The 144,179-nt window shown below is 37.9% G+C and overlaps 5 protein-coding genes across 11 annotated transcripts in view; 3 read left to right on the forward strand and 2 right to left on the reverse strand.

Annotated features, from left to right (window-relative positions):
• Positions 1-279, reverse strand: part of OR5B21 (olfactory receptor family 5 subfamily B member 21) — a gene marked incomplete at both ends in the record, with an annotated part of 951 nt that extends 672 nt beyond the window's left edge. The window contains one exon of the mRNA XM_080911918.1: positions 1-279. This exon is cut by the window's left edge and continues 672 nt beyond it. Within this exon, the coding sequence (XP_080768044.1) occupies positions 1-279 (279 nt within the window).
• A 40,121-nt stretch (positions 280-40,400) lies between these two features.
• On the forward strand, positions 40,401-41,818 carry LOC308416816 (cholinephosphotransferase 1-like; the record flags this gene model as incomplete). The annotated part of the gene is given in 3 exon segments (XM_080911909.1): positions 40,401-40,421; positions 40,423-40,917; positions 40,919-41,818. Coding segments are annotated over 3 exon segments (1,203 nt in total). The 3' UTR covers positions 41,606-41,818.
• Positions 41,819-49,267: 7,449 nt separating this feature from the next.
• On the reverse strand, positions 49,268-84,577 carry LPXN (leupaxin). Of its 5 annotated transcripts, none has more exons than XM_080911912.1 (10): positions 84,366-84,569; positions 84,138-84,274; positions 77,055-77,201; positions 71,156-71,202; positions 61,911-62,010; positions 59,578-59,745; positions 58,703-58,876; positions 58,502-58,583; positions 50,260-50,408; positions 49,268-49,930 (listed from the first exon to the last, which is right to left on the reverse strand). In XM_080911912.1, the coding sequence occupies exons 3-10, from the start codon at positions 77,199-77,201 to the stop codon at positions 49,661-49,663; spliced, it is 1,137 nt and encodes a 378-aa protein (XP_080768038.1). In that variant the 5' UTR covers positions 84,138-84,274; positions 84,366-84,569; the 3' UTR covers positions 49,268-49,660. The 5 variants fall into 5 exon arrangements, with proteins under 5 accessions (XP_080768038.1, XP_080768037.1, XP_080768040.1 ...); XM_080911911.1 differs by having other exon boundaries at positions 84,138-84,277; XM_080911914.1 differs by lacking the exon at positions 84,138-84,274 and having other exon boundaries at positions 84,491-84,577.
• An 885-nt stretch (positions 84,578-85,462) lies between these two features.
• Positions 85,463-115,171, forward strand: ZFP91 (ZFP91 zinc finger protein, atypical E3 ubiquitin ligase). 3 transcript variants are annotated; one of them, XM_080911906.1, is made up of 12 exons: positions 85,463-85,926; positions 89,338-89,436; positions 90,397-90,422; positions 102,857-103,063; positions 103,173-103,209; positions 103,789-103,890; positions 104,836-104,970; positions 105,534-105,584; positions 105,925-106,003; positions 107,050-107,164; positions 111,807-111,906; positions 112,379-115,171. In XM_080911906.1, the coding sequence occupies exons 1-12, from the start codon at positions 85,583-85,585 to the stop codon at positions 112,887-112,889; spliced, it is 1,806 nt and encodes a 601-aa protein (XP_080768032.1). In that variant the 5' UTR covers positions 85,463-85,582; the 3' UTR covers positions 112,890-115,171. The 3 variants fall into 3 exon arrangements, with proteins under 3 accessions (XP_080768032.1, XP_080768033.1, XP_080768034.1); XM_080911907.1 differs by having other exon boundaries at positions 89,341-89,436; XM_080911908.1 differs by lacking the exon at positions 89,338-89,436.
• On the forward strand, positions 112,614-119,428 carry CNTF (ciliary neurotrophic factor). Its single transcript, XM_080911952.1, has 3 exons — positions 112,614-112,751; positions 117,539-117,664; positions 118,547-119,428. The coding sequence occupies exons 2-3, from the start codon at positions 117,551-117,553 to the stop codon at positions 119,033-119,035; spliced, it is 603 nt and encodes a 200-aa protein (XP_080768078.1). The 5' UTR covers positions 112,614-112,751; positions 117,539-117,550; the 3' UTR covers positions 119,036-119,428.
• Positions 119,429-144,179: the final 24,751 nt, after the last annotated feature.

Genomic DNA, 144,179 nt, shown 5'->3' on the forward strand with positions numbered 1-144,179 from the left:
ATTATAGGAAATGACCTTGTTCCCTGACTGGAGTGCAGCCACCATCTTGGGAGCTACAGCTGATGAGTATCCCAGATCTACAAAGGACAGGTTACTGAGAAAAAAGTACATAGGAGTGTGGATGTGGGAGTCTGAGAAGATGATGACCATCATCCCTCCATTTCCAATCAGAGTGGCAAGGTAAATGAATAAAAATATCAGGAGGAGAGGAACCTGAAGATTGGGGTCATCTGTCAACCCCAACAGGATGAATTCTGTCACTTCTGTAATATTCTCCATTGAAGTCAGCTTAAAATTTGCCTAATGATTAAAGAGAATAGAGTTATAAAACAGAAAGATATAAATATATAATATAACACACTAATATATACAAAATATACCATATAATACACATTTTCTACCTCTGATTTTATTATGGCTTTTAATCCTTTAAGATAAATAAAATATACCTATTGGCAGATTAGAAAAAATAATAATAATTTGGTAATATTAAGTGAGAATGTTTAATAAAAGTCAAAGCCAAATTGATGTCTTTGTAGTTTTTGAGTTCAAATTGGCTGTGCATGCACATTATTATTATTTGGTTGTATCTGGCAAAATCAAGGTTGAGTCCTTACTCAACTTTCAACTATCAGAAAATAAACACGTGGAGGTAAAAATGTGTGAATTCATTTTTTCTTCTATCTCACATTCTGTCTTAATAGTATGCCTTTGGTTAAAACTTAATGAAAATCTTACATATGCATAATTAATAACAATGACCACAGAAATCAATAAAGCACACTATCCACTACATTTTCCTCCAAAATGTCTACCTAAATTTAATATATTTCTTCAAAAATTAAACACTTTGGATCTGATTCTACTAAAAAGAAAATATAATCACCTACCCAGCCACAATCTCTTTGATCCATAATGGTGTCCTGCATGCAAAATCTGCTAGAATAATGATGACACAAAGCTTGTGGGTAGCCAACCAATGTATAATTTGACTTAAGGACCACTCTATGGGACAGAAGTCCATACCTGACACTGCTTGAGGAACCAAGAGCCAGAGGCTAGGTAGCAGAGAAACCTAAGGTAAAACCACATACTGCTGATCTATTTTAAAAATGTAATGATAAAGTAATTCTTAGTGGTATGCTGCTATACTCTCAAACCAGTGCCTTATTCAACCATCATCAGAAAATATGCCTCCAATAAATGGAAACAAATACACAGATACACATCCAAGCATTATGCAGACAGAGAGTAGAGGTAGTAGTAGTAGTAGTAGTAGTAGTAGTAGTAGTAGTAGTAGTAGTAGTAGAAGTGGGGAAACAGACAGACAAACACACTATGGAACACTTGGATTGAAATCTCTATCATATTCTTCCTCACAGCTCAGGAGAAAGAGAGGCAAATGGAGTGTAAGAGCCAGAGAGGAAGGAGAATACCAGGAGAACAAGGCCTTCTTAATCAATGAGCAAAGCTCGTACGAACTCATAGAGACTGAAGCCATAAGCACAGGACCTGCACAGGTTTGCACCAAGTCCTCTGTGAATGCATTATGGCTCCTAGTTTAGTGATTTATTGGACATCCGAGTGTGTGAAAGAGTGGGTCTCTGATTCTTGTGTTTTCTCTTTTTCTTCTGTTGGTTTCCTTTGTCCAACATCAAAGTGATAATCTTTTTTATCTTGTTACATTTTATTTTTGTTGTTATCTCTTAGCAGCCTTTCTTTTCTAATTAGAGGCAGAGAAGAACTGCTTCTGGATAGGAGGGAAGGTAGAGAGGAACTGGACCAAACAGTCAATGGTGAAATGGTAATCACAATATATTTATAAGAAAAGAACCTATTTTCAATAAAATGGGGAAAACTATTCTCTGTATATTAAACCACACAAATAATGTTTTCATTTTATGCTATTTCTTGTTGCAGTATATTTTATACTATTTTTTTTTCACTAAATTTGGATTTCTAGGTTCCTTTTGGTTCATCTATGCGATGACTGGGTATTCACACCATCCCATGACATGTGTCTCCCAATAAACTTGTTATAGCATAAGCACATTATCCATCTGACAACATGTTATTTCTTCATGAGTACTAAAAAGCTATTCCTATAAAGCAAAATGATAATACTAACTAATAACTCCAAAGTCATATAAAAAATAGAATTAGAAATGTACTAAAAACCTTGGTCAATTTTACTCTAAATCCAGATATTAGAGGACGCAGAGCAGAGCCTGGCCCATCTGCCACCCGGAACAGCAGCTCGTAAAGGCTGAACAACTGTAACCTGGAACAGAACTTAGGAACTTCTGTTTCCACCCAGAGGCGACTTCAGGATGCAGAGCGGAGCCTGGCTCATCTGCCACCCGGAATGGTGGCTCATAGAGGCAGAGCAACCGCTACCAGGAACAGAAATTTTGAACTTGTTTCCACCCGGTGGCGACTTCAGGACACAGAGCGGAGCCTGGGCCATCTGCCACCCAGGACGGCAGCTCGTAAAGCCTGAACAACTGGTGAGTGGGGGACCTAGGCTGCTGGGGAGCGGAGGGATCTCTGCGGAGTGCACACAGAAAGTGCACCCCCTGCCTTGACCTGCCCTGTCCTGCCAGATCCAGTGACCTGGAACAGAACTTAGGAACTTTTGTTTCCACCGGAGGCGACTTCAGGACACAGAGCTGAGCCTGGCCCATCTGCCACCCAGAACAGCAGCTAGTAGAGGCTGAGCAACTAGTGGGTGGGACACCTGGGCTGCCAGGGAGCAGAGAGATATCTGTGGAGTGCACACGGAAAGTGCACCCCCAACCTTGCCCTGCCCTGCCCTGCCCGATCCAGCTACCAGGAACAGAAATTTCGAACTTGTTTCCACCCGGTGGCGACTTCAGGACGCAGAGAGGAGCCTGGCCCATCTGCCACCTGGAACGAAAACTCGTAAAGGCTGAGCAATTGGTGGGTGGGAGACCTGGGCTGCGAGGAAGCAGAGAGATCTCTGCAGAGTGCACACTGAAAGTGCACCGCCTGCCTTGCCCTGTACCGCCCTGTCTGATCCAGCGACCAGGAATAGAATTTTGGAACTTCTGTTCCCACCCGACGACTCTGATGCATAGAACAGGGCTGGACCCATCTGCCACCTGGACAAGTGGAGATCCAGGGACACAGACCAGATACAAGAAAAGGCAAGAACATATCACTGACAACAAAATGGCAAGAGGAAAGCAAAAGAATATATCCCAAGGAAACCAAGACAACCTGACAATACCAGAACCCAGCTCTCCCACAACAGCAAATATCGGAATTCCAAACACTCCAGAAGAGGAAGACACATACCTGAAATCATACCTCAAGATGCTGATAGAGATACTTAAACAAGAACGGGAGGAAAAGCAAAAAGATTCAGAAGCTTTTAAAGAGGAAACAAGAAAAACACTCAAAGACCTCAAAGAACTAGAGGAAAACAGAATAAAAAGATGAAGGAATGGAAGAGGAAATTTAAAACAGAAATTGACACAATAAAGAAAACTCTAAAAGAGATAACCATAGAGGGAGAACACCTAAAAAAGAAATCAGGAATCACAGAAGCAAGCATTTCCAGTAGATTACAAGAGATGGAAAGAGAATCTCGGGGGCAGAAGACAACATTGTAAACATAGACAAAACAGCCAGAGAAGATGCAAAAATCAAAAAGCTCCTAAACCAAAATGTCCAGGAAATCCAGGACACAATTAGAAGACTAAACCTAAGAAAAATAGGAATAGAAGAGGGAGAAGAGTATCAACTAAGAGGCACAGTAAATATCTTCAACAAAATCATAGAAAAAAACGTCCCTACCCTCAAGAAAGAGATGACCACGAGCATAAAAGAAGCCTTCAGAACTCCAAATAGGTTGGACCAGAAAAGAAATACCTCCCGACACATAATAGTAAAAACATCACGTGCCCAAAGTAAAGAAAGAATACTAAAAGCAGTAAGGAAAAAATGTCAGGTAACATATAAAGGCAGGCCAATCAGGCTCACACTCGATTTCTCAACAGAGACTATGAAAGCTAGAAGAACCTGGACAGATATCATGCACACCCTAAGAGAACACAAGTGCCAGCCCAAGCTGCTATACCCAGCAAAACTATCAATTACCATCGATGGAGAGATGAAGATATTTCAAGACAAATCAAAATTTACACAATATCTGACCACAAACCCAGCACTACAACGAATTATAGGTGGAAAACCCAATACAATGAAAGAAAATACAGCCTAGTAAAAACAAGAAAACTCCTAAACAAGAAAACTAAAAGAAGAAAAAGACACAAACACAACTCAACCCACAAAAGAAATAATGGCAGGAAACAGAAAGAACTATTCCTTAATATCTATTAACATAAATGGACTCAACTCCCCAATAAAGAGACATAGGCTATCAGACTGGATACATAAACAAAATCCAGCCTTTTGCTTCATAAAGGAAACTCATCTCAGAGACAAAGACAGAAACTATATCAGACTTGAAGTGTGGTTAAAAAAACTTCCAAGCAAACAGCTCCAAGCAGGAAGCTGGAGTGGCTATTCTAATACCGAATAAAGTAAATTTCCAACCAAAAGTAATCAAAAAAGATAAGGAAGGACACTTTTTACTCATTACTGGGGAAATCTTTCAGGAGGAACTCTCAATCCTTAACATATATGCACCAAAGAAAAAAGCACCCACATTCATAAAAGAAACCCTACTAAAGCTCAAAAAATACATTTCTCCTCACACAATAATAGTGGGAGACTTTAATACCCCACTCTCACCAATGGACAGATCATGGAAACAGAAACTGAACAAGAACACTGCAAAACTAGCAGAGAGTTTGAACCAACAAGAATTAATAGATATATACAGAACATATTATCCTAAAGTAAAAGAATACACCTTCGTCTCACCACCCCATGGCACCTTCTCAAAATTTGACCACAGATTTGGATGCAGAGCGAGCCTCATTTGATATGAGAAGATTGAAATAATCCCATGCATTCACTCAGATCACCATGGTCTACGGCTGGTCTTTATCAACAACAAAGACAACAAAAAGCCTACATACACATGGAAACTAAACAACACTCTGTTAACAGATAGTGGGGCCAAAGAAGAAATAAAAAAAAAGAATTAAGGATTTTCTAGAATTCAACGAAAATGAAAACACAACATACACAAACCTATGGGATGCAATGAAAGCAGTACTGAGAGGAAAACAAATAGTCCTAAGTGCTTTCAAAAAGAAACTGGAGAGAGCTTACATAAGCAACCTGACAGCACAGCTAAAAGCCCTAGGACATAAGGAAGCAGATATACCCAAAAAAATTAGATGGCAAGAAATAATCAAAATTGGAACAGAAATAGACCAAATAGAATCAAAAAGAACCATTGAAAAAATCAACAAAACCAAGAGTTGATTCTTTGAGAAAATCAACAAGATTGATAAACCCCTAGCAGACTAACTAAAGGGCAAAGAGAGAGTATCCAAATTAACAAAATCAGAAAGAAAAGTGGGGACATAACAAGTGATACTGAGGAAATTCAAGAAAACAACAGATCCAACTACAAAAACTTATACTCCACAAAATTCGAAAATCTGGAGGAAATGGATGAATTCCTAGACAGATACAAGATCCCAAAGTTAAACCAGGACTAAGTAAACCACCTAAATAACCCTATAACACCTAAAGAAATAGAAGAAGTCATCAAAAGTCTCCCAACCAAAAAAAGCCCAGGTCCAGACAGGTTCAGTGCAGAATTCTATCAGAAATGTATTGGCGATATAACACCAATACTCTCCAAACTATTCCAATAGATAGAATCAGATGGAATACTACCTAATTCATTTTTTGAGGCTACAATAACCCTCATACCTAAACCAAACAAAGTCCCTACAAAAAAAGAGAACTTCAGACCAATCTATCTTATGAACATTGATGCAAAAATACTCAAAAAAATCCTTGCAAACCGAATCCAAGAACACATTAAAATGATCATTCATCATGATCAAGTAGGCTTCATCCCTGGGATGCAGGGATGGTTTAATATAAGGAAATCCATCATGTAATCCACCATATAAACAAACTCAAAGATCAAAATCACATGGTCATCTCACTAGACATTGAGAAAGCATTTGACAAAATCCAACACCCCTTAATGTTAAAAGTTCTGGATAGAACAGGAATCCAAGGTACATACCTAAACATAATAAAAGCAATATACAGCAAACCAACAGCCAACATCAAACTTAATGGCGAGAAACTTGAAGCAATCCACTAAAATCAGGGACTCGACAAGGTTGTCCACTCTCCCCATACCTATTCAACATAGTACTGGAAGTCCTGGCTGGAGCAATTAGAGAGCAAAAAGAGATCAAGGGGATACAAATCAAAAAGGAAGAGATAAAAACATCACTCTTTGCCGATGACATGATGGTGTACTTGAGTGACCCCAAAAATTCCACCAGAGAACTCCTACAGCTGATAAACAAGTTCAGCAAAGTGGCTGGATACAAAATTAACTCAAACAAATCAGTAGCCTTCCTATACTCAAAGGACAAACATGTGGAGAAAGAAATTAGGGAAAAGGTACCCTTCACAATCGTCACAAAAACTATGAAATTCCTTGGTGTGACTCTAACTAATCAAGTGAACGACCTATAAGACAAGAACTTCAAACCTCTAAAGAAAGAAATTGAGGATGATCTCAGAAAATGTAAAGATCTCCCATGCTCACAGATTGGAAAGATCAACATCTTAAAAATGGCCATTCTACCAAAAGCAATCTACAGATTTAATGCAATCCCCATCAAAATTCCCACCCAGTTCTTCATGGAATTGGAAAGATCAATGTACAATTTCATATAAAATAACAAAAGACCTAGAATAGCGAAATCCATCCTCAACAACAAGAAAACATCTGCGGGAATCACTATCCCTGACCTCAAGCTATATTACAAGGCAATTTGCTGAAAACTGCATGGTACTGGTACAGAAATAGGCATGTGGATCAATGGAATAGAATAGAAGATCCAGAAATGAGCGCTCATGTATATGGTCACCTGATTTTTGACAAAGGAGCAGTAAACATTCAATGGAAAAAGAACAGCCTATTCAACAAATGGTGCTGGTCCAACTGGCACTCAGCATGCAAAAGAATAAAAATAGACCCTTTCTTATCTCCTTGTACAAAGCTCAAGTGTAAGTGGATCAAAGATCTCAACATTAAATCAGATACACTGAAACTATTAGATGAGAAAGTCGGGAAAACCTTAGAACACATAGGCACAGAAGAAAATTTCCTGAACAAAACACCAATGGCTCAAGCTCTAAGGTCAAAGATTAACAAATGGGACCTAATGAGATTGCAAAGTTTCTGTAAGGCTAAGGAAATCGTCAAGAAAACAAAACAGCAACCAACAGAAGGGGAAAAGATCTTTACCAACACCACATCAGATAGAGGCCTAATATCCAAGGTGTACAAGGAACTCAAAAAGCTAGACACCAGAGAATCAAATAACCCTATTAAAAAATGGGGTACAGAGCTAAACAAAACGTTGTCAGTTGAGGAACACAGAATGGCCGAGAAACATCTGAGAAAGTGCTCGACATCCTTAGCCATCAGGGAAATGCAAATCTAAACAACCCTGAGATTCCACCTCACACCAGTCAGATTGGCCAAGATCTAAAAATCAGATGACAGCAGATGCTGGCGAGGCTGCAGAGAAAGAGTAACACTTCTCCACTGTTGGTGGGGTTGCAAACTAATACAACCACTCTGGAAATCAGTCTGGCGATACCTCAGAAAATTGGATATAGTACTACCTGAAGACCCAGCTATTCCACTTCTGGGCATATACCCCAGAGACACTTTAATACACAACAAAGATATATGCACCACAATGTTCATAGAGGCTCTATTTATAATAGCCAGAAGCTGGAAAGAACCCAGATGCCCTTCAGAAGATGAATGGATACAAAAATTGTGGTACATTTACACAATGGAATACTACTTAGCCACCAGAAACAATGACTTAACCAAATTCTTAAGAAAATGCCTGCATCTAGAGAATATCATCCTTAGTGAGATAACCTAGTCACAAAAGAACAGACATAATATGCAGTCACTGATAGTGGGATGCTAACCCCAGAGGCTTGCACTCCCCCAGAAACAACTCACAGACTGTATGAAGTCTAGGAAATAAAGAAAACAAAAAAATATATTTACAAAACAAGAAGACTTTGACAATTTTCATTTTGCATTTTGTTTTGCATGTACTTTACGCTCATTGTAACTATTAGGTTTTCAATGCATACTGTCAAGCCCCTGAAAAAATCAAGTACTTACTAAAAAATATATTCACATAGTTTTATGTAAAAATTATTTTAATATCTGAAAAAACAGTACTGACAAAAATGTATAATTTTAAGCAAAATATGTTTAAAATCTGTACATTTATCTTTGTTTTGTAAAATAAAGTCGTTTAAAAAAAAAGAAAGCCTTCTCCAATGTTCAACTGCATCCTCTGCCTTCTCTAACAAATTCACCGTGTCAGATCCTTTGGTGAGGCCCATGTGAAGTTGGGGTTCGTGTAGAGATAGGAATATAAATGTATGTCCTAAATGTGTCTCTTCTGTTTGCCTATCAACATTTGTTGGAGATGTTTTCTCTTTTATAGAGGGGCTTCTTGAAGATGTTTGACTACTGTGTAAGACTTGATGAATTTATCTCTAATGAATTAAACTTCTTTTGTTGGTGGTGGTAAATAAGGCTATGCTTCTTCTGAATAAAATAATTGACTAAGAAAAATAAATAAATAAATTCAGATATTATAAACATAGTTTCTAATATAATTATAAATGTATTATTGAAACATGGAACAAGTAAATAAAGGCTATAGTAGTTATACCATGCATTGTTTTAATACATAAATGATTATTTCACAATTATATGAATATAAGTATATATTCATATACATATAATTGTAGAAGTAATTGTATTGGTGCTATTACAGTTTAGTCCCTTTTGTACCCTCAAATCACTTATGTCTTGATTATCATACACTTAGCTCTATAGCTACACAGCATTTCAACTGGTCCCTTGCACATAAAAATAATTATTTGGTGAACTGAATAGAACACCAATGCCAAGATAGTAAACTAAATTTCCTGCTATTAAAATTAACAACAAACTGGTTATTGTTCTCTTGCCTACCTGAGTCCATATTTTCTGCAAAAATATTAACTGATAAATACTCAGATGAAGAAAAAAAATGTGTCTGATGATGATCAGGGCTGGAGAAAGGCTTATGTCCTACTTTGTAAGATGTTCTCCCTCCAGTTATTTATCCTCTTAAGGAAGAATTTACATCATAAACTTGCCTGTCCCTGCTTACACCACAGGTGGAAGTGGGCTAAGAAGAGGGAAAAAAGATATGCAGAAGAGAAAAGCCAGAGAGAACTGGGAATTAAAAGAACACTTCTTTTCTGCTTTGTATTAGTTTGCCATTAGCCAATACTATCAATTTGCTGAGGAGCCCTTTCTATATAACACAAAACTAAGACATCACAGTCAGTCTGCCTATGCAAGCAGGTGCCTAGTTTTACAAAAACTGGTCCAAACTTTGAAAACAATATTGCAATACTACCCCCAAATTATATCTTCTCCTGTCTATTTTTACTCTCAGGGAAATTTCCTAGAGTATTATGTTTTCAACATTTTTTGCTTATGCCTAGGTTGACAAGCAGTGGTATTTTAATTAACCCTCCACCAGGCAATGCATTCAAATAAAGTTAAATGGTCTTTTGCTTTACTTTTTCCTTCTGACAATTATGTACTGTCTAATGTAGGAGACATGGTAATCTGTCTCTTTAGCAGACAGTGTCCTGATCTTACATATCAGAAAACTGAAGTACATGTTTCTCTTTGAGGTCACATAACTACTTAATTGCTCATTTATACACTTTCTTAGGACGAGATATCTCAGCATCAACCTTATTAGTACAATGAGCTAGACATTTAATTGGTGCAGAAAATATGGCTGTAGGACATTTAGTCATTTCTCTGACCTCTACTCACTAGGTTCTAAAACACATTCCCTCCATTTTTTACTAAATGTTTCTATTGAAAATCATCCCCATATCTCCTGAAGTACAGTGCCTCTAATGGAGGATCTAGTTCTAAAGATTGTTAAAAGGACTATAAAGATGGATGTAGTCATTGAACAATTGCATGCTTGGATAAATATAACATGGATTATGAATAAAACAGAACATGAAGATATGAAGAAACTGAGGCATAGTGGCATGCCTCATGTTGAAGTGACAGGGTCAAAGTCAAATGCTTCTGTCAAATGTTGCTTCTTATCAATGAAGCGATTTCAGGAAAGAAAGTAGCTTTTTAATTCCTGTCATTGTTTGATGAAGAAGACAAACCATCACACACCATAAATTAACCTATTTTTCCTAACACAGGGTAAGATAAAATCTAAAATACTTTCAAGAACTAAATATAGCTGATTTAAAATGAATTCTGAATCATTTTCCATAACATTTCCACAAATGCTTCTTCAGTAAATTTCACTGAATATTCTATTTAGGTATATCTCAGATTTCATCAAAGAAGTATGAAGACTCCCTAACTTATCACACCCCAACTGAAATGTTGGTGGAATGACTAAATGTCATGAGGGAAAAAAATGCAAAACATTTTGTTGGGTGTTTTTGCTCTTTGCTTAAGTCACTGGCAGACACAGAATAGACTTGAATGTTTGTTAAGCAAATACATGAATTTCAGTACCATATCTAAGTTAAAATTTTAGTCCTTTTTGAGAAAAGGGCATTTTATAGTCCTAGGGCTGGTAAAAATAACTCTACTATCTTAAGGTTATGAGTAACTGGAATGAAAAACATGCTCTTTCATTATTAGCTAGAATAATAGGGTCCATGGCTATTTGCCACAGAATTGTAGTCAAGTCAGTTTCCAACAATCAAGAAAAATTAAAGTGGAATAAAATAAGGGGAAGTTCAGCTACTGTGTGCTCAGTAACAATGTTAAATACAAACTATGACTTCATTAAACTGTGCATCAGACATTTGAACTTGTTTCTTAGGCCTTTATAAGGACCATTTGGTGACAACATCCCATAGAGTAATAGCAATGGTTTTCTTGTCTAAGCAAAGGTGACTATAAGAAACATCTGTATCTATTCTTGTGAAATGGAACAGAGGAGCCTGGGAAATAGAATCTGTATATTTTTGTCTGTATTCTGACTTCCTTTCTACAAGACCACACCTTTATTTCTACCCACAATATAAAGAATGTTGCTTTAATTTATAAAAGAATATTAAAAGTCATGAAAAACATACCTATGTTTTTGGGACTTCTAAGATCTTAATTCAGAAGTAGAATCAAACAATCAAACACTAGACTCTCTGAAACCTGAAAAAAATAACTGTTTGGCTCTGAGAGCCTTTGATGTTAAAGGTTAATATAATTCCTAAACCTGTGTGATAAAGTACAAGACAGTTCAGAGGTCCCTACAATTTGGATGATCTTCTGAGAGCCACATGAAACTTGCTGAAAGGCTGAGATCTTCCAGAGGTTGGTGCCTATGTAGACTCAGAGTCCTCTGAAGGGAATATTTCCAAGGAATCAACTTGAGTCCAGAGCTCAGTGACATGTAAACATACAATCAACAGCACTTTCCTGAATGAACTAAGATATTACTATAATATGAAAGACCTCTCAAGGGACAAAAATACCCAATTAGTTCTGGTAGTAGGCTAAAACATTAATAGCAAAATTCTATCAAGATATCTTGAAATAAATCTTTGATTATACACTTTTCTCTCACCTAATAAATTTATTATATTGGGAGATGGCTCTTTACTGAAGTCTCAATGGGAAAGAATATTTAAATAATCAAAACAAACTATCAAAAATCTCTATCTCTTAATTCAGCTAAGATTGCAGAAGTCCATGTACAAAGAGGCCTATGAACAAAAATTCAAAAAACAGTTTTCTAATCAACTTAATTATAAATAAACTTAAGGCATAGATCTGGCAGGAAGTATATGACACTATTTTATTACTTTTAATGTCCTAAGTTAATACATTTGGGATATATGCCACATTAGCCTTTATCTTTATCTGTGATTTCTATTCACATTCATACAACTCTTTGAGAAATAATTATTTAACTACAGACTTTATCCAATAAAAAATAGAAAAAAGGTATTAAGAAAAAGACATTCAGGAATTTCTAACTTTGACATACTTTCTAATATGGTTTGTCAGTAAGTGAACAGGGTCTTCTCAGAGGAATAGCTAAGAAAAAAGGAATATACCAAACAAGTTAATACAAAAGGAATATCCAAACAAGTATCACATAATTCTAGCAAGAAAACAAATAATCCACCACTCAATCACAAAATCTATGTGCTTTTATTTTTAGGAATCTATGTGGAAAATTAGAAATCTTCTCAGAATCTACAAGAGCGTCTTGTTTCCCTGAGTTTGTACAAGTGATATTCTAGTACAGTGAATTAAAAGTAACGTATATTTGCTAACTTTTTTCTTTTCTCTTATAAAACTTATGTTGTAGTGAGTTGAAAGATATATAGAAGAAGAAACCACATCATGATCAAGTAGGTGGTAAGCTATGTGATAAAACATTGAGGGTAGAGCAAATGAGCAAAATGATAGATCAATACCATTTTTAAAACTGTGTAGCCATTTATCTCATTACCCACATGTCCCACTGAGAATACTCATATTTCTAACTTATTTAAAACAAAAAAAATGAGAAGATAATGAGACAAAAAAAGTGAGATTCAGAAAATAAAACACAGAGAAAGGAGCACATGAACAAAGAAGTGTAAACAATGGCACACATCTCTGATACTTGGGAATCTAACTATGTGAAGCTCTAAAATAATTTGATTTTTCCCATACCAGTGTCCAGGATTCTATACGATTAATAAGCACACACTAAAGCATACACTAAAGAATCCTAGTAACATAAGACAAAAAAGTCCTGGATTCTAGCTGGAGTCTAGAGACTCCCATTAACTTACAGGATAACTTAAATTGTTCTATTTAACTGTCAACAGTCTTTAATACACTGACTACATGTTTTTCCTTTCTCTCCTAAAAGCTCTTAATTCCTGAGTGAATACTTATGATCTAACATTTCTAAAGCCTTCGGCCTGTGGTCTTTTCACAAAACCAGTTCATTTCTTCATCTCCAGATAAACACACCTTTTACTTTTAGGGAAAAAAAGTATATGAGAAGCAGTAACTTGCAGGTCTTCTGAAGACAAGATACAAGTGGTCTCTATCTATCTTTGAAATCATGAGATCATCTCAAGCCTTTCATGTGATGAGCAGTTCCTAGATCTGAAGGTGTATAAACTTGATGTCTTGTCTTCTTGCCATTAGCATTGACCAGTAATCTCATATGAGAATAAAACTTTGGTACTTACTTCAAGAAGTATCATGAAACTAAAGTCTACCTGGAGAATTAATTTCTCAGGGTCACATTGTATAGACTTAGCTGGGTTGCCTTCCTACAAGGCACTTCTTAAGACCCATTAATCTCCAGGAGCCAGCAATAATATTATGGCCCTGATGCAAAACAAACTAGTTAAAATCTTAACTTTCTCCTAGTGCCTTGAAGGCTTATGCAAGTCTTTTATTATTCTGTGTTTTTAAAAGAATTACAAAGTTAATTATTTTGAGAAACTTACAATAATCAATATATTTTTATAGATCTCTAATTTATCCATGTCTAATCTGTATAAAGCCAGACAGTCATATAGTAACATAAACAAAATTAGAGCTCTAAATCATGGTGGATTTGTTTCTGTCTATCAATTTCTCTAGAATATACATAGTGTCTGTTGACTCTGCAGAAATCTTAGAAAAATTTCTCAAGTATCAAGAACTCTGCACACCTCTCTACTTCACCTTCCTATTTTAATTTCTTAAATCTACCATGTGTACTCTTCCACGTCTTAATCTCAGATTCCTTTCTCCTTATCTCTATCATTAATCCCCAACTCATTCAAGATCCTACATTAGAAAATACTTTCTGTGACTCTCAGTATCACTTACTTTACCAAATTTGTGCAAAAGTCATGATTTTATTACCTATTCCTTCTCTGGTATTTCTCAAAAAGTTTTCCCATCCTAATATAAACATGCCAATTTATTATACATCCATCTATCATCAGTGACTAAATGGTTCACTTTCTCTCACATTTTTCTTCAATTCATTTATTGCATCATGTCCTCAACTATTTCTACTCTGTTCCCAGGAAACAATGACCATGAAGGTCTTGGATTATAGATAAATGCAGTCACCTTGTGGGGCTTGGTCAGATGATGCTATGTATTCAAATACTAAATACTGCCTCCCCAAGATCTGGTTGCAGTTCAGATAATCACATATCAAGTACACCAAATGATGTTGTATAAACTTTGATTGCCAATCTTCTCTGACTAGTTAAATACAAGTGACTAACAATTACCAGGGAGAATAGAGATAGACAAGATTTTAGTTTCCAGACTATGGGTTGCAGATAGGTACCACAAGGCCTAGAGGGAGGAGGGGAACAAAAAGATAAAGAAGGAAGAAGAGGAAAAAGGAGAGGGAGAAGAAGGAGGAGAGGAGAAGGAAGAGAGGAAGAATGGAGAATATGAAGAAGAAGAAGAAGAAGAAGAAGAAGAAGAAGAAGAAGAAGAAGAAGAAGAAGAAGAAGAAGAAGAAGAAGAGCATGAACAAAAAGAAAAACAAGAACAAGAACAAGAAGAATAGGAGGAAGAGGAGGAGAAAGAAGATGAAGAGGAAGAGGAAAGGAAAAGAACAAGAACAAAAAGAACAGGAAGAAGAAGAAGAAGAAGAAGAAGAAGAAGAAGAAGAAGAAGAAGAAGAAGAAGAAGAAGAAGAAGAAGAAGGAAAAAACAAGAACAAGAATAAGAACAGGAGGAAGAGGAGGTGGAAGAAGATGAAAAGGAAAGGAAGAAAAACAAGAACAAAAAGAACAGGAAGAAGGAGGAGGATGAGAAGCAGGAGGAGGAGCAGGAGGAGAAAGAGGAGAAGAAGAACAACAACAACAAAAAGAAAAAGAAGGAGGAGGAGGAGGAGGAGAAGGAGGAAGAGGAGGAGAAAAATGAAGAGGAGGAAGAGAGAAGACAAGACAAAAGGAAAGAAGATGAAGAACCATAAAATGGCCCAATTGGGTGAATCCCACATATGAGGACAATAGGGAGTACAGCTAGAAAAAAGCCTGTCTAGTGTAGAAAATGGTTTACATATAATTGCCCAGTGATTGTGCTAAAGCTTATTAAATAAATTGACAGGTATCAGTCTTCACTATTGAGAGACTGGCTGAGTCATAAGAACTAATAGAGTTATTGAATATCCAACAACAATCACCCAATGACTAGTGGCCAGAAATGTTCCACATGTCCTATGGTTTCTGTAAAGGTTGATTTTTATTGTCAACTTAACTTGATATTAGAGAATAATGAAAACCACCTGGTATGTTTGTCATCACATTTCAAAAGATTAACTGAGAAAGGAATACTCATTCAAAATACAGGTGGCAAAATCCCATGAACTAGGTCTTGAAAGAAATAAAAAGAGGTTCACACTTGAAAGATACTGAGATGCAAACTCACCACTGCCCAAGGGCAGCTGACAGACTGAAGAAACCGAGAAAAATGCCAGCCACCAAGCAGTGAAAGCAAGCAGAAGACACCTAGAGGCAGAACAATGATGGTCAGTATGTGATAGAGATATTCGAAAGAGAAGAAAAGGATTTTTGCACTTTAAGAGTCAGAACTGGAGAGGTGAGGGTGGGGAGAAGCAGCCTAATTGAAAGGAGTTACCTGCCTTTCTTCCTGAGGGCAGGATGATGTCCAGACCCATGCTGCCACTGAGGGCCATGTCTGGGTTAGCGACCCTGCAGCAGTCTGTTTCAATGTCCTTGGACCATAATACCACCAAAGACCATGTGGATGTTTTGGGTCTGGGATGCCTCTTAAAGCCAGCTCAATGTTTAATGGGTGTGCAGAATTGAACCTGCCCTTCACTGGTTGTGGCACTCAGGAGAAACAACCAGATACCTATTCTGGAAACAAAGTAGAGCTGGCCGTGGTATTATGAGCCAGATAGAAGGTGTCAAAATGGGAAATCTGGCTCCACCTTGGCAATATGGGATAGCTAGCTTGAGGGTGTGAGAAGAGGTGAGCTGGCCTTGCCACCTCACAAGCTGCATGTGGTGCTCAGGAGAGTAGACCCCACACCTCATCTAGATGCCCCTGGTGCTGTAAATGTGGGAATTCTCTTCTTGGTGCCCTCTCATGGGCAGTATGGAAGAGCTGGTCCTGATCGCACGGGTAGAAGAACTCACCCCCCCATGGTCTGGGTGAAACATGAAATCTGACCCTGCTTCTCGTTGGCTATAACATTCAAGAGGGCATGGGCCCATCTGCCACCTAGACCAGCGGAGCCCCAGAAATAATGGCCTGGTGACAAGGGGATAAGACTAGCCAGGGGGCAGAGAGATCTCTGCCGAGTGCACACGGAAAGTGCACCCCTGCCCTGCCTGATCCAGGGACCAGGAACCCAGCATTGGGAACACTGTTCACACCCGGTGGCTTTTGGGTGCAGAACAAAGCTTGGACCAACCACCACCTGGACAAGCAGAGATTCAGGGACACAGCCCAGGTACAAGGGAAAGCCAAGACAGACAAGATGGCAAGAGGAAAGTGAAAGAGCATACCCCAGGGAAACCAAGACAACCTGGAAACACTAGAACCCAGTTCTCCCATCATAGCAAACAGCGGAATGCAAAACATTCGAGAAAAAGAAGACTCAGGCCTGAAATCCTACCTCAAGATGATGACAGAGATCCTTAAACAAGAGCAGGAGGAAAAGAATAAAGAATTAGAAGCTTTTAAAGAAGAAATAAGAAAAACACTCAAAGAACAAGAAGAAAGGAGAACCAAAGAGATGAAGGAATGGAAGAAGGAATTTAAAACAGAAATGGACACAATAAAGAAAACATTAAAAGGGAAAATCCTAGAAGTAGAAATCTTAAACAAGAAATCAGGAGTTACAGAAGCAAGCATTCCAACAGACTACAAGAGATGGAAGAGAAAATCTCAGGAGCCAAAGACAGCATTGGAAACATAGAAAAAACATTCAGAGAAGATGCAAAAACCAAAAAGCTCCTAACCCAAAATGTCCAGGAGATCCAGGACACAATGTAAAGGCCAAATCTAAGGATAATAGGAATAGAAGAAGGAGAAGAATATCAACTAAGAGGCACAGTAAATATCTTCAAAAAATTGTAGAAGAAAACTTACCTACCCTTAAAAATGAGATGACCATGAGCATAAAAGAAGCCTTCAGAACTCCAAATAGGTTGGACCAGAAAAGAAATTCCTCCCAACACATAATAGTCAAAACACCAAGTGCCCAAAGCAAAGAAAGAATACTAAAAGCAGTAAGGGGAAAAGGTCAGGTAACATATAAAGGCAGACAAATAAGTATCACAGCCGATTATTCAACAGAGACTATAAAAGTTAGAAGAGCCTAGACAGACATTATGCAGACCCTTAGAGAGCACAAGTGCCAGCCCAAGCTGCTATATCCAGAAAAACTATCAATCACCATAAATTGAGAGATGAAGATATTTCACGACAAATCTAAGTTTACACTATATCTGACCACAAAATCAGCACTACAACAAATTATAGGTGGAAAACCCAATACAATGAGAGGTACTACGTCCTAGTAAAAACCAGAAAACTCCTAAAAAAAAAAAAAAAAAAAAAAAAAAAAAAAAAAAAAAAAAGAAGAAAGAGACAGGCACAATACAACCTACAAAAAGCAATAATAGCAGGAAACAGCAACCACTATTCCTTGATATCTATTAACATAAATGGACTCAACTACCCAATAAAAAGACATAGGCTATCAGATTGGATACATAAACAAAATCCAGCATTTTGCTGCATACAGGATACTCATCTCAGAGACAAGACAGATACTATCTCAGAGTAAAATTTGGGAATAAAATTTCCTAGAAAACAGACCCAAGAAGCAAGCTGGAGTGGCTATTCTAATATCAAATAAAGTAAATTTCCAACCAAAAGTTATCAAAAAAGATAAGGAAAGACTCCCCCAGAAACAACTCTCAGACTGTATGAAGTCCAAGAAACAAAGAAAACAAAAACTATACATATATTCACAAAACAAGAAGACTTTGACTATTTCCATGTTGCGTTTTGTTTTGCATGTACTTTACGCTTATTGCAACTAGTAGGTTTTCAATGCATACTGTCAAGCCCTTGAAAAAAATCAAGTACTGACTAAAAAACATATTCACATGGTTTTATGTAAAATTTATTTTAATGTCTGAAAAAACAGTACTGACAAAAATGTATAATTTTAAGCAAAAAATGTTTAAAATCTTTAAAAAAATGAAGATGAATCAAAAAAAAAAAAAGAAAGAAAAAAAGGACGCTTTTTACTCATTACAGGGGTAATCTGTCAGAAGAAACTCTCAATCCTTAACAAATATGCTCCAAATACAAAAGCACCCACATTCATAAAAGAAAGCCTACTAAAGCTCAAAAAATACATCACAACCCACACAATAATAGTGGGAGACTTTAATACCCCACTTTCACCAGTGGACAGATGATGGAAATAGAAACTGAACAAGGACACCATAAAACTAATAGAGACTATGCACCAACTATATCATCTTAATACAAAAGAATACACCTTATTCTCAGCACCTCACAGAACCTTCTCAAAAATTGACCTCATAATTGGACACAGAACGAGCCTCAATTGATATAAGAAGATTGAAATATTCCCAAGCATCCTTGCAGATCACCATAGGCTAAGGCTGATCTTTAACAACAACAAAGACAACAAAAAGCCCATATACACATAGAAACTAAACAATGCTCTATTAAGCAACAGCAGGGTCAAAGAAAAAATAAAGAAAGAAATTAAAGATTTTCTAGAATTCAATGAAAATGAACACACAGCATACCAAAACCTATGAAATGCAATGAAAGCAGTACTGAGAGGAAAAGTCATAGCTCTGAGTGCTTCCAAATAGAAACTTGAGAGAACATAGCAACCCGACAGCACAATTGAAAGCTTTAGAACAAAAGGAAGTAGATACACCTAAGAGGAGTAGACAGAAAGAAATAATCAAACTTAAAGCAAAATAGACCAAATATAAACAAAAAGAACCATTGAAAGAATCAACAATACCAAGAGCTGGTTCTTTGAGAAAATTAACAGGATTGATATACCCTTAGCCAGACTAACTAGAGGGCAAAGAGAGAGTATCCAAATTAACAAAATCAGAAAGGAAAGTGGAGAAATAACGAATGAAACTGAGGAAATTGGAGAATTCATCAGATCCTACTACAAAAGCCTACACTCCACAAAGTTGAAAAATTTGGAAGAAATGGATAAGATCCTAAAGTTATACCAGGACCAGGTAAACCATTTAATAATCCTATAACACCTAAAAAAAATAGAGGCAGTCATCAAAGTCTCCCAACCAAAAAAAGCCCAGGTCTAGATGGGTTCAGTGCAGAATTTTATCAGATATTTATTGCTGAAATAATACCAATACTCACCAAACAATTGCACAAGATAGAATCAGATAGAATACTACCTAACTCATTTTTTGAGGCTACAATAATTATTGTTCCTAAACCACAAAAAGACCCTACAAGGAAAGAGAACTTCAGACCAATCTCACTTATGAACATTGATGCAAAAATACTCAACAAAATACTTGCAAACCGAATCCAAGAACACATCAAAATGATCATTCATCATGACCAAGTAGGCTTCATCCCTGGGATGCAGGGATGGTTTAATATAAGGAAATCTATCAATATAATCTACCATATAAACAAACTCAAAGAACAAAATCATGTGGTCATCTCACTAGATGCTAAGAAAGCATTTGACAAAATTCAACACTTTTTCATGCTAAAAGTATTGAAAAGACCCCTAGCCAGACTAACTAAAGGGCAAAGAGAGAGTATCGAAATTAACAAAATCAGAAAGGAAAGTGGTGACATAAAAACTGAAACTAAGGAAATTCAAGAAATCATCAGATCCTACTACAAAAACTTATACTCCACAAAATTGGAAAATCTAGAGGAAATGGATGAATTCCTAAACAGATACAAGATCACAAAGTTAAAGCAGGACCAAGTAAACCATCTAAATAACCCTATAACACCTAAAGAAATAGAAGAAGTCATCAAAAGCCTCCCAACCAAAAAAAGCCCAGATCCAGACGGGTTCAGTGCAGAATTTTATCAGATATTTACTGGGGATATAACACCAATATTTGCCAAACTATTCCAAAAGATAGAATCAGATGGAATATAACCCAACTCATTTTTTGAGGCTACAATAACCCTCGTACCTAAGCCACACAAAGACCCTACAAGGAAAGAGAACTTCAGACCAATCTCACTTATGAACATTGATGCAAAAATACTCAACAAAATCCTTGCAAACCAAATCCAAGAACACATCAAAATTATCATTCATCATGACCAAGTAGGCTTCATCCCTGGGATGCAGGGATGGTTTAACATAAGGAAATCCATCAATGTAATCCACCATATAAACAAACTTAAAGACCAAAATCACATGGTCATCTCACTAGACGCTGAGAAAGCATTGACATAATCCAACACCCCTTCATGTTAAAAGTCCTGGAAAGAACAGCAATCCAAGGCCCATATTTAAACATAATAAAAGCAATATACAGCAAACCAACAGCCAACATCAAACTTAATGGCGAGAAACTTGAAGCAATCCCACTAAAATCAGGGACTCGACAAGGCTGTCCACTCTCTCCCTACCTATTCAACATAGCACTGGAAGTCCTGGCAGGAGCAATTAGACAGCAAAAGGAGATCAAAAGGATACAAATCAGAAAGGAAAAGATAAAAACATCACTCTTTGCCGATGACATGATAGTGTACTTGAGTGACCCCAAAAATTCCACCAGACAACTCCTACAGCTGATAAATAAGTTCAGCAAAGTGGCCGGATACAAAATTAACTCAAACAAATCAGTAGCCTTCCTATACTCAAAGGACAAACATGTGGAGAAAGAAATTAGGGAAAAGGTACCCTTCACAATCGTTACAAAAACTATGAAATACCTTGGTGTGACTCTAACTAAGGAAGTGAAGGATCTGTATGACAAGAACTTAAAACCTCTAAAGAAATAAATTGAGGAGGATCTCAGAAAATGGAAAGATCTCCCATGCTCATGGATTGGAAAGATCAACATCTTAAAAATGGCCATTCTACCAAAAGCAATCTACAGATTCAAAGCAATCCCCATCAAAATTCCAACCCAGTTCTTCATGGAATTGGAAAGATCAATGTGCAATTTCATATGGAATAACAAAAGACCTAGAATAGCAAAATCCATCCTCAACAACAAAAAAACATCTGCGGGAATCACTATCCCTGACCTCAAGCTATATTACAAGGCAATTGTGCTGAAAACTGCATGGTACTGGTACAGAAATAGGCAAGTGGATCAATGGAATAGAATAGAAGATCCAGAAATGAGCCCTCATGTATAGGGTCACCTGATTTTTGACAAAGGAGCAGTAAACATTCAATGGAAAAAGGACAGCCTATTCAACAAATGGTGCTGGTCCAACTGGCACTCAGCATGCAAAAGAATGAAAATAGACCCGTTCTTATCTCCTTGTACAAAGCTCAAGTGTAAGTGGATTAAAGATCTCCACATTAAACCAGATACACTGAAACTATTAGATGAGAAAGTAGGGAAAACCTTAGAACACATAGGCACAGGAGAAAATTTCCTGAACAAAACACCAATGGCTCAAGCTCTAAGGTCAAAGATTAACAAATGGGACTTAATGAGATTGCAAAGTTTCTGTAAGGCTAAGGACATCGTCAAGAAAATAAAACGGCAACCAACAGAATGGGAAAAGATCTTTACCAACACCACATCAGATAGAGGCCTAATATCCAAGGTGTACAATAAACTCAAAAATCTAGACACCAGAGAATCAAATAACCTTATTAAAAAATGGGGTACAGAGCTAAACAAATCATTTTCAGTTGAGGAACACCGAATGGCCGAGAAACATCTGAGAAAGTGCTCGACATCCTTAGCCATCAGGGAAATGCAAATCAAAACAACCCTAAGATTCCACCTCACACCAGTCAGATTGGCCAAGATCCAAAACTCAGATGACAGCAAATGCTGGCGAGGCTGCGGAGAAAGAGGAACACTTCTCCACTGTTGGTGGTGTTGCAAGCTAATACAACCACTCTGGAAATCTGTCTGGCGATACCTCAGAAAATTGGATATAGTGCTACCTGAAGACCCAGCTATTCCACTTCTGGGCATATACCCCAGAGACACTTTAATACACAACAAAGATATATGCACCACAATGTTCATAGCAGCCCTATCTATAATAGCCAGAAGCTGGAAGTAACCCAGATGTCCTTCAGAAGACTAATGGATACAAAAATTGTGGTACATATACACAATGGAATACTACTCTGCCACCAGAAACAATGACTTAACGAAATTCTTAAGAAAATGGCTGCATCTAGAGAAGATCATCCTGAGTGAGATAACCCAGTCACAAAATAACAGACATAATATGCAGTCACTGATAGTGAGATGCTAACCCCAGAGGCTTGCACTCCCCCAGAAACAACTCACAGACTGTATGAAGTCCAAGAAATAAAGAAAACAAAAAAATATACATATATTCACAACACAAGAAGACTTTGACTACTTCCATGTTGCGTATTGTTTTGCATGTACTTTACGCTTATTGCAACTAGTAGGTTTTCAATGCATACTGTCAAGCCCTTGAAAAAAATCAAGTACTGACTAAAAAACATATTCACATGGTTTTATGTAAAATTTATTTTAATATCTGAAAAAACAGTACTGACAAAAATGTATAATTTTAAGCAAAAAATGTTTAAAATCTGTACATTTATCTTTGTTTTGCAAAATAAAGTCGTTTAAAAAATAAAAAAAATTTTAAAAAAAGTCTTGAAAAGAACAGGAAACCAAGGTCCATACATAAACATAATAAAAGCAATATACACCAAACCAACAGCCAACATCAAACTTAATGGTGAGAAACTGGAAACAATCCCACTAAAATCAGGGACTTGACAAGACTGACTGCTCTCCCTTTACCTATTCAACATAGTGCTGGAAGTCCTGGCAGGAGCAATGAGAGAGCAAAAAGAAATCAAAGGGATACAAATTGGAAAGGAAGAAGTAAAAACATCACTTTTTGCAGATGACATGATAGTGTACTTAAATGTCCCCACAAATTCCACCAGAGAACTCCTACACCTGATAAACAAGTTCTGCAAAGTGGCTGGATATAAAATTAACTCAAACAAATTAGTAGCCTTCCTATATTCAAAGGACAAACATGTGGAGAAAGAAATTAGGGAAAAGATACCCTTCACAATAGTCACAAAAACTATGAAATACATTGGTGTGACTCTAACTAACAAGTGAAGGACCTGTATAACAAGAACTCCAAACCTCTAAAGAAGGAAATCAAGGAAGATTTCAGAAATTGGAAAGCTCTCCCATGCTCATGGATTGGAAGGATCAACATTCTTAAAATGGCTGTCTTACCAAAAGCAATCTGCAGATTCAATGCAATCCCCATCAAAATTCCAACCCAGTTCTTCATTGAGTTAGAAAGAGCAATGTGCAATTTCATCTAGAATAACAAAAGACCTAGAATAGTGAAATCCATTCTCAACAACAAGAAAACATCTGCAGGAATCACTATCCCTGACCTCAAGCTATATTACAAGGCAATTGTGTTGAAAGCTGCATGGTACTTGTACAGAAATAGGCCCGTGGATGAATAGAATAGAATAGAATAGAATAGAATAGAATAGAATAGAATAGAATAGAATAGAATAGAATAGAATAGAATAGAATAGAATAGAATAGAATAGAATAGAATAGAATAGAATAGAATAGAATAGAATACCTGGAAATGAGCCCGCACGTATATGGTCACCTGATTTTTGACAAAGGAGCTGTAAACATTCAATGGAAAAGGACAGCCTATTCAACAAATGGTGTTGGTCCAACTGGCACTCAGCATGGCCAAGATCCAAAACTCAGATGACAGCAGATGCTGGCGAGGTTGTGGAGAAAGAGGAACATTTCTCCACTATTGTGTTTTTGTAAACTGATACAACCACTCTGGAAATCAGTCTGGTGATTCCTCAGAAAATTGGACATAATACTACCTGAAGATCCAGCTATTCCACTTCTGGGCATATACCCCAGAGACACTCCAATATACAACAAAGATGCATTCACCACAATGTTCATAGCAGCTCTATTTATAATAGCCAGAATTTGGAAAGAACCCAGATGTCCTTCAGTAGATTAATGGATACAAAAATTGTGGTACATTTACACAATGGAGTACTACTCAGCTATCAGAAACAATGACTTAACCAAATTCTTAAGAAAATGGTTGCATCTAGAGAATATCATCCTGAGTGAGATAACCCAGTCACAAAAGAACAGACGTAATATGCAGTCACTGATAGTGGGATACTAACCCCAGAAAGCTCCGCATACCACAGAAACAACTCACAGACTGTGAAGTTCAAGAAAAAAAATTATACAAAGCCTCCATGTAATGTATATCTTGCTATTTTCTTTTGAGACCAACAACATATATTTGTCATTTTACAATTTTAGAAACATACACATAATCATATTTCCAAGAACAAACACCTATTATTCTAAGTGAAATAGTTTAAGTATAAATTCTGTCATTCACACAGTTGACACCTTCAATTTTTGTGGTTCTATTTATGGCCACTATCGACTTGAAATTTGTGCTTAATACTTTTCATTTATTTTGATGTTTGTAAATGCAAAACAGGTTTTATGGGTCAATTTACCCTTTATTTTTATTGTTTCTGGGAAATGCAGTGTTTGCTGAAATAAATACTTTCTCTCCATGTTAAAAAAAATAAAATAAAAATAAGAAATGAAAGGGGGCATGCCTATATTTTGCCTATGTGGTACAGTAAAGCTGGCCCTGGTGAAATAGCTCCAGAGGTATGAGAACAGGCGACCTGTCTCTGCACCTAGCTGGGAAAGTTCTAGAGTGGTGCCGCTGGTAGCATAAATATAGAAGAGCTGTCCCCTTTGGTGTAAGCACAGGAGAGTCAGTCCTTCTGCCTGCCAGCTGCCAGAAGGACTAGAAATAGCCCTGCCTCTCACCTGAGCTAGTGAGAGAGCTGGCCATGGTGGCATGGGCACAGAAGAGTTCGTACGTTGAACAACACAGCCACTACCCAAGCCCAGAAACTGGGCATTGTGTTGGCCACCCCAACATTTACCCCACCTACAAACTAACTACTAGAGTGCATGAAAAGGCCTATCCTGCTGAATCAAAGTTGCAAGATCTTCATGACACAGGGCCACATGTATCATAGTCACCTTAACATGAAAGTAACTAATATAGTTCTCATTGTCAATTTCTTTAAAAGTTTATATATGACTTTGTACTTCTGAAGATTTAATTTTTATATGTATGAATGATACACCTGACGATATGTATGTATTCTGTGTGTGTGTGTGTGTGTGTGTGTGTGTGTGTGTGTGTGTGTGTATGCATGCACGCACCCGTGTGTGTGATGCCCAGAGAGATCATAAATACTGGATCTCCTGGAACTGCATTGCAGTTGTAAACCACCATGTGGTGTTAGTGGTTCTTTATAAATGGTTGTTGCATTTTTCCTTTTAACCCAGCTAGCTCCCAAATAATTGAGACTGCACAACCACATTTACTTAAAAAGCTTTAAGGGCACAAAAACTGAATAGTATTACCCAATTTTAATACTCTACACTAATCTGTCTACTTCCCAGTCAAGATCCCCATGATCTGGCTCTCTGGACTCAAGATGTTGTCTCATTGTGTCTCCTGAACAATCTCCCATTGGTGAGTTTCTCCCCTTCCCCACTGCCTCTCTCTTCCTCTATTCTTCCCTGTGGAAGTCCTGCCCTATTCTCCCCACTGAGAAGTCAGTTATTGTCTGATCTGCTTTTTGTTTTTATGATAAATGAGAGAATAGAGGAGGATCACTGCCATTGAGGATTCGTATTCTCCACTGCTGGGGACCTTAACTAGAGTCACCCTCTTAGGCCCTCTGGGGATTCTCCCCATCCCAGGTTTCTGGCACACACTAGAGACTGCCATGGCCCAGTGGATCTCCCTTCTCTTTCCCATGTTTTGTAAAGGGAATAAATAAATAAATTTAATCATAATAACAATAATACTAATAACAGATTAAAGAATCAAAAAAGGAGCAATGCTTACACTCCACTGCACAAGATGAGACGTAGAATAAACATTGCAACTATGCTAGCTATGAGAAGCTTCTAACTAGTTTTTTTTCCGATGTGGAAATACTTCACTATTAAGCATTACTTTGTCAATATGTTGCTTCCAAATAAGATTATAAGCTCAAATTCAAGCACTTTTTTTTATATTCCAGCATTTTCAGTTCTTTCAGCTTTTATCCCAAACCTTAGAAACAGATTTCTGAAAATCACACAAAAACAGCTAAAAGCCTGTAGTGGTTTCCCAGTCTCCATGACAACGGTAATGATAGGTGCTATGTTGGTGGCTTCCCTTATTTTTTTAGCTGTTTTCTCAATGCATTTTATATATGGAGCTTGGCAGCTTACAAAGCCATTTTTACTTATTATCTCACTTACTCCCCACGACAAGCTCATGAGGCACACGTTAGTACTCACATTTAGCATATTAGGAAACTGAAGTTTGGAGAAGGTAAGTGATTTACTCGGACTCATGCCATTTGCAAGTTTCAGAAACAGTGTTGGTATTTGTTCCTCAAGAGACTTGAGGCTCCAGGGAGTGGGGAAGGCTGGCAGAGTGGGGTATGGTGAGGTGAGGTAAGGTGGGAGCAGGGGTGGCAACATCCTCTGGGAGACCTGGAAGGAGAAATAGAATAAGAAACAGTCAGAGGATGACCTTAAAAACTATTAAAGATAATTAAAAATGAATAAATAAACAAATCTTAAAAAATTATAACAGCCATATAAATAACAGTTTTGTATATGCTACATATATAGATTTCAAAAGTTGTGTTAAGGATAGTAAGTCTCACAGAGAGAGACAAATAGTGCATTTCTCCACTTGAATGAGGTACTCAGACAAATTCACAGAGATAGAAACTGACAAATGAGACTTAATGAGATTACGCAGTTTCTGTAAGGCTAAAGACACTGTCAAGAAAACAAAACAGTAGCCAACAGAGTGGGAAAAGATCTTTACCAACCCCACATCAGATAGAGGCCTAATATCCAAGGTATACATAGAACTCAAAAATCTAGACAACAGAGAATCAAAAAACCCAATTAAAAAATGGGGTACAGAGCTAAACAAAAAGTTTTCAATTGAGGAATATAGATTGGCTGAGAAACATCTAAGGAAGTGCTCAACATCCTTACCCATCAGGGAAATGCAAATCAAAACAACCCTGAGATTCCACCTCATACCAGTCAGATTGGCCAAGATCCAAAACTCAGATGACAACAGATGCTGGCAAGGATGTGGTGAAAGAGGAACACTTCTCCACTGTTGGTGGGGTTGTAAACTGATACAACCACTCTGGAAATCAGTCTGGCGGTTCCTCAGAAAAATGGACATAGTACTACCTGAAGACCTAGTTATTCCACTTCTGGGCATATACCCCAGAGACGCTCCAACATACAACAAAGATACCTGCACCACAATGTTCATAGCAGCCCTATCTATAATAGCCAGAAGCTGGAAAGAACCCAGATGTCCTTCAGTAGATGAATAAATACAAAATCTGTAGTACACTTACACAATGAAGTACTACTCAGCTATCAGAAACAATGACTTAATGAAATTCTTAAGAAAATGGATGCTTCTAGAGAATATCATCCTGAGTGAGATAACCCAGTCACAAAAGAACAGACATAATATGCAGTCACTGATAATGGGATACTAACCCCAGAAAACTCTGAACACCCAGAAACAACTCACAGGCTGTGTGAAGTTCAAGAAAAAAAAGAATATATGTTAATTGAAATAGAACTGTATCACATTCCCCTTTCCTCCCTACAGCCCCTCCCAATTTCTCTCCTATCCCCTCAAATTAAAAGCCTCTTTTTCTATATTATTGTTACATATATACATATGTGTATGTATATATGCCCACAAATACTTAATTACAACCTTAAAAATGTATTTGCATACTTTTATGCAAAAATGCTGAAAATTTGTACATTTATCTTTGTTTTTAAAATAAAGTTTTTCAATTAAAAAAAGAAACTACAATAGAACCTACCAGGAGCTGCTTCATGAATATGAATTTTCGCAAAAGATGGTAATATAGGTAGGTGATGGTGAGTACATTGTAATAAATAAATTTTATTTTAATTATCTACTAATGAACAATTAAAGTAATAAATATTATATTATTTACATTTAAGCAGCAAATGTAAGTATATGAAAGATTATTCAATGACTTTATCTGGCTTTGTGTCTACATCACTCATATTATATTTCCTCCACCAACCTTCTTGTCTACTTTGCTATTTTTCTTCCTACCTTTCTTTTTTTTCCTTTTTCTCTTTTTAAATTATTTTATTGGATATTCTGTGTATTTACATTTCCAATGTTAACCCTTTTGCCTCCCTCCCTTCCCCTATTCCTGTCTACTTGTTTCAGTGAAGGTGCTCCCTCTCCCAATCACCCTCTCTACCTCAATGCCTTGGCCTTGCCCTACACTGAGAAAATTTGACCTAACTGGACCAAAGACCTCTTCTCCCATTGCTAGACAATACTATTTTCTGCTACATATGCAACTGAAGCCAGGGTCTCTCCGTGTGTGCTCAATAGTGGTGATTTAGCTTAAGGGAGTTCTGGAGAGATTAATTGGTTGATAATGATGTTGTTCCCATGAGGTTGCAAACACTTTCAACTCCTTCAGTCCTTTCTCTAGCTCTTTCAGTGGAGCCTTTTTGTTCATCCTGATGGTTAGCTGCAAGCATCCTCAACTGTATCTGTATGACTCTGCCAGAGCCTCCTCGGAAGCATCCATATCTGGCTCCTGCCAGTAAGCATTTCTTGTCATCAGCAATAGTGCTTGGGTGTGGTCGCTGCATATGGGATGGATCCCCAGGTGAGGCAGCATCTGAATGATATTTTCTTCAGTCCTTGCTCCTCTATTTGACCTTGTATTTCCTCCAGTGAGTGTTTTTTTCTCCCTTCTAAGAAGGACTGAAGCATCAACATTCTGGCCTTCCTTCTTTTGAGCTTCATAAGGTCTGTGAATTGTTTCTTGGGTATTCAGAGCTTTCTGGGGCTAGTATCCACTTATTAGTGAGTACAAACCATGTGTGTTCTTTTGTAATTGGGTTGCCTCACTCAGGATGATAGTGTCTAGTTTCATCTATTTGCCTAGGAATTTCATAAAGTTGTGGTTTCGAATAGCTTATTAGTACTCCATTGTCTAAATGAACCACAATCTCTGTATCCATTCATTTGTTGAAAGAAATCTGGGTTCCTTCCAGCTTCTGGATATTATAAAAAACTATACCGATACCATGCAGTTTTTATCATGACTTATCTGAAATTTAGCTTGAAATTTGGGACTGTGATTCCCCCAGAAGTTAGTTTTCACTATCCTGGAATTTTTGTTATTCCAATTAATTTGCAAACAGCTCTTTCTAACCCTATGAAAAATTGAGTTAAAATTCTGATGGGGATTGCATTGAATCTGTAGATTGCTTTCTGCAAGATGGCCATTTTTACTGTGTTGATTCTTCCAGTCCTTGAACACTGGAGATCTTTCCATCTTCTGAGATCTTCTTCAATTTCCTTCCTCAGAGATTTGAAGTTCTTGTCATACAGACCTTTCACTGCTTGGTTAGGGTCACATCAAGTTATTTTATATTGTTTGTGACTATTGTGAAGGGTGTCATTTTCCTAATTTCTTTCTCACCATGTTTATCCTTTGAGTAGAGGAAAGCTACTCATTTGTTTGAGTTAATTCCATATCCAGCTACTTTGCTGAAGTTGTTTATCAACTGTAAAAGTTCTATGTTGGAATTTTTGAGGTAACTAAAGTAACTATCATGTCATTTGCAAATAGTGATATTTTGACATATTCCTTTATGATTTTTATCCTTTTGACTTCCTTTTGCTGTATAATTGCTCTGGTCAGGACTTCCAGTACTATAATATTAAATAGGTACAGGGAGAGTGAGCAGCTTATTCTAGTCCCTGATTTTAGTGGGAATACTTCACGTTTCTCGCCATTTAGGCTGATGTTGGCTACTGATTTTCTGTATATTGCTTTTACCATATTTAGGTATAGGCCTTAAATTCTTGATCTCTCCAAGACATTTACATTTTTCAACTGTAGTATGTCTGCTTTTATTTTTGAGATTATAATATAATCACATTTCTCTATCACTGTCCCCACATATTCTCCAAATATGCTCCAAATATTCCCATATAACTTTGCTTGCTTGCTTTAAAAGTCATAGCCACTTTTTCATTCACTGTTATTGTATATATACCATGTATGTTTTTATATATGTGTGTGTGTACAATTTTTGTTTTTATTAATTGTTTATACATATACCTATACCTATAGATCATATACATATACACATACAAAACTAATTATAACCTATATAGCCTGTTCAATCTGTACATCATCCTTATGTTTGTTTTCAGGGCTGACCATTTGGTATTGAATAACTAACTGCTGTCCTTTTTCCCTGAGAAAGACAATTTCTCCAGCTCTTCGTATTACTCAGTTGTCTTTCGTTCTTTGTGTAGGGTGGGAGTCTCAGAGGCTATTTTCCTTGATGTATCTACTGTTATTGTTCTTAGTTAGCATATATTTAGGCAGTAATGATAGTAAGACATTATGGGTGTAGCTTCTGGCATTCCTAAGAAACACAGACTCACAGCAATGTTTTCTGACTCTTGGAGTCTTTACCAAACTCTTCTGCAATGTTCTCTGTGCCCTGAGTATGAGAAGATTTTGTAAATGTATCTATTGGGACTGTTCCACAACTCTATATTTTGATTAGATACAATTTTCTGTAATGGTCTCTGTCTGTTGCATAGAAAAGCTTCCTTGAAGAGGGGTAAAGACTACACAAGTCTGTTAACATGAGGCTGAATACTCAGTTTGGTTTTAGGGATTTTACTTGTTAATAAAATAGTGATTATATATTCTCCACTATCCATGATTTCACTACCACTGAATAGTTAGCTATTTTTTAGTGTGAGCCATGGTTTCTCTCTTGTTCAGTGGGTCTTAAATACAACTAGATGACTATTGGCTACTACCAAAATATGTGTGCACCTTGCACTACGGCAACATTACAATTATCATCATAGACATCATAGCTTCATAACACTGTTGGTTGTCTCCTATATTTGAAAATTTGCATGGTGCCTTCTGCAACCATAAAACCTATTCTTCAAAAAGAAGCAATCATGTCAATTACAACAGTGGGAAGGGCCTAAACACCCAGTTTCAGAAGTATGTGGTGTCTCCAGCAAGCGACTTCCTTCCACCTCTAAGGGACAACCAGGGGTATTAAAAGTATGTTGTATATTTTAAAAGTCTCTCAGACAACCCTGACCAACAGTTCAAGAGAAAGTGTCTCATGTGGGACATCGGGTTTCTGTTAGAAGGGAATAATGGCAGACCATATGAGAAAATTCCATTAAAATTATATGTGTATGATCTCACTTTCTGGAGACTCTAAATCTTGGTACATACCCAGCACAGAACTTTCCAGCTGACCTTCATAGCCTTCACTTCTAGCCTATCTCCATTCCTTTGTTTAAGCCAATAATACTTGGAAATACTTTTTTTTTCAGGAGACAGCCAAGGCCAGAACAGGCCTGGGAACTTGAATAAACTATTTTTACCTTCCTTGCAACTGCCCTCCCCTCCATTACACTTTTGCAGATTTACTTTTAGTCCTGTAGTGGTCTTCTTAAATAAAAATTTCTTCCCACTCCAATTCAATTCATTGGGGACTCTACTTCTTGCTGTGGACCCAGGATGCCCCTAGCCTATTCATCCATGTTTCTCTTGATTTATTCTTTGTTCTTCTGCAGCCTAGATGAAGGAGCCCTCCTCCTCCCACACCTATACTCCTTGAAGACCCCACCTTTTATTTCAGAATAAATCCTAAGAGACCATATTTTTGAGGTCAGAGTCCATCTTAGAGAACCTGACCTAAGTTTGAACTCAAGTAAACTAACAGGCTGGTACCTAGATCCAGTTCCCAGGCTACCTCTAACAAGACCTGCATCTCCAGGTTATTTCCCCGAACACTGTCTAGCACTGGTTTCCAGGTTATTCCCCCAACAAATCTGCACCTTCAGATTACAAGTGGGCCTATGCCTAATAACCACCATTTAGGAGGAAAGAAGATCTTAAGTTTATGGTTTGGCTCTCAGCACAAGCCAAATATACTAAAGGCCACAACAGCAGTCCAATTAGATGCTTGCCAGGCTAAAAGCACTCACTGCTTGCTTGCCATTTTCTATAAAACCTTATTTTCATGAGAGTTCGAGTTTTTCTCCACTGTAACCATCATGTAGGTTGGCAGTGAGCTCAGTCCCAGCTGGAGCTAGTAAATAGACCCTGGTGTGATTGCATCAGATTGGCACCTGATTGGTCTTTTGGGGATCACAAATGCTTGGTACTTCAATATCCTTAATTCTAATAGCCCATTCAGACTCCTTCCTAACAAATCTTCTATGCCTTCTGTCAAACACTAACCTACAGAAGCGCTATCAACCACGGACCTACAGCTATCACACTTGCCTAAAGACCAGGTATCAACACTCAAAAACATCACAGTCATTAAAACTACAGATTCTTAGATCCCAATGAAAAAAGCAGAAATATGAATAGCCAAGACACCATGATTCCAACAAAACCTAGTAACACTATTGTGATAGACCCTGATAAATAGAATCTAAGTAAACAATAAGACAAGACCTTCAAAATAACAATTGTGAATATACTCAAGGACCTAAAAGAGAATATTAATAAACTCCATAATGAATTTAGTGAGAACACGATGGAATTAAATAATGAAACAAGATATGAAAATAAAAACAAAATCACTTCAGAAATCTGAAACTGAAATGAAATTGGAAAAACTATATAGAAAGTCAAATCAAACCTCAGAGGTAAGCCTGTCCAACAGATTACAAGACATCAAAAAGAACTGCAAGTGTTGAAGACAAAGATGAAGCCACTATTCCCCTGATACTAAATCACACACAAAAAAACACAACAAATAAAAACTATAAACTAATATCCTTTATATATATGAAACTTCTGTTTTTTTGCAAACTAAATCTAAAAACATAATAAATATTACACCCTGTGCATTCCACAGATGCAGGTATAGCTCAACATATATACATCAATAAATGTAATCAATCTCATGAACAGCCGAAAAGACAATAGTCATATGATTATCTCACTAGACACAGGCCTTTGACAAAAACTAAAACCCCTTCATGATAAAAACCATGGAAAGATTAGAAATACAAAAGACATACCTAAACATAATAAAGGCAGTCTATAGCAGGCCCATAGACAACATCAACGTAAAGCAATTCCACTAAAATTAAGAGCAAGAAAGGGTTGTTTACTTTTTTCATACTTATTTAATATAGTACTTGGAATCTTACCTTGGGCAACAAGATGTACGACAGGTGATATGTGATTGACAGTGGAAAGGTAGTCAGGAAAAGCTAGCAAAATGGAAGAAGAGGAAGAAAAGGAAATTTGGGGATGAATCAAGATGGAGCTGGAGAAGGAGGATCTAGATCCAGGTGGTCTTAATTGGTAATAGGTAGATATGAATATTTTTAAGGGTTTCTATAGGTCTTTTATCTCATACAGTTTGTATCTTTATCCAGTGGATGTAAGCTTAGTGTGCAGAGGGTTTGTAGATTGATAATTTAATATATAAACCCGCTTGACAAAGCTACCGGGCTTTGGAGTCATGCTTGTGCTGAACAGTGGATAAAGGAACTTAAATGGGGTAGTCATATCCACCCAGAACAAAAGCAACAGGGTTGACAGAGTAAATAAGTGAACTGCCTGGGAAGTGAACCACGTGGAGAGTGTGGCTTGCAGACCATGTGACAGAGTCCTCGCAATCAGCTCCACACTAGAGCAGAGTGAGACCATGGGGGAGAGTAAAAGAATGAGCCATCCTTTTAATATTTACTGCAACAAACAATGACCATCCAATCAAATGCAATCTAAAGATTTGATTCAAACCCAATGATAATTCAACCATAATTTTTCACAGAAGGTGGAAAAAAAAGTAGCTTTATAAAAAAACACACACACACAGAGTGGATAACTTTTAAAAATCTTGGTCATTTCCCCAGTGTATGGGGAATGCCAGGATGGTTAGGTGGGAGTGGGTAGATGGGAGGGGGGCATTCTCACAGAAGCAGGATAAAAGGGGATGGTAGAGGTGGGAACCAAGAAAGGGATAACATTTGAAATGTAAATACATAAATATCCAACAAAAAGGGGTGATCTCAAATAATAATTTAAAAAATGCTGGAAGTACCAGGTTTCAAGTGGTACCCCAAAGATACAATAAGAAAAAAAAGCATGGTACTGGCACAGAAATAGAAAGGATGATTAGTATAATCCAACTGAAGACCCTGCATAAACCTGTGTACCATGGAAACCTAATTTTTGACAAAGCCAGAAATGCAATATGTTCAACAAATGGTGCTGGTCAAACTGAATGGATGTGGGTAGATGTGTAGAAATCTTTTTTTTTTTATGGTATGTCAAACAATCAAATTTTTTCTTTATTTTTATTAGATATTCTCTGCATTTACATTTCAGATGTTATCCCTTTCCCACAATTCCTTCCTCCCTCCCCGTCCCATTGCCTTCATGAGTGTGCTCCCTCTCCCAACTGTCCTCTCACACCTCAGCACCTAGGCATTCTCTGGGAGAATGAACCAAAACCCTCTCTTCCCCTTGATGCCAGAGAATGCTGTCCCCTGCTGGATATGCACCTGGAGCCATGGGTCTCCCCATGTAAACTCATTGGTTGGGAATTTAGTCTCTGGGAGATATGGTGGGTTTGGATAGTTGATAATTTTGTTGTTCCCATAGCATTCCAGACCCTTCAGTTCCTTCTGTCTTTTCTCTGGCTCCTTTGTTGGGATCCTCATGTTCAGTCTGATGGTTAGCTGCAATTATCCTCCTCTGTATCAGTATGGCTCTGGCAGAACCTCTGAGGAGGCATCCATATCATGTTTCTGCCAGTAAGCATGACATGGCATCAGCAATAGTGGGTGGGTTTAGTGGTTGCATATTGGATAGATCCCTAAGTAAACTAGGCTCTGAATAATCTTTTCTCCAATCTTTGATCCTCTATTTATCCCTTTACTTCCTCCCATGAGAGTGCTTTGTTCTCCCTTCTAAGAATAATTGAGAAATCCCCATTTTGACCTTCCTTATTTTTGAGTTTCATAATATCTGTCAATTGTTTATTGGGTATTCAGAGCTTCCTGGTGCTAGTATCCACTTATCAGTGAGTGCATACCATGTGTGTTCTTTTGTGTCTGAGTTACCTCACTCAGAATGATAGTCTCTAGTTCCATCCATTTGCCTAGGAATTCCATGCAGTCATTGCTTCTAATAGCTAAGTAGTACTCCATTGTGTAAATGTACCAACCACACTTTCTATACCCATTCCTCTGTTGAAGGATATCTGGGTTCTTTCCAGCTTCTGGCTATTATAAATAAGGCTGCTATGAACATGGTGGAACATGTGTCCTTGTTATATGTTGGAGCATCCTTGGGGTATATGTCCAGGAGTAGAATAGATGGGTTTTCAGGTAGTACTATGTCTAATTTTCTGAGAAACCACCAGACTGATTTCCAGATTGGTTGTACCAGCCTACAATCCCACCAACAGTGGAGGAGTTTTCCTCTATCTCCACATCCTTGCCAGTATCTGCTGTCACCTGAGTTTTGATCTTAGCCACTCTGATTGGTATGAGGTGGAATCTTAAGTTTGTTTTCATTTGCATTTCCCTGATGACTAGGTATGTTGAGTATTTTTTAGGTGCTTCTCAGCCATTTGATCTTCCTCAGTTGAGAATTCTTTGTTTAGCTCTATACTCCATTTTTAATAGCATTATTTGATTCTCTAGAGTCTAACTTTTTGAGTTCTTTGTATATATTAGTGACTAGCCCTCTATCAGATGTAAGATTGGTAAAGATTCTTTCCCAATCTCTTAGCTGCTATTTTGTCTTTCTGACAGTGTCTTTAGCCTTACAGAAGCTTTGCAATCTCATGAGGTCCCATTTGTCGATTCTTGATCTTAGAGCATAAGCCATTGGTGTTCTGTTCAGGAAAATTTCCCCTGTGCCTATGTGTTCTAAGATATTTCCCACTTTCTGTTCTATTAGTTTCATTGTACCTGGTTTTATGTGGAGGTCTCTGATCTACTTGTACTTGAGGTTTATACAAGAATATAAGAAAGGATCGATTTGCATTCTCCTGCATGTTGACTGCCAGTTGAACCAGCACCATTTGTTGAAGAGGCTGTCCTTTTTTTTCCATTGACTGATTTTAGCTTCTTTGTCAAAGATCAAGTGAATAAAATAAACTTTTAACCAAAATTTATCATAAAAGATAAGTAAGGATACCTCATACACATCAAAAGAAAAAGCCACCAATATGAAAACTCAACTGTGAATGCCTATGTTCCAAATGCAAAGGCACCTACATTCACAAAAGAAACCTTACTAAAGCTCAAATGACACATTGTCCTTCACACAATAAAAGTGGGAGACATCAACACCCCACTCTCATCAATGAACAAATCACAGAAACAGAAACTAAACAGAGACAGAGTAAAACTAACAGAAGTTATGAACCAAATGGATCTAGCAGATAATATATATTTTATATATACACCCTTTTCTCAGCACTTCATGGTACCTTCTCCAAAATTAAACATATAATCAGTCACAAAACAGGTCTCAACAGATACAAGAAGATTGAAATAATCCCATGCATCATATCAGATCACCATGAACTAAGACAGCTCTTCAATAACAAAAAGTGACAGAAAGTCAACACACACAAGGAAACTGAAGAATGTTCTACTCAATGATAATTTGTTCAAGGAAGAAATAAAGAAAGAAATTAAAGACATTTAAAGTTTAATAAAAATGGGACATAACATACCTAAACTTATGGGACACAATGAAGGCAGTGCTGAAAAAAAAAAAAAAAACTCATAGCTCTGGGTGCCTCCAAAATGAAATTGAAGAGAGCATACACTACCAGCTTGCCCACATATCTAAAAGCTCTAAAACAAAACGAAGCAAATACACCCAAAAAAAAGTAGTTGGCAGGAAATAATCAAACCATGGATTGAAATCAACCAGTAGAAACAAAAAGGACTACACAAAGAATCAACAAAACCAGGAGCTGGTTTGTTGAGAAAATCAAGATAGATTAAATCATTAGCCAGACTAACCAGAAGGCACAGAGACAGTATTCAAATTAACAAAATCAGATATGAAAATGAAGCCATAACAACAGAGACTTAAGAAATTCAAAAAGAATCATCAGATCTTACTACAAGAGATCTGGAAAATCTGAATGAAATGAACAATTTTCTAGATAGATTCCAGGTACCAAAGTTAAATAAGGATCAGATAAACCATCTAAATAGTCCCATAATACCTAAAAAAAAAAAAAAAAAAAAAATAGAAGCAGTCATCAAAAGGCTCCCAACCAAGAAAAGCCCAGGATCTGATGGATTTAGGGTAGAATTCTATCACAACTTCATAGAAGACCCAATATCAATATTCTCCAAACTATTCCACAAAATAGAAACAGAAGGAACACTATACAGTTCTTGCTATGAAGCCACAGTTACACTCATACCTAAAACACACAAAGCCCTAACAAATAAAGGAAACTTGAGACCAATTTTCCTTATGAATATCGATGCAAACATACTCAATGGAACTCTTTCAAATCAATCTAAGATCACATAAAAACAATAATCTATCATGATCAAGTAGGCTTTATTCCAGGAATGCAGAGGTGGTTTGATATATGGAAATCCATCAATATATATAGTTTCCACTATATTAACAAATTCAAGAGGGAAAAAATGGGAACATGTCATCAAAGGCTGAGAAAGCATTTGACAAAATTCAACAGCCCTCCATGCTAAAAGTCTTGGAAAGATCAGGAAATCGAGACCCATACTTAAACATAGTAAAGGCAATATACAGCAAACCAGTAACCAACATCAAAATAATGGAGAGAATCTTGAAGCAATCCCACTAAAATCAGGGACTAAACATTGATGCCCACTCTTTCAATAACTATTTGATATAGTACTGGGAGTTCTAAACAAAGAAGTTAGACAACAAAATGAAGTCAAGGGGATACAAATTAGCAAGAAAGTAGACATAATATTGCTTTTTGCAGATGAGATGATAGTATACTTAAGTGTCCCCAAAAATTCCACCAGAAACTCCTAATCCCAATAAACAACTTCAACAAAGTAGGTAGATATAAAATGAACTAATAAAAAATCAGTATCCTTCTTCTACTCAAAGGATAAACAGACTGAGAAAGAAATTAGGGAAATTACACCCTTCTCAATAGTCATAAATAGTATAAAATACCTTAGTGTGACTCTAACAATGCAAGTGAAAGATCTGTATGACAAAAACTTTAAGTCTCTGAAGGAAGTAATCAAAGATCTCAGAAGATGAAAAGATGTCCCATGCTCATGTATTCGAAGGATAAATATAGTAAAAATGACCATCTTTCCAAAAGTAATCCACAGGTTCAATGCCATCCCCATCAAAATTTCAACTTAATTTTTTATAGAGTTAGAAAGAGCAATTTGCAAATTTAGTTGGAATAACAAAAAGTCAAGGATAGCGAAAACTATTCTTAACAAAAAAAGAACTTCTGGGGAAACCACCATCCTTCAAGCTGTATTACAAAGCAATTATGATAAAAACTATACAATTTGATACGGAAACAGAAAGGTAGGTCAATGGAATAGAATTGAAGATCCAGAAATGAACCCACACACCTATGGTCACTTGATACTTGACAAAGGATCTTCTACCATCCAGTAAAAAAAAAAAAAAAAAAAAAAAAAAAAAAAAAAACAGTATTTTTAGCAAATGGTTCTGGTGCAGCTGGATGTAGAAAAATGCAAATCGATCCATTCTTATTGCCCTGTACAAAACTCAACTACAAATGGATCGGGGAGCGCCACAAAAAAAAAAAAAAAAAGAAAAAAAAGGTACACTAAAACTAATAGAAGACAAAGTAGGCAAGAACTTGGAACACATGAGCACTGGGAAACATTATTCGGAACAGAATACCAATGGCTTATGCTCTGAGATCATGAATCAACAAATTGGACCTCATAAAATTGCAAAGCTTCTGTAAGGCAAAGGACACTGTCAATGGGACAAAAAAGCAACCAACAGATTGGGAAAAGATCTTTACCAATCCTACATCTTATAGAGGGCTATCCAATATATATAATAAACGCAAGACGTTTGACACAAGAAAATACAGTATCCCTAATAAAACATGAGGTAGAGGGCTAGACAAGTAATTCTCAACTGAGGACTATCAAATGACTGAGAAGCACTTAAAGAAATGCTGAACATTCCTAATTATCAGAGAAATGCAAATCAAAACAACCCTGAGATTCCACCTCACACCAGTCAGAATGGCTAAGATAAAAATCTCAGGTGACAGCAGATGCTGGCAAACGTGGAGAAAAAGGAGCACTCCTCCATTGTTGGTGAAATTGCAACCTAGTACAACCACTCTGGAAATTAGTCTGGAGGTTCCTCAGAAAATTGGACACCTGAGGAACCAGCTATACCAGTCCTAGTCATATGCCCAAAAGATGCTCCAACATCTAACAAGGACACATGTTCCACCATGTTCATAGCAGCCTTATTTATAATAGCCAAACCCTGGAAAGAGCTCAGATGTCCTTCAACAGAGGAATGATACAAAAAATTTGGTACATTTACACAATGAAGTACTACTCAGCTATTAAAAATAAAGACTTCTCTCCGCCCCGCCCCCCCGCGCAGGCCCAGGGCTGCGCTGGGTCACGGCTGGCCCCGCAGGCGGCCATGGCGGCGGGCGCCGGGGCCAGGCCAGCGCCCGCGATGGGTGAAGGCGCTAGGGGAGCCGCTCAGCGCCGCGCAGGCGCAGCTGCGGTGGCTGGAGGAACACCGCTACAGCGCGGTGGGCGAGTCGCTGTTCGAGCCGCCGCTGCAGCTATACTGGACCTGGCTGCTCCAATGGATCCCGCTCTGGATGGCCCCCAACACCATCACCCTCATCGGCCTCGCCGTCAACCTGGTCACCACACTAGTGCTCATCTTCTACTGCCCCACGGTCACGGAGGAGGGACCATATTGGACATACCTTTTATGTGCCCTGGGACTCTTTATCTACCAGTCACTGGATGCCATTGATGGGAAACAAGCCAGAAGGACAAATTCCTGCTCTCCTTTAGGGGAACTGTTTGATCATGGTTGTGACTCTCTTTCCACAGTATTTATGGCCATCGGCGCTTCAATTGCTGTTCGCCTAGGAACACATCCTGACTGGTTGTTTTTCTGCTCTTTAGTTGGGATGTTCATGTTTTTTTTGTGCTCATTGGCAGACTTATGTCTCAGGAGTGTTCAGATTTGGAAGGGTGGATGTAACTGAGATCCAGGTAGCTTTAGTGATCGTCTTTATGTTGTCTACTTTTGGAGGAGCAACGATGTGGGACTATACGATGCCTCTTCTAGAAATAAAACTGAAGATCTTTCCGGTTCTTGGAGTTGTAGGTGGATTAATATTTTCCTGTTCAAATTATTTCCATGTGATCCTTCATGGTGGTGTTGGCAAGAATGGATCTACTATTGCAGGCACTAATGTCTTGTCACCTGGACTCCACATAGGACTAATTATTATACTGGCAATAATGATCTATAAAAAGTCTGCAACAAATGTGTTTGAAAAACACCCTTGCCTTTATACATTAATGTTTGGATGTGTCTTTGCTAAAGTTGCACAAAAATTGGTGATAGCTCACATGACAAAAAGTGAACTATATCTACAAGACACTGTCTTTATTGGGCCAGGTCTTTTATTTTTAGACCAATACTTTAATAATTTTATAGATGAATATGTTGTTCTATGGATAGCAATGGTTGTTTCTTCATTTGATATGATGGTATACTTTAGTTCTTTGTGCCTGCAAATTTCAAGACACCTTCATCTAAATATCTTCAAGACTTCATGTCAACAAGCACCTGAACAGGTTCACAAGCATATTGACTGACTAGTAGCCCAAGGAAAAGAGGAGAAGCAGTTAGGGGAACCCATGTATGAAGGCTATCCCCCTATGCAGGAGGCTAGTATACTATCTATAAGGTTATGTTTAGATATAAAACATAAGTCTGTAGCTTTCATTATGTCTACATCAGTAATGAATCCCTTGTCATTGACTTATCACAGATGTTATCAATGTAATATAATATATGCATTAGAAACAAGAACAAAAAATAAATTTAAATACTGAGGGCAATAAGAAATTGTACCCCAGTAAGTCTAAATAGCACTATATCTACATAACACCTATTAGACTTGGGGTTTTGATTGCCAAAGGATTACACAAATATTCAGAACTTAAAAACTTCTAGCCATTGTCACAGTGACATCTGATTGATAAAACTTGAAAAGAGTTCATAATGCTAAGTATTTAATGATAATACTATAATTGAGCCAATTTCAAATACTGTGAAATTTGTGTGTACTAACCACTGTTCAAAAGAGGTATGTACTAGTTGTATACATACTTTAGTGTACTATCTAGAACTTAAAACAGTGGTTGTGAGATTCTGTTGTACTAATTCAGCATAACATGAATCTTTGAGGGTAACTTGTGCCTTAAACAATCTAAGTACAAAATTTATTTCCATGGGGGGGGGGATAAAAAAGAACCTTAAATCCTTAAAGAAAGACAGTAGTTCAAATAATTGATAGGAAATTGGTAACTTGGAAAAATGGCAAAAAAAAAAAAGGTATAAAGGGGGAATAAACAAGTGTCAGTATTCAACACTAGGTACATTAGGTACTGATTATTTTTTCTATTCTCAGTTGAAAATACCAAAGATTCTCTTTATAAATACTACAATTACCTTAACACTCTTCAGACCTTATGACCCATATGACCTTATTTCTGATTTCATACAAAATTTCCATAGGCTATATACCATATAATGAAAGAATCAGACAGAGTAAACATATATTTTAAGTAACCCAAGCAAGAAAATTGTATGCTTCTCAAAAGGTAAAAATATGTGAATAGAGAAAACACTATAACGTATCTTTGCATCTCTAACTCCTGGGTAAGATTCTCAAAGATCTTAAAGGTGTGAATGATGCTTAAGGTTTATAGTCCATGTTGCAGACATAGCTAAGTGGAAGAGTAAAATGCTTAGCATGGATGAGGCCCTGGCTTGATCTACTAGCAACGCACACCCCTTCCACCCCAAATAAAAAGGAATTGGGCTATCCTTTTAATGTCAAAGCTAATAGTAGAAGGGTAATTGTCTTCCTAGACAATAAAGAGTATTATATAAACTTGTTTGAAATCTTTAAAAGGTGGGTTATAGAACAAAATTTAAAAAGATAGTTTTCTTTCTAATGGGTATGTTTTATTCTGAATGATTCGTTGGATCCAATTTCAGCAAAACTAGAAAGCTCAAGTGACTTCAAAGAAATGTTGAAACAATTGAACATGAATTTTGTTTTTCATGCTTAGAAATGAATATGAAATCAAACTTCAGAACATTTACTGGACGTTACAATGGAAAACATACCTAGGAAATTCATATTTGAAGACAGATATGAAGTACTTAAATCATAACTTTAGCTGTGTTTGTGATAATGCTCTCAATCATCAATTAAATGGTATCTTGATAAACTTGAAGAAATGAAATTACTCATAAATCTATGTATTAAAGCTAATATTTAGAAACTTAAAAAAAATAAATAAAGACTTGATGAAATTCTTAAGAAATGGATGGAACTGGAAAATATCATCCTCAATGAGGTATCCCAGTCACAAAAGAACATGCATTCCATGCACACACTGCTAAGTCAATATTGGTCCAAAAGCTCAGATTACCCAAGATACAATCCACAGACCACATGAAGCTCAAGAAGTTGGAAGACCAAACAGGGGATGCTTCATTCCTTCTTAAAAGGTGGAACAAAATATTCACAGGAGGAAATACAAAGACAAAATTTGCAGCAGAGAATTAAGGAAAGTCCATCTAGAGTCTGCCTCCCCAGGGATCCAGCCCATATACAGCCACCAAACCCACACAATATTGTGGACGCCAAGAAGTACATGCTGACAGGTACCTGACAGAGCCTGAGAGGCTCTGCCAGAGACTGAGAGACATAGGGTCAAATGCTCTCAATCAACCACTGGACTGAGAATGAGGTCCCGAATGAAGGAGTCTAAAGGACTAAAAGAGCATAAGTTGTTTGCAACCCCACAGGAAGAACAACAATATCAACCAGCCAGACCCCCCAGAGCTCCCAGAGACTAAACCACCAACCAAAGAGTACACAAGGAGGAGCCCATGGTTTCAGCAGCATATGTAGGCAGAGGATAGCCTTATCAGACATCAAAAAGAGGAGTGGCCCTTGGCCATGTGAAGGCTCAATACCCCAGAGTAGGGAAATGCCAGGGTGGGAAGATGGGAGGAAATTGGTGGGTGGGGAACACTGTCATAGAGGCAGGGAAAGAGGGTGTGATAAAGGGATTGCAGAGGGAAAAACCGAAAAGGGGATAATATTTAAAATGTAAGTACAGAAAATATCCAATAAAAATTTAAAAAGAAAGTTCAACCTGATTGAATTAAGAGACAATGAGGGATTCCTTTGAGAGCTTTTCCAGAGGAGATTACCTGAGATGGTGACCCATGATAAATATAGGCCCCTACTATTCCTTTAGCTAGAATCTTGGATTAAAAGAAAATTCAATAATGAAAACTGTCTGAGAAATTTTTTTCCAGGCCTCATTAACCCCAAATATGAGCAAGAAACTTCCTTCTCCTGCTGCTGTGACTTCACCATCAGAATTGCCTGGACTCTGGCTCTATGAACCTAAATAGGGCCAGCTTCTCTTTAATTGCTTCATGTCAGATATTTGATCACAGGAAAGAAAAGTAACAAATGTAAAAACTGGTCAGACTTGGGACTGGTCCATGCCAAAAGCAGAAGGCAGATTCAACCCTCCCTAAATTACAGAAGTGGGGGGGGTGTGATTTGTTAATGGAGAAACCAAACTCAAGATTTTGAGTCAAGGAAAGTTAAAAAAGAAAAGAAAACTTACTTCCACTCAATTCCACATCCCTATTCTCAATTACATCTATTCCTTTTTACTCAGCACAATACTCCAAAGTCCAAAAGCATTGTACTCTAAAATCAAATTTCCCCTCTGAGTTAAAATTTTAGAAAAGCAAAGTCCTCTTAGGGTTTTGGTTTCTACCTTGTTGTTGATCGTTGTTCAGCACCTACTATCTGAAACCTCACTGTAACTGGGTAGTTATCCCAAGCAACAATATTAATTCCATAATACAACATCTGCTAATGTTCAGTTGTTTCTGAAAAGAAGGATTTACTTCAATAAAATGTAAAATAAAATCTGTGCTATGTTCCAGACTCCTAGATGCAGGAGCTGTCATCTCACAAGATAGTTATTGATTTAGGTACTATATGCTTATTCTATCTGGAGCAGAAAACCTCCCACATGAACTTCTCACTTCTTACAGAATAAGACTGAGTATTTATTGCCTTACAGAAATAAATTATGTGAAAAGTACGGCTCAAGAACTGCTTCTCCTGTCTATCAGTTCTGTGGGTCTCAATAGATTCACAGCTCCCTTTAAGCAAAGTCTCAAGGCCATCTTAACCGTCTTAATTCCTCTTTGACATTAATACAGCTCCTCATGTTGTGGTGACCCTCAACCATAAAATGATTTTTGTTGCTACTCCACAAGTATAATTTTGCTACTGTTATGAATAGTAATGTAAGTGTCTGTGTTTTCCAATGGTCTTAGGTTTTCTCTATGAAAGGATCACAGAGTTGCTCGTAAGGGGGTTGCAACCCACAATGGTCAGAACCATTGATAGCTACTGTGCTGATGGCAAGTTCTCTCTAGTACCAAATTTCAGGGTCCTGGGGACTTGCCAGCTTTCCCAGTCTTGTATTTTAGTGAGTTCTGCTATTAGCCTTACTGAATATCTGCTTGTAACTCGTTTTTAAAAGAAGTCACTTCTCATCTTTAAATATGTGGATATTTTAGGTTTTTTCTGGGCTTTGTAGGGTTTTTTTTTTTTTCAATTTTAGGGGTTGTCCCTGGAGCTGTGAGTATGCTATGAAATTTTCTTGTCTTATCTGGGAGTTTTTTTTTTAAACATTCATAAACTAAAGCTAATTTGGGTGTTTCTATTGTGTGCATGGTGGAGGAATCAGTTCATGTATGTGCAGGCTGTGTTTTGTATATTTATTTATTTGCCTTTAAGATGGTCTTGAATCAAATGAATTATGTTGGTATCATTTGAACCCTAGGAATCCACTGAATACAGGAATTTCCCAACACTGGGATTACAAGTGTACATCAGCATACATGGATTTTCATGTGAGTCCTGAAGATGGAACTCAGGTCTTCGTGCTTGAATAGCCTGTGTTCCTAAAAGCTATTAGTAGCTCTTCTGCATGTTTCTTATGACACAATGATGCTTGGCTTTCCTCTTCTCAACTCTGAAGTTTCAGATTTGTTTCTTCAAGAAACAAGCAACACCTATTTGCTTATTTTAGAGATGTATCTATTTATTATATATAAGTATACTGTAGCTCTCTTCTGAAACCAGAATAGGGAATAAGATCACATTGCAGACGGTTGTGAGCCACCATGTGGTTGCTGGAATTTGAACTCAGGACCTCTGGAAGAGTAGTTAGTGCTCTTAACCACTGAATCATCTCCCCAGCTCCCTACTTGCTTATTTTTGAAATTCTGTGAAATTTAGAGGCAAAGGGGAGGAGGATGGGATTGGAGGGTTTGTAGAAGGGAAACCAGGAAGGGGAAACATTTGAAGTGTAAATAATCAACAAAAAATGAAATAATTGTTTTGAGCATAAGTTTGAGATTAATCAAAAACACCCAAGGTTTGAGTGTTCTTGATGTGCTAGGTTCTGCTTCCTCCGTCAGGGTATCCAGACACCATTGCACATGGGGCTGGAAAGAAGCAGAGTCCAGAGCTGGTTGGGTCTACAAGATCTAGGTCTGGCTTGGGGAGGGGATTGCTTTCTCCAAGGAAAGCCTTCACCGAGGACTTTAGTGTCACAGCTCTCTTAGATAGCACTCAATGAAACAGCTCTTTTACGTGATTGCCAGTGAATCAGCTGGTGCATACACTTTATTCAGAGTGACCAAGAACTATATATGAACCTTGGAGAGTGGGGAGTAGTTTGCAGGATGAATGTAAACTCATTTTCTAGCGTTTGATGCCGTGTCAATGATTCATTTATATACCAGGAAAACTAGGGATTAACTGGATGGGTTCTTATTGGGAAAAACAGGGTTAAACCTGTATGATTGCTAAGGACTTGAACTTCCTTGGGTAGAAGATTGGAGTCAGGCTCCTCAGAAAAGATAAAAGAAGAGGAAGACCTGTTGACTATGGGAGCTCTTTATCTTTCAAGGAGCTTAGAAGAGCTATCATAAAAAACAGTAGACTGTGACCTTAGGTAGCAGGATTTTTCAACATTCATAACCTTCACAGAGTCCGTGTGGCTTTAGGATGTTTAATCCATGCAGATTCTATTCTGAGAATGATTCTAGTATGTCTTAGGCCAAGCTGCACAATCCAGTCTCCCAGCAATATAGACACATTCATATTCACTAATAGAAATGTGGCCTATGCTGGTCTAGTTACAGTGACTCACTGAAGTTTTGTTCATAAGAGCTAGAAAATAAAAAGCACTTTTCCTTTCCTTGGAGTACATCATACATGAGCACATGTGTGGTAGCCATCACACAACATGAAAGGTGCACATAACAAAACTTGTATGGAAAAGTAACTGCGTCTGTCAAAGCATCATCCCGAAGAACTATTTATTTCACCAACTAGTGGGCCAGACTAGAACCCTCCATCACCAGCAGAGATGTGTGTCTGGGCTGTCTACCATGGATAGAAAAGTCCTGCCTGAGAGAAGGGTTTTATGTCTCAAACCCAGGAGTTACTTAGAACCAAGAAAAGGAGATTGGTGGTCAGTTTAAATAGTCTATTATTGTATGGATGGGGTTTCTTATGAAGAATATTTTCCTGAGGTGGGGGTTCTGGTAAAAGACTGGCTCTCAATGCATTATCTACTCTGAAGCAAACAACCACAAGAGGAGAGTGTTTTCATTCTAATTTGAATGCTTGTAAGCTCTGGCAGTTCTCTGATTGTTTTTAAGTGTTTAGATTGCAAAAGAATCTCAAAACAGCCAATTCTTCAAGCAAAAACAAAAGCACTCAGCACCTGACCATTCCTTCTTTTGCACTAAAACCTTAAGTTTATTTTGTCAAACTGCCAAAGTGACTAAGAACCTTGCAATAATGTCAATCAGTGAAGACAGAGGGAAAAGGACACTGAGAAGCTGACATGTGCTATGCTTAGCCAGCCAAACACGAAAGATGGCTCCCTATCTGTGTGGTCTTCCATGGATGTACCCATTTTATAGAGATAACTGTTTCTACTTCTTTTTAACTCTCAAAACTCCACCTTTAGTCATCCTATCAAAGGAGACATAATAAATCTTGTCAAGAATCATTTAGTTCATTCTAATTCTCTAAGAATTACTATTCTCATACCAATCTAAAATTAAGATTCAGTCATATTTTAAAGGCCGCCTTCCAGTGAAGGGGTTTTGGCCTGTAATCTCAGAATCTAAGATTGTAAAAGTCTCTGTTTTCTCTTATGGAAAGAAAATAAAGTACACCCATTCCTGCCCCGTGAATGGTTCACTTACGGAAGCATGGTTGCATGTGCAGCATACTTCGTAAACAAACCAATAAGATCTAAGAAAGTCACATTTGTCAGTAACTTCTAATGTTTTCTATAAATTAATTGAAAGGTATTTTGAAAGAACAAGTGTTTGTGGCTTGGCTTTTCTGTCCAAACTATCGCTTCATCTTTTCTAACATCATTCCTCAAAAAAGCTGTGCACAGACTTTTGGTCATTGGGCAGTTTTGAGTTTGAAGGAGATACACCCTTTATTTTTCACCTTTAAAGTGCATTTGTAAGGTATTTAATGTATGGCCAGACCTTTTTATATAACAAAATGATGAAAACAAATCCTAAAAGTCTTGCTAGCTTCTTTTTTATTTTTTATTTTTTTACTTTTATACTCCTGATTTTATTCCCCTTCTGGTTCACCTTCTGTTCCACATCCCATACCATCTCCCCTCCTGTCCGTGTCTCCACAAGGATGTCCCCACTCCACCCAACCCACCAGACCTCTAAACTCCCTGAGAGCATCCAGTCTCTTTAGGGTTAGTCCTGGTAGTCCTCTGCTGTATGTGAGTTCGGGGCCTCATATCAGCTGATGCATAATGCCTGGTTGCTGATCTAGTGTCTTTCCAGCCTTGCTAGCTTCTAATGCTCCAAAGATTTACCTCTAAAAAATAAAATGGCTAAAGGAAGACGAATGAGAAGAGTTACAAACTTCTCTTTTAGTGTCTTCTGATTGGTGGGGGAGGGGGAACTGCTATATATGCAATGAAAGAAGAGAAGGAGTTCACTGTAACTGCATATAGTACCTGCTGTTCTCTAACGTGGGAGCAGAACATTTATCTATCAAATGAACATGACAGTGAGTCACCAGAACCACAAGCTGCTTTATTCATCACCTGTTTCAGTTAAAAAGCAAAATGCAGAGACACTGAGGGTTTAAGAGTAGTGTGGTGACCCCTGATAGCAAAGAGAGAGTAAAACTCTGAGGCCCACATCTGAAGATCTGAATGGGGCATTGGTAGAGGTAGAAACTGAGAAAGAGAAAACCAGCAGTGGAAAGAACTAACTGTGCGTATAAGAAATAATACCTTTAGAGGACCTTGACAGCATAATCTAAATCTAAAGGCAAACATATAATTAAACGGTAATGAGAAGCATCTTCAAAATTAAGATTATAAGCCCAGTAACATCTACAGATGCCCTTATTTGTACTCCACTAGCCCACTGAAAGGAGGGCTGAGGACAGAAAGTGTGCTCTCTCCTAGCTTAGCCTCGGTTTTACAGGAAACCTGAAGCAGATGTGAGTCAAAGAAAAACTACTGTGAAAAGAGCTTAATGAAGCATTTTTCACAGTAGGTCTTGTTGTTCTGCTCCTTGAAGATGCCTTTTGGCAGCTGTGTCAGGCAGAAAGCACATACGAAGTGCTCAGGATGAAACTTATGCCCCATGGCACTGATGCATCGGCCGGTGATCGGCTGCCCACAGTCATGGCAGAGTGTCCCTCGGCGGTGATGATAGTGAAGTTCACAGAATGGGCGACCATCCAGTTCAAAGAAGGAGCCAGAAGAGAAACTACTGAAGCAGTCCTGAGGGTGGAGTAAACACAAAGGAGATGCCATGTCAAGTAATAATGCCATGAAATAAAATGTTCGTCTTCAAAATTCCTGCCGGTTATCTACCAGTTGTTGGATTTTGCTCAGGTCCTTGACAAAGGCTAGATTACCATTTTTTTAAAAAGGGACCAGCAAATGCCCACAATTGGTTCTATATGCTATTTTTCCTTTAAAATAAATACTACAATGGAAATGTGGATTCCTCTCCTTGGACTAGAAACCATCTCACTAAGTAGAAACTAATCTCAGGGAAGAAAACTCTTCAATTTTCCCTAAAACTGAAGGTAATTGAGCATACAAACCCCACACACAAAGCACTCTGGGTGCCAGACAGTATTCATGGCTGAAAGGTAGTTTTCCAACACTGGACGGTTGCAACCACCACACTTGGGTGAGAACATGGCCAAGAAATCCTTTCGGCAGTATGGCTTCTTGTCCTTCTCATGAAAGCCTGAAAAGATAAAATCAAAGATTCATAGATGTAGTCTGAGTTCTTTAAAGCTATATCAGAAGCAAATATAAGGTCACTGTTAGAACCTCTCATAACTTCAGTACCCCTGTGTTTGAAAAGGAAATAATTCAGGTGTCTTTCAGCATTGATTTGGGGCTGCAGTCTAAGTAACAGGGCTATTTCTCTTTAATCCCATGATACAAAGTTCTGTTCCTGCCATTGATACAACTGTGACTCAACTCAAATGGTCATCTTCTCAGAAGCACCGACCCTGTCCTTCTTTGTCAGTTCATCTGTTTTCATTTTCTTTATAGCACTTACTTTATCCTAAGTCATTATGGTCTGCCTTCCCTCACTCAGCTAGATACCTTTGGTTTTGTTACCATTACCCCTCCACATATTTAAAATAAAACAATACTAATGAGTAATTATCTTTGATAAGTTATTTATAACTACCTAGTCTATGAAGGAGATAAAATTCACACACCCTGACTTAAATACATCCTAAACTTGACCTCTCTGTGGGAACTGATAGGTCAACTAAGTGTAAATATCCTAAGCAAAACTGTGTAACATGAGAACACATTTTATGCCTTGCCAGCCTAGTGGAATGCAACAAGGTGTGCTTAGTGAATGCTTAAGCTGCCTACTGAATATCACACAACTCGTAATAAGATGTTAAGGGTATAATCCAAATCACATAGCTACTGGGCTTGCTCTTAGTTCTTGTAACTGCTGCATGCAGCTCACTTCACTCAGTAAGGTTTTTTTTTAATATAAAAATGGGTGAGTTGCACAAATTACGAGACTTATGGACCTAAGACTCCAAACAAGTTATTTCATATCTATCCTGTGTTATTCCTTTGAACCCTACATACCCAGAAGGCTCCATTTATTTTTATCTCTCTTTCTTTTATGACCCATTCAAAAGAGTTTTAGAGTCTGTTTAAGGAAAACTGAATGAAAAACCCCTCACTACTTAAGAAAAAAAGTCATTTTTCTTACTTTTGTATAACACAGTATTTTTTAACTTCAGCATTAGTCACTCATCTGAGAACTTATTAAAATGCAGATTGCTAGGTCCCACCTGCTTCCCTCAGCCCTGTGCCCAGTTTTTTATTCAATATATCAGGAGTACTGAAGATTTTACATTTTTAACATGCCCCCAAGTGATGTAACTTGGTATTTCTTAAGAAATCTGCAAGACAGCACACCTAACCTAGATATGACCTCCATTTAGAAATCTTCAGAGCAGTTGGTCTCCAGAGTGAGACAGTAGGGGAGTAAGAGCTTCCATTTCAACTTGGGTAAGTCTCAGGAGGAGAATCAAAGCAACCCACCAAACTTGCTATAATGTTTCCACACTTAGTAACCCAATAAATTGGGAAAGTTTCAGCATTACTGTCCCTAAGGCTCTCTCTGGGTCCAATTACCTCAAGAGAATGAATGAGAGACACTGACAATTAAAAGTACCACAGAAAGAGGATGGTGTTTTCACTCTAGTGTTACTCTTAGCCAAAGGGGAAATCAGAGAGCACCTGCGTGGCCTGGATAATGAACAATTAAAAAGAAAGAAGTAGGCACCCGAGGACCTAGTCCCCTAGGAAGGATGCTAAGGACCAATGCTTTCAGAAACTTGAGACTTAAAGAGAGATTCTCTGAACTGAGGGAAAATGCAGATAAATTTAATTTCCCAGGAGGCACCATAGTTAAACTGTTATTATTGATGTTCTGTATGTGACTATGTAGCTTGGAATAAAAGTCAGGATGTTATCTAATTAATGGACTGACCATATGGCAGGAGAACCATTTACAAGAAAGCCAGGAAAAAGAATAGAACCAAAACCCAAAAAAGAGCTTCTAACTAGTAAACAGTCCATTTGCCAGTTCCTTCATTAATAGATATATTCATGCTTATTTCCACTCATAATGACCTAATCAACTTTATCAGGTTATGAGTAGCCCAACTCAAGAACAACTGAACTAGATGTGTTCTGCAGTCATCCTAAAGGGTGGGCATTTTTCTTTTGTATGTAACTATGGCTGTACTTCAAATGTGCCTTTGTTTCCAGGCAATTTCTGCATCATCAATACCAATGGACAGTACTGTCCACTCTCTCCTTTAAGGTCATCAGTGAGAAACCACAGTATGATTTCACCAAAATCCAACTTAGGGAATTTTTGTGTTTATTCGGTTTATATAGTGTGGTTAACCCTGGAGCAGCAACACCACCAGAAACTGTCCCTAAACATGGATAACAATGTCCCTATAGCTGCAAAGATAGAATTCCCTCTTCTACTAACCGTGCACACACTGTATGTTCTAGCACCTCCTGAGAACATGAGACCATGTACCCCTAGATCAGAATTACATTCAGATAGCCAGGAAGTGACAATCCTTAGCCCCTCATTCAATGAAGGAATACCAATAATCAACAAGTTCAATTAGTGTCTCAAGCAAGTTAGCCATCCCTGCTCAGATGAAGATGATGCTTGTTATGGATAAAGAAAAGCATTCTGCAACAGACAGTATTCGTTTAATGGCTATTTATTAATTAATTCTAATTTATTCTCATATTTTTCTACTCATACATGCAAATATGACACATTTTAGTATGATGTGGACTTTTCCACAAAAATGTCACTTAACTAAAGTGCAATATAGAAGTGAACGGCATACTGATTTACTAAGTGCATTGAATAAGCTCCAGTGAACAGGCGAATCATATAAAGAACTTTGTGATTTTGTCAGTGCTACTCTATCAGACTCTATTGTCCAGTAAGTCAGTACTGAGAAAGTTACATGTTCTAGTACGGGAGAAGAATTGAATGTTAGTCAAATAGCAGTTGAAATCTGTTAGAAAATGTATGATGTAGATAGAACCTGGAGAAACGAGAAATGAAATCAAATCCCATCCTTTCAACTTTCTAGTTAGAGTTTAGGGCAGATGTCTCAGTCAATGAAGTGCTTACCTTGTAAACACAAGACAAGGAACTCAGATACCCAGAACCCACCAAAACAAACAGAGAAACAAAGCAGCCATGGTGACACTGAGACACACATATTTGTAATCTCAGAACTGTGAAGTAGAGACAGGTGGTATCTTGGTGCTTAATAGACAAACAGCCAATTCTACCTGGCAAGCTTTCAGGCCTTACCTCCAAATCAAATAAACAAGGCAGCTGAGGAATGACACTTAAGGTTGCACTTCAGCATCTATATGCATGTGTGCACTTGGGAGGTGCAACCTGAGCCATATGGTACTCCACTCCAAAAACAAAACAAAACAATCCAGAAAAAAAATCTTTGTAAGCAGATAAAACTAGGTCACACAGAAAGATAAAACAGAGCTGGGAGATGGCTCAGGGGTAAATAAGGACCCATGTTCAATCACTTGGGCCCACATGGCAGGAGAGACCAACTTCTTGTCTTCTGACCTTAGCATGTACATTACAGCATGTTCAAGTTCACACATAAAGTAAAACTGCAATAAAAGTTGGATATCATAAAAAATGAGAATAAAATCCTAATGAAAACCTCTCAACTATGGAAGTGGATATCAGTCTTAAGAATTACTAGGACAATTCTATTTCATTGATCAACCTGGCTGTCTCTGTACCAGTACCATGCAGTTTTTATCACTATTGCTCTGTAGCAAAGTCTGAGGTCCGAGATGGTGATTCCCCAAGCCATTATATTATTGTTAATTATTGTTCTATTATAGTTGTTTTCACTATTCTAGGGTTTTGCCTTTCCACATGAAATTGAAAATTGTTTTTTTTTTCATGTCTTTGAAGAATTGTGTTGGAATTTTGATGGGGATTACATTGAATCTGTAGATCCCCTTTGACAGGATGACCATTTTTACTATGTTAATCCTGCCAATCCATGAGCATGGGAAATCTCTCCATTTTCTGAGATCTTCTTTGATTTTCTTCTTAAGAGGCTTGAAGTTATTTTTGTACAGATCTTTCACTTGTTTGGTTAAAGTTACCCCCGAGATATTTTATATTATTTGTGGCTACTATGAAGGGAGTTGTTTCTCTAATTTCTTTTTCAGGATGTTTATCATTTATATAAAGGAAGGCTACTGATTTATTTGAGTTAATTTTATATCCAGACATTTAGCTAAAGTTGTTTTTAGGTTATTTATATATACTATCATATCATCTGCAAATACTGACACCTTTATTTCTTCTTTGCAAATTTGTATCTCCTTGATCTCCTTTTGTTGTCTTATTGTTCTAGCTAGTTTGGGTATGATGTGTCAACATTTTCATTAAAGTCCAGGAAGTCTTTAATTCCAGGAAGTCTTTATTTCTTCACTGACCAAGTTATTATTGAGTAGAGAGTTGTTCAGTTTCCACATGTATGTGGGCTTTCTGTTGTTTTTCCTATTATTAAAGACCAGCCTTAGGCCATAGTGGTCTGATAAGATGCATGAAATTATTTCAGTCTTCTTGTATTGGTTGAGAATTGTTTTGTGACCAATTATATGGACAATTTTGGCACAAAGTTTAAGTCCAAGTGCATCAATGACCTTAACATAAAACCAGATACACTCAATCTAAGAAGAGAAAGAGAGAAAGAGCCTTGAACTCATTGGCACAGGGTGAAATTTCCTAAACAGAACTCCAATGGCTCATGCTCTAAGATCAAGAACTGCTAAATGGGACCTCATCAAACTTGAAAGCTTCTGTAAGGCAAAGGACATAGTCAATAAGACAAATCAGCAACCTACAGATTGGCAAAAAAATGTCACTAACCCCACATCAGATAGAGGGCTAATATCCAAAATATATAAAGAACTCAAGAAGCTAACCACCAAAAAAACCAAACCCAATCAAAAGGGGGGGGGCATATAGAACTAAACCGAGAATTCATCACAGAGGACACTCGAATGGCTAAGAAGTACCTAAAGAAATATTCAAATTCCTTAGTGATCAGAGAAATGCAAAATGACCCTGAGATTCTACTTTACACCAATCAAAATGGCTAAGATCAAAACCTTAGGTGACAACACATGTTGGTGAGGATGTGAAAAAAGGGGAACATTCCTCCATTGTTGGTGGAATTGCAAACTGGTACAACCACTCTGTAAATCAATTTGGAGGTTCCTCAGAAATTTGGAAATAGATATACCTGAAGACCCAGTTATACCTTTCCTTGGGAATATCCCAAAAATATGCTCCATTAGGCCAGAGAAGCAAATGTTTCACTCTGTTCATAGAGGCCTTATTTGTGTTAACCGGAATCTGGAAACAACCCAGATGTTCCATGACAGATAAATGGATACAGAATATGGAATATTACTCAGCTATTAAGAACAAAGACATCCTGAGTTTTGCAGGCAAATGGATGGAACTAGAAAATATCATCTTGAGTAATGTAACTCAGAACTAAAACGACATGCAGTTTGTACTCAAAAAAAAAAAAAAAAAAAAAAAACAGCCCACACAGAACTCAAAAAGGTCAACAAGCTAAAGGACCCAAGTGAGGATGTCTCAGTCCTACTGGGAGGGAGAAGAAAGCAACACAAGAGGGGAGGGAGGGAGGGTCCCGGGAAGAAAAGGGGACTGGGGGCTGGCTAACATGATCTGGTATTCAGAGGAAGAAAAGGATTGAAGCTCTAAAGGCCAGCAGAAGAAATGAAAACATGGAAATAGGCAACTTCAGAAGGTAGGAGGTTGGGAGGACCCTCCAGAATGTACCAGAGACCTGGGAGGTGAGAGACACTCAGGACTCAAAGGTAGGGACCCTAGATTAAATGCTGTATAGTGAGGAGACGGAACTTGTAGAGCCAACCTTCAGCAGATAGACAGGGTATCAAGTGAGGGATGGGGCTGCTATCGTACAGTCAAAACTCTGATCCATAATTGTTTCTGTCTGTGAAAATTGCAGGGTTGAAAATGGAGAGGATCCTGAGGAAAAGAAGGTCCAGCAACATGCTCAAAAGGGGATCCAGCTAAAGGGAAGGCCCCAAGGCCTGATAATATTACTGAGGCTCACAAAAAGAAACAGCTGAAAGAATCAGATGCAAATATTTGCATCCAACCAATCAGCAGAAGCCGCTGATCCTTGTGGTTGAATTAGGGAAAACCTTGGTGAGGCTAAGGAGGAGGGTGACCCTGTAGGAGGACAAGCAGTCTCAATTAACCTGGACACCCGAGATCTCTCAGATGTTGGATCACCCATCAGGCATATACCCGCTGATAGGAGGCTCCCACACAAATACACAGAGAACTCTCAAGTATGGGTTCAGTCAGAGAACATGCACCTAATCCTCAAGAAATGGAGTTTAGAGGTCTGGTGGGGTGTGTGGGTTGGGGACATCCTTGTGGAGACAGGGGTCAGGGAGGAGGTATGGGATGGGGGACAGTTGGAGGATTGACAGGGAGGGGAATAAAATCTGGAGTGTAAAAGTACCACTACTGCTACTACTACCACTACTACTACTACTACATAGAGGAGGAGGAAAAAGAAGAGGAGGAGGAGGAGGAGGAGGAGAAAAAGGAAGAGGAATAGGAAGAAGGAGGAGGAGGAGGAGAATTATGAGTGCAAACAGTCTCCACTATAGTAACATAATTCCCATAGACTTCTAAGTTCAGGAAACTTAAGAACAATAACAGGATAAAAACAGGTAAGGAGTCATCTAAATTATAAAACAATTAGGGAAAAAAGGAGGAAGGGGATGCCACTATGACAATATCAATAAGACTGATAAGAGTTTGGTTTGTTTTTACGTAAGTTACAGGGGTGGCCTCTAACACGGCAAAACTAAGACTGAATGGAACACCCACTTTCACTGTTTGTGGTCCTCAGCTTGAGCACTCTAGGAACTGAATACAAAGTTTAGGACAAGATAGGCTCAAAGTCTCAAAAGCCATTGGAAGATCAGATGTCCCACCCTGTCACAAAACACAGGGATTACTTGAAACAATTTAGTAGAGACTCAGGGTACTCAAGAACACCTATGAATTAAGTCAAGTACTCCACTGATGGGGGAAAATGCTATTAAGAAAAGCTGGTAAATAATGGCTTCCTTGTGACTGCACCTGCCCTGTCATTCCCTAGCTCTCCTACCTGCTTAAAGCTCATGGGTCAAAATATCAAACAAAAACACCAAACAAACAAGCACCAAAAACTAAAAGAAAATCCCAAATCAACAACAAAAAAGTCATCAGTGTGAAAAGGGTCTTTGTCAGAAGGAAGGGGGTAAAGTTAGGCAGAAGGGAGATTAAGGAGGGAGGTTATAGGTTAACACAGACCAGAACACAGAAGATCTGAAGAGAAAGGTAGCAACAACAGTTTCTAGGAGCAATTTGGAGAGAAGGACCAGAATGACTGCTGCTTAGCCGGAAGACAGAATTTTAGGTTGGATCAAGAGGGATGGCCTCTCTTGCCAGATCACCAAAAAAAAAGTGGGGGGGAGACAAGAAGTATTATCAGATACAGCTGTGTTTTGAAAAAGATCTCACAGTTCTATCAGGTAAATTAGTGATAAGGATATTGAAAACTAATCTAGAGGAAAGAAAATCAAATGGTAACTCCAAGGGGAAAGAATGGGTTCATGTATTTAAGTGATAGGGACACTGTGTATTGCACACGCAATGTACCATGATTCAAATACATGGGTCATGACAGCCTCTGGTGGCAGTTCTCTCTTTCCATACTTGAGACAGTCTCTTTGCTGCAGAGTATGCCTGAAGCTGGCTGGCCCTCAGGCTTCCAGGGATTCTCCAGTCTCCACCTCACATCCCTGGTGGGAACACCTCATGTCACAGGCTTTTGCTCTAGGACTAGCTTTTAAGTGTGTCCTAGGGATTCAAACTCAGGGCTTCTTCATATTGGTGCAGCAAATACTTCATCTAGCAAGTTATCTACTGAGGCCAAGTCTATTTTTAAATGGTGAACTTTCACCTATTTAAAAAATCAATATAAACAAAACTTAGTAATATTGGGGAAAGGTAGAGACGACATCTAGGTGTGCAATGGACTTGTAAGTGAGAACTGAAACTCAGCAGACAGCTGTCCTAGGGAACAGCGCTTTTGGCCTTCTATCTCCCTTGGGACTGGCTGTAGCCCCTCCTACCTTCTGCACCAAACACCTCTCCACAGTGAGAGCAGAAGAAGTGCTCTGGGTGCCATGTCTTGTTCATTGCTGTCAGCACTTTCTGAAAATGGGACACATAGAGAGAGGTATTAGAATGCTTCAGAGTTGTAAAGCATGCCCAGGGCTCTTCATGCATGGCCAGACACTGTATGAAAGCTGGCGGGGTGGGGCTTTACTTACATCCGTGATAGGAGCAGCACAGTAGGCACAGCGTGGAGAGAAAAGGTGGTGGTAGTCTTTTGAGCAGTAGGCCAAGCCACTCCGTTCAAAGAAGGGACTGGAGCCAAGCTCCTCCTTGCAGTGAGTACAGACAAAGTGCTCTGGGTGCCAGGATTGCCCGAGAGCATGGATTACCTAGAAACATCATACAGCCTGACATGGCAGTGCAGCAGAATGTACCTCTAGAGGGCGCTTCGCATACTGCACTTCATACAGACAATACCTCCTGGGTTGTACAAAGAGCACCTATAACCACGCTTAAAGGGAAGTAAAAGGGATGTAACAACCAGACTGATCAAGAAGTCAAGCAGGTATTACTCCTCAGATCTGAGCTCCTTGACTCTAATCCTTCCAGAGTGTGATTGGAAAGCCCTGTACCATGGGTTTGGTGACAAATTCAGAGTAAGTCTAAGTGTCTCTAATTTAAAGTTAACATTTAGCTGAAATTGTAGAGAATAAATTTAAGTTCAAGAATGTCTGAAGAAACGGAGTAGCCAAAAAGGTAATCTCACTAGTGGCAGTGAATAAAAATGATTAGAAATTCAAACTCAGAAGCGAGACTGTCTTGGACTCAAATGTTCCCTTTGCTTCTTACTTGCTAGACCTTGGGTTTGCAGGTCAATGTAACTGAGCTCTTGACTTCCTTGCTTTTCCAAAGAGTACTCTAATTAAACCTCCGTAACAAGTTGATTCAAGTATTAAATGCAAGAATATTTACAAAACACTCAGTTTGGTGTCCATATCGCAGTAAGCAGTCAGTGACTGGTAACAAGTGCCCCGATATCTTGTAATAGAGAGAGAGCCATCCTTGGAAACCCACAAACAGATCACCACACCTTCCCAGCAATTGGTTTCTGGCAGGAAGCACAGTGGCCCTTGGGGACTGTGACAATCCCAAGATCTTGTAGTTCCTGTTCCAAACCCCCAAGCATTGAATCCAGAGATGCTTTGTGACCCTGCTGGCCTGGCAAGGGTTTCCTGCTGTCGTCTGCACTCACTGAGACCTGAGACAAAAACAGAACCACAAAGAGAAATCAGCCTGTGTGCTTCTGGCACCTGCTACACAACCTATCAGTTCACCTCCAGTGGCTGACCTTGTCTTCCCCTAACCTCTGTTCTTCAAGGTGCTGGAGACACCCACCATGAGCAAAAACACCCACCATGTATCAAATAGATACAGTGTCTCTCCACTGCCTCCCCATCAATTTTTTATCATCAAACATTCAGAGCTTCACACCCAACTCCCCTCACTTTGTCTTCCCAATTTCATTTTCTTTTTCACAGTTAAAAGCCTTATTGTTGAAGCAGGCGGGCTCCCAACATTCTTCTGAATGGTTCCGACTATATCTGCCTGCAGGCCTCTGTTTATTCCATCTTCACCGTCTGGAATAACCTCATATTACTTAACCATGAAAATGCTCATTTCCCTCAAAAAAAATATTGCTACTTAAACAAAATTTTTTCCTGTTTAATATAATGGAGATTAGTGTTTTTGAGGTATTTATCACACGGTTACTATCTAGAGGTACCAATATGATTATTAATTTTACATATGAAAAATAACTAAGTAAAAATATTCTTAACATCTACATCTATCTTTTTGCTTGCATATTATAAAATACTTCTGGATACATTTGTAAAATGTGATATATTCTGATGACCTGCAGGGGGCAGAATGGGACAATCCAAGACAAAAGACATGGAAATGGTTTTACTGTGTTTTTGTACTTACGATTTTATACAATATATGTGGGTTATTTTTAAAATATACATTGCAAGTTAAATTTTAAATACACCAGGATACACTTTAAATTAATGAGAAAACACAGCATAAATTTCCTAGTGATTGTTGTTCTAGTGTTGTTAAAAATGAAGTAAAAGGTGTCAGTTCACGTTTGCGAATTGTAAAGTATTAGCCATCCAAAAACCTGGTCTGAGACATTTATTCATCTGTCCCTCCAACAACCATGTGTGACTGTGTGTTGGGACTGAGTGAAATTTTAAAAGACTCATGTCTTGTCCCTGCGCCCCCCCCCCCGTATACATTTTAACAGTCATGTAAACATTTCATACTGATTTCATGTATGCTTCTTAAATTCCAATCATATATAAAATGGTTAGATTCTCTGTATTAAGAATTCTAGATCTATACAGAAAGTGTGGTACATTTACACAATGGAGTACTGAGATATTAGAAACAATGACTTTACGAAATTCCTAGGCAAATGGATGGAACTAGAGACTATCATCCTGAGTGAGGTAGCCCAGAACAAAAGAACACACATGGTATGCAGTCACTGATAATTCGATACTAGCCCCAAGAAACAATTCACAGGCCTGATGAAGCTCAGAAAGAAGGAAGGCCAAAATATGAAAGCCTCAGTCCTTCTTAGAAAAAGAAAAGAAAAAGAAAAAAAGAAAAAAAATGTGTATTCATCGTATATTATGTAACAAATTTTGTGAGCTATAATATTTTATAAAACAAATAAATTAATAAAAAATACCAAAAATGGAAAATAAAAAAGAATTCTAGATCTACTTCTTTGATAGATGCTTAAGGCTCCTTATCTGGATTCTGGTTTCTGACAGGATGCACGAGCTTGCCATTTTCACTCTGTGAAGCAGATTTGATCTCGGTATGGGCTCAGAACTTATCCTTCCTACGTTGGCCTCCCTTGCTCCATCCCAGACTGCCCACTAGCCTCTTTGTCCTGCTCAGCCCTGTGTCCTTAAAAGTCCTCTGCTTGATCATGCCTTAGGTGCAGTCTTTGCCCCTGGGACTCTCTAACTCTTACCAATGTGTATCTAGGCCTCATCTATTCTTCAAGTGTTCATTCTAACTCTCACAACTGTCTGATAAAACCTGCTTATCCTTTCAAAATCCCTGGGTTTTACTCTAGTCATTGGAAAATCACCAGCCTTTTCTTCTAAAAATACTGCAAAATTCCATGACTATCCCAAGAACAATCCGAGATTCTCCAAATCAAGGCCTGTAACACTGTACCAGGTTATCTTTCATGCTTAAGTGAGTTTCTCCACTAAACTAAATGTAGTCTAAGAAAATGAATACCACGTTAAAATCCCCAGTAAGGGGATGAAGATGACCACTACCAAGCTAACTTGGTGCCTCTCTGGAACCCAGAGACTTCATAATCCAGGCAGTACTCACCTTGGCCTGCAGTTCACACAGGTGAGCCATCAGCTCATCCAACTGAGCAGCTGCTGAGGTTTTAGGAGGTAGTACTGATTCTTTTGGCTTTTGAACCTCACTATAGAATAAGAAGAAACAAAAAAAATCAAATAAATGCTAAAGCACATATAATATACCAGAGGATGCAATTTTACATATTAATCTAGTTGATCTGAATCTAAAAACCAGAGACAGGAAGTATTTTAAGAATAGTTGCTGCTCTAATTTTTTAAATAAGGCCTCTCTGTATTGTGTATCCGTTTCATTTTGGTCACCTAAATAAATAATACATGCATGCATACATACACGCTTACAAACATACATAACCCATTTCTTCTCAAGTGTATGAAGGAAAGCATCAGGCATGCTTCCAATAAATAAAGTACAAGATACCTCTGAATAGAGCTGTAAATCCATAGCATGCATTTTAATAGAGAAATTTAAAATTATAAGTCATACACAATGAAGTTTTAAAGGTAACCAAGAAACCTGAATAGACATTCCTCTAAAGATGACTAATAGTCATTAGGTATACGAAAAGGTGCTCAAACTCATTAACCATCAGGAAAGTGCAAACCAATATTACTATGAGATTGCCCTTCATACCCATCACAGCCTGAGGCAAATGCTGGCAAAAGTTGGTGTAGTCACCATGAGAAACAATATGAAAGCTTCCAAAGCAATGAAAACGAGAACTACCATATGACCCAGCAGCCCTCTACTGTGAAGGAAATGAAATTGACACACAGTATAGAAGTCTGTAGTCCTATGTTTCTCACAGGGTTATTTACATAGCCAAATATGTAAATAACCAAACTATCTGTGGATGAGTAAATTAATTATGACTGTTACACTATAATGGATGACATGAACATTGGAATATATTTCAGCCTTAGAAAAAAAATCTTGATTTTTGATTCAACATAGATAAGCCTAAAGGACATTATGTAAAATTAAATAGGATAAAAGTAAAAGAATTGCATGATTGTGCATACATGCTCATATGTAGAATGAAAACTGATTGAATTCATAGAAATATAAAACAAAACAACGATTTATAGGAGCAAGAAAGGAAGAAGGAAATGAAATGTAGGCCAGAGGACCCAAAGTAGTAGATATGCTTTTAGAGATCTAATGTACAAGTTGAGGTCTACAGGTGATAAAGTTGTACACATTTGAGATCACTACTAAATGTGAAAATGGCTATATTTGCTCCATTACATCGCCTTGAGCACATCAACAATAACCTCACTCATCAGTGTTGCATTAAACAGAAATCAATAAAGCACTTCCCATTGGTGTCATTTGACCCAGGGTGAGCCTATGTTTGAACACTTTGCTCTTTCATGCCTTCCATCATTCCTAACAAAGTGTATTTCTTAATTAGCACAGAAAGCACTGAGTGGAGAAAGAATGGGAGATGCTGTGCAAAAATCTGTAATAGAGTTTTACCAGGATGAAGTCATAACTCAAGCTGACCCCAAATGACCCAGATAATAAACAAACCAATGCTGTCAAACCATATCCATATATTTTCTTAAATATTTATGGTGGATGTTCATTTTATAAGGTTGCCATTAGTCTTTTTTCTGTTTTCAGCAAATGACTATCATAACAAACATGCATGTATTACTGTTGGGTCAGGAGTAAATAATTTAGGATCACTACTACGCATTTGCTGAGGTAGCTAAAGATGATTACATGGGAAATCCGAAGCAAGTGAGGTTGGCTGGTTGTTACACTGTTCTCTTAAACGCTAGTTAAACAAATAGTCTGAGTGCATAGCTGAGTAGCAGTCTTATGTGCCCTGTAGGTGTATTAGTAACTGTCAAGCCCAGCAGAAGTTCCAATCTTTTGTATGTAAGAAATATTTTCATCATAATGCACTGTCACTGAAGTAAACATTCACCATCTATATGTATCCTGAATACTACATTGTTAACATTGATACGTACAATACATCAAAGAGAAGAAGCACAGTAAATAGAGATCTATACCCTGCATCGCTTTGCCCCTTTAAATTCGATAAAATTCAATAGAAATTCCAGAAGAATTTGATTTCTTTTATTGAGCTAGCTAGTTTGAATCTAGGTTTGAACCCAGAACCTACGTGACAGCTTACAACTCTCTGTCACTCCAGTTCCAAGGGATCAAACAACATCTTCTGGTTTCCATGAGCATCAGAAACACAGATGATACACATACATAAATGCATGCAAAATATACATACACATAAAAATTAATTTTAAAATAGTTTGTTTAAAACCCTTTGAAATGTAACAAAAAAGAAAATTTATTAATAATGTCTGACAGAAATGGCTACCTTTGTAAATAGTGCTCGTTGAGCCAATCGCTGAATTGTTTGTAAGCACATCTCCCACAAAAGTACAATGTTTAGACCACAGTGACAATCATGTACTTTAATTCTCAGAGCATATTCGATGAATAACCAGGCAGGTTGTATAGGACATTAATATTCATCCCGGTTGCTGTGAAACTATCATGGAATAACATGGCCTTTAGAAAGGAGATTTTGTTCGTATATGTGTTTCTGCATAAATATCTAGCATGTGATGACAGTTTCCTTTAAATTAATGAGATTTTTGGCAGTATGTGTACTGTTATCTTACAGTCTGACTCCTGTTGTAACTTTCCACAGTCTGTATTTTTCCCTCCAAAGAAATCCAGAAATAATCACATAAAAAATTTATGATAGATTTGTTAAAAGTGAAGATGACCACTAATGTAGGTAGGTGTCATAAAGGACTCATTTTCTTGATTTTGTGTTCGCGGTGTGAATTATGCGAATTTTTTTATAAGCTAGGTAGAGTGAGCCTAGGGGTGGGATTCTACATAACTGGGGGACTAGGCCGAGTCCCTTCCTCAACTGAATCAGGTCATTCAAGAAAACTGGGCCATACATTTAGAATAACAGAGGCATTTATCTGCTTTCTTACCTTCATTGACCACATGGTTTTAGAACAGGAATGTTTTACTATCATAGCTTGGATTTGTAAACCAAGAAATTCTTGTTGTTTATTTCTAACTTCATAACAGTAATCATTGCCTAAACGTGTAGCAGAATATTTGAAAAGTCCTGATTAACTTTTTTTAGGGCATTAGATACCTATTGTATGTGACATACATCAAATCCTCATGTATGGATTTGCTTAACATGCAACATAAACAAATGCAATGCTCCCCCTCCTCCCAAGGGATGAGGCAACACTTAAAATATGAACCCAACATTTAAGTGGTTTGTATAAAAATGTAAAAGCAGGATTTGCGATTTTGTTTAAAGGTGGAAGCAATTCAGAGACTTCTTGACTATTTCTGACCTTGTGGTCCTGTGTCTTGCTACAAACTGAATGGAGTTCATAAGGAGACACATCTTCTGTGTTCAGAGAAGTTTTATAGACATTTAGAGTTCTGATGTTTCTGTGCTAACTCACATCCAGCATATATGGTTTTTAGCTTTTTTTTTTTCACAGTTCTAAGGATTGGAAAATAAATATTGCAAGGTTGTTTTGTTTTATTAATACTAAATATAAGTACTCTTGGTTTGAAATTATAATTTTTTTTCTTTTTTCTATTTGGCAAAGCACTACACCTGTAGAACATCCCACGAAATCCTTCCAGTTGGTTTTTTGTACATCTTAACATGTAAAAATTAAGTTTTTGCCATTAACACGGTAATATCATAGACTCTGGATATATCTAAACATGTATAGAAGTTTATAGAAGTTAAGGTGCTTGACCACAGGCTATCTCTTTGAGAGATGGGTTTTCCATTTGTATAAGCTGTTGGGAGGGATGAGACTGGCTCTGTAACTGCTGTGGTGCTGTGGAATTTGCCTGGATTCTGTCTTGTATTGCTTGCACCGGCTTAACTCTGGAATCAATGATCGACTGTTTTTATTTTCACATCAGCCTTAGAAGTGGAGCAATGTTCATTTGATGTTTTGAATGAATTTTCTTATTTAAAATCAAGTCTTAAGAATGCTATTAGATTAACACTGAGGCCTATAGCAGACGTTTCAATCCACATCCTTAATATTTCTACTGTGCTTGAACATTTCTTAATTTATTATTTATCTTGGTTTTGTTACTTATAAAGACTTCAGCAAAATTTTCCCATGTTATAACACAAAATTTGTGATCACAGGCCATGGGTACTCATATTTGGCTTCAAAAACAATCTCTTATCTCCTTTAAGGTAAAAGTTATGTTTCACATCAGCATATGAAAATATACGGCCCACAACAATACAAAGTTTAAGTAAAGAAGGAAAACTAAACTGTATATGCCTCAATCCTACATAGAACTGGGAGCAAAGCAATCAAAGAAAGGAAAGGGAGGGAGGAGCCTGGGAGGGAGGGAGGAGCCTGGGAGGGAGGGAGGAGCCTGGGAGGGAGGGAGGAGCCTGGGAGGGAGGGAAGATGGGGGATGAAAAGGGGGGTTAGGGTCAGGCATTGGAGGGGACGGGAGAGAAGTACACAGGGTCAGAAATTGAATAGAAACAAGTAGCACTGGGGGATGGGGAACTGGGGGTAGCCACTAGAAAGTCCCAGATTCCAGGAAAGCAAGAGGCTCTCAGTGCCCAACAGGATGACTTTAGCCTAAAAATACAAAGAGAACTACAGCCTGTAGAGACCACCTCGAGTAGCTAGGCATGCTCCACCCCCAGTTGTAAAATGGGGCCATCCACAAATCTCAAACGTTTTAAACCAGAAATGTTCTTGTCCAAAGAAAAGATATGGAAAAGAAAATGGAACAGAGACTGAAGAAAAGGCCAACCAGAAAGCGTCCCACCTAGGGATCCATCTCATCTTCAGACACCAAAGCCCCATGCTATCACTGATCCAAGAAGCACTTGCTAACAGGAACCTGATAAGACTCTTCGCTGAGAGGTTCTACCAGCAGCTGACCAATACAGATACAGATATTCACAGCCAACCATTGGACTGAGCCCAAGGACCCCAATGAAAGAGCTAAGGAAAGACAGAAGGAGCTGAAGGGGATTGCAAACCCCTAGAAAGATCAATATCAGCTAACTGAATTGACTCCCCAGAGCCCCCAGGGACTAAGCCACCATCCAGAGAGTATACATGAAGGGAGCCATGGTTCCAGATACATATGTAGCAGAGGATGGTCTTATCTGACATCAATGGGAGGGGAGGCCTTTGGTTCTGTGGAGGCTTGAACCCAGCATAAGGGAATGCTACAGCAGTGAAACAGGAGGAAGGGAGTGGGTGGAGGAGCACACTCATAAAGGACAAAGGAGAGTGGGAGAGGGAGGATGGAATAGGCAGTTTATGAAGGGGAACCCAGGAAGGGGATATCATTTGAAATGTAAATGACTGTTTCTCTTTCTCCACAGCCTCACCAGCATCTGCTGTAACCTGAGTTTTATATCTTGGCCATTCTGACTAGTGAGAGGTGGAATCTCAGGGTTGTTTAGATTTACAGTTCCCTGACTAAGGATGTTGAGCATTTCTTTAGGTCCTTCTTAGCCATTCAATATTCTTCAGTTGGGAATTCTTTGTTTAGCTCTGTCCCCCATTTTCTAATATGGTTATTTGATTCTCTGGAGTCTAACTTCTTGAGTTATATATATATATTGCATATTAACCCTCTATCAAATGTAGGGTTAGTAAAGATCTTTTCTCACTCCGTTGGTTACTGTTTTGTCCTATTAACAATGTCCCTTGCCTTACAGAAGCTTTGCAATTTCATGAGGTCCCATTTGTCGATTCTTGATCTTAGAGTATAATCTCTGTTCTGTTCAGGAAATTCTTCCCTGTGCCCATGTGTTCAAGGCTCTTCTCCACTTGGGATAGGAGAATTCTACAGAGAATGCTCTCTTTTTTTCATCTCTGTCTCTGTGTTTCTTTCTGTCTCATTCTCCGTAGGAGTGCATGTGTAAGTGTGTGTATATAAAAGCTCTTATCCTGAAATTAAATATGTGATATTGAGATATAGAAAGCCTTTGCATATAGTTTGCCTTAGCCCTTTTCCCAAATAACTGCATAATGTCAGGTCCAGGTATTATTTTTTCAACAATATAGAAGGTGTTTTTTGAAAAATTAAATAAATATTGCAATATGCCATAGACTTTAGTCCAGAAAAACACTGCCTTTTGAAACCATCTGAAATTAAGAAATTTAACTTTGAATTGAATTATTTAAAATATTTTCATGGAAACTACATAGTAAGAGATCCATCATATCTGACCATGGGTTTTTATTTTATAGAATGTGGGAACGAGCTTTAGGGTGTCCCTCAGAAGGAAGGATGGTGTTAAGATGTGAGAAGAAATCACATTGCCATAGGACAGCAGCAGTGTCATATCCGACAGTTCTTCCTTGTTCAGCTCTCTCCTCTGGTTCATTTGCTATAAATGTTGTCACTAACTTATGTTATTGGTGTAAAAAGTGCTATATATCCATGCTCAGTTATAAGAAAAAATGGCTAGCTAAAGACCTTTGTGCTAAGTTTAAATCTTGTTCCATTTATGACTAGACATTTTTCAATGTCTATATTTTTAAAGATCTGTAACCTATTCACAAACAATGAGTGATCTGGTGTATATGAAAGTGTTTTAAACTGAAACTTGCAGAATTATAATGTTTTACATTTATCTTTGTGTATGATTTAAGTTAGTGCTATATTTCTATATTTTGTTAATTCCCAATCTTGTTCTCCAGGAATGTCAGATTACAATTCTTACCTACTCCAATCCTCAAAATAAATCCTCAAACATCCTTAAAATACTGAGAAAAAAAAAAGAAAGAAAAGAAAAAAAGAAAGAATGTACAGAATGGATACTTTTCGACTAAGGAGCTTCATCATGCTGAGTTTTCCCATGTTTAATTCTGTTATTCTTTGTGAATGGTTCCTCCCTTTACTACCAAAAGTGCTACTTTTGCTCAGGTCATAGATAATGCTTATAAACTATTGTCATGTTGCTACTGATGGACAGTGGTTAGAAACATCCAAGTACTGTAGTCAGAGTTGCTACTAAGCACACTCACAAGGTAGACTAAAAGCAATGTTCACTCATTTAGGCAAACCAGAGCATAAGGTGGAAATAAACATGGGAATCTAGCCTCTGAGTTGGGCATTCTATCTGGGCATGCTAGTGTTCCTAGCTCAGAATTACAATCACCTAGAAAATTTATAAAACGCCAAACATAGTTACGGTAGTGTTTTATATTATTCTCTCACACACATCTTTATTGTAGGTATGGCTCGGTAATGAAAATGTACTAGTCAAAGTATTCCAGCCCAGAAAATAAAAGCAAGTTTGAGATTAAAAATGGAATTAATGTCATGGGAAATTGATTTCACAGATGCTGAGAGAGCTAAGAAGCAAACCAGAAGACATGGGGGTTACCAGAAACCCCAGCAGCAAGTCATCGCCAGCCTATGCTAAAAGGACAGAAGGCATGGCAGCATCATGAGAGCCCATGCTCCTGCTCAGTGTGCTGGAACAGCAGCAGGTGGTCACGCTTTAACTGACAGAGACACTGCTGAGAGAGACTCTGGAAAGTCAAGCACAAGTCAAGGCAAGTGCCCTGCATTTTCCTACTCTGCATCTGCCAGTCTCTCCAGCACTTCTTGCTGGCCAAATCCCATGGTAGCCACCTGACCTGGAACGTGGAAAATTCAACCTCTAGAGACAGGTCCCTAGAACACAAAGAGTTGGGAGTTGGTGCTCAGGGGAAATCCCAAGGTATACTGCTATTTTATAAGAGATTTACTAAAAAAAAAAAAAAAAAAAAAAAAAAAAAAAAAAAAAAAAAAAAAAAAACCAATGCCATAGATAGACAGCAGATGGCAGCATGATGTTGGATCTAAGGAGTGTCACGTTCTCATGGACAGTCTACGGTTTATCCTTTCAGTCAGGCTAGCTCTGATATGTGGCTGCACACAAGCACGTGTGTGTAAGTGAGTGTGTGTGTGTGTGTGTGTGTGCTATAAGCTTGATAAAAGCAAGTATCTAGGCCTTTGCAGAAACGTCTTGGCCCTAACTGACAGAGCACAGAATAGGAAAAAGGACAGAGGCCAGTGACCTGGTGCTGTAAGGGAAGATGATCATTTGATAGTGTCAGGATCAAATAACTGATCACAGTGCCAGACATACTGGAAAATAGCTGGTGCTTAGACTGGTTTCCACATTACATATCTGAGTGTTCATATGCATTTCTTTTGACATCTTAATAAAACGTACATTTGCTGAAATTCTCTTAAGGACAGTCACTGCTTTTGTTGTTTGTGTTGGCTTTGATTTTAGCTAAGACAAAAGGGTGAAGACAATGGAGAAATGTTCACCTACCACTTCATGGGGCTGGAATAAATAGGTAACACACATATAAGTAAACTAGCTTCACTCCCACCACAAAAAAAGTGACTTCAAGTGGAACATTTTAAAACGACTTCCCGTATTTCAAGTCCATTCTCTGATTTATCTCCCTATGTGTGCTCTATGTACTATGATTCTGAGATCAGATAATGCAATGGAGCACGCTGTGACAAGTACAAATCCTTAAGAAAAGGGTCTAATCACACACACACACACACACACACACACACACACACACACACACACACACACACGAGCATGCTATGTTTAAAGAGACAGACACAAAGGAGGTAGGCTTTCTGTTTCTGATTAGTTTTAGATTACTAATTCTGCTTTGCTCTGAAGAAATGACTAGTAAATGAATCTATTCCATGTGTAACATTTACTGAAGGGAAACCCTTCTACCACTGAGCAGGCCTGGAAAGTAGAATTATGTATTCATTTGTCCGTGATGAACCCTTGCTGTCTTTACATAGCCTTGTTCTCACACTGACATTGTTAGACCCCCCCTGCTGCATTTTCCTCAGGTATGCTTTCTCCTTTGGGCACTGTCACATGACACCTGGAACTGAAGTGACAAGACTCTGTGCTGATTCTGAAACTTATATTCTTTTTAGGTGGTAAAGAAAATGTGGAGATACCCCCCAACCCCCAGCCCAGACACCAGTATGGATCAAGGTAACTTGAGAAGCTGCCAAGTCAGTGTAGAAGGGTTCTGCCTCCACTCAAAAGTTCTGGGAAGAGGCATATGATGGATGAAATCCAATAATAATCTTTATAAATCAAATTGTCAATTATTAACAATAAATTACGTGATAACTTTTAACTGTGAAGTTATTTATTAGAAACCAGAACATACCTGTTGACATTGGACTCCTGGGTATTGGTTGTATGCATAAGCTGCACCTAAGTGATAGAAAAGAGAAAAGAATGCATGGTGTTGGGATGCTGCTGGTCATCAACATGGAGAGTGAGCACAGCCCATAGCTTCCAAGGAGGATAACCAGAATGGCATTGTAGTACACACTTGTAATCTAAGCTGCTTGAGAAAATGAGGACAAAGATGTATGAGTGTTAGTCTGGGCAGCATACTGATTCCTTGTCTCAAAGATAGTAATAGTAATAATAATCAATAAAAGGATTAGCTAGCAGATTGCTTAAATGTTTCCAAAGGCAGAATTACCTTCCATCATGCAGAGAAAAACCAAATTCCAAACAGAGAATTTAGCACCTGAATAGTTACTACCCTCCCTGCCTTAAAAACAAAGATATAACGAGATGTATTGTCCTCAGGTAGAAAGCATAAAACGATATGGCGGCTCAGGGAAAACCACTTTAAACATAATGGTGCCTAGGGGAAGGCCAGACCACAAGCTTCTTATGAAAGTAATAATGTGTCAACCAAAGATGTGGCTGGGCAGTAATTCTTCTATTCATTCACTGAACACATACTCACTGAGTGTCTTTTATGTTTCAGGGCCTAGAATGTTGTACTCAAACCATAAAATAAAACCATGACATTAATATCAAATACTCTGGGAAATGGTATGGAGTGCCTGATTAGCATTCAAGAGGCCCTGGGTTCTAATCCTAAAAGCACAGAAACTTGTGTGATGGTATACTCCTGTAACACCAGCACTTGGAAGCTGGATGCAGGATCAGGATTCAAGCTCATCCTCTCCTACGCAATGAGCTCAACGTCAGCCTGCATTATTTAAGACCTAACTTAAGAAAAAAACAAACTATTCCGGGCCTTACATTCTATGGGCAAGAAGCAGATTCATAAGTTAGTCGTGGAGTATAAAATAATAAGTATGAAAGTATAATAAGGGAGTATAAAATATTAACAGTAAATATGAAGATAGTAGCTGCCATAAATGCACTGATGTGGAAAAATTCACTGAGTAGAAGACACTTGGATGATGACTTGCATGAGGTAAGGAGAGCATGCAGGTATCAGGGAAATGTGGCCCCTGTGTAAGGTCTCAAAGGGAATGACAGCTGGGAAACAGGGAGGCAGGGAGGCCTGCGCAGTGAAACGGGGAGAGGGGCCAGAGCTGCAGGTGGCAGTCGCACATCATACAACTCAAACTGAGACACTTGTAAGGGAAAGGGAAGGTTCTAGAATTAATTTATGTTGTTTGGTCTCTAAATTTTAAGTTTTGAGAGAAAGACAGAAAGAGAGGATCTAACTTTAATCTAGTCTAGAACTAGATTTAGTATAATCTAGTCTAGAACTCAAGCAGTCAGGTTTCTTCCTATCTCACTGTCACTAGAGCTGAGATTACAAATGTATCCAACCATAATTTCCTAATGAAGTACATATTACTAGTCAAACAACTGGTTCTGTTGTGTTAGGGGATCTACAAAATAATTTCAATCAGGGTGTGGTAGCTCATGATCTTATGGTTTAGCCCTAGCATCTGATAAACTGAGGCAAGAAAATTGCAAATTTGAGGCCAGTCTAGGTAACTGTCTCAAAATAACTGCAACAGCAACAATAATTGTATCAAAACCTCTTTGCCTTATGTTTTAAAGTTTTCATGTAGCTCAGGCTAGCACCAACCTTGCTATGTAGCTGAAGCTGGCTTTGAAGTTCTGCTCCTCATGATAACAGATGCAAGCCACCATACCTGGAAAGGCTTCTTTTCTATACCAATTTTCCCAAAATAATTTAAAACAAGACAGAGCTATATACAAGATGGGAAGCTTCTTAAATATTTTTGATCACTTAAACATTTAAAACCACATTAAAAAAAAAAAAAACTACCCTAACATAGAGTCACTTACCTTAATTGGTAACTCACTTTATTACTTTTAATTTTTACAGTCCAGTAAATTTTACCCACCTCCCAGTCTGCCCTCCTACAGCTCCTCATCCTATTCTTCTTTCTTCCTGTCTCCAAGATGCTCCCCCACCACACCCTACCTAACTGTCAGGCCTCCCTTCTTCCTGGGGCCTCAAGTCTCTCAAGGGCTATTAGCTGTCTCTTTTCTCACTGAGGCCAGACCAAGCAGTCCTCTGTTGCATATGTGTTGGGGGCCTTGGACCAGTTTGTGTATGCAGCCTGGTTGGCAGTTCAGTGTCTGAGAGATCTCAGGGGTCTGGGTTAGTTGAGACTGCTGGTCTTCCTATGGGATTGCTCTCCTATCCTCAGCTTGGCTGTCCTCCAAGAGGCCCAGCAAGTAGCTAACTGAGACAGACACCAGGTACTTAAACGAAACAGCAGACTGAAGTTGGGGACCCTTGTAGTTCAATTAGACAAAGGCTGGAAGAAGCTGAGGAGTTCTGTCATTTTTTAATTTGTAATATTATCCAAAGCTACATGTAATAGTATATTTGAAATTGTTGTTATCTTTAACTTGTACGTTTTTCTAGGGCATAATTTTTTAGTAGAAAAGATTTTTCTAATGCTGATAAATCTGAATGTTCAAGGCCCATTCTGTTCTGTGAAACCTATTCTTAATTCTGTTTTCTTTATTAAAAATGTATAAATACATTCAGAAAAATGTCTTCTTTTGGTTAATTTCTTAGTGCACAAAATAACGCGCTTCACCAGGACATTAACCTACATGTACATTACTACTTTGCTGTATTTGGCCTCCCATCAGCCTCCTTGTCTCCTCTCCCTCTGGTTCATTCCCCTCCACAAGTCTTTTTTGTAATGCAGTATTTGCTTTCCTTTCATCCTCTTTCCTCTCTTGTATTCTGCTCACCCCTTAGTCTTTCCACATTTATTGTCCACCTTCTACTTTGTCCAAGACAATATTCCCATGTGATTTCTCTATCCACCTCCACTCATGCAGCTTCCTGCATTAATATTCTAATAAGCCCAAACTCTGTAGTTGTCTCTATTTGTGATTCTTTTTAACTTATTTTGTAAAGAATGGGTAACAGCAAAATCTTCTTTAATTTCATTACACTGGTTTATAAATGTATCCAATACAGTAAAGCCAAAATCAATCAAATGTCAAGATTTTTCAGAAGCATGTTTTCACATTAAACAATTTAGCTACATGATCTCTTATCTCTTGATTTTTGCTGGGAAAAATTGAAGCTGCCTCCTTTTGTTAAGATCAGTTGTATATAACTGTACTTTGTTAAGAAGCACTTGTTCAATCTACATTGATTATATCATTTGATTTCAGATCTCCAGCTGATTTTGTACATAATGCTAGCTATGCTTTATACGATAAGTTTTCAAAAACTTGAGCATTTCCAAAAGCCAGAGAACAACAGCCAACACATTTGCCGGTCTTAATCATTTTAGTTTTGAGCGGCAGGATGCTGCTGTTTGTTTAGATGAAGTCAAAAATTCTGTGCACTTTTCAGTCTGCTCCAGATGCACTTGTGCTATTGGTTTAAGTTGGTAAGAACACTTTACTGTGATGCTACTAACAATCTGTTTTTTAGTCTTATAAAATTTTGTTTTCTTCAATGTTAAACTATTTCATCTCACTGCATTGTCATTAGTAATATTGTTTGTCTTACTTTTTAACATGAAAATAAACTTCCAGATGCTTTATGTTGATTCTGTGTTGTGCATCAGGTAAAAAATACATCAAAGAGCTTGGAATGCCTTGATTTTCTAATTGAGATCTCTGATGACAATGACTTAATACTAGCATTGATGACTTTCAAAGACAGTCTACTCTTTCCACCTTGCATATAAGCAGAAGAAAATGTGAAACTGAAAATGAGCAACAAAAAAAAATCTTTACAAGAGTGGTTTGCTAGAAGCGGAAATGTGTATCTCAGAGTAAATCTGCAAATACACTTCCTGCAGCTCGGCATGAAACCTGAAGGTTTGATTTCTATTTTGCTTTAAGCTGACCAGCAGATGTTTCTTAAGATTTCTAAGTGCTAGCAAAAAACTAGAACAAACATTTAGAAATTCACAAATACAAATAAAAATGCTTCCATAACATTCACAGTATAGTGTTTGTGATGACACTGAATTCTAATTCCTATGACATTATGTGTGATTTCCTCATTACTTGTTGACCCTAGATGTTCCAGGTATGCATCACATGGACCACAGCATGGCAGCATACCAAGATTTCTTCTGCTGCTACCTAAGACTAAAGATGTTAGCTTATGTTCTCACTCTCAGACTTCAGAGCCATCACCCTGAAAACTGTCATAAAAAGGTGTTGTAACTGACATTCTGTCTGAACTGGATCAGGAAGATCCTTTGGAGTTAGTTATAATCAAATTAGTATAATAAAGCAAATACTAATAAGAAAGCTTCAAAAACAGTTTAAAGTGTTTTATGAAAGGAAATAAATGGGATGTCAGATAAAAATACAAAACCTCAGGTCTCATACAAGTAAACAAAGATCAATGCCAGCATGGTGGCTTCTACTGCAAATGAGGTGGGAAGTCGCTGCCAGAGTCAGGGTAGAGGAATATGGTACTCAGTCTTGTCTCAAGGCTCAATGAGGCTGCTATGTGATAATGAAGTGGAGGTGTTCATGCAGGACTCCATTAAGAAGCTATGGCTGTAGTTGAGTCATTTCAAAACATCACTCTCTATTAGAGAATCAGATAGCATTCTAGGGAAAAGCTGGAAACTCGCTATTCCTGCGTTCAAACTCCAGTGTAAAATACTCATTCTATAGAGTACCCAAACATGAATCAGAACATTATAATTCATAAATATAAGATATTAAAAGCATCCACTCAATATGTTGTATACCAATTTCATTCTCATTAAGCAAGCTTTAGTTATAACTAGGGTCTGTACATAGTTATCCAAAGGAAAAAAATGTACATCTCAACAAATATGCACTCAATAGTTTTAACAGTCATAAATTAACATAACAGATCGCTGGTGGATTTAGGGGTTTGGGGGTTTGTTTGTTTGTTTTTGTGGTAGCTGCCAAGAGTTTCACCATCTCTAAGTAGATGAAAACAATTTCTGAATACATTTAACAGAAAATAACACACACAAAGTAACAGCTGTATAGAGTCACCCAGAGACTTATCTAAACTATCAGGTGAATCCTGGTCTTACTGGGTATGACTATAGTTGAACTATAACAGGGCACTTCTGGTAACAGGTTCAGGAAGCAACATCAAGTAGTCAGCATGTACCAGGCAATACTCTGCTATTATGTCCTTACTAAAAAGAAGTTTCAAAGGCTTACTCTATGGTCATTTTCTTAGTTGGGGTTTTCATTGCTGACTAAAGCAACTTTTATAAAAACAACATGTACTTGGGGCCGGCCTACAGTTTCGGAGATTCAGTCCAATATCATCACAGCAGGAACATGGCATCCAGGCAGACATGGTTTTCTAGAAAGAGCTGAGAGTTCTACATCTTAATTTGAAGGCAGCCAGAAAGTGTCTCTCTCTCTTTTGCACTGGGTGAAGATTGAACATAGGCCTTCAAAGTCCTCCCTCACAGTGACACATTTTCTCCAATAAGGCCACACATATTCTAACAAGGGCACACCTCCTAATAGTGTCACTCCCTATGAGTCAAGCATTCAAACACATGAATAGTGGTGGTCAAACCTATTCAAATCTCTACAGCCATTTTCTCAATTCTCCTCTTTCCAAAAGCAGCTACCTTTAAATCAATATTGAAATGAAGTTCTTTCTTCCTTCAATATATATTTTCCTTAATATGCAATATTACATATAATTTATAATTGATATAATATAAATATAATTTTGTGGGATATAATTAATTTTTAGAAATATTGTCAAACATTGATTGTCTATAATAGATCAAATGTTACCTCCAACGGACTTGTGTTACCCTGAGATGACAAGGTCTTTGGAGTTTGGGGAAGCTTGCTAGTCTGTGTGGATTGCTGATCCAAGCAACAAGAAACTGGATTTGCATATTCCTCACTGTCCTGAAGAGTGCAGCCTTCCAGTTCCTCCAGTAAGGCATCTATGTCACAGAAAAAAAGAGGGGTATAATGTGAGAGGTATAATCGGTGAGTCTCCAGGATTATTTTCTTAAATATTCTCTTCTTGTTTTGAATAACAAAAATTTACAAATACTTTATTCCATCCTTACCTTACTTCAGAAGTGTGACATATCCCAGAAAATATCTGTGATTTCCTATGGTACATTCAATTTCATAGTCTCTACAATTTAGTTTCTGATATTCTAGGAATTGATTTTACCCAGATAGGGCAGACTGATTTTAACCAGAATAGGGCAGATATCTCAGCCCCTACTCCTTATGCATGTGCACACATATTATCTATTAGAAAAATAGAAGCAATTTGATTACTTTATTGCAATCTTTTAAAATATGCCAAGAGGCAAAAAAAAATTTTAATCCTGACTTTTTTAGTCTATCTCAAGGGTTAGCCCAAGATTATAACACAATAAATAGGTACGTATTTTAGTCTTTTTGATGTTGGTTTATTTGTTTTATTAGGTGTGGAGAGGTAAAAAAGTTGAAAAAACAAAACTAAAGTATTATACAATCAAACAAGATGTAGCAATCCAAATTGCTGGGACTTCTGCAGTTTTCTTGGGGAAAAGCCAACAGGTGTCACAAAAATTTTGCTAATACCTTTCTGTTGTAATGTAAGTAATTATAACAATTACAAATTAACCATGCCAATCACAGTATATGGAGAGTACAGTTTGCATGTAATTATCCTAACAGGTTGAGGTAAAGGACATTTCTGTTGTCATTTAATATAAAGGAAAGAGACAGTGTAGCTCTCACAGACAGCTGAACACAAAATCAGATCTCCAATGAGCAATATTTTATCCCAGCCTCAACACTGTAAACTTGTACATTGGCACTGCCAGTATCAGCAGATTGTCTGAGTCATCTTCAGCACAGCATGTTCTCTGAAGGTCTTTCTTCATCTATATAATGAAGCAATTGGATGGAAAGATTTTTTTTCAAATTGCAAGTCAAAATACTTGTCTTTTTTTTAACTCAGTGGATTTTTAAGATATGTTAGTTTGTATAAGCTTGCAAAGCATCAGATTGTATGATTTCTAAGGACCTGCCTAGCTCTGAAGTTCTCATGTATTTCATATTTGGAGAGAACGGGTTTCGCTCTGACTAGTTTTTAAGAGATGCTGCTGTAGATCAAACCTAGAATCTACCAAGTAGCCCAGGATGGCCTAAAACCCAGTGATCTTTTTGCCTCCACCTCCTGAATGTTGGAATTTTATAGGTGTGACATGACACCATGTACAGCTCAAAAACTGTCTTCCCTCCACTGCATTCCCTTTCAACAATGCTGAACGCAGGAACTTATATATACTAGGCAAGGTATGTTGTGCCATGGAGCCACGCCCCAGATTAAGGATGGATATTTCTCAATATTATGGAAAAATCTAATTGTTTTGTTTTCACAAAAGAAATCTTCTGTAGAACTTGCTCAGTCACAAAAGTTTGACCTTCATTTATCATTTTAGAATTAACCAACCTGAACTAATCTCTTTTGGCCAAACTGCCCTTCAAGAAATAAACAGACAAAAAAAAAAAAAAAAAAAAAAGAAGGGGAGAAGAGGCACATATATATTAAGAGAGAACCGAAAGACATATAACTAATTCAATTTAGATCATTAACTTTAATTTAGAAAATAAAACAGATAGTATTTATTTGAGAGTTTTGTAAGTTTTTAATAAAAATTTATAGGCAAGTACAAAATAAATCATTTTGCAAATTCAGAATTCAATGTTCAGAATGAGTTTCATAAGCATAAGAGGGCAGATGATTAGTTAAAATTTTGAAAGAATATTTAACACTGTATAGTCAATAATATTAAATACTAACATCTTAGAAATTTGAAAATATTCGCATTAAAGTGATGTCAGTTAATCTAGGCATGGTAATGTTATTTTGTGATATTAAAGAACCACTATTAAGGTTATCAGCTACTTAGTATGGTTGTTTGTAATAAATTAATACTGAATTACATACAGATAAAAATGTAATAATTGAAATTCCTTAAAAACAATAAATAAATGGAAAACATAAGCATATGAAATAAGACTGTCAAGAACTGATGATTATTGAAGCTGATCCAAAGGGCACAATAAAAAAAAAATCATTAAACTGTTTTTCTCCAGTTCTGTATATGTTTTAATTCTCTACAATAAAAGATCTTGGGTTTTTTTAAGTAAATAAAACAGAAGAACAAAGCAAATGTTTTATCTCAGAATCTTAATAGCCAGCCTCAACTCTGAATTTCAGAATTCCAAAACCGTACATATTAGAATGCAACCATTTTTTTCAGTTTTCTAAACTTCATTCCAATCAGAAATCAGAGGCCTTCCTGGACCAAGAGAATTCATTTATATTAAACATGATGGTACAAGAGTATCATTCAGCAGAGAGTGTGAAGTTATTCTCAGAAGCATCAGCTCACCAAATCTATTTTAATTCTCCTTTCTGCTCACGAGTTACCAAAACTTTCACTTCCTGTTTCCAATGAGCACATATTTTACCAATTCCCAAAGCTACTCTTTTGGCTTCATGCAGAGTTTTAAACTAGATGACTAATTTTGGTGTGACAAATATGAGATTTCTAGGGGTTAGTGACACTAAACACTGCAGTTTGTCTTCCTCATCCTTGACCTGTGAAAATTAAATATCAACCTTAACTTGTCAAGAACACAAGGAAGTCTCTTGGGGGTCTCAGTGGGTTAGAGTTATCTCATCCCAAAATTGTGAAGATTTAGGTAAAACCTTCAAGGCGAATACATGCTACTAAGATCCAAAGCAGTACTTCAGAAAGGAAATATTTGCCCACTTGAGCCAACCTGTCCTTTATAAAATTTCTAAACAAGTAGAAAGAGAAATCCACCTTAAGTCTTAGGTTGGATTTTGGTTCTGTTGCTGTTTGTTAAGGTAGGGTCTCACTCTAGGCCAAGTTGACCCTGGAACTAACAAGGTAGCCCAGGCTGACCTTAAACTGTGGGCAGTCATCCAACCTAATCTCTTAAGTGCCGGGATCGTGGATGTACACTATTGTACCTGGCAGATACTCCCTGCCTTTTGTTTTATTTTGGGTTTTGAGACAGGGCCTAGAACTTGCTACATAAACCAGATTGGCCTCAAATTCACAGAGATCTATCTACTTCTGCCTTCCATATCTGACTATTTAAAGATAGGATTGTATATAGCCTAGGCTGGCCTCAAATATATAGCCAAAAATAACCTTTAGTTTTTGATCTTTCTACTTCCACCTCTGGAACATCAGTATTGAAGCTGAGAAACACTACACACTCCATGCAAATTGTGACAATTTGAAGAGACTGTTGAGGGGTAACCTATAGCAAACTGGATAATCTACAGTTAGCTCCCAAAGTTGTATACTTTCTACATTTATGAAAAAGATTTCCTTAACTTATCCTACTCAGAAAATCTTAAAGTCTACATTTTTTACAAAATGAATTACTTCACTGGCCACCAGAACAAACACTCTTCTAGCATAGGAGAACAACCTGTAACATTATCATTTAACTGTACTTAGTGCCAGGTGCTCCTGAGAGTGAACAAGGTATTCTGGGTTTTCTTTATTTAAAGGAAAACAGTAACACCTATTTCAGAAGATTACTGAAAACACTAAACTGACTAACATATTTTAAGTTTTCCCAATATTAATTGTCCTTTAACTTTTTGAACTAATTTTGAATTAAATCTAAAATGTATTTTGATACTGTGGCTAATTTTGAATTTTAACGTAGAATCCAGATTCTCCTCTATTTAATATTGGTTATTTATTCATTGGGAATTTGATGTGTGCTATCCATAAAATAAAGCACAATAAGATCCTATCCGGGGGGGGGGAAAAAAAAAAAAAAAACTTGGTAACACTCCATGGAGAAATGAGAACTGCCTTCCTCAATAGGCACATAGACTATGCATGCATCAAATTCTGAAAGAATAAATAATCAATATTGTATAGAAAAGAATCTGGATTCTACATTAAAGTCCAAGATAACAGCATTAACCACAATATCAAACTATATTTTACTAACAAAACAGTTTGGCATTTATTAAAAACACCCTCTTTTCCTTTATTAATTTTTGTCTTTCTGTTTCTCCAGTTCTTCAAACACAACACCAATAGTTAGTTTTAACGACAATGTACAAGCTATGCACTTTGCTATTGTTGGAAGTTTTTGCATAGCTACAAACACAATATGGAATTAATATAGCTTTCCATGTGAGTAAAAGTTAGTTAACTTGGTGTTAAGGATAACAAAAATAGGTGATAGAAAGACAGATAGATAGATGCAGATTAGACAGACAGACGATAAAAAGTTGCCATGTATATGAAATGAGCCCCAAGGAGGCAGCCGACTTTACACCTCCAAGCTTTGAAACCTGAGGTCTCTCTGGGCACGGTAGCCAGCGCCACTTCTACTGCTGTTGTCATTCCCTCAGAGAGGAAGGAAGGACTCCTTTTTGCCATGCAATCTGCTCCTTCAAGATTTCACTAAATAAAAAGCAACAAGAACCACTCCAGTGATGGCATCCTTGTAGTCTAACAGTAAATTACAGGGAAATGAAGCCACCCTGGCCCTTTTGCAATCTCTATAGACCCTTTACTCTGCATGGTTATTTCACTGTCCTTCCACTATCCTCCCTCCTTCCCAGTTTTCTTTCCTTTCTTCCCTCCTTCCCTTCCTTCATTTCCTCTTCCTTTCCTATCCTTTTTTCCCCTTCTAATGTCGGATCTCCACAGTCACCTAGCTGTAGCGCTGCCCTATGACCTCAGCAGCTGCCGATGGGAAAGGCACTTTCAATTATAAATCCTTGTTTCTTCAGGTGTCTGATCTATAGTTAGCTCTCAGCTCTCTGTGCCTCCGCAAACAGTCACCCGGTAGCTCCCCTGAACAACGATAGTTCCTCCAGCACCACTCTTGCTTGAACCAAGGACAGAAGTGAAAATAAAATCTTTCAGTCCTATCCTCACTTTGACCAGGCCATGCTTAATCATTACAGATGGGGATGCATGGCAGCCAAGCCCACACTTCCTTAGAGCATCTTCTCCAAAAGCCCCTCACTCACCCAGCTCTTCCATTGTCCTACACCTACGGTGCTCTAGTCTTGAAGAACTGCTCTGGCACGTGGTGAAGAAGAGGACCACAACGGAACTGAATGAGACCGTGCAAGGCAACCTCTGCGAGCCCTTTTGGTTCCTGTGTTTGCTTAGCGGTTCCTCACTTTTGATTGGTTGAATACTTTCTTTTCTAGTAGCTCAGTTCTTGGTTTTTTGGGTGTTTGTTTGTCTGGTTGGTTTGTTTGTTTGTTTGTTTTGAATAGTGCTGACAGAAAAGGGCAAGTTGTACAAGACTGAGATTTTGATGTTACACTGACCAGGGTGTCTATAGAGACTGAAAGATTTGTTTTTAATTTAAACACCTGCCATATGCAAGGGATCTTCTTGAACTCATAGAAAGTTTAGGTTTATATTTGTGGAGTTTTCCAAGTTTAAGTTTCCCACTGTCCACTACCAGCTATTTTTTTCTGTCGCCTCCTTTGCTGTAAAACTGAGGACCATGGAAGCATAGGCCCCTTTCTTAAAATCTGACTAAATAGTGACAACTTCATTTCACTGTCTGCACTTACTTGGAAATCAAGCTGACCTCCTTTCCCAAACTATGATTTTTAGAAACAAACCTTTGAAAAACTCTGTGTGTGTGTGTGTGTGTGTGTGTGTCCGTGTATGCATGTATAGGCATTCACGGGTTGTAAGAGTAAGGAGTCAGCTCTCTCCTAACATCTGGGTCCCACAGATCAAATTCATCAGACTTTTCAGCAAAGTGCCTTTATATGCTAAGCAATCTTGGCCCCGATTATAAATTCTTTAAAGTTGAATAGAAGGTCTCTGATCCTGGTTTATAGTTATTCAAAATGCAAACCTCTGCAGGATAAGAAAGAATTCAGAAGATTTAAGATATTAGGTATTAAGCTTCCAGAATCTGAATTTGTTCATCTCAAAAACAAACAAACAAACAAAACCAAACAAAACCCACTGCATTTATAACAAGCCCACCTACAGAAGGCAGTATGTAAAGAATTATACTATATAATTATGGCCCTGTGGAGTGGCTTTTGTCCTGGTGTTTACCAGTATGCAAACAGGCACAGGGAGTAGCAACTGGCTAAAAGAACAGAATAAAGAAATAGTCTTGTTACTTGATACATAATCAGTTTACTTTAATATGTGATCTTGCTTCTATAGTGCAATGATCATCTTTTAAAAGAAATGTCATTCGTTTTACTAAGACCTTTTTAAAAGAGGCTCGCTTTTTGTATTACTTTGAGCAGCCATTGGATGTCAGTGCTGTTCCAAACGTGCTCATTGAGAATAGCGCTGCAAAAAAATCATTCCTACTGACACTGTCGGGTTTTTACAACTGAAAAGGACACTAATCCTTTGAAAGTGCAAAACTCAGTACAGACTATAAAGCATTTGTCCTATCTGTGTGGCAAACGAGCCAGATGCTGGACGGGGAAGGGGGGGGGGCAGGAAAATGAATTAAAACTTAATGGCTAATGTAAAATACAGAATTATTCTATTTCCAAACTTTGTATCTACTCATCCTCTTTTGTAGATTTTAACTTAAGATGTTTCCATTTTCGAACACTAAGGAGTCTCCTTGAAAGTTGTTTCCGGATTACAATGCATAAAAGGCAAACCAAGGAACGCAAACAATGTACAAAAGGGAAAGAAATGCCTACAAACATGTACGAGGGGAAAACCCACAAGAGTCTGCTCCGGTTTGAACAACTGGAAAGCCCCCTTTACTCATCAGGAAGGTACTTAGCTGCAAACGCTAGACAGAGCTATTATGACTGTGCTTCCTGTGCTGCAGAAACATCTACAAACCGCAAAGGCATGTGGCCTCGGGGCGGAGAACCTGAGAGTTCTTGCTTCTCCACAAAGATCGGTGCAAGTCACGCTAACGGTCTCTCCAGCTCCAGCTCAGGGACCACAAGCAACGCCAATTCCGTGACGCCCCATTCCTGCTAGGAAACAAGTTTACAATTCGTTCCACATGTTTTATTAAAATTGGATTCATAGGAGCATAACTAGTCCATGACCTTCTGGACTTACTTAAGAGAGGCTCAACACAAGATGGAGGAATGAAAATGAACATAGCTAGAAGTTCGCAGAGGAGGTGTCAAATGAACAGACCGAAGTAAGTAAAGACTATGACGACTGCAGTTCGGAGAACTTACAAAAAATCTTAACAGTAAAAGTAGGATTCTCTCCCAGGCACCCCTAACCAATAATTGGTTCAATATTTGTGCCAGTTGTACGGAGACATCGCGGCCTAACCCGGAAGCAATGCCTCGCTGAAACGTAAACTCGGACAAGAGATAGAAAAGCTCCCAGCCTTCCCTCTGCCTCTAGTTTCCCATCATTTCCCTAGAAGCAAAGACTACATAGGACTTCGTCTCCCAGAATGCCCTGGGCGAAGTTGGCCTTGCGCATGCGCCTCAAGACTATTCCCGCGTTATCCCCTCAACCCCGCCTCTATCCTATCGCCGCCATTTTTTTCCGAGACTTTCATCCGGCAACGGACAGGGCCTTTTTTTCTTAAAGGAGAAGCTGCAACTCAAATAATTTACTTCTCTCAAGAGCTGGCGGCGCTGGGGACAGAAAGGCCAGAGCAGGAAGGTGGGGGTCCAAGTGGAAGCGGGATAACGTCCAGGCTACTTCTTATGCTAGCAAGAACCCTTGAGGGAACAGCGGCGCCTCAGGGAGGCAGGTGCGCGCGCAGCCGGCAGGGGGGTGCGCGAGGCTGGGAAAGGTGCGTTTTGTCCTCGCCACCGCCCTCACCACCCCTGCCCCTCCCACCGACCCTAGCTTGAGTTGAACTCCTGAGGGGGGCGGGGGGAAGGTCACTTTGGGATTGTCGCGAGACGCAGCCGTTTAACGGTGAGAACGGGCGCGCGGGGAAGGAAACCTCGCGCTCTCCCTCAGAGCCGTTTCCTGATTGGTAGAAGAAAGGGGTGGGGGAGGGCACCGAGTGCGCTGCCGCGTGTGAGACCGCGAGGGGCTGGGCCAGGGGGCCGATCCTCCTCAGCGATTGGCTCGCTGCGTGTCTGTACGGGTGCGCGCGTGCGCGCTGCCTGCGGTCGCGGGCTTGAGTGGCAGGGGGCGGGTGGGGGGTGCCCTCGGAACGGGCGGAGGGGCGGGGGGGAGAGAGGCGCTCCGGAGTGAGGGAGCCGGACGCTCCGGGAGCCGAAGGGGGCGGGGGGAGCTGCGCCGCGGGCGCCGCCGCCTCCACCGCCTGGGACGCAGGGGTGGGGGACGGACGAGCCCCGATGCCGGGGGAGACGGAGGAGCCGCGATCCCCGGAGCAGCAGGACCAGGAAGGGGGCCCGGCAGCGGCGGCCGACGCGGCTTCGGACGTGCTCCGGCCCGGCGCGGCGGCGGCGGCGAAGCCTGCAGAGACCGCGAGCAGCCGCGTGCTGAGGGGAGGTCGGGACCGCGGCCGGAGCGCTGCGGCCGCCGCCGCCGCCGCCGCTGTGTCCCGCCGGAGAAAGGCCGAGTATCCCCGCCGGCGGAGGAGCAGCCCCAGCAACAGGCCTCCCGACGGTCCCGGGCATCAGTCCGCGGCCGCGAAGCCCCCGTCTCCTGCTCAGGGCAAGAAGAGTCCGCGACTCCAGTGAGTAACAGTCTTTCAGGCGTTGGGGAAGACCCCCCTCTAGTTCTCACACTACCCTCCCGGCTCCCGTAGCGCCCGCTCCACGTGACACCCTGCTTGCTCTGCCCCCTGCCGGCTCCGCACGCCAGATGTCTTGGCGCTGGTGCCCCGGCTCCCGCTGCTTCGCAGCCTGAGGCCGCCAGCCCACGCCCGATGTCGCTGGGTGCAGGCTGCACGCTCTCTACCTCCTGCCTACTCAGTCCTCTGGCTTCTGCGCCCCCTTTGTCAGCCTATGGCTTCCAGTGTTACATCACATTCCCATTAGGAAATCAGCCGCACCATATTAGCTCCGAAGAGTGCTTTTACCTGTTACTAACTTTAACATTCGCACCACATGCAAGGTAGCCTTTCTCGCCCTTCTAAATGGTCACGTTCACCAGGCTGAAAACACGGCTGGGCCAATTACAAAGCATATTTTATACAACTAAACTACATGTGTAGTGCTTTTTACCAGTGTATGAACTTTTTCTTCATGCGTATATTTTAACGTAGGTACTTTTAAAATTAAATGGATCTGAATTACTACTTTGAACTAATTAGAGGCCCTTAACAGATGGCCAGGAGCGTAAATATTTTAAATTGCTCATTAAAGTAATGCTCAAGAATAATTAAGTATAAGAGTTTATAAGTCACAGGTTTTAATCAAATTAGCTATTCACTGTTGAGAATATTATGTCATTTGATTTACAAGTGGGACACAGACAGAAAATCAAAGAACAGGGATTTCAGTTTTAGATAACCCGCAACCTCCCAGTAAAGAGAGTGCAAGGTCTTGGCTTACCTTAGACCTAGGAAATTTTTAAAGTTTACAAACAAGATTGCTCCAGAATTAAATCTGTGACTTGGAACAGTTGCATAAGAAGCCTCAGGAATAAAATCCAAGTGTATCATATTTTGCTACTAGAGTGTTTTTCCCTGGTTTTGAATGTGATTTAAGTTAACAAAGTTTACTTTAAGAATACTTAGGAACTATATTTCTGTGGAGAGTAAAACTTTACAAATTTTTAAGCCGAATTGGAAGTTGTAACTGCTGTATGTATATTTTTAGAAAAATCGTAATATATTTAATCTCACAAACTTGAAAATATGTAAACCATTAGTCTTAATTGAGCATAAATTCCTTAGGCAAGATCTTTAACCTATGTGCCCTTCAGTTCTTCTCTGCACAGAGTGGTTATACGGGGAATAATCTCTAAGACCGGAGCTTGTGTGTATTAAATATATTGTGGAGCCATTCAACTTGTTATTTTGAGGAGTGGTAGCCTAACAAAAGCAGGAGTACTTTATAGTAGTGTTTTTGTTTATGGTTTTGTATTATCTTAACATAAATGTGCCACTTGAGAGTTACGTGCATCTGAATCAAGTTAAAGTATTCCAAGAATAGTGTTTAGCTTTTCCCTACCTGGTAGGAAATACTCATGGACCTTGGATCCTACAACATAATTGTGGAAACAGTTGATCTTGGATGTATATGATTATTTGCATTAGTTTATCACAATTTTCCTTGTGAAGAGGAAGAAGCAATCTTACTTCCTTCTCATCTAGTACTATAAGTAGTTATGGTGATCTTTATACCCCTTTTTTGCCATAAGATTTATTTAAGATTGCCTTGTTCGTTTATTTAAATTTAAGATTATACATTTTAACAGATTCTTTAAATTAATTTTTGTTACTGCACATTTTTATTTATTCAGTGCAATGCAAATCAGAGATCTCAATAAATTCCACCTTTGCAGTCCTTGTTTGGAAAGTAACTAGGGCTAGTACTTTTAACTCCTAGGCCTTAGAAAGCTATATTAGATCTGGCTTTGTCTTCAAGGACCTTGGTGAAGAAGGAAACAGTGATTTACACTCATTAATTAAATTTGTGTACATGACTTGCAAATGTTCTGTGACAACACATTTTAAATTCATATTCTATTTGAGACATGCAGTTTAGAGTGTCAGTGTACTGAACTCTGATCTTAATTAATCTTTTCCAAATAAGATGACATTTAAAAAGATAAGAAATTTATTATTAAATTATTATAATAAATTTGTTCTTTTCACATTCTTTTCCCTCCCTAGTTACTTTTTCATCCACTTTCCCTATCCCATCCTTTTTACCTAAAAATTCCTATAGCTCATTAACCTGTATTTGTTTCTTTCAATTAAAGAAATAGCCAAATATATAAAATCATTTAAAATATCAAAAGCATAGATTTGGATTAACTAAAATTTGTGTTGTTAATGAAAGACAAATTATATAGTGGAGAAAAGCTTGAACTTAATTTGATGTCTCATTTTCTACTGCTCATTGGCTTAGTGGTCATGAGCAAGTCACTAGCATTTTTAGAGCTGTTTCCTCTTGTAGATATTTTGTGTTTGTGGCAAGAACTTTACAGCTGAATAATAGGTTATACATTTATAAACTTGACTATAACAACTCAACTTGACATTTTTGAGACTTGAGAATACACAATATGAATGCAGGAAAATAAAAATTGCAGAAAAAATATTGATGAAAAATGCATCAAGTTGAATGCTAGATACATTATACAAAGACCTAAATAGCTAATAGTTAGGACGTTAGATCCAATTTGTATGAAGTTTATGTGTTTGTGTTATTCAAGAATTAAAATTAAGCTTGTAGCTTCCTGTATTTTATTTATGATCCTCATTTCACTTGTGGATATGCTTCAGGAAACAGGGTAGTGTAATAATTTAAAGGTTGAGGATATAAATTTTCTTCTCTTTGGTTTATTTTATATGTTTTCTGCTTTTTTGGTGTGTTTGTTTGGTTTGTGTTTTACATTTCTTTATTTCTTTCTTTGAAGAGAGGGTCTCAGTCCTATGTAGCCCTTGTCTGGAATTTTGTATGTATACAAAACTGGCCTGCTAAATGACAGATCTGTCAGTTGTCCTCAGCCTCCCAAGTGCTTTTATTAAATGCATGTACCACTATGCCTGCCTGGCTTTTCTATTTTTTAATAAATTAAAATACCCATGTGCAAACCACAAAATCAAATTAAGACTAGGATAGAAGTCTTATCTGCATTCCAGATTTTAAAACTCTTCAACTAAGTCTTAGAATATAGCTGTTGGATATCATAGCCTTTTAAAACTAAGATTTGAATATTTTTAGAAGTCTTTAGGTTCAGTTGAGTGACACGTGAAGAAGTATTTTGATCTCTGGTATGTGGAGTTGAGAGGTCTTTGAGGCTGGTTTTTTTTGTTTTGTTTTTTGTTTTGTTTTTTTTTTTTTTTTTCTTTCTGTCAAAATTAAAATAGTAATAAGCCTGTAGGTGGCATTTTCTTGCTGTCCCTTGAAGGGCTGTGAAGTATGGATGAGGTGAATATTCTGAATTGACAAACACAGCTCTTTGTTTCTAGAAGGCTTCAGTTGCACAGCACTGGAATCCTAAGTGATTGGGATCCCAGGGCAGTCTGGAAGATGGTAGAAGCATTTCAAAACTCTCAGGCATCCAGCAGGTGTGTTTTTAGTGCTACAATTACTCAAGTGAAGGTGATTCACAAGTGGTTGGGTCAGTTGGGAAGTTTAAACAGAATAAAGCCATCATAGTACTTAGGCTTCTTAAATTGAGGCAACAATTACAGCTGTTCTCTTAAAATAATGTTTTAATTTTGTTAAGTTTATTTGCAGTCTTTGTGCTGCTAGATGCTATGTGCTATCTTTATGATTAAAAATATGAAGCCAGTTTACTTCTGAGTTTGGGGAAGGGGTATGAAGTTCATAATACTGTTTCTACCAGTTACATGTGATAGAAGCTATCCAAATTAAAGTCGTAGGGATCACTGCTTTTTAAGGCCTATAACTTTGAGCTTTTTACATGTATTTAATTTGTAGAGTATAAATATTTATGCCAGATATATATATATATATATATATATATATATATATATATATATATTGCCTTTTTAGAAATTTTTATTGGATTTGGTGATCAATTTTATCAGTGAGTGTTACTGACATTTTACCATCCTTGCTAGAACTACTTTGTAGCATGTCTCAGATATTGTCATTTCAGTCTTTTTTACTGTATATATAAAATAAGGACTTTCGTTTTCTTTCATAATCACTTTTAATAAAATTAGCATCATTTTCCTTGTGTTTTTTTTTTTTAATGATTAAAAGCAACTATTTTAGAAGATAATTGTTTCTGTGCTGTTCAGTATGGTGGCCTCTCTAAGTTTACGTTAATCAACATAAACTTGAGTTCCTTGGTTACAGTAGCTATTTCAAGTCATCAGCAGCCACATGGAATAGCATAGATAGGGTATTTCTCCCACTATTGAAAGTTAGGCTTTGCTTTGAAAAACTTATAGATGTTTTCTGTATTATTCTGAAGATGAGTCTAAAATAAATACTTGTGCCTTAAGGAAATGTACAAAAGTATTCATTTAATGATTGTCTTTTTTTTTTTCTTTCAGGTGTATAGAAAAAATAACTGATAAAGGTAAGATTCATTCTCCTGTGTGAAACATCGATTGTTTTCTAGTCTTAACAGAAAGGGTACTACACTTAAGCCTGATTATTCAGTGTTGTTCGATTCAAAGGGGACTTTTTAGGGCCTACTGGAGAAGTTAAAATCTGTTTAGAAGACAGCAAGCAGATTTGAATAATATGGTGTATTTGAATTTAGAAAATCAATAATGGGTTATAAAGCCACTCTGATTTTTTTTTTAAGGCTAGCCATTTTTAAGAAGTAATAAAAAATTATATGTATGATAGTAAAGTGTAGGCAAGTCTTGGTAACTAGTGGACTAGTAGTTGAAAGACTGCAGAAAGTGTGCTAAGATTTTAGCTTGATGAATAATTTAGTGCCTGCATACATATAATATTTATAGATATAGAAGACATTTTATATTTCTGCAACTTAAATGAAGTTTTCTTTATGAAGTATGCTTTCCAGTTATTTAAATCACATCTAAAACTTTGGTTTTTATATTTGAAAGAATGGCAGAGTGATTAGAAACCATTAACTTGAGTTAGTGACTTGTAAAATGTATTTCTCAAGTTTCTTTTCTCTGATTCTTGGAATGTAAAGCTGATATCTCAAATATCAGGCAGAAGTATTATCTACAGACAAGATAGGTATTTTGGGTTTTTTTTTTTTTTTTGGTTTTGTTTGTTTTGTCTAGCACGGTTCTTGTTACTGTTTGGAAAGTGTTTATATCTGCCATATGTGGAAGAACTGTTCCTTATTCAGAAATCACTTTGGAGATCTTACTACCTAAGGAAATGTAGCTAGGTAATATGTACTACAGTAGTTTTTATTAAAAGACATTTTTGTTTGTTTGATTGTTTTTGTTATTATAAGAAGTTGGATTCTATCAGAGCTGAAATGAGTTTTCTTCAAGAAAATTTTAGACTACTCATGGAGATGATATTTTGCTTGACTATTTTAATCTCGAATTGCTACCATGATGAGTTACTATGCTGTTGGAGAAAGATGAAAACTTCATCCTGGGTTTGGGTATTTTTAAATTCTCATCTTCTTTGGTCTTTCATTAGTCTAATGTTAGGGCAGCTTAAAAGAGGAAAATTGACTTCTGCTTGCCTACTGGCTTCATTGGTCCTTAACTCTGATGATCTAGTTTATTTGTTGATGTTTATATGACTGTTCATAACTTTTCCTTTTTAACACTTTCTAAACCTTGCTATATAAATAGTAACAATAAGAACCTTGCCAGCCAAAAAGTACATAGTAATTCACTTTACATTTTCCAAGAATCAGAAAGAAACTTAAAGAAGGAATGTAACAAAGAAGTCACCAATTCATCCCAAACTTGGTAACTTATAGTGCAACAATTTGTTTCTTGATTGGTCTGTTTTCCTCTACTGTTAGTCTTTTGATGAAGAAAATTCTTATTTTTCAAATTGGCTTGCTAATTTGCATTTCCATCAAGAGTGCAGCATTATTTTATTCTAGATCCTCACTAACAGTTAATCATTCTTTTTGACAGACATCAGTTTGAGTTGATAATTTCATTGTGTTATATCAGTATTTACAGCCATGGGGGTTTTGTTTAGTGTTTCTAGATGGGCATATGGTTTATACTTGTAAATCCAAGCACTCAGATGCCTTAGAAAGATTACCACAAAATTCCCCACCAGCCTGAGCTACAAAGTTAAGCCATGTCTCCAGCAAACAAGAGAATGTAAATTTTAATGTCCAGAAGTCTTCAACAAAAAGAAAATTGTCAATTACAGATGGAAGTAGAGAACATTAAGTGAAATTAGCCAGGCGTAGGAAGACAAATGCTGTGGACTTTAATGTTCTGTGGGTTGTGAATTACTGTTATAGAAGTAGTAGAAGAATAGTTACCAGAGGCTAACAGGTTGGGAGAGGGGAGCTGTTGATGATAAGGTACAAGTTTTGTTTACACTGCAAAGTACATTTCAGTCTTGTAATATACTTTAGTACACAGTAAGTAACAATGTAATAGGCATTTCAAGATTGCTAAAGTCATTTTAAGTGCTCACACAAAAATGGTAAATCAGTGAACTGGCAATTATGCTAATTTGATAAATTGAAGCTTTATATTATAAATACAAACTACACTTTGTGTGTGTGTGTGTGTGTGTGTGTGTGTGTGTGTGTGTGTGTGTGTGTAATGTAACTTGCAATTTTCTGGATCTTAGTTGACAATCACCAAATGCTAGAACAGAAGAGCAACAATAGAAGATGCACCTGCATTTATTTCTTACAGAGTGTATTTGCTTCCTTCTACTGAAGAAAACCACAATTGGGAAAGTTTTTAGTACTTACCCCGTAGTAGTGCCAGAGATAAAGGTCCCACACAGTGTTAGCAATCAGGGAGAGTAGAAGCAGCAACTGGTAGAAGTAACCTGGAAGTTCATGGGAATGCAGGCCTTCAGAGAGAGAGGTCTCTGGAGATTTTATTCATAGCTACACTCTTAAGGCATTTTGGGTGTGCTATTAAAAAAAAAAAAAAGCCAGGCAGTGGTGGTTCACACACCTTCAATCACAGATCTTTGGAGGCAGAAGTAGGTGCAGCAGAGTTCAAGGCCAGTCTGGTCTACAGAGTTGAGTTCCAGAGCAGCCAGAGCTACACAGAATAGCCCTGTTTTGGGAAGTCAGGATGGGGTGTGGAAATTGATGGTTCTGTTAATTACTAAGCTAATTATGCACTTGTAATAGGTGCTGAGACAAAGTTAAATTACTTTTACTACATTTGCTACACCATTGAATAGAGTTACTTGCCAGTTAAAGATGAAGTTTGAGAAATTCAGGGTCAACCAGACCAGTGACTGATCCCTTCAACTAATCTAGGTTGGTGTTCATGCCAACAACTTAACACTACAACACAAGCATATTAATACTGAAAATTACCTTCTTAACTGGTTGTGGTAGTGAAGATCCATAATCCCAGGACTTGGGAAACTGAGGCAAGAGACTTAATAGTTTGAAGTCAATTCAGACTCCAGAATGAGATTGTCCCAGTCTCCTCAATGTACACGCAAACACACACACCTCCCTTATCACTGAAATGTCTTAAAGTATTTATGCCTTTCTTAGCTTACAGTTGTTTACCTCTTTTTGTTTTTGCCATATGATCCTTCCCCCCCAAATGATGTTTGACTAGACTTACATTTCTCCAGACCTGTATGAATAAAGGTTTCTGGGGTTTGGGTGGGTGGTGGGTGTTTGATTTGCTTTACTTTACTTTCTTGTAACTTGTTTATTTAGTTTTCTTAATTTTCTTCAAATTTCTCATTCTTAAAATGTAGAACTAAGAAACTGTTTATCTTATTTCTCAGAACAGGACAGATAGCACCAGTTTGTAGAGATTTGTTTTTTCCACATTCCAGGTAGCTAGAGTTTGCTATATATGACACTAACTGGGGTTCCTAACTAGGGTTCCTCTAATTCATTGGTTCTCAACCTTCCTACTACAACTGCTTAATATGGTTCCTCATTGTGGTGACCTCAACCATAAAAGGATTCTTATTATAACTATAATTTTACCACTGTTATGAATTGTAATATAAATGTATGAGATGCAAGATATCTGATGTGCAACCCTTATAAAAGAATCATTTGACTCCTGGGGGTCAAAACCCACAGGTTGAGAACCACTGCTCTTAATTGACCTCAGTTTGATACCTAGTTCCAGTATCATCTACCTGGGGGAGAAGGGGGTAGTATCCCATTTCAAAAGTTTCTCCCAGAGAATTTGTGTTCCACTTCCATTGCCAATCTCAAGTCCCTGGTTTTTCTGTTAGTGCTTTCCACCAACACCACTCTTTTCATTGGAATAACAAATTTGCTGAGTGACTTGTAAAACTTGAAAAAACAGAATATAAAGAAAATAAGAAAGGATATGGATGCACAGGACAAGTATGAGCCGAAAAGGTAAAGAGCATCCGTCCACCCGCCTTCAGTCTTGATGGACCACATTCCAGGAACTTGAGTTCACTGAGTCCAGGCTTTTTGAGTTTTTCTGGAAGCTTCACTGGGTGAGTATGGTTCATTTAATCACTGGTCAATTAGTGGTTAATCAACTTAGTCCAGGGCTTCCTGCAGGTGAAGCAAAAAGTTTCAAATGTTCGATCACACCTTAATATTTAATGTTTATTGTCCTAAAGCTATCCAGAGCTACCAGGTTCCAGTCTTTTAGTTAGCATTCAAGGACAATTACTAGATACTCTTTTGTTTCTTGTGGTTATTATTTTCATTTTTTCCCAACTTTATTTTAAAAAACAGATACATGTACAGAGTTTTAAAAGCAGTTTTTCATAAAACTGTATGAATATATTTTTGTCAGTACTTGAGTTTTTTTCTTAAGGTTTGATAGTATGCATTGAAATTTTACTAGTTACAATGAGCATAGAGTACATGTAAACCAAAACATAACATGGAAATAGTCATACTGTATATTTTAATTTTTTTTTAAGTTGTGTGTTAAAAACAGGACTCATTGCAGTTCCTTTTCTTTTTTCCTAGCCTATGAAAATGAAAAGAAGTGTGTGAATGAATTGGTCTTTATTTTCTCTCAAGAATAATGTGGGGTAGGAAGCTTTTGAAAATAGGAATTTGAAGCAAGCCTAGTGGCATGCAGTAATCCCAGCAGGCAGGAGAATGCTGGTTTGAGCCCAGCTGGCACTATTAGTTTTAGGCCTTGTCCTAATATAAAAGTGAGTGATGTGGATGTGGCTTTTCTGCAAATCAGTTCATTGTCTTTAAATAGAAAGTCTTGCATATCTTGCTAACTGGGTGATGGTAGGGGAGCTTTGTTTTATTTCTTCTACATAATAAAAATGTGGAATCTCTGTGATCAAAACTTGTAGATAGAATCTCTTTTCTGTTTAGTCCCAGATTGGCCTAAAAGTAAAACAAAATCCTCATCCCAGATTCCCAGGTGCTGGGGTTATAGACCTGTACCTAGCCAGACCAATGTTAAACTAGTTTGAAAAATATGTTCTTTTTATTCTTCCCCTACACTGATTTTGAGAGATAGCATTGTAACTCCAATTATTGAACCTTTCTGTGGTGGTGTAAAATGTGTTTCTTATTTGCCTTATTGCTTTACTTGATCCTCTGAGTCTTTTATCACTGTCTGGATTTAGTCCTATAAAATGTTGAAATGTGGCTGTGTTTCCTTGATTTTGTGATTGAGTCATTTTATTTCTTTATAGTCATTTTAGGGATTTAAAAGCAAGTTTAACAAAATATATATGTATCCTGTTTGACAAGTTCCCTGAACACTTTAAAACCTTTTAAATTCCATCTGTCTTCTTGGAATTTGAAGAGTATATCAAGTGAGTTAATTTGATCATTGTTATATTGCATTACATAAGAAACCACACTAAATTTAGTGTCTTAAAAATAAATGATTTGATATTTTTCTGAGATGGATGAGTAATTGTTCTTTGGGATTCATTGGGCATTTGTGAAATCAGATAACTTTGGAAAGGACCATCTGGCATATATAGCAGCTGTTGCCTAGTTATAGGTTCTCTGGCTTGTAGATGGCAGCTAGATAACCATCATTACATCACAACCTTAGGGTAGCTTTGTAAAAGGGAAAGTACACTACAAAAATAATAACTCAGTTATGTCACCTTTACAGTATAGTATAATTCATCACTAGAATTCTGTGCCTTTGTGGATATTTTACATCTTCAATGTTAATGCTTTCACAGCTGTTCATTATCACCTATTTCATTGCTAGTCTCCTTATTCTGCTTTTAAAAATAATTTTTATTGAGAATTTCATAAAATATACAATGGAATATGATTGTTTCTATTGCCCATTTTTCCTCTCCGTGACTACCACCCCCACCCGAACACACACTGTCCCTAAACCTAGGTCACTGTTTTGTCTTCAATTAAAATATTTTTTTGAGACAAGATCTCACCCTAAGCTGACCTCAAATTTGTGGGATCTTTGTGCCTTATATTAAGTGTTAGGATTCCAAGAGTGCCATCAAGCCCTGCTTCTGTGTAAACATGCAAATCTGAAGTCAGGTGTGATAAGCACACTTGTAATTCAGCACTTGAGAAGGCAGGAAGATCAGGAGTTCTGATCCTCCTTAGCCACCTAGAGTTCAAGCCAACTGGACTGTATGATAGCCTATCTCAGAAACAGAGTGGGTGGGGAACCAGAAAGTCCAGTCTTGCCACTTAACCTATTTGAATTCTTTCCATAATTTTTATGATAAGCATCCAAATTCTGTCAGAGTCTTCTTAATGTAATGACTGTCAAGTATTAAGTCATTTTGGTCTGGCTTTTTCTTTCTTTGGGGGTATTTATATGCACCCTTTGTGCTGTTTTAACATCTAGCTATTTATCCTTTAGAGTCCAGAGTTATCTATTAAAAACCAAGCTGAACTAATTGTCATGTAAAGGGCCATTAAGTGAACACAAATGTAAAAGCTGCTGCGTACAGAGAAAGCAAAACCAGTCTCTTGATGCATTTTAAGAAGCAAAAGTAATTTACTTAATGTCAGTATTGTGAAAGTCAAAAGTAGTGGTTGTTTTATCCTGAGCTTTTAATACCACCTAAAAAATTATATAAGTATATTAAATTTATACTTTCCTATGCTCTATAGGCTAGTTTATGAAATGAATAGTAATAAATATAAAAATAGAACAGTTTAATTTAAATGTTAACATGTATACACACATATAGTGTAGTTAAAATAAGTGAACCATTTGCCTTGGGATGTATCTTAGTTGGTAACTTCCCTTGCATTCTGGAAGACTTTCCAGAGTTCATTTTCAAGTTCCATATGTACCCACCTAGTCCTAACTTATTGTTGCTTAGTTATCGTTTATTTAACAGCAAATATCCACATAAATGTGAATGCATACAATATCTTTTGGGATCTATGTTAGCTCACTTGGGATGATTATTTTTTCTGGTTCTATCCGTTTGCATTTCTAGTTCATACCCATCTGCAAATTTCATGTCCTTCTTTTTAACAGCTGAGTAGAACTTCATTGTGTAAATGGACCACATTTTTTTATCCATTCCTCTATTGAGGGATATATCTAGATTGTTTCCAGTTTCTGCCTATTATGAATAAAGTAGCAGTGAATACAATTGAACAAGTGTTCTTGTGGTAGTGTATGCCAAAGGGGGTATAAGCTAGATCTTAAGGTAGTATGATTAATAATTTTCTGAGCATCCACCACATTGATTTTCATCCACTAGCAATGGAAAAGTATTTCCCTCTTACTCCACATGCTCACCAATGTGAGGCGCTTGAGCTATTGCCATTCTTAACAGGTATAAAATGGAATCCCAAAGTAGCTTTGATTTGCATTTCCCAGATGGCTAAGGATGTTGAACTTTTTTTTTTTTTCTCTGCCATTTGAGTTTCCTCTATTGAGAATACTGTTAGATCTATACCTCATTTGTTGAAAGGATTATTTGTTTTGTTTTTTAACAAGATTAATGTTTTTGTTGTTTCCGTTTTTCTTTCTTTTTTTTGATACCAAGTTTCTTGATGTCTTCATATTTTAGGATATTAGTCCTCTATCAGATATAGTTGGTAAAAATCTTTTCACATTCTGTAGGCTGATGCTTTGTTGTTAGAGTAAAGGAAAACTGCTCTGTGGCAGTCAGGTAGAAAGCCTACTTCCTAACAGTCTGCTAAGCTGTAAGTTCATCTGTAGATTAATCTACTGAAGTTAGGGCTCATGACTCAGTCACTTCTGAAGGCTCAGCATTGTACATTCTAGTTACTTCATTCTCTCCAACACTGTTTTTATAACCGTTCTAGCCATTACGAAATTAAGGTCTCACTAGGCTTTTGATTTACATTTCATTAATGACTGATGTTGAGTATCTTTGCGTGTGATTTTGTTTAGCTTGTTTATTTTTAATGAAATTTTCATTCAAATCTTTTGCTTATCTTTTTAGTTGCCTTTTTGTTGAATTGAAAGATGAGTGTTAAAGTAATGTAGCAGAAATAGTTTACAAATATTTTTCTCACTCTGTATACTGTCTTCATGTGAGATTTTAAAGTACTAGCTCGTAAATATATTACCCACTTTGAATTAATTTTTAAAAGCTAAGAATCTAGCTTCCTTCCTTGTAGGTAAATACTGTTTTCCCAGTAACATTTGTTGAAGATATTGTTCATTCCTACATCCAGCAGTCTTACAACCTTATTGAAAACTCTGTGTTTGTGTGTGTATTCGTTCATGTTCGCAGATGGATGGATTATGAATAGGGTCTCAATTCAGTTTATTGGCTTATTGTGTTTAGTATTTTGCCAGTACCACACAATAGTTACTGTAACTTAATAGGTTCTGAGATTCTGAAAAGTCGTCTTCCAACTTTGTCCCTTTTTTTACAATAGTTTTGGCTACTATTAGTCTAGAATTTTTAAATGAATTTTAGGATCAGGGTAACAGAATTTGGATTTTTTTTCTTAATTTGTATACCTGTTTGAGGAAAGATTATTTTCTTAGCAATATTTTTACTCTTATAAAGGAAACCATTTTCTGAATTTCCTTTGGGGATTGTTCATTTGCCAGTTATATTTAAAACAAAATTCTGTTTGTTGATCTTGTATTTTGCTGCATTTATACATTTATTAGGAGGGGGATATCAATATATTGGTCTGTATGAAAATATGGTCATTTAATCTGTAAGCAGTAAAAGAGTTTAACTTCCGCTTACCAGCCTAGCTTGGGTTCTACCTTTGCTTTGCCTTTGTTTTCTCTCTCTCCCTCCCTCCCTCCCTCCCTCCCTCTCTCTCTCTCTCTCTCTCTCTCTGCATGCCTGTGTGTGTGCCCACGTGTATGTGTGTTTTAGGAGTGAATGTATGCCTTTGACCGTTTATCTGTATGTTAATATGTTTTTCTTATTATAGTAATATTTATTTTATATATCAAAAATGTCTCCTAAATATGCCTCAACATTTGGTGTATAAGGAATACCAATTGTTCGGTGGGGTTCTTTTTGCTTTGTTGTTAGAATAATGTTGGCATCATGATAGGGTCTGCATATAAATGTTTGGGTTTTGTCTAACATGGTACATAATAATATTCAGTGTGTTTTCTTAACATCCATAGAAACTTTATTAAGAACTTTCGGCTACATATCACTAGCCCAGGAGGAGTAAATTATATTGTGTTTTCTTAACATCTATAGAAACTTGATTAAGAGGTTTCAGCTGCATATCACTAGCCCAGAGGAAGTAAATTAATAAAGTGTCTACTTTTTAGATCTGTATGACATTTTCACGGAAATGTCTAGGAAGGTCTAGGAAACTGACGTACTGAAGATGGGATATAATAAGATATCTTTAAATTTGAGTATTGTTTTGGAATTGGGTGGTGGGTGGTGGTTGAGATTATTATAAAGTGTGTTCTAAAGTAGTGCGGATTGCTTTGAAGAGATGATGGAGAGTAAAGTCAATCTAGGGAAACCTTGGAAGGTAATAGTATGTTGGATAGTGGGTTAGTCATCTTTGTTATAAAGTTGCAGATGGTTTAGCTTATGTTCTATCATTGAGCTAAAGTAGAATTTATAAGGAATGTATATTTTTAGTTGAAGTTTTCTAATAGTACTTAAAAGATGCTGCCTAATTTATATTTGTTGCTTATATAAAAATGTGACAGGAAAGAAGTAGAGGAATGAATTGCTTAGCATATATATCAAATGTGGTCATTTGGGAAAGTTTCAATCTGCCCAAGTAAATAATGATTTCTGTGGCAGTGTGTGACAGGGCTGGTTTTTGCTAAAGAAACTAAATGTGTAGCTTGTGGATCATAAACTATCTTCAGTCAGAAGTTTCTAGAATAGACACATAGTAATCATGAATGATAGGAGATTGACAAGGCTTTTGAGAATTTTGTACCAGCAGAAACACTTAACCACCTAGACTAATAAGGACAAAATCAGAATGAAATGAAAAATTCTTGAGATTAGAACCAAAATGTAAAGGTATTTCAATAGGAGACCTAATGCTACCAAAAGGCAGGTTCTTGCTACTGCTGAGCTCAGAGTACAAAGCACTATTTTAAAAAGATTATTTTTAGGTGTTACAATCTAATAGAATTGGCATTTTTAACACTGTAACATGTTTATCAGAATGGTATATAGGACATATTACATTGCTATGTTGAGGACATAAATGAATTGAGTTTTTGTTATTTGCATATTTAAAAACCTGGAACTATACTTGAGGTTACTTTACAGGTGAATTTAAATTCATGGTGTGATTAGTATCAAGGAAAGGCATTCCTGCTAGTAGGTTGCTTTTAAGTAATTTAGCAACGTTGAAGTTGAAATATCTTGAACTTTTTGCTACCTCTAGTTCAGGTTCTTTCTAAGACTACTTTCTTAATTTAACTTGGAGCTAATGGTTAGAATTCCATGAATCAATTTCTTGGGTCTATTTTACATTAAATCTTTTACTAAGCAAGTTACTTTTGGCAATGAAAAGTCTTTTACCTAGAGTAGCAACTCGGGATAAGTGTTGTTCTTTAGTATTTGGAGCTTTAGAACTTAGTATGCTTGAATGAGCATTGCAACAAGTACATCTTACCAAGTGGCTAAGTCATAAGGTAGTAAGTAAGACTGCTGCATTTCTGCAAACATTAACTCCCATTCAGAGACCAGTGCGACCTTACATTGAAGGCCCCATTGCTGTGATTTTTATTGTAAAATGCATACATAGCATTTTACAAAACCAGTTCCCATCTTCTGGCTTTTAGATTCTTTCCTCCCTTCCACAATGTTCCCTGAGTTTTGCAGTGGATAATATAAATGTCTTGGATAGGGCTAAGCACTCAGCAGTCACTTATTCTTTGGACTTTTGTCAGTTAAGGACATCTATTTACCTACTATTCACTATAAAAAGAAGCTTCTCTAATGGAGGATGAGAAAGCATCAAAGCAGTAAATGTAAACATAAATAAAAGCAGTGTCACATGTCTGGTTAGGAAAAGAACGGTAATAGGTTTCCCTTCTTAGAGCATATCCTGGCTTCCTACCAGCTATTGGATTTTGATCAGGTTTTCCCTGAACATAAATTTGCTCTTAAGTAGTGAACTGCAAATTCATTTCAAAAAACAGTTGGCCACTGTCAAGACCAGCTCGGGCAAAAAACAGGGGTTCCCCCAGGGCCGGAGCTAGGATTGAAATAAAAGGAGACATGGTTAGTTAAATTCGGCCTGACTTGAGGCCCAAACCTCTTGGCTGAAGCTTGGTTTAATCCGTCTCTTTTTAAATCACTTTAATTACATGCAAAATGGTAACTTCAGTTCTGAGACAGGGATCAAGCGAGATAACAGCCAAAGATCCTGTAAACATCTTACTGGAGGTCAGGTGAAAAAGGGCAGAGACAAAAATGGATACTGCTATGCCTACATCCTGAAATTCGTCCTGCCCTGAGCTACATTCGTAAGGATACTGCCTGGAACATCAAATACGAATGTACTTCCCTATGCCACATTCTTAAAAATCCTGCCCTGAACTTCAGATGCGGATGTACTTACTTATAGCCTTATCCCAGGGGCAGAGCTACAGATGCCAATGTGTTTGATACTAACCCTTACAGGGCGTAGCACAGAAGCCAGCCCCTAGATGTCCTGGGATAATATTAATATTACTCCACCATCAACTGTTCAGAGGTGCCAAAAATGCTCTCCACAGGTCACCCTTATCACACTCTTGCCTTTATATAAAAATGGGTATATCTAGCCTGGCAAATCAATATTGTAGAACTCAGGGTACATTTCAATCCTATAAACTTGAGTCAGTATGGGGCAAAGCATCCAGTTCAGTTCCAACTTGATTTTTTTTTTTTTTTTTTTTTGTCTTGCAGTCAAAGTATTTGGTATCTAAAGCAATCATTCAGTTCTGGTGGGCAGTTACTCTTGTTTTATTTTTTTTGAAAATAATCTCACTGGTCTCAACTCATGGTTCTTCTATACTACCCTGAGTGATGGGTTGTTGGATGCTACTTAACATGTCTTAGAGTTGCTATTGATGTGATGAAACACCACCATCGTGGCAGCTCTCATAAAAGAAAGCGTTTACCTGGGGCTTGCTTACAAGTTCAAAGGTTTAATCCATTGTGAGCATTGGCAGGCGTGCAGGCAGACATGGTTCTGGGGAAGGGGCTGAGAGTATATCTGATACATCCAGATTTACAGACAGAAATACTAGGCCTGGCTTGAGCATTTTAAATCCCCACAGGGGAACATTTCATCCAGTAAGGCCAAACCTACCCCAGCAAGGGCACACTAATAGTCCTACTCCATAATAACTAAGCATTCAAATACAGGAACCTATGGGGGTTGTTCCTTTTTTCTTAATGCCGCTGTTTATAATTACTAGACTTTTAAGTATAGTTACTGGTTAACTAAAATCTTGAAAAGAATTTTATGTTTTCATCTAGATCCCAAGGAAGAGAAAGAAGATGATTCTGTCCTCCCTCAGGAAGTATCCATTACTGCTACTAGACCTAGCCGGAGCTGGCGCAGTAGTAGCAGGACCTCTATCTCTCGCCTTCGAGACAGTGAGAATACTCGGAGCTCTAGGTCCAAGACTGGCTCGTTGCAACTTGTCTGCAAGACAGAACCAATTACAGATCAACTTGATTATGGTATGGCGCAAATACATTATGCTTACTTCAGATACCTAATTGGTTTTTAATCTTAGATGTAATGTAGAACATTTACCTAAATTTTTTAAATCTTGTTTTAATTTTCTAGACGTTCCAGAAGAACATCAGTCTCCCAGTGGCATTAGGTATAAAGTTTATTTCACACTTACATTTTTGAATGCTTTATTGTATTAAATGATTGGGACAATTTCTATTTGGTAGAATTTTAAACTGTTATGGAAATTAACTTGTTTTAAGTTATCACATTTACTATCCCACATTTGATCTTAAATGGACCTTAAAATATAAAACTTTTAGTTTCCTAGTTTCAAAAGAGTGTCTTGAGTAAACTTAACCCTATGTTGGGCACCAATATAAAATAAGAGTGTCTTGCCTGGTGCCTTTTATGGTGCTTTAATAATTTATTATTGATTAATTATTGGGTGATGTAACACATCAGTCATAGAATTACAAAGTCAATTCTCTTAAGTCTTTGGTGCCATTGGACAATTATCTCATTTTTATTTAAAATGTTATGTCATATTTGTATAGTCTGAGTTCTAAGTATTACTTGCAGTAAAGTAACTTAGATTTTAGTCCAACCAAATCATAAGGATAGAGATTTTAGATAATGTGAATTTTTGGCTATGTGTAAGTATTCTAACTCAGTCCTATTAGATAATTCTTGAAACAAGAATTTATCATTTTTGTTTGCTTATTTGTAGTAGTGATGAGGAAGAGGAGGAGGAAGAAATGTTAATCAGTGAAGAGGAAATACCATTCAAAGATGACCCAAGAGATGAAACTTACAAGCCCCACCTTGAAAGGCATGTTTGAAATTTTACTCATGGCCAGTTAAAAATACATAAGAACACACTGTTGTTTTGTTTTGTTTTGTTGCATGATTAAATAAATATACAAATAATTTTAAATGGATGTTTTAGAATTACAGTGTCTTATATAGCCTTCTCTTTGATCTATTGAACTTTAATATTATAAACTTGTATTTAGTACTTACATTGCATGTTTTAATAATGTCTTCTGGAATGTTTTGAATTGTTTTGCTTAGTATCTTGTTTTCCTTACAGTTTTAGAGAGACTTGAGTTTTGTGTTTTCAACCTGTCAGTTTGGGTTACTATTGCTATGATGAAACATCAGCACCAAAAACAAATTGGAGAGGAAAGGGTGTATTTGGCTTTTACTTCCACATCTATTGTCCATTACTGAAGAAAGTCAGGACAAGAATTTTAACGGGGTACAACATCAAGACAGGTGCTGATACATAGGCAATGGAAGGGCACTGCTTCCTGGTTTGCTCAGCCTTCCCCCTTAAAGAACCCAAACCCGCCAGCCTAGGTTTCGTCCCATCCACATGGGCTGGGTTCTCCCCTGTGAATCAGTAGTTTAAAAAATCCCCTACAGGCCAATCTTACAGAGACATTTTTCTCAATTGAGGTTTTCACCTCTCAGATAATTATAGCATCAAGTTAACATAAAAGTAGCTGATATCAAATAATATTTATCAGTGTGCATGCATGCACATATGTGAACACACATGCATATGTATGCATGTATATGTGCATACACACATCCTTGCCATGGGACATAAGTATACAGTTGGTCTACAGTTGTAGTTTATAAGCTGAGAATCACAGCTTTAGAATAATGAGATAATGATAAACCCTAAGCTTTTTAACCTGCTATTATTATAGGCTGCCTTTAATGAAGCCTTTGTAAAAATTTTTGTGTTGAAATGTTTTTCTGTTTTCAGGGAAACCCCAAAGCCACGGAGAAAATCAGGGAAGGTGAAAGAAGAAAAAGAAAAGAAAGAAATTAAAGTGGAAGTAGAAGTAGAGGTGAAAGAAGAAGAGAATGAAATTAGGGAAGATGAGGAGCCTCCTAGGAAGTAAGTAGGCAGTTTCTACTAAAAGTGGAAATCTACCATTCAAAGCCACTAATACACAGATTGTGGGCACACACACATTTACATATCCACATACATGGGGCACTTGCATTCCTAACATTTGGAATGTGGGGGCAAGCAGATACAGGTTTGAGTATGATGTCAACCTAATCTACATAGCTAATTTCCCAGTAGCCAGGGCAACATAATGAGACCTATTATCTTGATTGCCTTTTAATTAATTGTATTTACATGATAAACTTTTTACTATACCTTCTTTTTAAGGAATAGCATTGAAATTTATCCAGATATTCCATAGTAATGCCTAGTTTACTACAAGATGAAGAATAATTTAAGAGTGAAATTTCAAAAAAAAAAAAAAAAAAAAAAAAAAAAGGTTAATAAAAAAGAGTAACATTACCTCAGAGTAAGTCTGGCTTGATGGCCAGATGCATTTGGTTTTTGTATTGTTGGTTATCCCATGTGTCTGCCACCTGTTACTTCAGCCATCTTTATCTCTGAGCTTTCATCTAGAATATTTAGTGTCAACTACTTTTACATTACAGGAGAGGGAGAAGGCGAAAAGATGACAAAAGTCCACGATTGCCCAAAAGGAGGTGAGGCATTTCTGCTTCTGCTTTTTATATCTTAAGTCTGATGCTAGGCATTTGATTGATTTTTCATAAACGGAGGGGGTGTGACTTCTTTACAAATATGGTTACCAAGTTTCATGATGCACAGATGGTGTGTTTTCATTTTCATTGCATGATGCTGAGTTGTCTGAAATTCTTGGTGCTTTTTACTTTTATGTAACTTGCTAGCTTATTTGTGTTTTTAAGCCATCAAACATTTGGAATTTGACTTGTGTACAAGTTTTGTGAACCCTGTTATCTATTATCACACTCTATATGGAATACCACTTCTGTTGCTAACTTCTTTCTGACATGTTGACATTAGAAAAAAGCCTCCAATCCAATATGTTCGTTGTGAGATGGAAGGATGTGGGACTGTTCTGGCTCACCCTCGCTATTTGCAGGTCAGTAAAGTTGTTATACAAGGCAGTCTTTATACAGTGTCCATTACTTGTCTCCCAAGATGTCACTTTGTGTGGGATTTGTAAACACTGATATAAAATACAAAGAAAAATGTTCCTAAGTGTAAAATTACATAAGTTGTTTTTAGTCTACTTGTATTGCTTTAATAGAATACTGGAGACTAGCAATTTAAAGAACAAGTTTATTGGCTTAAGAATGTGGGAACAGCATCTGGAAAGGAGTCTTATCTGTACAAAGCTGAGGAACAAGTAGGAGTCAGGAGAAAACGAGGAACTATGTTCAGTTTGTTAAAAATATTTTAATGCATCTGTTAGGACAGAACATATCTCAGCATTATTGCATTGAAGATTTGAGTTTTCAACATGGGAACTTTAGAGGATACACTTAAACCTTAATAAGCACATTTTGTTAAATAATAATAAGAAGAATAATAATGGACTGAAAAATCTGAGCCTAAGTGCACTTAAGACTTATACAGTGTTACAGTATTTCCCAAAATGGAATAGCAGATTATTGTAACAATACACACAGACATAGAAAAAATAGATTTGACTTTAATATCCTAAACAGATTGTAATTTCTTTGAGATATAGTACAAAACAAATGGTATTTTTTATTTTTGATTATTTTTTTCCTTAAGTTAATAGATATTTCTTTACCTGGTTGGGCTAATGATTATGTGCAAGTCTGTCATGTTACGGGGATGGCAAATAGTGAAATGTTGCTTAGGAAATACCTATTAGTCTTTGCAAGATAATTGTAGCTACTGGTTTTTGTTTGGGGCATGTGATATGCCATTTGTTTGGCTCATTAAATACTGTGTTTTTATTTTACAAATGAAAACTAGAACTTGAAATATTTTTTAAGTACATCCAAGATGACATTGCTAGTGAGTGACAGGTACAGGTTGGAATTTTTCTCTTCTACTTTTCCTTTAGACTTAGCAAAAAAAAACTAAAATAACAAAAAGAGAGTAGAGAAAACTTACCTTTCTTTTTTCCTATGTCCTTCCTTTTTGCTATTTTAGCACCACATTAAATACCAGCATTTGCTGAAAAAAAAATATGTATGTCCCCATCCCTCCTGTGGACGACTCTTCAGGCTCCAGAAACAACTTTTGCGTCATGCAAAGCATCATACAGGTAATTTCTAAGTAAAAGGTTTACTGAATAGTCAAGTAAACTGCGCTTGGGTATATAGACCGATAATAAAGCAAGATATTCAAGTACAAGCTTTCTTAAAAGAACCTAGTTGGGGAAAGTTATGAAAATCAGTATTAACAAAATATAAATATAAAAACTTAAATATGACATTTTGAATTGGGTTTGGTCATACATTTATAAGCACAGCCCTGGCAAAACTGAAGCAGGAGTTTGAGTTCCCAGCCAGATGGAACTATATAGATAGAAACAATGGAGATAGAAAAGATGTAGGATCTCAGTAAGAGGTTCTGGCTAGCTTGGAACTCACCGTGTATATCAGGCTGGCCTCAAGCTGCCAACAGCCAGTCCTGATACAGAATATCCAGGTATTAGATTGACACTCACTGGTTTTCTGGTCTCAAATACCCTTGTTGGAATAAAGCAGGAGGACCAGACATCATATACTTTAGAATCCATGTAAGAGCCAGGCAGGCATGGTGGCTGCCTGTAATCCTAGTGCTTGGGAAATAGTATTTCTCTGTTAATGTGACTGGCTAGCTGAAATCAGTGCTCTCTGGGTTTCACAAGCAGTCCTGCCTCAAAGAATAAGGTGGGGAGCAATCCCAAAAGACACCTAATTCAGCTTCAGTCCTTCATATGTACCATACACATGCAAAAACAAATACTTTAAACCAATAGACATGAATATTACAGGATATAATCAGCGAGAACTTTACAACATGTATTCTTTGACTTTTTTTTTGTAATGGGAATATTGATCTTTTAGTTGGCATGTATTCTGTCTCAATTGTAAACTTATAAACACACAGCCATGCTAATCTGTCTACTTGATAACACTAAGTAGTGTTTTTTACGCGCACACACACACACAAAAACAGATGACAGATGTTTAGCACAATTAAGCAATTTGCTAGTATCATCTAGTTAAACTAACAGAATCAGGATTTTTCAGTTCTGCTGCAGGTAAGTACTAATCAGTAAAGATAAAAACTTGATCATAGCTGCTCGGAGTAAAAGTAGCTTGAATGTTAATGAGAAAAGCTAAACAATAAAGGCGATTTGCTTTCATTTATGTTTAACTATTAAATAGCTCTAGATGATTATGTAGAAATCTTAAAATTTATATAGAAATAACTCAGACAGACACAGAAGCTTATTTATACCCACACTCAATCTTGATGAAATTCTGCCTTTTTTTTATTTTACTTTTATTGGATATATTTTATTTACATTTCAAATGTTATACCCCTCCTGGTTTCTCCTCTATAAACCCCCCTATCCCGTCCTCCCTACCCCTGCTTCTATAAGGGTGCTCCCTCCTACCTCCCTGCCCAGATATTCCCCTACACAGGGCATTGAGTCTTGGCAGGACCAAGGGCTTCTCTTCCCATTGATGCCCAACAAGGCCATCCTCTGCTACCTATGTGGCTGGAGCCATGGGTCCCTCCTTGTGTGCTCTTTGATTGGTAATTTATTCTCTGGGAGCTCTGGAAGGTCTGGTTGGTTGATTTTGTTATTCTACCTATAGGGTTGGAAACCCCTTAAGCTCCTTTAGTCCTTTGTCTAACTCCTCCATTTGGGACCCCATTCTCAGTCCAGTGGTTGGTTGAGAGTATCCAGCTCTGTATTTCTCAGGCTCTGGCAGAGCCTCTCAGGAAACAGCTATATCAGGCACATGTATGTCATATGTCAGCATGTACTTCTTGGCATCCACAATATTGTCTGGGTTTGGTGACTGTATATGGAATGGATCCCCATGTGGGGCAGTCTCTGGATGGCCTTTTCTTGTGTGTCTGCTCCACACATTATTCTGTATTTCCTCCTGTGAATATTTTGTTCCCCCTTTTAAGAAGGACTGAAACTTCCACATTTTGGTCTTCCAACTTCTTGAGCTTTTAGTGGTCTGTGGATTGTTTCTTGGGTATCCCAAGTTTTGGGCTAATATGTACTTAACAATGAGTGCATACCATGCATGTGTGGTTTTTTGTGATTGTGTTACCTCACTCAGGATGATATATTCTAGTTCCATTGATTTCATTAAGTCATTGTTTCTAATAGCTAAGTAGTACTTCATTGTGAAGATGTACTACATTTTCTGTATCTATTCCTTTGTTGAAGGACATCTGGGTTCTTTCCAGCATCTGGCTATTATAAATAAGGCTGCTATGAACATAGTGGAGCATGTGCCTCTTATAAGTTGGAGCATCTTTTGGGTATAGTTGAGGCCTCAGGTAGTAAATTTCTGAGGAACCTCCAGACTGATTTCCACAGTGGTTGTACCAGCTTGCAATCCCACCAACAATGGAGGAGTGTTCCACAGCCTCACCAGCATCTGCTGTCACCTGAGTTTTTGATCTTAGCCATTCTGACTGGTGTGAGGTGGAATCTCAGGGTTGTTTGATTTGCATTTCTTTCGAAGTCATAGCTAGAGCATTTAGACAACAAAAAAAGGTAAAAGGGATACATATTGGAAAGGAAGAAGTTAAAATACCGCTATTTGCAGATGATATGATAGCATATATTAAGCGGACAACAGAGCATCTTCAAACATAAGGTTACTATAGTTAGGTTTACATGTGTTTAGATTGTGTCTTTTGTTCCATTGATCTACAAGTTTATTTTTATGCTGCTACTACACTTTTTTACTGTAGCTCTAAAATATATTTTGAAATAAGGAATGGTAATTCTTCAAGGTTGGTTTTGTTTTTTGTTTTGTTTAGTTTTTGCTTAGAATTACTTTGGTTATCTAGGGTCTTTTAGGATCAAGTAAAGAATAGAACATTGAGGACATTTTCATTCTGATTGTATTACATCTATAAATGTCTTTTGGTAAAACGGTCATTCTCACAATATTCTTAATCCATACTCATGGGAGATCTTACTGTTTTGTGGTGCATTTCTCAATATCTTTATTCAGAGATTTAGTTTTCATTGTCAAAGTTTTTAATCTCCCTGTTTAGATTTATTCGCAGATATTTTAGTTTCTTTAAGACTTTTGTGAATGAGTCCATTATCATCTTCTTTGTTTTACAGAAAGGCCACTGCACATTGATTTTTTTTTTCTTTAATCTACAACTTTATTGAAATTGTTGATTGTTTCTAGAAGTTTTATGGTGAAATTGTTGGGATCTTTGTTATGCATAATGTATCATGCAAATAGGACATAATTAACCTTTCTCCTACTTTTGTATACTTTTAATTTCCTTCTCTTATCCTCTTGCTTCAAGCAATGTTGAAAGGGAGTAGGAATAGTGGATAGCCCTATCTTGTTCCTGATATTGATTGATTGATTGATTGATTTGTTCATTTATTTATTTTGGTAGAGAAATTTAGATTCACTTAGCAGACCATAGGTCTAGGTGTGTCTATCCGGAGTTCCTTGAAAACTTTAGTAATGCTTTGGATGCATCAGCACTGTACTGCCAACTAGATTAAGGAGGTATGAAATGAACTGAGGAATTGCATTCCCTCCTTCTGTTTGCACATATCATAGATGAAGCTTTCCCTCCAGTAAATTGAATCAATCAGCTCATCTGTAGATGAAATAAATCTTTTCTCCAGTTACTTATCTGTTACTTGGTCACAACAAGAAAAAATGATGTAACTTAAACCTATAAGATGTTCACCCACCCTTAATTGGTACCTCTAAAAGATTTTGTTTGTTTGTTTGTTTTTAATTCTTAGAGGATGTCATAACAACAACCATCTTACCCTGGTGTCCTCTAGTTTTGATTTTGTTTTTTCAGAGTATCTCAGTAGTTTGTCTTCTTGACCCTCTACTTCTTAATATCTTTTTGTGATATTTCATGATTTTAAATCTTTCTTTAAGACAGTAGTTCTCAACCTTCCTAATGCTGTGACCCTTCAGTGCAGTTTATAATGACTCCCAATGATAAAATTATTTTCATTGCTACTCTATAACTATAATTTTGCTACTGCTAGGAATCACCTAGATACCTGTAAGAAGTCCCTGTGAAAGGGATGTTTCTCACACACACACACACACACACACACACAGGAGTGATGACCCATCCATAGGTTGTAAGCTACTGGTTTAACAAAATTGTTTGTAGCTTTTGTGATGTTAAATGTTCTCTCTGGTCTGATGCTCTAGGATTTTTAGCATAAAAACATTCTGGATCTTTTTTTTCAAAAGACTTTCCCATGTCTATTGAGATGACCTTGTGGTTTTTGTCGGTGAGCTCATTTATGTGATTTGTTGATTTACATATATTGAGTTTATTCTTGCATCTCTAGGATACAATCGTATATCTTTTCGATATATGTCTGTATTCAGTTTGTAAATATTTTATTGACAGGTTTTGCATCTATGTGTGTGAGGAATATTAGCCTGTTTTGTTGTATCTATGCCTGGTTTAGTTATTAGAGTAATACTGGCTTTTATTGTTTTTGTTAAGCTGATTTTTATGCTGCTTAATGTATAGACTAATAATCAAACCTTTTTCTGTGTTAAATTTAGCTTCTTCAAAATACTTCCTCACTGTAAAGAGTATGTTGTGTGCTATAGAGTGACTGCCAGAAGACTTGCTCACCTGCAAACTACAGAAAGTACTTAGCAGGTGCATTAATGGAGCATTAACCACATTACTTTTCTTCTTAGATCAGAGGGATTATATCTGTGAATATTGTGCTCGGGCCTTCAAGAGTTCCCACAATCTGGCAGTACACCGGATGATTCATACGGGCGAGAAGCCATTACAGTGAGTATTTACTTACTAGTGAACATGTGGGTAGAAGTGCAATTATCTTGCATGGAGATTTGTCCCTTAAAAACATTTCAGTTGACACTGCTATTTACTTTTACTAAATTAAAGACTCTGGATATTTATTGGGGAATTCTTTGTTGCCTTTTTTACTTTTTAAACGTATTTTTATTAGTTTGAGAATTCATTCTTCCTTAACCACTTCCCACTGAACCCAACCCCTTATGTAAATAACCCATGGATGCAGTTTATGCTGCCTTTGTGCTTGAGTATAGTGTTTGTAAGTCTGTGCACTTGCGTATAGAATAAAGTGTGTGCTTGCTTTTTTGTTTCTTAAACAAGAACAGAAGTTTTTTAGTTAGATTCTTAATTCTTCATAAGTATTTAATGGACATGTAAGCTTTTCAGTTTTCAACTGGCCCTTGATTTAAGATTCCTGCTTGATCATTTACTTTTGTATTTCCTTTAGATGTGAGATCTGTGGATTTACTTGTCGGCAAAAAGCATCTCTTAATTGGCACATGAAGAAACATGATGCAGACTCCTTCTACCAGTTTTCTTGCAATATTTGTGGCAAAAAATTTGAGAAGAAGGACAGTGTAGTGGCACACAAAGCAAAAAGCCACCCTGAGGTGCTGATTGCAGAAGCTCTGGCAGCCAATGCGGGTGCCCTCATCACCAGCACAGATATCTTGGGCACTAACCCAGAACCCCTGACACAACCTGCAGATGGTCAGGGGCTTCCACTTCTTCCTGAGCCCTTGGGAAACTCAACATCTGGAGAGTGCCTACTGCTAGAAGCTGAAGGGATGTCAAAGTCATATTGCAGTGGGACAGAACGGGTGAGCCTTATGGCTGACGGGAAGATCTTTGTGGGAAGTGGCAGCAGTGGGGGCACTGAAGGGCTGGTCATGAACTCGGATATACTCGGTGCTACCACAGAGGTTCTGATTGAAGATACAGACTCTACTGGACCCTAGTGCAAAGGAAGACTTTGGGCACTGGGACAGTGCAGACTTTGTATTTAAAAGATAAAAAGGACAAAAAAAAAATTTAAAGCATTTAAAAATCTAGTAAAAAATAACTGAAGGGCCTGCTCTTTGCATTGTGGATCACAACACACACACACAGAGAAACAACCCCCATTCCCTGAACTCCCTCTCCTCATCCTGAAAATATTGATGTAGCCTTTACCAGAAAGGTTGATGAAAAATCAACATAATAGGTTCCAGCCAGCAGCAGAGTTCCTGCTCATTGGCAGATCTCCTTTTCCCAACCAATAACTCTAATGTGCTCTGGATCAGCTTTGAACTCATAATAGTATATTACTATCATCTAAATCTTTTCTCCTTTACTACTGCCGTATGGCTCTGGCTTCTCCCCACTGCAACAACCAACACTTAATCCTCAAATATTATATAATTCTATTTCCTAGAGGCTGGCAGCTTAACTTGGCACTTTAGGGCCCCTTGGCAGGATGCTGTTAAAACAGCACACATCTCTCACCCCTCTTCTATTACTCACTGGGTTTGGGGAAGGAAGGATACATGGGACCACCTCCCTCCCTTTCAATGGATCCCAACACCTCAGTTCCCCTCACTCCTGAACCTCCATAATGCTCTTAATGGTGCTCACTTGCTTGGAAGCAGGCTCCCAAGAGAGGGGACTGCCCTTCGTACAGTCTTTCTGGCTGTAAGATAGGGCACTATGTCAGTGAGAAAAGTCCCAGGCTAATGGCAGAAATTTGCACTTTGAACATGTGTGTTTTTGTGTTGTGGAACCTGAGATTCCTTATTTATTAATGGAAAGTCTGATTTTGGGGGGGGAGGGTCTTGTTGCTATGTTTTGTGGGGCTGGGAGAGTAGATTATTCTGACATGGGATCCTTCCTACAAGAGGTACTTTGAAGGCAAGGCTTAGAGTTAAAAAAGCACAGCCAGCCTCTAAAATCATAGTTCTCCAGTGGCCTTTAATGAAAGCTGGTCCTCAGCACTAACAGAATCACTACAATAGCCTAGTGCTTTTTTGGAAGCCTTAGGGAAGTTTGATAGGTTTGTGGTAACTAGTGTGCTCTTTGAGATTTTAAGAGCATTGAGATACAAGAGTTTTGAGGAGATGAGGAATGTTGGTCAAAGTCTGAATCACACATAAAAGATTTTCTTCTGTGAATTTATCTTTTCTTGTCTTCACCATTTCTTTGCATATATTATATATCTCCCTGCTGGCTCTGTTTTGATTTTGGTTTTTGTTTTGTTAGTGGTCATTCCAGCTCTCAGTGGAAGACCGGACCTTGTCATTTATGAAGGAACAAAATACAAAAGTTCTAGAGATTTGGTTAAGAGTAAACTGTCTTATCTCCCCTTTAGAAGAGATAAAGCTCCAATAGACAAAAACAAAAGTGAAAAATCTGTACAATAATGTTTTTTGGCTTTCCCCAGAATTATCTATTTTTCTCCGAGTAGAGATTTTAATCTAATGCCTTGTGGATTGCTTATTACTGTCAGTGGGAGCCAAGGATCGTGTTTTTACATGCTTATACCTCTCATAAAGACTAAAACCCTAATTCAGCTCATTTTTTGAAAATCAGAAGTGCAGTTCTTCCCTGTGTACTTCAGAATCAGCCATTGAAGACTTGGCCAGTTGTTGTCAGAAATACATGATGACTATTGGGAAAAATACGAGTCTGACTGAGAATAAAATAAGGAACAGCTTGTTTTTCACAAACACTAAAACTGTGGAGCTTATCAAATTTTCTCTGCTAGATTTTTTTTTTCCCCAAAAGGAGTATAACAAAATGTCATCTCTGAAAGACGCTTACTGTACACCCACCTATGTCAGTGGTTGGGAAGCCAAGGAGGAGGGAGGAAGACACCTACAGGAACAATCTTATACACATTGTTTCCTCTAGGGTATTGCAGACTTAGCCATCCCTCCCATGTGAGGGGAGAGAAGGCAGTGAAGACAGGCTTTCCTTTCCCACAGAGTTTGCAGTTGATTTTTGGTACATGGTGTAGATTTGAAAATACTGTAAGAGTAATTATAAATGAATCTGCAACAAGGTTGCTCCACTTGATACTGTTTATCTAGTATCTGTGTCCTACACTTAACCCTTTGTTTTTCTCATTTAGATTGTCCCCATAAATTAGAGTCGTTTCTCATCAGAGCTACCCACAGAAAAGCAAACTGCATTGTAAAGATCTCATTTTTCTGGGATGGGGAAAAATATGTTCTTTTTTGTACTTTCCTCCCTACAAAAGCAACTAGTTCTAACAACTTCCTGCCCTCTCATTGGGGTTGGGGTGGGATGTAAAGGGGGCTGGATCATCTTAGCTGCCATCTGTTGACAATAAATTATTTTAGCAATTTACAGTAAACTTTTTGTGGACTTCTATTTTCCTTTTGAGAGCTAGTGCTAGCATAGTAAAAGTCTATGAGCAAGCTAAGCCCATTTTTTTTTCCCATGTCACTCATTTAATTTTCCTTCTAAGCAGTCTTTTTAATCTTGAAAATCAGTATTTCATACTCATGTTTTGTTATCTTTTAAGTAGTCATATCTCCATCTTCAATTGGCAATTCTAAATTTTTAGATATAACTGTGATAATTACTCTGTATTTCTGGGAGTTATGTGCCCTCCTTGCTTGAATTGTTAGCATATGTTACATAATTAGACCCTAACACATATTATAGGGTTTAGTCAGACACTGGCTGGGAGTTCTGGGAATGAGCAAAGAAACATCAGCATAGAGCACTTGGACCTCCCCTTGCATTTGTTTGGAGGAACAACATGAACTGTACCCACCAACCTAAGTGAGGTCTTACTACAGCCTTGCTGCAGGACTAGTTTCCCTCCTGTCTTTCTATCAATTTTCCAGTATACTCAAGAAAATCGGAAAATTGTAATGGGGCAATTATATTTCCTAAAACTTTTTGCCTGTTGAAATATATAGGACCCTTTTCCTGTGATGAGAGATAAGTGGTTACTTGATCTAGGCTTAAAAGTTATGTAAAAGAAAAATATTATAATAAAAGGGATACTTTGCTTTTCAAATCTTGTTTTCTTTTAATCTAGGTAATCATATTCAAAATAAGTATGTAAAGAAGAAAAATAAAAGTCTTCCTGGAAGCAACTGGTCTTCCTTGGTTGTACTGAGTTAGTCATGCGAGGGTAAAACTGTTGATGCTGCTAAATGAGGAAAACATGCCCCTGGGGGTAGGCTTTTGTATGCTGCTGTTTGCTCTTAGAGTTGGGAAGCTCTAGAGGCCTTGTGTTTGGCAGGCTCCAAATGGTGTTTTGGTTGCTTTCTAGGGGATGTTAAGAATAGTATGAAGTACAGATTGCTGATAAAACTGGTTTTATTTATCAGTGCTTCTTGTACAACTTTAAAATTTTAAAGAAAGTGTAATCTAGCCTTGCTTAAAAAGTTCTATAGTAGCCATTTCTCATTATTGTTCACCTGTGTCAATTTGCTACTGAGATGGCAAGTGTTTGATACAAAATAGGGATATTCAAGGACCTGTTTCAGGATGAAACTTTGAAACCTGAGCCTATTACACATCACCCACTGAGTGCAGTATAATAGAATGACAGATCTGTAAGACCTTTTTAACTCTTTTGTCTTCATTTCAAAGCCTTGTTCATTCCCTTGCTAAGCATGGAGTATGACTGGGACTGGGAAGAAAAAGAAGCATGTTGTCACTTGAGTAAAACTGCCTGAGAAACATTACCAAGTTTGGGTTGGGTGTTTCCTTTGGGAGAGAACAGGCCTAAACAGTGTCTTCCACATCCTGTAGCTACCAGGAAGGCACCATGGTTAAGATTAGAGATGCTCCTTTAGCTAATTTTAAACAAGTCTAAACCTTACAAATAATGGGAATGGAAAGATGGCTACAAAGAACCTGTATCACTTAGTCTTTGTTTCTTGCAATACCAGGAGCTACCCAAAGAAATTGTAAAATCAGTGGGATGGGGGGGGGGGCATAAAGCCAAAGACCAGTGCAGAAAAATGAGTCTAGTTTATTGCATTAATTTCTTGGATAAAAGTTTCTTACATCAAATGATAAAACTATTATTTACACTCAAAGAATACTAATATTCATCCCAGAATTACTTAAGAATCCAGTGAAGTTTAAATGTGTAGCATAATATCTGACTCATTTAATAAATGACACTTATTTCAATACTGCATTTTGCCAGGATAGAAACAAATTAAAATACAGCAAGCATAGAAAGCAGAATAGTAAAATCAAATTATATGTGTAAATACCAGACTACATTAGGCAGGGGTGGGTGTCATGAGGATTAGTGTGATAGTGACCTTGTTGCTAAGTACAAAAGCAAAACAATGACATAAAAACAAGTGCTAAGTACTGAGTGGAGGAGAGATGGAGGCAGACGCTGCGGGGGGGGGGGGGGGGGAGAAAAAGGGACTGATTAAAAGGGCCCTTTGATTCCACAGGCACAAAATCCACAGCCAGGAATTTGCTGCCACCTCTGAGTCAGGCAGGGGGTGGGGATGGGGGTGCACAATCCCATTAGAGAATGCCCAGTAGATTTAGTCTGTGGGAGTCACATTTCTTATTTGGACTAGTAAAGACAGAAGCAAACCAGCTCACTTGTTTCCTGGGACAGTTGATTTAGGGAATGGCTTTCGCAGAGCAGTCACCTCTGACCCTTCACCGCCGGGACCTCTGTAGCCGTTCTATCTGGCTAGCAAGGAAGATTCGTTCAGACCTGGCTGCTCTTATGGAATCTTATGTAAGTTGTCTATTTTGCTGTTGTCTGGTTGTCTGATTTCAACTCTTCTAGCCCAACTTTTAAGCATCATGTTCCAACCTCATAGCCAGTTATAAAAACCCTAGTGTGTGTGTGTGTGTGTGTGTGTGTGTGTGTGTGTGTATCTCCCTAGCCATTCATATATTAAATACCTATAATTTGACATATTCTTTCCCTTGAGAAAATTCATATATTCTTAATGTCTTCAAGCTGTTTAAGGTAGACAGGTCCTTCCTTAAGTGAGAATATACATTATTTGGTTGCCTTTTTTCTGAATCCTACCAGGGTAGACAATAGGTTTTCTAAGTCTTGGTTCTTCATAGAATTTTTGAACCTTAGAAATTAAAAGGTTACAGAATTAAGAAAAGCTATTTGGAATTTTAGAGAAATGTATAGTTGCCCTCTGTACAGTATAAGCTACCTACATTTTAGTATTGTACATCAGAATACTTGTGTTTAAATAGAACTGTAAAAAGAGTCTTAAGAAAATGTCAGATTAACCATAGTTCTGGGCTTGTTTTCTCATAAAGGGCCTCTGTCTAAAGACCTGTTGATCAAAGGTATAAATATAAGTTCTCTAAGAATTGATAACTTTTGAAAAGTCTTGCCAGGTATGAGACTCAGATACTTACCTTTTAAAACGTTGTATTCTAAAGGATTGATAGCACCTTGAGAGTGGACATTGAGGATAGGGAAATTCAGGCAGTGCTGTGGGATCGTGACTACCCATTTGAAGGTTTTCCATTCTAGACATTTTCTTTACAACTTGTATCACTGGCTCTGGAATTCAAGGAGACAGTATTTGTGATTGAAGATGAAAATTGAGATGATATGGAACATATGTTTTGCTATATCTTTGACCAGGTAAAACATCAGGGCCTGAATAAAAATATCAACCTTGACTCGGTGGATGGTGTGCCTGTGGCAAGCACTGATCGCTGGAGTGAGATGACTGAGGCAGAGCGACTCCAAGAGAACCTCCAGGCTTACCGTACCTTCCAAGGGATGTTAACCATGCTCTTAGAAGACCAGAGAGTGCATTTCACCCCGACTGAAGGTGACTTCCATCAGGCAATACATACTCTTATGCTCCAAGTTTCTGCGTTTGCCTACCAGCTAGAGGAGTTAATGGTGCTTCTGGAACAGAAGATACCTGAAAATGAGGCTGATGGGATGCCTGTCACAGTTGGAGGTGGTGGCCTCTTTGAGAAGAAGTTATGGGGCTTGAAAGTCCTTCAAGAGCTTTCGCAGTGGACTGTTCGCTCTATCCATGACCTCCGTGTCATTTCTTCTCATCAGATGGGAATCTCCTCACATGAGAGCCATTATGGGGCCAAGGATAAGCAAATGTAGCTGTTAGCTCTTCCCTCTTTTTCCCTTTTTGATCTAATGGAGTATTGATAGTTCCCTGGGGCCTGGTTTTCTCAGCATCAATTTTGGAAAACCTTAGACCACAGGCATTTCATCAAGTAGGGTTAACCCACATAAGAAGATAGATGTACATGGTTAATCTGGCTATGCATATGTGTGCACATGTTTTTGTTTGCATTGGTGGTGTAATAAACTATAATAAATAAGGGCACTATTCTTCCAACTTAGTAGTGCTTTAACCTTCCTGATACTAAGTAACCTTTATAGGTGTTTAGCACTCTTAGGACAGAAGAGAAATTGTAACTAGTTTTGGTTGGCTTCTAAATACTGAATAAACAAGTGAAGTCCTAGACTCTTCATTCAAACTACCCTAATAAAAATAACATTGCTGTGCAGAGGCAGTGAGTGTGCCCTGGGCTTAATATATTCTGTATAACTTTATATCTTTGTCTTCAAGGGAAAGATGTGTCTTGCAGTTTATCCCTAGCATTGAAAAGCAACCCTTGTTACACATCCTCAGGAGACAGCAGCACCCATCCATGTTAAAGGAAGTATTTGTTGCCTGCACTGGGCAACAACAGTTACACATCTTCAGATTACATTTGAGGAAGGAAGGACAGAAAGAAAAGAGAAATGAGGCCTGCAGTACTTCTATACTTGGGGCTGGGAATAAGCAATAACAGCCTGCCTTAATGTTGACTAATGTACTTGGATTTTGGGTTAATCTGAGTTTATAGCAAATTAACAGATCAGTCATATAGGTACTATATCCAGATGTTCATGGCATGGGCCGAGTGGTAGAATGCTACTCAGGTTAAAGAGTCACAGGACTCTTGCTTAATTTTACATTCTCCAGGCTTAGTCATGAAGGGAGGACGAGGCCTAGTAGGTCCCCAGTGAGAATGCCAGAGATTCTTAAACACAGCAAAGCTCTACTTTTAATGTTCTTGTAAGAACCACATGGTGTGGAAGCCTAGGAAACACATTCCTGGGAAGGGTCATTTGCATGAAACCTGTGTACTGTGAATCCAGAGTTAGTATCATTTGTTTATACTTACCTTTAAAACTCGGGAGGTCTTGAGTTGGGGACCCAAATCTAACCACATTCTGCCTCATGAATGAACCATGAGGCAGGGAGGGCTAACTTAAATAAGTTGCATGATGTAGGGATGTGTGACTCATCTTGTGTCCTCTTATAATGGGTTCCATACACGGTAGTATGGAACTCAAGTACATGACAGGACTCAACCACTGTGGTGGCAGGGAACCAAGACCCTGCTTTCAACTGTGGAAATGCAGCTGTGTCTGCAAGAAATAAAGCGACCAAAACTATAGTGGATTATAAAGAATTGAAAGATCAGTTAGAGCTATAAGGAAGTATACTTTACAGGTTGGTGGAGTACATTATAGAATATCCTTGAATATAGAAACGCTAAGAGCTGACTCCTGAAAACAAGTTAGACAACGGTAAACATCTGAAAACAGTAAACACAATGAAAAGCCTTTCTGTTTTATTCCATTCATGATTTTGTTATACATTTTCTATTAAGTTTAGAAAGGCTTATTTTGTTCATATTCCCTTTTTAAAATTTTAAACCCCTTCCTGGTTTCCCCTCTGCAAGCCCCCTCTCCCATCCCTAACCCCTGCTTCTAAGAGGGTGCACCCACATCTACCCCTCATTCCTGCCTCACCGTCCTAGATGCTTGGGCATCTAGCCTTCACAGAACCAAGGGCCTAACTTCCCATTGATGCCAGATTCTCCGCTGCATATAGATTAACCAAAAAAAACATTAAGAATATCAAGCACATGGATATTTACTTTGAACACAAAACATTTCTTTTTTTTCCTTTTTATCCATGACTGTCAAAAGAGTTCTTTTAAAAGCTTTGTGGTAGGATTGTTTTTACTGCTTTTCACTTTTGAATGTTCACCTGCATTAAAAAAGTTTATTTTTGACCATGAAACTCAAAGTTTTAACTAATCTCTTTAAAGAATTTACATTCTTAAGTTCTGTTTGTCAGCATTTTTTAAAGTTCGTATATGTTAACAAAGTTCATGATTAAAGATCAGTGTGGCTATAATTTCACTATGGGGAATAACATTATAAAGTTTACATCATGAGTGGCCCCTCTTCTAGGATTTTTGTGACTCAAGGGTATGACAGAATGCAGGATTTTCAGACACCAGTGAGTCTGGCTTATGCTTTATTTGGTTAATTCAGGAAACTCATTGATGGTACATGGCAGCATTCCGGCACTCAAGAAGCTCAAAGATTGGGAGTTAGAGGCAAGAGACTGCATAGTAAGAGTGTAAGTACACACACGTATTTCAAGAAGAAAAAATAAACTTACAGTATGCCTCATAGAAGTGTGTAAAAACCTTCAGAAACTGGGGAGGGTCTGGGGAGAGGTTTCAGTCTGTAAGAGTTGTGTGCACTGTAAACTGGAGTTTGAATCCCCAGGTAAAACTTGAACATAATTTTATGTGCCTGTAATGCCAGCATTGGAGAACAGAAGCTGGGTGGATCCTTTGAAGCTCATTGGCCTTACCAAAACTGTCCTGTGAGACCCTGTTTCAAGACAATAAGGCAATAATAAGTGAAGACATTTTGCAACCTGTTCTGACCTAAGCATTCATGCAAACTCATATGTACTACACATGCACACACACAATATATTTTAAAAAAAGTTGATGTGGTCATACTGTTAATCCCTGCACTCAGGAAGCAGAGGTAGGAAGACTTCCAATGAGTACCAGGACAGCCTGGTTCAGCTCCAGGATTACATAGATCCTGTCTCAAAAGAGAGGGGGGGGGGGGAGAGGTACTTAGCCATATAACACAAATATAAACCCAAGTGAGATATAAATGTGTAGACAATCTTTATCAGAAATTCATAAAATTGTATAAAGGGCTGGTAGTCTGCTAGTGTACTAGGTGTATCTTCATAATACAGGTACTTCTTTTCATAGCTAATATGGCAACAAGGATCTTGCTGGGCTTAGGGAATGGAGTGTGTTTCAGTGCTCATGAGACCCAATGCCTCACAAAATAAACACTCTACACAGAACTCCAGTCCAAACATTTGGGAGAATATAGTTTTCAAAGATTCACATCAATGGGATTTTTCTTTATATTTTATTCCCCTATTTTATAAACCAGTTTATGGATAGAATCTCTAGAAATTGTACTAAGATATACAAATTTCATTTCCTCATCATTAACCTTTATTGTTTTTAAAATAAAATTCCAGAGATCAGGGGCTGGAGAGATGGCTCAGTGGTTAAGAGCACTGGCTGCTCTTCCAGAGGTCCTGAGTTCAATTCCCAGCAACCACATGGTGGCTCACAACCATCTGTAATGAGATCTGGTGCCCTCTTCTGGTGTGTCTGAAGATACTTATGGTGTACTCATATAAATAAAAATTAATAAAAATTGTTTTAAAAAATTTCCAGAGACCTCACCCCAAAATTTTAGCCCTTTCTGAAGAGAGAGATTCTGTTTCATTGAACTGCATGAATGAGGCCTGACAAATTCTCAAGATGATGAGCTGAAAGATTTACACATTAGTACAAACTTGAAGTCAAGTGTGAAATAGAATCAGCTTTAAAACACTGTGAATTGAAGGAAGTAATCATTTTAAATCCTGGGTGTATGAAGTCATAGCCCTGGTATTGCTGTTATTTTAAGCTGCTGTAAGCAGCCCAATGAGTGAGTGAGTGAGTGAGTGAGTGAATGAATGAATGAACGACACTGTTCTGATCTTTGGTCGGGGAAAAAATGAAAAGTGGTTTAGAGTAACATGATCATGTGCTCTTGGGTTCCAAAGCATCAGCTCATTACTTTTATTAACAGGTAAACTAGCAACATAGAAAGCAGACCTCCACCAAAATGAACAGGGGAATTAAGTTGAGACTTCAATTGATTGTCGAGTGTGTGATAGATATTATGTGGTTTGGGAATTCTTTAAAGAGAATGGTTTGGCCTCTAAACTTTGAGCTCCATGGTCAAAAATGAACCCTCTTAATGTCAGCGCACATTCAAAAGTGAAAAGCAGTATAAACAATCTCTTTTTAAAAACAGAAGCTTTTAAAGAACTTTGACAGTCGTGGATAAAAAGGAAAAACATGAAATGTTTGGTGTTCAAAATAAATATCCATGTACTTGAGATTCTTAATGTTTCTTGGATCAATCTATTTTAGGCACATAGAAAATAAAAGATGCAAGAATGGCTAACAATAGAGTTCTTTTCTCAGTAAGACCGCAAGTTGCTTCTTTTATTTCTGTGTCTTTGGATGAACAAGGGGAATTTCAAGTGACTTCAACACTGAATAAAATGTAATCCTCTCAGCCAGGGCCAGGCTCAATCAAGCATGCTGGGCAAATCTGCATGATGCCAGGCCACTGGGCAAAAGTCCCAGGGGCAGGCAGCCTGGAAGAGGATGAGTACATCACACCACCAAGCCAAATGCTTCTGCAAAACTGTTACTGTGCAGCTCAGCCACTTAGGCTGTAACTGAAAGTTTAGTTTCATTTCACATGTTTTATTCTCACTCCAGCTTTTGGCTGAGAAAGGTCTTTGGTGAGTGCATTCCTAGTTATTTTAGAGGTAGAAATTGTGACAAAGGACATCGGTGAAATAAAATTCTTGAGTCTGTGTTTCTGTCGGGATGTTGAGGTAGTAGGAAATAAAACAATGCATTTACTTAGCATATGAGACAACTTGACACTATTTTGTGCTATTTAATCCTTTGAGATATCATTTTACACAGATGAGGGAAATGACAATGAGCATTAATTTGTTCAAGTTTATTACTTTATGACAGGACTAAAGTTTTCACTCTGGTCTCAAAACTTTCACACCCATGCCATAAGAGATCTGGTGACCAAGATCATCTGATTCTAAAATCAACCCTCCACCTGTACAGTTCACTTTCCTTGGATAAAACCAGTATCGGCTTGTCCCAAAGGGCAACAAAGCCAATTTAAGTTCCCAACCTACAAGTCACTTTCCCTGAGCTCCCTCTTATGAAATGGAAATGGTGACAAATACCTGACCTCACAGGTTGTTACACAGTTCAGACAAATTATCTGTATACACTTGTAAGTGGTGTTGTGAACTTCAAGTGTATTGAGTCATTCAAATAGCTTAGATTCAAATTACACTTTGGACTGAAGAGTATGCTCTAAATAGCTCAGAGATTGTCATTTTCTCCTTAAGACTGACCTAGTGGGGTCACAATCTAGTTTTCACTTTGTTGACCCTAGGCTACAAAATACCAAGCCAACCTCATTTCAGCCTCCAGGAATCCTACATCTCTGGAGAGTTTGAGACTATTCACTGCACACAGAAAATGGCTTTCGCAGTAGGATAATCAGACAGGCCCTGGAGACAACTGGCAGGCCCTAGACTGGGTAGCCAAGCAAATATGCAAACGTAGGCTCCACCCAAGATGTGTTAAAGCATGCATTCAGACTCATCTCTTGTATACCCACACCCTCTTAGTACAGGAAGGAACTCAAACCTTTAGTCCTATCCCTTTATTAAGAACATAGCATGAGGAAATCAAAGACAATCCAAAATTTGTCCCATTATTCCATCTCCAAAGAGAGTAAGAACTGTGAACTGTGACATAAGTCTGTGCGCACGTGTGCATACACACACACACACACACACACACACACACACATACACAACTCTGCATACTCCTGCCATTTCATTAGATCAATTTATAGAAGGCATCAGCTGTTTCATCCTCTTTAGCTTACACCCAGCCTCCTCAGCTCCTGTGCCTCTAATAATCCTTCGAAGCTCTAAGACTAACTCCTTTGAGACTCAGGGGTTTCCACACTTGGAACCCTTCATAGTCTCAGCATCTCATAAACCTTTTACTCCCTAACCACAAGGTCTCTTGTAATCTAATAGTCTTATATCCTATACCTCTCTGACATGTAGAATCCATTCTAAATTCCTTCTGAGGACCGAAGGCACCCAGAAAAGATTTGAAATAATATTCCAAGAAAGGTGTTTTCATATCAATTCAACCTTTATGTCATAAGGCTATTAAGATATTTTTCTTGCTTAAAAACTACCAAAACAATTCCTACCCCCAAAACTCATGAGAGCAAGAAGGTTGAGGCTTATCCAAACAACTTGAATGATAACCAGGAGAAACTGCAGATAATTCCCAAGCTAGCTCAAATCTCTGAAGCTCAACTTTTGGAAGTTACCTGCCAACATTCAACGAATTTTAACAGCAATTTTTTTTTTTTTTTTTTGACAAGACTACTTTAGGTCTCCGCTGGTAGACCTAAAGTGAACAATACAGATAAATGAACATGGTGTTTACCCTATGCCAGGTGTTCTCATTGCTTCCCATGCATTAGCTCATTTCTTCCTCTTAAGAAGCCTGTGAGATACTTACTAGGGATACTTGTTCTACAAAGGAAACAGTGAAGACATGGAGCTGATCACTGACTTGAGACATGACCGCTTGGGAAAGAACAACCTACAACTATGAAGGATCTGGAAGTGTCTAGCAGTTCATGTAGATTATACAGAGCTGTTAAAGCACAGAAAAACACACTTTACAAGTTGGGCACTCTGGCACTTGGGCATTGAAGGACAATGCGTATTTTGCCCTTTGGGGAAAAACAATAATGAAAGAAAGAGGCAGGGAAGAGCACTGCAGTTAGGGCACTTGTCCGGGCTTGGCTACTGGGAGGTTTGCAGCATGCCTGAGACCATTCAGCATGGCTGAATCTCAGTGCTTTCTGAGAGTCTCAAAAAGGGGACTGTAGGAGGAAAATGATGACACCTTGGAAAAAGAATCTGTGAATGGTTTTAAAGCTGAGGAGTGCTAACATCAAGCCTTTGTTCTGGAAAGTAACTGAGACAGCTGTGTCTGCACTAGAGCCAAACACAGCTGGAGGCAGAATAATTCACTGGAAATATGCTATTTGATTCTCAAGGTAAGACATGTATATGTTAGAGGTACCAGGGCATTCAGACAAATACATCATAGCTTCTTATTCTGAAGCTTGCATTCTGGTGAGTGACGCCAAGCAACACACAATGGTATAACTTAGATAATGGTAAGAATTACATAGAAAAGGCAAAAGTTACCAAGAGTAGTAGCCACAAAAGCAGAGCATAGGAATCAATGAGGGACAGTCATTCCGGATTTCATTTCTTCTACACCTGAGTCAGGAACCACACATGAACTTTCCTAGCCAGGGGAGGGAAAAGGAAGTGAAACAGGGAGATTACGTTTTCTACAGTAACTTGTTGATAAAACCTCAGGAACAAGCAGCATGTTATGTAAAATAGCCAGCACCCATTTTCCAGTCATGAGGTGGTTTATGTCTGCCATTATTCTCCACCATTTTCAAGAAAGTGTTGCTATTTTGCTCCACCTTAATTTTAAGGTTATATTTCCCTGAGGTCTAAATTACCCATGAGTAGATCTGAGTAAAGACATTTTTAAGTCATAAGAATTCCCAAGGCTGGGAGGAGTTTTTTGTCTTCAAGGAAATGAAATGTTGATGGGTCAGAAGCCAACGGAGCAGAGGAAGAATGCCAAGGTCAAAGTCTTTCAGGCAGAGACCAGGAGAAATGTATTGCTTCTCACAGAGTTGTATGAGAGGAACATGACCCAATAGCAAGTTGGATAAGTATTTCAGGAAAAGCATGTTAGAACCTGTACTGGAATTTTAGGCTGCAATTGGTTAATGGAGTAGACGCTAAGCTGGGCAGAATTTTGTTCTAGTTGTGCACTGTCCAAAAGTGGGCAGCTCTCTGTTGCTACAATCACGTGAAGGCAAAGATTTGAATATCTTCAAGTTTGGACTTCACCCATAACCCACCATCAGGCAAGGAGAGCAAGTGGTCCTACGTAAAGATAAAATGAGTGTTTATACTCTTTAATAGAAGTGGTGAAGAACAGCAGCATGTGCTGGTATATGCATATTATTCTTGAACCTCAGAAGCTAAAGCTCATGAGTTTAAGGTCAGGTGTTTGGCCACCCTAGTTCACCATCATGACCTAGCTCCTAGATTTCCAGAGCTGTCACATCTTTAAGCAAGCACTAAGCCCATATTTGTGGGCTTTCATTCACCTGTGAAAACCCAATATATTAAGCTGGAGGAGGCCCTTGTGCTGAATACTATGTCAATCCCTACCAAAGACAGGGCAATAGGTGAACCTCTGTAAAATTGCCCAAGAGAGGCAAGCCTTTAAAAACATCTGGTTAAGTTTGGTCAGTAGTTTTGATGTACAATAAAAGAAGACTTAATATGTAGGAATCAACAAGCCAAAAACGATAAGGCTTGATATATAGATATGTGTGTATGTAAAAATTAATATATGTATAAACATATATATAGCAGTGTTATGAGATGATACTTAATAAGTGGCATCATAAACTCATTTTTTCTATGTGTTGACAGAATTATGAAGTGGGTTATTTTGTTCTATTATTGTGGTCTCAGAATAATTTGGTCTGAAGTAGTAATTCTAACAGGTTTTTTGCATTGTCTCTGCTCACTGAGCTGTGCACCTAAGCTTATAATAATCCTGGAGTACTGTTAGGAGCACAAGCTCAATTGTAGCCATCAGGAATTATATTCACCTCTCAGTAGTGACAATGGTTTTAATGGAAAGAAAACAGATAAGCACATTCTAAAGTTAGTGTGTGATCAATACTAATTTGTTACTACTCTTCCTAGATAAGAAAGAACAAATATTCCCACCTAAAACAGTGTCTAGATACCTAATTAGTAGAACTACCATTCTTTTCTGATGGCACCAAATATGGAACAAAACCATACATTACTTCATCCTTCCACAAATTGATGAATCTAAGTCTGAACCTATGGAAAATACCTTTAGCATTTCATACTGAGATGCCCCAAGGTCTCCCATGTTAGACTGCCTCGCTAGTTGGACCAAACTAAGAAAACTTACTTTGAATCACGTGCTTTTTCTGCAGTGAAATTGAAAAACAGAAGTAGAGACCAAGGAGCACCCACTCCCAAGTAGGAAGAGAGGAAATAAACCAAGCAGGAAACAAGAATGGGAACTAAGTATTGGATATTGTATAGGACTTTGCAGTGCTGGTTTATGCATGAGCTAAGTTGAATGTGCAAAATAGCAGAATGGGAAAGGAGTAAAGAATGAGTCTGGAGGAAAAAGTCAAGCATCAGCCCTCAAGACCTTTAGACACATTGCTGAATTTTAATTTTGTTTTATATACCTAGATCCAACCGTCCAAGGTAGGAACAAAGGAAATCAAAAACAGGAGAAAGTCATCAGGGGTCAAGTCCATTCTCCTGCCTTAGCCATAGAGGAGACTGCAAACCTAAGCACTGAGTCTAGGTTGGTAAGAGACACACCAATTTTCATTATCTATTTTTGAAAAGTCTGCGTCTTCTAGGAAGATTCTACCACATTCAGTTAATCCTCTCTGTGTCCCCTTTATCCTTCTCATTATGATTGTGTTAGTCAAGTTTTTATATGAAAGAACCCCTGAGATGATCAATTTATAAAGAGAAAATGTTTACTTTGTCATATAGATGTTGGTTTATGATTGTTTGGTCCCATGTCAGCCTATGGTATGGCATCAAAATGAGGACATAGCAGGGTTTGGTGACACATACAGTGACATGAGGATTGTGAATTCCAGGCCAGACCAACCAAGAGCTATAGTGAGAACTCCTCTCAAAAGAAGAAAGAGGAATAAAAAAGAAAGAGGAGGAAAAAGAGAAAGGAAAGAGAGGGGAAGGAAGGAAAGTGGAGTGGAAGGAAGGATGGTGGTGGGTGATGGGGATACACCATAGAACAAAACTCATCAATTCATGGGTAGATGCCAGAAGGAAGAAGAAGAGAAAAATAACAAGTCTATAGTATCCTCTTTAAAAGCAGAATCTTCCCCCCCACACACACAATAACTTAAAGTTCTCTTACCAGATCATACCTTCTAAGGGCTCCACCATCATCCAGTAGTACAAGGCTGGGTACCAAGCATTCAACATAAGGGTTTTTGGAGAAGGTTAATAACCAAACTGTAGCAATGACTAACTTGTATTCATGCTTCTAGACCCAGATGATGTCACTTCTTTGTGACATGATCCCTGATAAGGGTCCATGCCCTGGCCCACTCTATTTGTTGTGCCCATTCTTCTACATCAGCTACTATGACTGCTTCTGCTCCTGATTACTGACTCGTTCACTGCTGCTGACAGTAGTGATAATGAGCCCTGACTCAGGACCAGTGTTTTACACTTAGCAGCTTTTGTAATACTCATCATATCCTCTGATGCTTATCTCATTTTTACTCTATGGAGGAAGCACCCAAAGCTCAGAAAAGTTGACTAACCCAAACAGCAGAACCAGTGAGTGGTAAACCTCAGCGGTCCCTCTTTGGCTATAGCTTTTCACCATTCAACTACTCATAGTCAGTTATAATCTGAACACATTTGTTGTGAATTGGTTCTAATGCTATTTGTGTTAATTTAGCTTCTGAACTCACATGGGAACCCATACATCTGCACTGAGGGTTCCTGCTCCCAGTTGGCTCTGATTAGGAAATAAAGTTGCCAGTGGCTGGGCAGGGAGGCAGAGGCATTTTAGAATTCCCAGGAAAGACAGCAGAGAAGGTAGCATTCTGACAAGGACATAGGAGACATACTATGGTGGTAAAGTTCAGGAAAGTGAGAAGTGTGGGTGCAAGGGGGCTGCCCAGCAGGGTCCAGAGCAGCAAAGGTAAAATATAGATTTAATAAGTATTAACTCAGGAATATCACAGTGCAGTGTGTTAGTCACGTGGCAGTTCTGGAGTGTCCCAAACATTGATCTAGTTAAGGCCTACTGAAACATAAGGTTGCATATTTGTTTCTTTCCATCTGGAAACCAGAACATTGGCATGGGTGGCCAGGAGCCATGCATACACCTACCAGGAGCATAGAGAGAATTTAACCACTACTGTATTATACTTTATTTGTCTTGAGTTCTTCAAGAGACAACACATTACTATAACATTTATCATAGAGCATTGTTCTAATTGTTCCACTTTATTCTTAGTTATGATGCTTAACATTTTATTGCACCTAATTTACTAGTTAGAGCTCAAGGATACTTATGTATTCATATATGTATATAAAACTAACATATATACATATATACATACATATACATATTACACAAACAAAGGAATGATTTATGATATATAGCTGATAGGTAGGTAGGATAGACAGATAGACAGACCATATGTGAGTGCAGACCTCACTTATGATCTACAACAGTGACTAACTTGTGTTCATGTTTCTAAACCCACACGATCTCACTTTTTTGTGACATGATTTCTGACCAGTATCTAGTCCCCACGTACAAAATAAAAACATTGTATTGGGGTACATAATTATACTTTTTCTGTACATAACTATAATACTTCTTGCAACACTAAATATTAGTTGTTTATATGGATGCCCTTCTCCTGCAGTGTAGGCTTTTGAGAAGTAGTTCTGTGTCTTCCTTGGTATGAGGTAGGAAATCACCAAATGCTATCTAAATGGGAGAGCAGAGTCACGTACAAGTAGTGGCAAAGGCAGTGTATCATGGAAAACTTGATTTCATATGTGTGCTTACCAATCTTTTCCACAGAGATAATGACTTCTGTAAAGCTCCATGGAATAAGTTGGAGGATCTGGATACTAGGAGAAAGTTACTCTAGTCTAGAGAGAACTGGACCGTGGTGCATGCAGTATGCTTAGCTCCTTCTTTACCAGATTTGGTTACTGTCGTGATTAAAAAAATCAGTACATCTTAAATATCTCCTCTATTCTGAGGGTTAGCAAACACCCTTTATAAAAGTAGAGCATTATTTAGGCCTATGAGCTGCAAGAATTCTGTTGCAACTATCCAACTCTCTCACTATTACACAAAAAAAGTTATAAATTTATAAACAAGTGTGGGACTATGAAAGACAGCCTGTTTCTTGGGTGAGCTAACACTAGAAACACTGGTGACCCTAAAGGGACAGTAGGTGCTTTGCCAGAATAGCAGGCACCAGGCTTCTGTCACTAGTCACAGCTCTCCATAGATTTGTGACCACCAATCAAGTAAGGACAATGCACCAAGCCCCTCCACAGGTAGAGGACATGACCTGTGGTCATGTAGGCTCAAGACAGATCTCCATTTTAATGAGATACCTAAGTTTAGACAATAAGCTTTCCTTCCTGAACAGTACTCACTACAAAATGTATTTAATCTCAGGCCCACCCTGAGAAAGAGGGTATGATTTTACTCATCCATTTTCCGCCATGCCAATAAATGTCTTAAAACCACAGACTGTCTCTTTTCGCCAGGATCTGCCATGGGGAGCCAGGATGAAGGCCTTTGCCTATAGAACCTCCATCTAATCTCCCCTAGAAGGCCTCTCTGTGCTCCCAGATATGGCCGCCACCAAGCGAAGCCCAAGCCACCCACCAGCCCAGGCTTCTAAAAATTTAAAAAAAAAAAAAAAATTAAAAAAAAGAGGAATGTAGATTGTCCTGAAGCATTTGTATTTTGATGTTAATTCCACTTCCCCAAGAAGGGCTGCCTAGTCACATACTCAGGTGACTTCATCAGAACCTGGCCATTTTAATTAGTAAAGTAAAGGCAAGAGCTAGTGATTGGGCAGGGGCAGGGAGAAGAAAAGGAAGATCGAGAAAGGACAGAGGAGGACCAAGGAAAGAGGACCAAGATGGAGATCAAGAAGGATGAACTAGATCCAGGTGAACTTATTTGGTGTTAGGTAGTTGTAAATATTTTAAGGATTTTATAGGCCTTTTATCTCATATAGAAGGGCAATTTGTATCTTTGTCCATTCCATGTAGTCTTGTTGTGTAAAGGATTTGTGGATTGAGAATTGAATATATAAACCTGTATGAAAAGCTATCAGGCCTTAGAGTCATGTTTGTGCTGGGTGGGGTGGTAATTCCACCTCAGATGAAGGCAGTCATGTGGGCAGAGTGAGATAGGGATAGGGGGCAGCTTGGATGGAGTGACAGAGTCCATGTGTTGGCTTCATACTAGAAGCAGCACCCACAGAGTGAGACTGCGGGGGCTAATAAAGAGATAAGATATTCCATTCTTTAATATTTACTGCAACAGAAGAAAAAGAAAGAAGATTCTGTTACTGCCAAAAAGCACCTCTCAGGGGACCAAGTTGTCCACACATGAACCTTGAAAGGACATTCTGGTTTCTACCTCAGCCCCTACTTTATATGTGTGATTGTTCTCAGAGAAGAGAGTCTGCTCACAGTCACAGCTCCTAAGCAGTCATACAGGGATGCCAGTCAAACTCTGTCTTTGATTTGGTTCTAGCTCCCACTTTTAAGATAGCTTAATGTTTACACAATCACAAATTTAAACTTTCACATGCTGAAAATCGTGGTTCTAACATGGTTTTCATTCAGTGGCTCATCCAACTCTTTTCTAAGATTCTGACACAAGATCTGTGCCCAAAACAAAGGCTGTCTCACAGCCCTCCATACCCAAATCCAACCCTGAAAGAGCTGGTCTCCCAGGAGTGCTCTCACTTATAAACTCACAGGTGAGAACCCACTTTTTCTCCAATAACTATCCCAAGAGGGACCCACCAGGAGTGCACAGGGCACAGGAACTGCAGAGCAGCCTAGGAAAGGGTCTTTCCAGTCTCTATCTGCTCCTAGAGCTAAGGCTGTCCTATAATTCTCTATATCTAAATCTAGCCCAGAGAGAGCTGGTCTCTTAGGAGTGCTCTCACTCCTAAGATCACAGGCTCACAGGCCCACAGAAGGGATAAGGTCCAGTCAGAGACAGCAAGACCAACTAACTGCAGAGATAACCAGGGGGCAAGAGGCAAGCACAAGAACTTAATCAACAGAAACCAAGGCAACTTGGCATCACCAGAACCCAGTTCTTCCAAATCAAGACCTGGATATCCCAACACACCAGAAAAGCAAGATTTGGATTTAAAATCACATCTCATGATGATGATAGAGGATGTTAAGAAGGACATAAATAACTCCCTTAAAGAAATATAGGAGAGGACAGGTAAAGAGTAGAAGCCCTTAAAGAGAAACACAAAAATCTCTTAAAGAATTACATAAAACCACAACCAAACAGATAAAGGAATTGAACAAAACTCTCCAAAATATAAAACTAGAAAGAGAAATAATAAAGAAATCACAAAGAGCGATAACCCTGGAGATAGAAAGCCTAGGAATGAGATCAGGAATTTTAGATGCAAACATCGCCAACAGAATAGAAGAGATAGAAAAGAGAATCTCTGGCAGAAGACATTATAAAAAACATTAATGGAATAGTCAAAGAAAATGCAAAATGCCAAAAGCTCCTAACCTAAAACATCCAGAAAATCCAGGAAACAAAGAGAAGACCAAACCTAAGTATAATAGGTATAGAAAAGAGGCAAGATTTCCAACTTAAGGAGACAGTAAATATCAACAAAATTATAGAACAAAATGTTCCTAACCTAAAGAAAGACATGCCAATGAACATACAAGAAGCCTACAGAACTCCAAATAGATTGTACCAGAAAAAAATTGCCCCTGTCACATAATGATCAAAACAACAAATGCACAAAACAAAGAAAGAATATTAAAAGCTGTAGGAGGAAAATATCAAGTAACATATAAAGACAGATCCATCAGAATTATACCAGACTTCTCAACAGAGATTATGAAAGCTAGAAAATCCTAGGTAGATATTATACAGACCCTATAGAACAGAAATATTAGGCCAGGCTACTATATCCAGCAAAACTCTCAATTAACATAGATGAAAAAGCCAAGATATTCTATGACAAAAACAAATTTACTTAATATCATTCCACAAATCCAGTCCTGCAAAAGATATTAGATGGAAAACTCCAACACAAGGAGGGAAACCACACCCTAGAAAAAGCAAGAAAATAATCTTCTTGCAGCAACCCAAAAGAAGAAAAGCACACCAAAATAGTTCTTTCTACCTCTAAAAACAAAAATAACAGGAAGCAACAATCACTATTCCTTAATATCTCTTAACATTAATGGATCAATTCCCCAATAAAAAGATATAGACTACCAGACTGGATATGTAAACAGACTCATCATTTTGCTGCATACAGAAAGCATACCTCAGTAACAAAGACAGACACTACCTCAGAGTAAAAGGCTGGAAAAAAATTTCCCAAGTAAAGGGTCTCAAGAAACATGTTGGAGTAGCCATTCTAATATCTAATAAAATCGACTTTCAACTAAAAGTTATCAAAAAATAGTGAAGGACACTTTATATTCATCAAAGGGAATATCTACCAAGATTAACTCTCAATTCTGAACACCTATGCTCCAGATGCAAGGGTACCCACATTTGTAAAAGAAAGTTTACTAAAGCTTAAACCACACATTGCACTACATGACATAATAGTGAGATAATTCAACACCACATCTCATCAATGGACAGATCATGGAAATAGCAACTGAACAGAGACATAGTGAAACTAACAAAAGTTATGAATCAAATGGATTTAACAGACATCTATAGAACATTTCATCCTTAAACAGAAGAATAGACCTTCTCAGGACCTCATGATACCTTCTCCCAAATTGACCACATATTCAATCACAAAACAGACCTCAACAGCTACAAGAAGATTGAAATAATCCCATGCATCCTAGTATATCACCATAGACTAAGGCTATTCTTTAATAACAACAAAACAACAGAAAGCTCACGTACACATGGAAGCTGAAAAATGTTCTACTCTAAGATAACTTGATCAAGGAAGAAATAAAGAAATGAAAGACTTTACAATGTAATGAAAGTGAAGGTATAAAATACCAAAACTGACCCCACCCCCAGACCTCCCAGAGCTCCCAGAGACTAAACCAATAACCATATGAGGGAACACATGGCTCCAGCTGCATATGTAGCAGAAGATGGCATTGTCTGGCATCAATAGGAGGAGAGGCCCTTCATCCTGTGAAGGCTCATTTCCCCAATGTAGAGAAATGCCAGGGTGTTGAGGTGGAAGTGTGTGGGTGGAAGGGGGAGCGTCCTTATAGAAGCAGGGGGAGGAGGAACAGGAGAGGGGGAACCAGGAAAGGGGATAACATTTGAAATTTAAATACATTAAACTATCAAATAAAAAAAAGAAAGAAACAAGAGTTCATAGAGGCCTTAATGTATGCAGATAGTAAAGTCATTAGCAATTAGCTGAATACCACATCTATATAGTAGAATTATATCAGTAGATTTTTCTCCTAGGGTCTATTATCTTCTACCCATGGATTATTGGGTAGATAATTTTTCCAGGTATGGATTTAATCCTGTATGTTAGGCATTATATCCAAACTGCAGGTAGGTTAAGTTATTCCTACCACATTTCTGCCACTATTCTCATTCTTTTGGGCCTGGAATATTGTAGCTCAAAGTTTTCACAGCTGGGGAAGTATGCTGAAACTTTGCCTTTTGATAGCATGCTCATCTGCAGAGCATCCTCCGTCAATATGGAAGGTGACCAGTAAAGATGAAGCTCCTATGTTAACACTAGCTTGATTTACACATTTTTTCCTTAAATCTGAAACATTGTGTTTCACTGAACACTAAGTATTGAGTTTTTTTGTACATTGATATGCAGAGTAAGGTTCACACATTTTACATGCTAAATATTTCGTTTGGTGACTACATCAGAAGCGTGCATATTAAAATAAGCTTTACCTACCTAAGAACATAGTAATTTTTTTCAATTTGTTAAACCTTTAATTTATTTTTTAACAAATACTCTCAGACCTAAAAATTTAAAGCTGAAAATATGATATATTTAGACAATAATCAACTATAGAATGCAAAACTGAGAAATGTAGTAAAAATTATAGCACATAATAGCAAGGAATTTTTTTTTTTTGGCATAAAACCATATGAATATATTTTTGTCAGTACTTGTTTTTTTATTTTAAGGTTTGATAACATGCACTGAAATCTTACTAGTTACCATAAGCATAAAGTACATGTAAAACAAGACGTAACATGCAAATAGTCAAAGTTTTCTTGGTGTGTATAGATTAAACATAATGATTTTTAAATATCTTCTTAGCTCTTGAGTTATTAATGATTTAAGGTCTAGGTGTTCTCTGAGTGGGTACTTATTTTTTTTTTAAAGAGTTATGTACCAGATGTATTTAGGAGTAGGATTTACTGACAAGTTCTGGAAGTAATCAAGAGCTTTGGCAGTTACCTATAATATTTAGGGGATTTTGAAACCTCATGAAGCACAAAATTCTAAAGGAGAAATTATATTCATTTCGCATTTAGAAAGATGAATGGTATATATCTATATCTATATTATCTATATGTATATCTATAGAATATATAAAAAACATATATATTTCTAGATATCATTCCTATTTTTCAAAAGTTAATATTTTGAGAGTGAGCCATAAAAACATATATACAAATATTGCTCTAAAGGCTGAGCAGGGGTGTTTTACATTTAGTGATATATGTGAGTATTATATGTTTTATATATATAATGTATATTTTATGTAAATGAATGTAAAAGAAGTACATGAAGAGGATATGGATGGAAGAAAGGGCAGGAGAAAATTATACCAATGTATTATAATGTAATAAAATAATTTGTTATGTATACCATAAAAAAGATTCTGACTTACTATGTTCATCTTACAGAGGACCAAACTGAACAAGAAATGACAAAAGCGCAACATTTGCCCCAGATCAGATCTGCTGCTCTGAACTACAGCATTGTGTAACCACTCTCTTGACCTTTGCTGAGGGCACATGCTTTTCCTGGTTTAAAAAAAAAAAAGGATATTTTAGCACCCAACTGAACTATGTTTAACTGTTTAAAAAATGTTTTTTTCTAGGTGTATTGTGTTTTCCTTGCATTTGTGCCTGTATACTACATGCACATGGTGCCCAAAAGGGCTAAAAGAGCGAGACAGAACCCCTAGAACTGAAGTTACAGATGGCTGTGAGCTGCCATGTGGGTGCTGGGAACCAAGTGTGAGTCTCCTGAAGAAGGCTCCTCTATATTCCTGGACAGTTGCACATAAGCAAAGCCAGAGTTTTCCCCACCACACCCTGGGCTTGTCCTCAAAGGCAGGCTCCTAGCAGGGCCCTCAAATAGTCCCCCTTTATTTATTCAGTTTCCAACAGCAGGAGTTTAGGAACCCCAGTCTCCTCGGCCTCAGCCTGCCTAGTTTCTCACCTGGAATGAGGCCCCCATCTTAGGCTAATGCCTCCCATGTAGTCTGCCCAAGTGGAGTTCATACCTCCAGTTGTGAGACAGATGGGGAAGCACAGTCCTATTCTTCTTTCTGAAGTTTTATAGGAACTTTTATTTTCCCTGAGATAAGTCACACTCCTAAATGAGCCCCAAAGGCTAGGTGCTCTATAATATCATCATATCTCCTACCATTCTCCTTTTATATCTGGAGAGGCCAAGTAGCCATGTGCCAAGGTCACAGTACATGGCAGTGTTGGCATTTGCAGTCACTTTCATTTGATGCCAAAGCACAGTTTCCATTCTCTCATCTACACTTGACATTTCTCCCACTGCCTATGGCTCTTGCATTTTAGACAAGGTTTATGGAAAGGGCATGCATTAGCTACTTTTTCGGTAACTATGACAAAATAACTTCCAAAATTCCAAATTAAGAAAGGAAAGATGGCTTGTTCTGGCTCACAGTTTTGGGGTACAGTCATTACTGAAAAGTCACAGCAGTGAGAGAGTGAAGGGAATGGTCTCCCTGTATCTGTAGTCATGAAGCAGGGAGAAAGGGGTGCTGGTGTTCAGTACTCTCATTTGAATTTAGTCTAGGACTCAGCACATGGATTAGTAGCCCTAACATGTAGAGTCAATTTTCCCACCTCAATTCAGTCTATAAACTCTTTCACACATATGTCCAAAAATTTGTCTTCCTGGTGATGTGGTAAAGTTGTAAATCAACATTAGCCATCTCTGGGCATATGGAATACTTCTGGCAGAATACGGTTGCAGTAGGTCACTTGTACCTGGATGCTTGGTTTCCTAACCACTGTGATTAAGGAGAGGCTGCCTGTCCAGTTACTGCTGTGGATTTTTTACCTCTGAATGTTTGAACTGGAATCTAGGTCTAATCATCACATCAAATGGACTTCTCTGGTTGTCTTCCCTAGCCCTATGTTCCTTGAACAATACAACCTTCTTCAAACTTGAGCTACTGGCTGTAAACTGCAACCAGAGTGTCACAGGCATTAGTACCTCGGCGAGGTGAACTGAGTGACTTGGCCTACGCCTGGATTTGACCTCAGATTTGTCTGAATCCAGACTCTGATGTTCTTTTAGCCCAGTGTTTCCATTTAATGTCTAGTTTCATTAAAGGCATGATTTTGTTAATTTAGATACTGTCTCTGTGGGCTTTAGTCAGTTTGGTGAAGGGTTTATCTATCTTGTAGATTTTCTCAAAGAACCAGATCTTGGTTTTGTTGATTCTTTGTATTGTTTTCTTTGTTTCTATCTGGTTGATTTCAGCTCTGAGTTTGGCTGTTTCCTGCCATCTGCTGTTTGCTTCCTTTTGTTCTAGAGCTTTCTGTGTGCTGTTGTTAATGTAAGATCTCTCCAATTTCTTTATGAATTCACTTAGTGCTATGAATTTTCATCTTAATGCTTTTTACGTGGTGTCCAGTAAGTTTTGCTATGCTATGCCTTTATTTTCATTGAATTATAGAAAGTCTTTAATTTCTTTCTTTATTCCTTGACCAAGTAAGTTATCATTGAGTAGACAGTTGTTCAGTTTCCATGAGTATATGGGCTTTCTGTTGTTTTCATTGTTACTGAAGTCTAACCTCAGTCTGTCGTAATCTGAGAGAATGTATGAGATTATTTAAATCTTTTTGTATCTGTTCAGGCCTGCTTTGTGCTTGATCATATGGTCAGTTTTGGAGGAAGTTCCATGAGGTGCTGAGCAGAAGGTATGTTCTTTTGTTTTGGTATGAAATGTTTTGTAGATACTTGTTAAATCCATTTGTTTCATAACTTCTGTTAGTTTCTCTGTGTCTCTATTTAGTTTCTGTTTCAATGACCTGTCCATTAGTGAGAGTAGGTGTAAAAGTCTTCCACTATTATTGTGTGAGGTTCAATGTGTGTTTTGAGCTTTAGTAGAGTTTCTTTTACCAAAGTGAGTGCTCTTACATTTGGGGCATAGATGTTCAGAAATTGAGACTTTATCTTAGTGGATTTTTCCCCGCCAGTATATAGACAGGGTCCCCAGTGGAGGGATGGGGCCACCCACCTACCTTCAAAATTTTTGACCCAGAATTGTTTCTGTCTATCTAATTAGGGTTTTACTGCTGTGAAGAGACACTATGACCAAGGAAATTCTTATAGAAACAACATTTAGTTGTGTCTACCTTATAGGTTCAGAGTTTTAATCCAGCATCATCAAGGCAGGAGCATGACAGTATCTAGGTAGGCATGGTACAGGAGGAACTGAGAGTTCTATGTCTTCATCTGAAGGTTACTATCAGAATACTGGCTTCCAGGCAGTTAGAACGAGTGTCTTAAAGCCCACACCCACAGTGACACACCTACTCCAACAAGGCCACACCTATCCCAACAGGGCCATGCCTTCTAGGAGTGCCCCTCCCTGGGTTGAGCATATACAAACCATCACATTGTCTAAAAGAAATGCAGGGACAAAAATGGAGTAGAGACTGAAGGAAAGGCCATCTAGTGACTGGCTCAACTTGGGATCCATCCCATCTGTAGGCACCAAACCCCGACACTATTACTGTGCTTACAGACAGGAGCCTACTATATCTGTCCTCTGAGAAGCTCTACTAGCAGTTTCCTGAGACAGATGTAGATATTTACAGGCAACATTGCACTGAGGTCAGAGACCCCTATAGAAGAATCAGGGGAAAGATTGAATGTGCTGAAGGGAATGGTAACCCCATAGGAATAACAATAGTATCAACTAGCCAGGACCTTTCAGAGTTCCCAGAGACTAAGCCACCAACTGAAGAGCATACATGGGCTGGTCCATGGCCCATGCACATATGCAGAAGAGGACTGCTTTGTCTAGCCTCAGAGTGAGAGAATGTATCTCTACAAGATATATCTTGGAGAGACTTGATGCTCCAGGGAAGGGGAATGCTGGGGGGATGAGATGGGAGTGAGTAGGTAGGTGAGAGGGTGGGTGCATCCTCTCAGAGGAAAAGTAGAGGGGAGATGGGGTGAAAAATTCTGGAAGGGGGGACTTTGAAGGGTAGCAGCATTTGGAATGTAAATAAATAAAATAATTTAATAATAATAAAGCATGACTGACTTATTCTCCGTGCTACCTAGGACATTTGAATTTTAAAGAGTCTTCACAGAAAAATCATGCATTCATTACATTTTTTTTTTACTATAAGAAAATACCTTATGATTTTGGGAAGGGTTGTTTGATACAGAGAAGCTGTCATCTGGGAAAATGACAAAGCTGCTTTGCCTTTTGGGGACCCTTCCATGCAAAAGATAAAGAATCAATGTTGATTTGCCACTTCCCAATTCAACTAAGCCATGCACAAGCAATCATGTCATTATAAGTCAATTCAAACTCATAGTTTTGCTGGTAGCGCTCCCCTGGGACCTAGGTCAGGCTCATTCTTTGACCATATCTATGAAAGAAAATAAACATACTTTGTGCTGAATGAGATGCCATAGCCTTGGGTGTCCTTGGGTTAGAAATGTGACTTCCTTTTAAAAAGTAGCAAACAGGCATTTTAGCCGATAAAAACAACGAAATGATGGTAAGTGCCTGTTATGGGAAATTATGAACCTTGGCTGTACTTCTATGTTAGTCCATGATGCATGCTGCTTTCCCCCAAGTCGCCGCTGGCCATTCACACTTTCAGTGGAACACATAAAGGACACAGATGTAGATGATTAGTACTGCAGATCAGTGAGAGCAACAGGGAAAGACTCAACTCAAGCAAGTTACAAACCCAACAATTCAGAACCAACAATAGCTTTAAATGGCCTTCCTAAGGTTGGTTACTAGATCTTTATTTACTCTGCATGTAGGGCTCATTTTATATTCTATATATCTCTAAGTGAGAGCCAATATAACAGTGTTGTGTGATGGTTTTAAATAATACTCTCCTAGTTAGCATCAAAGGTCAATGACACAGCCTGGAATCATTAAAAACATAAAATTCTCAAATGGATAAAGGTCTATTGCATTAGCATATCAATGAGAGATTGTGTTGATGGTTAACAGTTACTGGAGGATTCTGTCCATTATGGGTAGGACTATTTCCTAGGCATATGGTCCTAGATAGAAAGAGCCAAAAAGCAGCATTTCACCAAAGTTTTGTTTTTTTTTTTTTTTTTTTTTTTTTTTTTTTTTCAATTTCCTACTCTAACTTTCCTCTGTGGATGGACTGTGGCCTGGAAATATAAGCCAACTAAATCCTTTCCTTACTTAAATTGCTTTTGTTTAGGGTGTTTATTATAGAAACAGAAAGGAACCTAGAAGAGCTATGACAAAAAGAACGGTACTTTCTTTAGTAGAAGTACAATGTTATAATTATCTGGATGTTTGGAATAGAAGAGAAGGCATTAAAAAGGTAAAAGTTGAGAGGAAGGGTGTATATGAGCTCTGTGGAATTGGATTCCTTTCTATAACTCTAGGCTTGGTAACTTTGAGAACTTGTAAAAGTGACTTAACCTACTTGTCTCCTCTTTTCTTTTTTTCTTACAGGCACCTGTCCTTGTATGAAGGAGAAAGATATCAAAGAATAATTTAACCAGAATTGTACTAGTTATGAGTCAGATATGTTAAGGAATTTGGGAGATTGTTAATCTGATAATCTAATAGTTCAGTGTCAAAGGTAGCAGCCATTGGATCCTGAATCTAAAATGGGGTTTTGAAGTCTTTCTTATTCTCAATTTCATGGGAAGGAGGATTTGAATTAATGTTTCCATGATCCTTATTCCTCCTATGTTCATCCAGTCCTACAGCATACCATACATAGAAAAACACGGATGAAGTCAAAGAAGCTATGGGGGAGGGGTGTTGACAATAATTAACTGACTTTTTCAGAATACCTAGCAAACAATGCACAAAGAACTGGTCTGACTGAGGTGATAAGTGAGTTACACAAATACGATCAGCTCACACTGTACTATATACATTAAAGGAAATGTCACATAGTACTGTGTAAGTATATATAATTGTTAAGTGATTAAAAATCCATTTCTTTAAATTATCCAATCATTCCCCTTTCTTCTAAAGGCACTATGGAATCCCATTTCCTGCAGTCTTCTGACATTTGTGGTGATGATTCTCCCTAAAGATAATTCATGGAAGCTGAAGAAATAATGCAGGTGGCAAAGTGCTTGTCAAAGATTTTCTAAAAAAGATTACTTGTGACAGAATGCACTTGTAATTCTAGTATTGAGAAGGCAGAGGACCAGTGTAGTCTGGGATAGGACTGGTCCGGCCTCCATCTCTACCCACAGCCACAGGCAGATCAGGCACACTGCCATCAGGACTTGCAGCCTGCCTGCCGAGAAGAGAGCCCAGGGGAGACACAGGAGCACTCTCCTCAATGAGCCCATGGGTGAGCCCAAGCCCTCTCTCCACTGACTGTCTCAGGGTGCAGGCATCACACTACTGCTTGGGTCTACCCTTCAGGTCTACATCTGCACTACATCCAAAGCTAGAGCCGGCTCTTTGCCATCGGAACTCACACCCTGCCCAAAAAGAGCTAAGGGACTGATCTCCCTCTGGAGCCCACAGACACATAGGAAAGACACCAACTCAGGAATGTAGAGCAGACTTGCTCATTAACCTCGCTTATCTTTTTCTTTCTCTGCCCTTGCCCTTTGCCTTTTGTAACTAAATTGGGGCATCTAAACCTTTTCTTTTCTTTTCTTTTCTTTTTTTTTTTTCAGGCTCCAACAACTTTATTTTTTCTCCTGCAGCTTATATGTCCCAGCAAAATATTTTAAGCAGTATAAAAATTGCAATGTGATTAAATTTACTTTATTTTATTTTTTTACAACTTTATTTGAAAAAAACAAAGATAAATGCACAGATTTTAAGCATTTTTTGCTTAAAAGTATACAATACATTTTTGTCAGTACTTTTTTTTTTAAAGGTTTGATAGTGTGATTAAGATCTTATTAGTTACAATGAGCATAAAGTACATGTAAAACAAGACGTAACCTGAAAATAGTCAAAGTTTTCTTGGTGTGTAAAGATTTTTTTTTTTTTTTACAATGAGCAAACAGTACATGTAATACAGGGTGTAACCTGGAATTTGTCAATGTGTTCTTGGTGGGTAAGGATTGAGCAAAACTTTTTTTTTTTGTTTTGTTTTCTTTTTTTCTTGGACTTCACACAGTCTGTGAGTTGTTTCTGGGGCAGTGCGAGCCTCTGGGGTTAGCATCCCATTATCAGTGACTGCATATTATGTCTGTTCTTTTGTGACTGGGTTATCTCACTCAGGATGATATTCTCTAGATGCAGCCATTTTCTTAAGAATTTGGTTAAGTCATTGTTTCTGGTGGCTGAGTAGTATTCCATTGTGTAAATGTACCACAATTTTTGTATCCATTCATCTTCTGAAGGACATCTGGGTTCTTTCCAGCTTCTGGCTATTATAAATAGAGCTGCTATGAACATTGTGGCACATATATCTTTGTTGTGTACTAAGGTGTCTCTGGGGTATATGCCCAGAAGTGGAATAGCTGGGTCTTCAGGTAGTACTATGTCCAATTTTCTGAGGTATCGCCAGACTGATTTCCAGAGTGGTTGTATCAGTTTACAACCCCACCAACAGTGGAGAAGTGTTCCTCTTTCTCCCCAACCTCGCCAGCATCTGCTGTCATCTGTGTTTTGGATCTTGGCCAATCTGACTGGTTTGAGGTGGAATCTCAGGGTTGTTTTGATTTGCATTTCCCTGATGGCTAAGGATGTCGAGCACTTCCTCAGATGTTTCTCAGCCATTCGATATTCCTCAACTGAGAACATTTTGTTTAGCTCTGTACCCCATTTTTTAATAGGGTTGTTTGATTCTCTGGTGTCTAGCTTTTTGAGTTCTTTGTATAC

Source organism: Micromys minutus (assembly GCF_963924665.1).
Source record: "Micromys minutus genome assembly, chromosome: 2".
NCBI classification, from domain to species: domain Eukaryota; kingdom Metazoa; phylum Chordata; class Mammalia; order Rodentia; family Muridae; genus Micromys; species Micromys minutus.

Excerpts from the sequence above, each read along its gene's own strand:
- ZFP91 (XM_080911906.1), top strand. The coding sequence starts at position 85,583 with ATGCCGGGGGAGACGGAGGAGCCGCGATCCCCGGAGCAGCAGGACCAG. Across the intron at positions 89,437-90,396 it reads AACTCTCAGGCATCCAGCAG|GTGTATAGAAAAAATAACTG; the intron begins GTGTGTTTTTAG and ends TTTTTCTTTCAG. Across the intron at positions 111,907-112,378 it reads ACGGGCGAGAAGCCATTACA|ATGTGAGATCTGTGGATTTA; the intron begins GTGAGTATTTAC and ends TATTTCCTTTAG.
- LPXN (XM_080911910.1), bottom strand. Across the intron at positions 50,409-58,501 it reads AGAGGTGTTTGGTGCAGAAG|GCTTTCATGAGAAGGACAAG; the intron begins GTAGGAGGGGCT and ends TTATCTTTTCAG. Across the intron at positions 49,931-50,259 it reads CAGAGTGCTTTGTGTGTGGG|GACTGCTTCAGTAGTTTCTC; the intron begins GTTTGTATGCTC and ends CTCCACCCTCAG.
- CNTF (XM_080911952.1), top strand. The coding sequence starts at position 117,551 with ATGGCTTTCGCAGAGCAGTCACCTCTGACCCTTCACCGCCGGGACCTC. Across the intron at positions 117,665-118,546 it reads CTGCTCTTATGGAATCTTAT|GTAAAACATCAGGGCCTGAA; the intron begins GTAAGTTGTCTA and ends ATCTTTGACCAG.